The 124,111-nt window shown below is 45.1% G+C and overlaps 1 protein-coding gene across 3 annotated transcripts; it reads right to left on the reverse strand.

Annotated features, from left to right (window-relative positions):
• Window positions 1–12,116: 12,116 nt before the first annotated feature.
• Window positions 12,117–115,279, reverse strand: DGKH (diacylglycerol kinase eta). Of its 3 annotated transcripts, none has more exons than XM_082234218.1 (30): window positions 115,023–115,279; window positions 75,502–75,612; window positions 75,041–75,121; window positions 69,853–69,957; window positions 69,425–69,557; window positions 65,400–65,506; window positions 61,927–62,052; window positions 59,400–59,502; window positions 55,391–55,553; window positions 52,465–52,573; window positions 52,173–52,312; window positions 51,272–51,359; window positions 49,875–49,960; window positions 48,624–48,720; window positions 46,473–46,749; window positions 45,430–45,546; window positions 44,717–44,779; window positions 43,645–43,762; window positions 42,565–42,675; window positions 42,325–42,421; window positions 41,096–41,203; window positions 37,956–38,069; window positions 36,942–37,076; window positions 35,402–35,568; window positions 34,977–35,082; window positions 31,557–31,649; window positions 30,451–30,570; window positions 29,287–29,395; window positions 27,632–27,762; window positions 12,117–15,375 (listed from the first exon to the last, which is right to left on the reverse strand). In XM_082234218.1, the coding sequence occupies exons 1-30, from the start codon at window positions 115,179–115,181 to the stop codon at window positions 15,286–15,288; spliced, it is 3,564 nt and encodes a 1,187-aa protein (XP_082090344.1). In that variant the 5' UTR covers window positions 115,182–115,279; the 3' UTR covers window positions 12,117–15,285. The 3 variants fall into 3 exon arrangements, with proteins under 3 accessions (XP_082090344.1, XP_082090343.1, XP_082090345.1); XM_082234217.1 differs by having other exon boundaries at window positions 44,717–44,848; XM_082234219.1 differs by lacking the exon at window positions 27,632–27,762 and having other exon boundaries at window positions 44,717–44,848; window positions 115,023–115,278.
• Window positions 115,280–124,111: the final 8,832 nt, after the last annotated feature.

Raw genomic sequence — 124,111 nt, forward strand, 5'->3', positions numbered from 1 at the left:
TCTACAGTGGTACCTCGGGTTACATACGCTTCAGGTTGCATACACTTCAAGGTTACAGACTCCGCTAACCCAGAAATAGTACTTCAGGTTGTAGCAGGAACCCCCCCACCCCAATCATTCTGTTTGCACAAACTTCACACACACTCACACTCACACACTACATACGCCACATTTCTGTTATAAATTCATAGAAAATCAACCATACATCGGATTTGCACTGTTCCATTTTTTACTCCATGTGACAAGGACTATCAAAGGGGGGTGCTTGGTTTCTGGTCAGCCATAATCCCTTCACCATCCCAGCACATCCACAGGAGCCCTGCCCAGTTGCTATGTCAACCCTGATAATCCCAGACAGAAGACAATCAAAATCACAAAGAACAGTGGATTCACCACAGGCTGAAACAAAGGACAATGATCAGATCTTCCCTCTGGGGGCAGGAAACTGCAAACTCCTCTTTGTCACCTGGAAAGTACTCATGGGGAGGGGGAAAGGAGGAAAGCCAGGTGACTGGACACTCAGGTTACCACCACAACTCCTCCCTCAACCCCTCCTTTCTGTAATGTATGCATGATGTCAACCCCTCCTTTCTGTAATGTATGCATGATGTTTCTGGGGGTGGGCTTGACCTAGAGGAGGGGAATTTCAAAAGTTTTTATAAGGTCTTGCAGCCCATTGTTCTGGGTCTTTCCTCTCTCTTGCAAGTGAAGGGAATACCCTGTTGCAACAGTTCAATAAAGGCCAAGCCTACAGGCTGCTGTTTTGCTCCAAGTAATCCTGGTTGGTGTCTTTGTTTTGTCCAAGAGAGCCCTCGGATTTTTCCGTTAACAAGGTCAAGAACTTTGCTTCAGGATGAGAACAGAAATCGTGCTCCGGCGGTGCGGCAGCAGCAGGAGGCCCCATTAGCTAAAGTGGTGCTTCAGGTTAAGAACAGTTTCAGGTTAAGAATGGACCTCCGGAACGAATTAAGTTCTTAACCCGAGGTACCACTGTATTAGTGTTATGTTCCAGACATGATTGCTGTTGGGTTTAGTGCAAATCAGAAATTAAAGAAAGGGCGGGAATGAGGAACTGCGATGCCTCTATTGTGCACTGAGAACGTATTCGAACCAGTATCTTCTCTCTTCTCTTCTGCAGAAAGATAGCCAGAAGGCGTCAAGCTGATTGAACGGTGTTGTTTTAAAAACAGGACAAATGGGAAATTTGTTTGGGTGAAATAGGCCCAGCTGGGAAGATCATCAGCCCCCAATAAAGGTACCTTCAAATGAACAGCATGAGAAGCAGACCAGGTAACAGCTACATGATGTTTGTGTGTTCACACAAGCAATGAAAACTTATATATAAATTTAGGGAGATAACTGTGTAACACCACCTAACAGAGCCAAAGTACAGGTGTGTCCTGCAGCAAATTCAAGAGCAGCTGCTACTGCAAGTGCATTCTTGGGTGAGAAGAGGCAGCCAGCAGTCTCTGGAGTGGTAAAGATGGAAGAACTTGGACGTATTCACCACCACAACGTGGAGGGAGCATTTCATTTTAGAGAAATTGCCCACTGGAACTGCAAATCACTGGGTGCTATGCATCTATGCATCTTTATCTCCTACGAGGAACACCATGGGAGGGGTGTTTTCAGCTACCTGAACTACTGCAATGCGCTCTACGTGGGGCCACCTTTGAAGGTGACCTGGAAACTACAACTAATCCAGAATGCGGCAGCTAGACTGGTGACTGGGGGCAGCCGCTGCGACCACATAACACCGGTCTTGAAAGACCTACATTGGCTCCCAGTACGTTTCCAAGCACAATTCAAAGTGTTGGTGCTGACCTTTAAAGCCCTAAACGGCCTCAGTCCAGTATACCTGAAGGAGCATCTCCACCCCCACCGTTCAGCCTGGACACTGAAGTCCAGCACCGAGGGCCTTCTGGCGGTTCCCCTCACTGCGAGAAGCCAAGTTACAGGGAACCAGGCAGAGGGCCTTCTCGGTAGTGGCCCCCGCCCTGTGGAATGCTCTCCCACCAGATGTCAAAGAGAACAACAACTACCAGACTTTTAGAAGACATCTGAAGGCAGCCCTGTTTAGGGAAGCTTTTAATGTTTGATGTATCACAGTATTTTAATATTCTTTTGGAAGCCGCCCAGAGTGGCTGGGGAAACCCAGCCAGATGGGCGGGGTACAAATAAATTATTATTATTATTATTATTATTATTATTATTATTATTATTATTACTACTACTACTACTACCTCGCCCCCTGCACTTGGAAGCCTTCCCTTCTATGAAGCTGCTGAAGGAGAGGAACTGCAAGCCACATCATGGGAGGGGCGTTTCTACGACCAAGGGGCAACGGTCAAGCTCCCTTGTTATTTTTGTTATTGCATGCTGGGTGTTGTTTATACAATCTTGCTATATTTATAGTTCTGAAAGGGTTTTTTTGTGTATGTTATTATATTTGCTATTGTGCTGTTTTGCTATGTTATTAGGAAATTCTTTTTCACTGTTTTTGAAATGTTATTGTTTTCTTTGTCGTAAGCCCCTTTGAGCATGTTTTTTGTGTGTGCGGAAAAGCGGCACACAAATAAAAGGAATGAGGAGCCAGGCATCCATCCAATGTTCGGAGACAACCACCCTCCATCTTTTGTTGTGCGATGGACAAAGGAGTCCTGGAGCAATGGACACAATATGCAGAGCGTTAGATGTTCTTGTCCAGGACCAATCTTGTCTATTCAGAAGTCAGTCTGCTCATTAAACCCATTTCTCACTAAAAAAATATTCAAATAAATTATTGAGATTGTATGTATTGGTTTATTTCAGAAGGAAGATCCATCGAGTGCCCTTTAAGGGAGGCATATCTCATAAATGTACAATAAAATCAACCATTGCATCCAGCAGCATACAAAAATACACATCTCCATGACTTCCATACAATAATAAATAGGCAATCATGCATCCAGTAATAAAAAGGCACAAAAAACTGGTCACTTAGAAGTCATAAAATTACTATTAACAGAACCACCCAAATATTCCGAATACAGAAATGTAACAATATATCCCAAAGGTGCAAAACACATAAAACATCTTTCAAATAGCATATGCAATAAATATCTCAACCGTTGTATATATTAAAAATAAACCTGTGTCATTGTAAACAGTATGTAAACAAACAAAAACTCACTGTTTCTTAAAAACAAATACAAGTAAATAAAGCCCAAACTTACAACATTCTCTGCTCAACAGATTTCATGGGCAAGTTTGCTGACACACTGAAAAATCGGAGTCTTTTTACAGCATATGAAGACGACAGCTGGGCTCACCTGCAGAGCATCTCAGTGCCCAGGGCTCAGGGAATGGCTAAACTCTCAGGGGGCAAGGCACACAACCCATGCACTAAGGTTGGCGCTCTCAATGGGAGGAGGCTATCCCTGCTTCAAGAAAGCTGCACCACCCCATAGGTAAAGATCTGAACTATGAAAGTGTCATCAGTATCAATAATCAATAAGGTTGGATGACCATCTGTCATGGATGCTTTAGCTGAGATTCCTGCATTGCAGAGGGCTGGACTTGATGCTTGGGATCCCTTCCAACTCTACGAAAATAAAACTCGGATTTGTGGTAACTGCTGTTTAACGTAAGAAAACCATTAATCACTTGCATAGCACTTGTCATTTAGACATCTTCAGACTCTGTTTTGCAAATAAGCTGCTAGGCAGGATTCCCATTCTCCAAATGGGAAAACGTAGGCACAGAAAGGTTAAATTGTTCACAATTGCACATTAGGGGAAGAAGCCGTCCCTTGAATGGATCCAGTGCCCAGGTTGTAAAATGGACACCCCAAGAGAAAATGTCAGTGCTAGACCAGGGCTGTCTTCCCTAGGCCCTCTACATCATATGACAACTCCCATCATTCCTGACCACTGGCTAGGCTGACAGGCAGATGAACACTGGAGTTCATCCGCTGGAGATTAACTACCCCTGCGCTAGACAAAAACATTTTTCCCCCACCCAGGAATTTAAACACTTAAATTTGAGAAAATCTCAATCTGTTTCACTTCTCTCCTGTTGCTTTTACGATTGTTTTGTGTTTGTTTGTATTGATTTTATGTCAGATGCCATCCTGATCTAACAAGAGGAAAGACAGTATGCACAAGTTTTAATAAACGAAAACAAATGTGCTTCCAGTTCGACACGAGTTGGCTTCACATAGCTACTTTCTGATCTCACATACGCTGGCATTTAGAAAAGTAAGAGAGTTATCAAATGCCTTGGACAAGAAACGGAATCCAGGCACCCTGAAAGATGAAAGGTAAGAAATATGCACCTGCTTCATAGTTCTTATTAACTCAATATTCCTGGCTTAGCTATAATGCAGAGCAGCAAGAGGAGTGAGGGAAATGGCACGCAAGACCCTGTACAGCTTCCTATTAAAGCCAGTGGGAATTTTCAGACAATTGTCAATACAAAAAATATGTAAATTAGACACTTTGGCAATAGTGCTGCTACTGTATCTGATAATTATGGATAGCTTCATATGGTTTTGAAAAATACAAAATTCAAATATCTGGCTAACTAGCTGAAATTTTGGGTTTGTTTGTTTGTTTGTTTGTTTGTTTGTTTGTTTGAATGAATAAAAGAAGTACATGTTGCTGAAGGAATTTTTTTTAGCATGCAACACTTTGCAAAATTGCCATTAACCAGCAGGACTAGCTCATTAGTACTTTTAAACATTTGGTCACATAAGGAATATATGCACATTTAACTGAGAACAAAGTCACCTTAGAGACTCTAAATGTCTGACCTTGTCAGTGATTGGCACACCCTGAAATACACAGACATCGGCAGAAGCAACGTCATTTAAGATACAAAACCAGTGCTTTTTTCTGGGGGATGCAGGGGAGAACACAGCAAGAAATGGTGTGTTTTAGTTGCAGGTACAGTCATACCTCGGGTTGCGAACACTGCGGATTGTGCATGTTTGGGTTGCGGACCACACCAAGCCCGGAAGTACCAGAACAGGTTACTTCCGGGTTTCGGCGCTCGCGCATGCGCAGAAACACCAAATTGCATCACGCACATGCGCATTGCAGACGCGGCGCTGCAGGTTGCGAACGTGCCTCCCGCAAGGATCATGTTCGCAACCCAAGGTATGGCTGTACTATACTTTCTTACTGTTTCTTGGGTTTAAAATTCCTCGGGTTACATTGGACAAAACACGTGCTGCGAAGAACATATAGCCTAAAGAAGGGCTGGTAACCTCGTTGGATTAAAAAGCGGCTAACCTTCCAATTCCAACCAAAACATATAAAAAATAAGGTTGAGAAAGAGAGATGCCTGGAAGTATATTTTGAAGAAATGCAAGGTTTGAAAACTGAACTCACAGAGGTAGCTCAGCTCTTCTAATTGTTTTGGTTATAAACCACAGATTTGAAATAAGATTCCAGAAGGTTAAGTGTAATGGTTTGCCTTATTTCTCCTCCTTACTCCTGCCTCCCCCACTGCCCCCCAAAAGTAGGCAGAGTATCTCCTCTTCTTCCTGCTGAGTCTTAGCCATGAAACACACACACTCAACCTTCTACTGTAGAAATATCTCTGCTTTTGGTGGGAATCAGATTCCTTGGGGGGGGGCACCAAAATGAATGGGATCCCTGCGGAAAAGAGCTTTAAAAACCTCAACAGCACACAATTCAAAGAGGAGAGCATTCAACTGGGTTCAAGCGGCAACTACAAAGGAACAACTAAGAAGCCTTGGAGTTAATAATAATAACAACAACAATGGATAATAATAAGAAGCAAGCTGCTAGCTGTTCTTTCACAGCCGCAGATTTAACTTCTCCAGCATCGCCTGCAGGCCAGAGGCTCCCCACTATAAATGATAGTTGCACACTAGGAAAAGCAAGTCTTTTCAACAGAATCGAAGCCTGTAGGAATCCCTCACGGAAACAGTCAAACACATTCTCCCCTTGAGCTATGTTAAGTTATAAGTATTCAACATATTAACAGCCTCATCCTATGCTGTGACCAACTCCACTGAAAATAAAGGGTTGAGGCTGCAATCCCATACAGGATTCAGCACACCTAAGATTTTGTAAACTCAGCCCACCCATTTCCTACCATCTACCTTGACACAAAAACAACTATGATAAAAGCTATCCATCTTGTACGTTATATCTCTGGAACTGGGTTAATTTTCCCCACATATATGGAATCACACACACAGGAACATATGGCTATGGTCACTTATTTACGCTTACTTATTTATGCACAGGAATGAGTAAACTTTTTCAGACTGGTTGAGGGTTGTGGCTGGGCTGGATGAATCCCTAGCTGGAATTAAGATTGCTGGAAGAAATATCAACAACCTCAGATATGCAGATGACACAACATTGATGGCAGAAAGTGAGGAGGAATTAAAGAACCTTTTAATGAGGGTGAAAGAGGAGAGCGCAAAATATGGTTTGAAGCTCAACATCAAAAAAATGAAGATCATGGCCACTGGGCACATCACCTCCTGGCAAATAGAAGGGGAAGAAATGGAGGCAGTGAGAGATTTTACTTTCTTGGGCTCCATGATCACTGCAGATGGTGACAGCAGCCGCGAAATTAAAAGACGCCTGCTTCTTGGGAGAAAAGCAATGACAAACCTAGACAGCATCTTAAAAAGCAGAGACATCACCTTGCCAACAAAGGTCCGTATAGTAAAAGCTATGGTTTTCCCAGTAGTGATGTATGGAAGTGAGAGCTGGACCATAAAGAAGGCTGGTCGCCGATGAATGGATGCTTTTGAATTATGGTGCTGGAGGAGACTCTTGAGAGTCCCATGGACTGCAAGAAAATCAAACCTATCCATTATTAAGGAATTCAGCCCTGAGTGCTCACTGGAAGGACAGATCCTGAAGCTGAGACTCCAATACTTTGGCCACCTCATGAGAAGAGAAGACTCCCTGGAAAAGTCCCTGATGCTGGGAAAGATGGAGGGCACAAGGAGAAGGGGACGGCAGAGGACAAGATGGTTGGATAGTGTTCTCGAAGCTACCAGCATTAGTTTGACCAAACTGCAGGAGGCAGTGGAAGACAGGAGTGCCTGGCGTCCTTTGGTCCATGGGGTCATGAAGAGTCAGACACGACTAAACGACTAAACAACAACAAAATCCCAGTGGGAAGCTGTGGGGGACCCAATCCGTGATAGCAAGGGCCCCTCCCACCGTTCTGCAACCTTCACAGACATGCCCAGAGAGCTATTTCACTTGGAAACAGAGGCATGTACTTAATCCTTAGTAACTCCACTCAAATCTCACCATTTTCTCCAAGGATGTTTTGTATCAAAATGGGTTAAAAAACAACAACAAAACTGTCCAATACCCTTTTACCTCTCCCTGTGTTAAAAAGCAAAAAGACTTCCAACCCCAAATAATGTAGACCTGAAGGAGCGTCTCCACCTCCATCGCTCAGCCCAGACCCTCCAAAAGGCAAGTGCATATTTGGCAAATGCAAAATTCATGCACACTGTTTGCGTATTTGTCAGGAACACAAATCCATCTGCTGAGACATCTGAACTTCTTGTAGAGGAAGAAGCCAGCCAAGGTACATTTTCACCGCCATCAAAGCCCTTTCCCCTTTCAGTTATTTTCTTATAAGTAGCTTGTGGCTGGGAGGAGAGGGTAAAACCAGTGGGGTTCCTCACACCTATTTTAAAGTTGCAGCTTCCATTTTTTATCAGTACTATATCTGTCTTAAGGAGCAAATACTGTTTCCTTTTTTTAATAGACTAACTGATGAGACTCATGTTTAAAGCTAACCAGGTGCACAATGTCTTTAAAGGACTGGAGTAACTGCAAAGCGATATGTTTAACATTGACAAAACTATACGGTTTCATTTCAGCAGACTTTCAGAATACCATTTCCAATAAGGATCAGACTGCTGTTACTGTCTTTTTACTCTTATAATGTTGCTGTTGTTGTTGTTATTTTGTAGTAGTTGTTATTATTCTACTATTATAAACTAGGGTGATATTTAATGCAGAGTGGAGCTGCTGGAATTAATAGACCAAACTTAATCATGTTCATTCCTTTCATTAGATTTACTCTGTGTAAAACATAGTTGAGTACCCATCCAAATTATATAATAAATCAGCATACTACATTGCAGACATGCAACAAAAGCTTAAACTGCCACAGTCAAACCTCAGTTTCCAAATGCCTCCGTTATCGTACATTTCAGCTCCCGAACGCTGAAAACCCGGAAGTAAGTGTTCCGGTTTTTGAACGGTTTTTGGAAGCCAAACATTCGACACAACTTCCGCTTGAATGCAAGAAGTTCTTACAGCCAATCAGAAGCCGTGATTCGGTTGTGGAACATTTCAGAAGCCGAACGGGCTTCTGGAATGGATTACATTCAACAACCGAGGTTTGACTCTTTTTCCCACCGCAAATATCTGTTCTAGGGGAAGAGAGTACAGTACAACTAATCTTCCATATAATTAATTCAAAGTTCAGAGGTAAAAAAATTATGTGAACAACAGTTGCTTCTCAACTGACAAATTAGTGCAGTTATTTGACCCTGACAACAGAGAGTGACTTGGGAATATTTGTCATTGTTTTAAACTCTTACTCAGATGGATTTTACCTGCAAGAGCAATAGGAAGGCCTGCAGGCATCACCTCAGGCAAAATGTCCCCTCAACCTGGACTGCTTCCCCTCACCGCCACGAAGCCGTGCATATCAGGTTCAACTATGTGGCCTTTGCAGCAGAAATTGACACTCCATTGTGCAAATTTTCATTTAAACAAATGTATGGTGATTTACTTAAACTGTTTGGAGGGTAGCTACCTAAAAGAACCAAGATTTATTTACACCAGCCCCTTCCACATCATATGTAGCACAGACAGAAATTAATACATAATTATAAAGAATTCAAGCATTCACTTGTTTACCAGAGCCTACTTGTTTTCTTCAGAGCAAGTTGAAGAACTGGATATATGCAGATATATAAAGTTATCACCACAAATACATACATGCTGCAACCACCACAAAGCATAAGTAAACTACCACTCTGTCCTGAAACAACATTTCTTTTTCCTCTAAACTGCTACTTGACAACTGAGAACAACATCAATATAGCTGGTTGCTTTCTGTTTTACTTACAGGCTATGATTTTTAAGTTATTTTCCAACCACTGTGACAATTCTGAACAAACCCTTTCACAATACTAACGACATTTTAAGACACAGCGTTAAAATCAGTGTTCTTCATTTCCCAGTTTTATGGGAAAGTCCACTAGCTTCCCTATATGTAAAAGTCACATATCTGTCCTTTTAAAACACAGAACTATTTCTTTACTTTAAAAAGCAGAAAAAATAAAGTAAAATTCCAAATTACTGTATTTTTCCGTGTATAAGTCTATATTTCCCCCCAAAAAATTTAAGTTTAAAATTGGAGGTTGTCTTATACATGGAACGTTGCAATTATTTATTTCTTAATTTTGGGCTCAAAAAACAGGGGTTGCCTTATACATAGAAAAATAAGGTATATTTCTTAGGGTTTCCATATTTCAAAAAGTAAAAATGTGACTATAATCTTTGAAGACCCTCTTTTAGCAAAACACCTGTCAATGTGATTGACAATTACATCCGGTGAAGATAAAAGCATTGATTGTCAAGGGTATACACTGACTGCACAACAAAATTGTGGCGGTGGTTACTTTTTCTCAAAAGAGAGAATAGTAGCCATGGACTTATCTGGGGAATATAAGGAATATAATCAGGAGCAAACAACACTAGACTAGCAGGAGAAACATGTTGTCTGTCCCTGGAGCTATCTGTGGATTGTCTCCAGTGTTAATCCTACTCCAAGTGGACCCATTTAAATTAACGGCCACAACTAAAAGGTCCATTACAATGAGTCTACTCTAGTTGGCTACAACCCAAACCCACACTCTTCAAGGGAGGAGGCTGTGCCACTTTTAGTTTTGATGGTTGAAATCTGTTTACTTTGCGTGTGAAGACCCCCAAGACCTCCCAAAGAAAGACACAGTTGACACCAATATTAGTTTAAGGCAGGCATCCCCAAACTCGACCCTCCAGATGTTTTGGGACTACAACTTCCATCATCCCTAGCTAACAAGGCCAGTGGTCAGGGGCGATGGGAATAGAGTTTGGGGGTGCCTGGTTTAAGGTTATTGGCCTAATTTAGGCCACAACTTTATTGATTACAGAATGTGAGTGGTTTGCTTAAGGCATTGGTTCGACTTGCTCCAGCAGGGCAGCACTGACAACAGCAGAAGTCAGTAAGAGTTAACATACTGGGGGCGCATTGGTCCTACCACAGACGCAGCCTCACCCCAAAATGCTCCCAGGTGCTCTGGCATGGCCCTAACCCCTGGAAGGGGATCGGAAAAAAGCATGGCGAGCACCTGGATTCCTCTAACGGAATACCCTATCACACATTGAGAGGGGCAGGTGTGACAACCTCCCCTCCACCACACCTTGAACCAATGCCTAACCGCCAAACCTTACAAAGTTGTGACGATTTCCTACACGGCAGGCGAAACACAAGTGGCACCAGCCAATCAGCCAAATGGGGGAATTCTTACCGGGCCCCTGCCCTGAAAGGAGACGACCCACAATGGCATAGCAAGGTCATGGCAAGATCCTAAATACAGGGAGGGTGGGCGGGTGATCCGAAGCACAAGGCGCTAAGAGGAAGCTCGACGCAACGTGCAACGGTATAAATAGGTCCCCCAGCTGCAAATTCTCTCAACCCATTGGCCAGAACTACCCCAGCAACCGAGGGACCCAATCAGGTTGTTGTGACTATCCAATCGCTCCCACCCACACACTGAGGAAGGTTTTAGTGATCTCACCGTAACACGTGCCCTCTGTGAAGAGGACACGATTTCTCTCACAGAATTTAAGGGGAGCCCTGAAAATGAAGCCCAAACCTTTCTGCATACATAGCCTAAGATTGGCTTCCATTTCTTAGTGATGCTATAATCCAGAAACTGTTGGGGTTTTTTACTTACATGGTAATGCATTGTTTCCATGTGTAATGGAGCACCCACTAACTATTTATTAAGTTCTTAATACACTCAAGACACAACCAAAGATAAAATGGGCTCCTTATCAAGGATACATGTCTGTAAAAAATATCATTCTTTTGGTCTTTAAAAGTTCTGTAGTAGATTAAGAGCACGGTTCTTTCTTGGTCTCAATGCCATAACAAATATCTGTAGTATCAAATCTCAGTATACAAAGTGCTTATTGTACAAGTGTTAATACAATAGACTAGTGCTGATGCACTAAAAGGTACCCCTGACTGTTAGGTCCAGTCGCGGACAACTCCAGGGTTGCACGCTCATCTCGCTCTATAGGCCAAGGGAGCCGGCGTTTGTCCGCAGACAGCTTCTGGGTCATGTGGCCAGCATGACTAAGCTGCTTCTGCCGAACCAGAGCAGCGCACTGAAACGCCGTTTACCTTCCCGCCGGAGAGGTACCTATTGATCTACTTGCACTTTGACGTGCTTTCAGACTGCTAGGTTGGCAGGAGCTGGGACCGAACAATGGAACTCACCCCACCGCAGGGATTCGAACTGCCGACCTTCTGATCGGCAAGTCCTAGGCTCAGTGATTTCGACCGCAGCGCCACCCGCGTCCCTGCTGACGCACTACACCTATTTAATTTCAGCACATGAAATCAATGGGATCTGATTGCCAAACATCAACAGAACCCTCCAGCAGTGAGGTGGGGCCCTGGATCTGCCGTGCCAACACTGGCGCAAGTCCTGTTTGCCTAACTGGGCAGCAGCAACACTGTGGCCTTATAGGTGCACCCGAAAAGAACCCACCTTGCCCCAACCTCACTGCTGCCCCACATCAATCCCATCCAAGTAAGTAGCAGTGTCAGGAGGGCAGCTCTGACCCACTGGACACACCATGACCAGACCCTGCTCGGCATTTCATTGGTTGCAATTTTAATATATAGTTCTATCTTAGCCATTTGCCCCAACCATGTATTCCAAAAAGTCTGAATGCACACCAACACACACAAGCCTTTTAACGTAACTAGTTGACAGACCTGTCAGCCATCTTTTGCCTATATAAAAATGATGCATATACAGCTATAAAGAGTGATGGACCTGCTGGCAACGGTGGAATGAATCCATGGAATGAGGGGGAAACCATGCTTTGTGAGAATTTTAAAATAAAGTGTCAAACTGCAAACAATGGGGACATTCTATTTCAAATACTGTACTGAACATTCATTTTTTTAAAAAAATAAATTTAAATGCCTTTCTGTATTCAATGCCGATGCATTTTTTGCTTCCCTAAAATTGTATATTGATGTTCCATCCAGAAGGCATTGGGGTTATTATAACCAAATTGTCATGACCAGATGGATCATAACTAAACCTTTCCTCTCTATGTGGTGTTTCTATGTAACCCTTTCAGATACTGTTGAAAATTTGCGTTTCACTTTTGTTTAGAATCAAAAGAAGGCATTGTACATTTTAAAGGCAATAGATGCAACATTTTGAGCAAATAATGTTACAACAGATTAATTCTAAATCAGAATGTCCTTATAGGCAGCAATACTATCTGACAATAGGTACAGATGTTGAGAAAAATGCACATCAGTTTCTGCTTCATCAATACATCAATCCTGTCACTTTGCAAACCATCTTTCCATAACTCTCTTTTACTATGCATGTGCCTACAATGTCCTCCTAACTCTACGTCCTTAAGGGAAATATTTAGTATTGGCGATAGTCATCCTGTTCCACAAGATTTCATCTTTGGTATGTGATAGTTAGCCAAGGTTTTATATAATTTTAATCTAGGCTTTACAGACTTCCTTCCTATTCGGGTGGTAATCAATTCACTTCATTAGCAAAGATTGCTCTCCCTCTGTATCCTTCACATGACACTGACGCTACTTCCCAAAGTTAAAGTGAATAAAGAAAGCTTTTCATGTGTTAGTCTGTGTGGACATCCAAGTTCCCACAGAGATCTTTGGAGCAGAGCCAATATAAAAAGCCTAGAAAAATTTCTGTGTTAGAAATCTACCATTGTAATTGTAATCACCTGCTGAAAATGTTGTCGTCTTTTAAGAGTCTAAAATAAAGAAACCAGTGAAACTATAAAAAGATGTAGTAATGTCAGAGTTGTGGATCTCTGCCAAATAGGTTGGCTCTTTTCAAGGGCATCTATGCTAAGAGTTCACATTTAATCCCTTATGTGCCTTTGTGGGCAGGTAAGACAAGGTTTGAGAGAACCAGTGCTATCATTGGAAAAGTAAACAAATTCCTGCTGTAAGTTATCATAATTCAGTACATAACATTAATGGTGAATCTTATGTTGACCACCATAAAACTAGAAAATTGTTAGTGTCTGTACTTTTGAGCTATAAGGTTTATTTAAAAAATAGCTAAAATTTCACAACATTGAAGAAATAACAAGTTTCATCTTAATATAAAAGGATGCTTCAAGTACTTCGCCTTTTAAAAGTATATGCAGCAAAGAATTTGTCCATACACTGTTAGCACAAAAGCACAACATCATTTTGAAAACTGGATGCTGAACGCTGTTTTTGTGGAGCTCCACCTAAGCTTGGTAGAAAGTCCAACTTTATTGGAGTGATAAAATGCTACCATAATTCTGATGAGCAATAGTTGCCATCTGAGTTGATCAAATTTCTTTCAGAAGCTATGATGGATCACGTTCAATTCAGGATTTCCCATTGTTGCTCACTGCCACTTAAGCAGAAGGGGAAATCATGACATGTATCAGAATAGATATTTTGTCTTCTATTAGGTACTGTCTTTATGCTCTTCATTGCTGGACAACCTTTAATTATATCAGACCAGTCAATTTAGGACCTTGACACTGGTTATTTTTAACGTGAAAAGCTTAAGCATTCAGCTGAAAGAGCTCTGCCTCAGCTGAGAAACAAATAGGAATACATTTTATATTATTTTAATAAAGGGATTAGAATTTTTAAGACAGACAATTCTTAATCCATTTTACTAGTCCATTTTAACAAATACACCGATAAACAGGCTTCACGCATATCCCAGGAATTAAGTATTTCTAAAGAGGATAATTTCTGAACTAAAAGAAGTATTTGCTCAGTATTTACAGGAAAGACATGCCTTGTGTTGGTAAACTGAATATTTGATATGCTCTGTAATTTTTACTGATTCCATTAAAAAATACATAATCAAGCCCTGATATTCAAATAATTGGTCCAAGTGTGCCTTCAATATGAAGTAATTTTAGTTCTGTGAACATAATCAGGTTGCTACCACTGAATTAGCAAACATCCACCTTGCTATGAGTCACAATACTGCCATGCTTTGAAGTTTAAATACTCAAAGTAAGCTAGCAGTTGCCTTAAGAGAGGCTGTAAGAGATAAACATTGCATATTTTATAGCCGATAAGAAAATATTCAGATAATTCTGTTTCTTGGGAGTAAACTCATAATATTGTGAGGTACCAGCCTTTTAAAAATACTATTAAGTTACTTGCAGCCAGAGGACATAAACTCTCCATTATATTTAATATACATCCCATGCTGGAGAATAGCAGAGATGTTCACAGCACATTTAGGGTACGAACGACGTCAGAAAAAGCCTTCAACCAACACAAGACACAGAATAGTAATAAATTAAACCTTATTCCAAACCGATATAAAAGTTGTTCAAGTCTGTAAAGTGTCAGGTGTGTCATGCAACAAAAACAGACAGTTCAGCCAGGCAAACCAGGCATTACAGTTTGCACTCACGGTATACAGCATGATGGCTCCAGCCTGATTTCTTGGTCAGAGACAGAAGAGGAGGGAGGTTGCCGAGGTTATCAGCATTGCCTGAAAAACCCACCGGTAATCAGTCCCTCCCACACATTGGCAAGTGTTTCCAGGCCTCAGGAAGTTTTCAAACCTAATTGCTCTCCCTGCATTAAGTTATTTGTTGCAGTACTGAGAAATCCCACGTATGTAAGGAAAGACATCCAATCTTGATTGCCCTTTGCTAGATAACCCATAAGCTACCCAGCCCAGATTTCGGTCAAAAGCGGACTTTTTAAGAGCTGCTCTTCGCAACGTACTTCACAGCAACGTTAGGCCCCACAAAACCTTCCAAGGACTCCCATTAGGCTCTTTTTTCAAGCAATGCCCCTAACACAATCTCTCGCACGCCACATACTGACACTCACACATCCGTGCAGAAACCTACAGAGAAGGCAATGCGCCTCCACGGCTTTGCATAAACAGCCTTTCTTCTTCAGAGGCCAGCAAGAGAACTATACTTCAGTCAAAGGCAAGGTCCGGCCGAGTTCTTTAATTCCCTGAAGGATTCGCTTCATATGACCCACCTTCGAGATCCCCAGGTCCTACAAGATAAGGAGAATGGAAAGGTCAGTCACAAGAGTTTGCTCACAGGCACCCAATGATCTTTCAACCTTTAACAATGAGGACCGGTTCAGATGGCCAGCAAAGGGGGCAGGTTTCCAGGAATGATCCTACCTCTAGTCAAAAGCACAGGGAGAGAGCAAGGAACCCATAATAACCCCCCACCAACTATTGCTACTGTGCTAATCATGTAATAAGCACCAGTTCCCATGACAGATGACACATGGCAGAGTTCTTAAAAGCAATTCCTGCAGCCATGCAAATAATAGTGATAATACTAATAATACTAATACAGTGGTACCTCGGGTTACATACGCTTCAGGTTACATACGCTTCAGGTTACAGACTCTGCTAACCCAGAAATAGTGCTTCAGGTTAAGAACTTTGCTTCAGGATGAGAACAGAAATCATGCTCCAGCAGCAGGAGGCCCCATTAGCTAAAGTGGTCTTCAGGTTAAGAACAGTTTCAGGTTAAGTACAGACCTCCGGAACGAATTAAGTACTTAACCCGAGGTACCACTGTACGGTGGTTTAAGAACACCTTAGTTTATGAACAACTTGGATTAAGAACACTGCAAACCCAGAAGTAAGTGTTTTGGTTTGTGAACTTTGCCTTGGAAGCAGAATATGTTTCGCTTCCCTGTTGAGTGTGTTCCATTTGTAAATTGAGTCCCCTGCTGCTATGGGAAAGCAAGCCTTGGTTTAAGAATGCTTTGGTTTAAGAACGGACTTCCGGAACGGATTAAGTTCGTTAACCAAGGTACCACTGTACTACTACTACTACTACTACTACTAATGTAATTTCCTAAGCAAGGTGTATTTCTAAATATTAAGATGTAAAGACAATTTTTGTAATTTATTCTGAATAGATTTAGATACCGTTACTTACCTGCAACAATAATGCAAAAAATATCTAATCAAGTCATGGGACATTTAAACAGGAGGTTTCTCAATATATCCAGAAAATGTTAACCTCTGGGGGAAGGGCTGCTTCTCAGCGTTAGAGAGTGTGCTTTGTACAGAGGCTCAGACCCCCCACACACACACACCTCCAGGTGGGGAAATCCATTTAGACAACAGTGAGCTAGATGGATGAATGGTCTGATAGTACAAGGCGGATTCCTACATTCTACCTCCACTGTATCCCAAATGTGATGACCCACAACAGATTTTTCTGCCCAAGACATCTCAGATTTGTCTCCTGTTATGTCTATGTGTCTCCCCCCCCCCAAAGCCCAGTTTAGCTCCCTCTCTTTTAATATCTGGTGGAATGAATCTCTTGACTGGCAAAAATGACAAGGTCCCTTCAGAGAACAATAGGTTTTCCTCTACGTGTGGGGAAAGCACAGAGACTTTGATGTGTTTATTGTGCTGTGAACACCCAAGTTGGAAAACCACTGCACGCCCACATTTCAGAATGATAAGCGTCACTTTGTCATTACACGGAGATCGTCACGAAGCTGCTGGGATTAAACGAGTATCCTAACAAGGGATGCAGCTGGTAAGAAGAGGATATGGAGAGAAGTTTCCTTCTGAGAAGAAGTCGTTACAAAATGTCTACCCAAAATCTTGCCTGATTAACACAGAAGTGCAATAAGATTACTCCAGAAATTAGTTCCTTCAATTCAACTTCCAAGGCCGATCTGTTTTTAAGGAAGTGCTCCGAATAATCCCCCTAATCAAATATTTTGTAATGATCAGTGACAAACAATGAAATTTACACAGTATGCCCACCACTTGCATGCATTTAACCCATCTGCAGTCTGCTTTACACGTCTTGCAATAAAATAATAAAATAAAATATAAAATAAAATAAAATAACAGGGGTAGAAAGGGGGCAGGTGTCCAGGAAATTATTGTTGGCAATCCCTCCTATCAGGGGATGATTAGCTGCTTGTGCTTAAAATAGTGCCCCTTCAGAGTTTGTGCGACCCCACAAACCTCTGTGTGTGACAGAGCTCCTCAGACATGTCTGCTCTAGTCACTTGTAGAGTCCGACAGTGGCTGTCTGCGGAAGCGCTTCCAGCAAAGAAGTTCCTTAACGGAAACGCGTCTCCTGGACTCACGACGTGACAGCTTCCGGCGAAGCATAGGTCTCCCTGCAGTTGCTTCTGACACCTCCCCGCTATTTTCGCTCGAAGTGTCTCTCACCCCTTTCTCTCCCCTGCTGCTTCCTGCCTGGGCTGCTGCGTCTCTCTCAGCATTACTGAGATCCTCCTCCAGAGACCCCGCGCTCCCCCTGCTGGTCCCTGCTTTGGCTGTTGACTCTCTCCCAGTCTCTGGGAGCCCTACCACTTCCCTTTCCTCCGATGTCAGTTCCCTGACATCCACCTCCCCTCCAGGGCCCCCCTCTCCCCCGCCCCTACTCTCTCCTCTGGGCGGTGAGGAGCTGAAACCCCTAAAAGAATCCTCTTCATCTTCAGACGTCTCGAACATTTCCCTCCATCGGTCTTCGTTCCGACTCGCTGAATCCTCCTCCACCTCGGAATCAGCGAACCCCTCCAACTCTTCTTCTTCGTCGGTGGTGGCGAAGTATTCCCTCCGGAACCTCGCCACTGGCTGGGGTTTCCGAGGGAATCTCTGATGAAAAGTTTCAATCAAAACCTCGTCATCTACATCCTCTGCCCTGACCCAGGTGTTTTCCGACTCCGGCTCCCCTTCCCACATTACCAAATACTCTACTTGCTCTCCCCTCCACCTGGAATCGAGAATCTCCGCTACATGGTAGCTGTGTTCTTTTTCCTCCATAGCTGGTCCCCTATTGACCCTCCCCTCTCTGTCCCCTATATACGGTGACAGCAATGATCTGTGGAACACTGGGTGCAACTTCATGTGGTTCGGTAACCGGAGTCTGAAAGCCACTGGGTTGACCTGTTGCGTGACTTCAAATGGGCCCAGCCTTTTGGGCCTTAACTTCTTACAACCTCCTTTAAATGGTAACCCTTGGGTGGACAACCACACCTGGTCCCCCACCCTAATGCTTTCTCCTTCCCTTCTGGTTTTGTCTGCCTGCCTCTTATATTCCTCCTTCGCCCTGTTTAAATTAAGTTGGAGCTGGCGATGGATCGCTTCCATTTCTTCAACGAACTGTTCTGCGGCTGGAACGCTCCAGTTCTCCCCTTCCCCCCCTGGGAAGGCTCGGGGATGACACCCGTGATTGGCCAAAAAAGGGCTCATTCCCGTGGACACGTTCTCTGCATTGTTATAGGCAAATTCTGCCAACGCCAGCTTCTCCACCCAATCATTCTCTCTGTCATTCACATAACACCTCAAATATTGCTGGAGGACACCATTAGCTCTTTCCGCCTGCCCGTTGGTTTCTGGATGGCGGGCAGTGGAAAAATTCACCTCTACATGCAATAAGCTCATGAGCTTCCTCCAGAACCTGGAAGTAAATTGTTTCCCTCGGTCCGAAACCACCCTCAAGGGGGCACCATGCAATCTAAACACATTTTCCACAAACAATTTAGCGGTTTCTTCTGCTGTGACCGCATGTGAGCAGGCTATAAAGTGGGCCATCTTGGTTAACAGGTCTACCACAACCATAATGGCTGTCTTCCCTTTGGACCTGGGCAGATCAGTCATAAAATCTATTGCCACTGCCTCCCATGGTCTTTCCGGCGTGGGTAGTGGTTCTAATAAACCTGCCGGTGCCCGCCTCTCCCCCTTGGCTCGTTGACATCGGTCACACCCTCTCACATACTCCCGCACATCTTCCCTGACCTTGGGCCACCAGAATTCCCTGGTAACCAGCCACATAGTTTTGTGTTGCCCAAAATGCCCTGCTGTGGGGCTATCGTGCAGTTGCTTGAGTACCTTTTCCCTCAATTCCCCTTCAGGTACGTATAACGCTCCCTTGTAGTACAACGCCCCGTTTCTCTCCTCAAAACCCCCGGGTTTGTCTCCCTCCCTCCTGAGACCCCTGAGTTTGTCCTGGGCATATTCATCCTGCACCGTTCCCTCTATCAGTTCCCTTAGCCCCACCAATGCCGCCCCACACACCCAGCGGTCCTCGGGAATGACATGGGTCTCTTCGGGTGCACCCTCTCCCTCCAAATATTCAGGTTTGCGTGAGAGAGCGTCCGCCCTAATGTTCTCCGGACCTGGTACGTAACAAATCTCAAAGTTAAATTTGGAGAACTCCTGGGCCCATCTCAACTGCCGTTGGTTGAGCACTCGCGCAGTTCTCCAATACTCTAGATTCTTATGGTCCGTGCGCACTTGCACCTTCTGTTGTGCACCAATTAGTAGGTGCCTCCATCTCCGGAAGGCCTCATAAATCGCAAGAAGTTCCCGGTCGTACACCGTGTAGTTTCTCTCAGATTTGTTCAGCTTTCGCGAAAAGAAGGCACACGGTCGCCACTCGGACCCCTCCTTCCCCGGCTGCAGAAGAAGCACCGCCCCTATAGCTCTGTCAGAAGCGTCTGTTTCGACCCTCAGCTTTTTTTGTAAATCCACATGTAGAAGTTGTTCGTCAGAGGCGAAGGCCCTTTTCAGTTCCTCAAACGCTCGCTCCGCCTCCCCCGTCCAAACAAACTTCTTTTTGCTGCTGAGACAGTCCGTGATGGGCGCCGTCAGGTGAGCGAAGTTTCGGATGAACTTACGATAAAAGTTTCCAAACCCTAGGAACCTCTGCACATCTTTCTTAGTCTTGGGTGTTTTCCATTCCAGCACCGCTTGAACCTTGCCGGGGTCCATGGCCAACCCCTTGTCTGACAAGCGGTACCCCAGGAATTCCACCTCCTTGGTATGAAACTGACACTTCTCCAGTTTCACCCACAGTCTGTTGGCTTGCAGCCTGCTCAACACTTCTCTGACGTCTCTCACATGTTGCTCCTCATTCTCCGAATACACCAACACGTCATCTAAGAAGGCCACGCAATTCTTGTAGAGCAAAGGCCCCAGTACATGGTTCATAAAGGCTTGAAAACACGCGGAGCCTGCTTGTAATCCAAAAGGCATAACGAGATATTCAAATGCCCCCAAAGGGGTGAACATGGTGGTCTTCCATTCATCCCCTTTCCTTATACGTATCAGGTTGTACGCCCCCCTTAGGTCCAGCTTTGTAAAAATCTTTCCTTTTCGCACCCTGGTCAAAATATCATCAATCCTGGGCATAGGAAAAGCCACCGGCTCTGTCACTGCATTTAGGGCCCGAAAGTCACATACCAGCCTCGGCTTGTCCGTGTTTTTTTTATCCACAAAAAACACTGGGCTACCCCCCGCTGCCTTGGACTCTCTGATGAAGCCTCTCTTCAGGTTCTTGTCAATGAACGCTCGCAACTCCTGCATCTCCCTGTCTGACATGGCATACAACCTGCCTACAGGAAGCTGTGCTCCAGGGAGTAAATTGATCTGGCAATCAAAGGGCCTATGCGGGGGTAGTTGGTCAGCTTCCTTCTCGCTGAACACGTCGCTGAGATCAGCATACTGTGATGGCACCTTCCCCTTCTCCATCACTTCCGTCCCTGCTAAGGTGGCTTGGGCCCCTGCTGACCCCTTTTCCCCCCTGCAGTGTTCTAAGCAATGTGCGGAACCGAAGGAAACCACTCTTTGATGCCAGCCCACCAGCGGATCATGTAGGGCTAGCCAGCTCATTCCCAAAATAATGGGAGCGCCTCCCAAGGTGGCCACATTAAACGCTATCAGTTCTGTGTGCCTTGCCACCCTCATTATCATTGGGATGGTCTGCAAGCTGACGCCTCCTCCCAACAGTTCCCTGCCATCGATCGTGGTCACCTGCAGGGGGTTACTTAAGGGGATAGTCTGTATCTGGTGTTCAGCAGCAAACTCCTTGCTCATGAAATTGCAGGAGCTGCCTGAGTCCAACAGCGCCTTTATTTTTAGGGGGTGTCCATTTTGCAACTCTAGCGACACTTCAATCACTAGAGCAGGTCGAGGAGCTTCTGGCACTGGCACTTGGGGAAGGGGCACCTTCACTGCTCTTTGGCCTGGCTGCAGTGCCCTGCTGGCAACCAGGCGTTGGCTTTTACCTGCTCCGTTTCTCCCTGCTCTCCCCCCTCAACTGCTCCCACCATCCCTTGCCATTCCTTCCTCTGGGGGCAGACTCTGGCAAAGTGGCCTGGCTGTTGGCAGAGATAGCATTTCCGGGCTCCCTTTCCCTCCTTCTTCGCCCCCTCACTGGGCTTTGAAACTGCGCGCGCGCGGGCTGTTCCGATTTCCATCGGCTCTGCCGGCGGGAAAGCTGGCTCAGGAATGTCTGGAATGCGTAACTCCTTCCAACGTTCCCCTCTCCCTTCCCGCCTCTCCAAGGCTCTTGCCTCCTGGCGCGCTCCAATGGTCAGCGCAGATTTGGTCAGCTGATCCATAGACACCGCCCTGGGGCTCCTGGCCAGCTCGTCTTTCACAGCTGAAGAAAGACCTTCTTCAAATAGCATCTGAATGGGTGCTGCCGATAAATCCCACCCCAATCTGTGAATCAGCATGGTAAATTCAGTCCAGTACTCACGGACAGATCTGCTTCCCTGCTTGCAAGCCATTAGCTGTCTGCGCACCACCCCTTCCTCAATATCGCTGGAAAACATGATATCCATTGCACGAAAGAATTTCATAGTGTCCTTCAGGATATCGTTGTGCGTTGCCATCAGGGGTCGAACCCAGTCTCGCGCCCCCTTCTCAAGATGCCCAATTACGAAAGCAACTCGGGATTCCTCATCAGGGAACTCATCAAACTGCACATTCAGGGCATATTGTATTTCAGTCCTAAAGGCATGGTAATCCTTGGGGTCCCCCCCAAACTTCTGCACTAATCCTGGTACCTTTCTGGGGAACTGAGTGGTTCTCCCCTTCTTGTCTGCATCTTGAGCCCTCCTCTCCTCGAGCCTCGCCGTCTGCAGCGCAAGTTGGACCTCCAATGCTCGGTATCTGTCTTCCAAGCTTGGACCAGCTCCACCCCCTGCGGCTCCGGCTCCTGCTGGGTCGCTCATGATGCTTTCTCCTGCACAGGCAGCGTACAGAGACTGTCGGACTGCTATCAGGGGATGATTAGCTGCTTGTGCTTAAAATAGTGCCCCTTCAGAGTTTGTGCGACCCCACAAACCTCTGTGTGTGACAGAGCTCCTCAGACATGTCTGCTCTAGTCACTTGTAGAGTCCGACAGTGGCTGTCTGCGGAAGCGCTTCCAGCAAAGAAGTTCCTTAACGGAAACGCGTCTCCTGGACTCACGACGTGACAGCTTCCGGCGAAGCATAGGTCTCCCTGCAGTTGCTTCTGACACCTCCCCGCTATTTTCGCTCGAAGTGTCTCTCACCCCTTTCTCTCCCCTGCTGCTTCCTGCCTGGGCTGCTGCGTCTCTCTCAGCATTACTGAGATCCTCCTCCAGAGACCCCGCGCTCCCCCTGCTGGTCCCTGCTTTGGCTGTTGACTCTCTCCCAGTCTCTGGGAGCCCTACCACTTCCCTTTCCTCCGATGTCAGTTCCCTGACACCTCCTAATTTCACCTAGTGTGTTTTTACCATACACAATTATGGCCTTTTCAGAAATTGCAGATGGGATCCTTTCCATAAAAATAGTGCAACAAATCGAACTAGGTTTGTGGGGTGGAAAAAGGAAACAATCATATCTACAGTACTTGAATGCTTCTTCTCATTAACCTACTACCCAACACAGGAAAAGCGAGTCTCTCACAGAGAAGGCTTGCACAAAAATTCTCCCTTGCAATTGAGGCTACTTCCCATTACTGAATTATCCTTTATGTTCACCCTGACTTGAATGGCAGTGGGGTACAGTTCAGGGATGACTGTGCCATGCCATTTTCTTGAACATGTATTTTGGAACAAAGAGGACCTGTAACAGCCTGAAGCATATGGTGTAGTAGTTAAGAGCGGTAGACTCGTAATCTTGGGAACCGGGTTCACGTCTCCGCTCCTCCACATGCAGCTGCTGGGTGACCTTGGGCTAGTCACACTTCTCTGAAGTCTCTCAGCCCCACTCACCTCACAGAGTGTTTGTTGCAGGGGAGGAAGGGAAAGGAGAATGTTAGCCGCTTTGAGACTCCTTAGGGCAGTGATAAAGCGGGATATCAAATCCAAACTCTTCTTCTTCTTCTTCTTCTTCCAAGACTCAGTCCTGGTGACCCTGTTCTATGGGTCCCCTCCCCTTGGAGCCTGTTCTCAAGATTTCTTTGTCCTCCTGCCAACCCCGTCTCTGGGATCCCACACAGACACATGGCTTACCATGTCATGCAAAGCAGTCCATTAACTTTAGAAGTACGGTAACCAAAATATGGACGCGGCTGGCGCTGTGGGTTAAACCACAGAGCCTGGGGCTTGCCGATCAGAAGGTCGGCGGTTTGAATCCCTATGATATGGTGAGCTCCTGTTGTTCGGTCCCAGCTCCTGCCAACCTAGCAGTTTAAAAGCACGCAGTGCAAGTAGATAAATAGGCGGGAAGGTAAACAGAGTTTCCGTGCGCTGCTCTGGTTCGCCAGAAGCGGCTTAGTCATGCTGGCCACATGACCCGGAAGCTGTACGCCAGCTCCCTCGGCCAATAAAGCGAGATGAGCGCCGCAACCCCCAGAGTCGGTCACTTCTGGACTTAATGGTCATGGGTCCCTTTAACTTTACCTTTAACCTAAATATAATGGGGGGGGATACTTTTCATAACTAGTTAAAAACTGGACAGCTTACAAACAGAGGGAAATGTCTCAGCTACTCTCTAATGGCGGGATTTATTACATAAAAATACACATGTATACTACCTTTCTCGTACTTAACAAATGAGTATTAGTTTCTTAAGAGAAACTAGGCATTTCCACTAAAATAGTGAAGTTGGAAAATGACACGGTAATCAGAAGTAATTCTAGATATGTTCATAATCAATAGGAAAGAAATATGATTAAATTAACCAATTATTAGTAGTATCAAGAGTTATGTCTTCTTCTCCATTTCTCCCAGGCCTCTGGGGTTTGGATGGCCTCCCCTAGGAATTGAGCCTTTAGGGTGCAAGCCCTTCTCTTTCCTGTGGAACTCCCTGCCTATAGAGGTTCAACAGGAACAGTCCCTGCCTCCTTTCTGATGTCTTCTGAAAATGGCACAGTTCAGGGAGGTCTTCACGATATGATTTTTCTTTAAAACAACCAGTATTTACTGACATTTTACTGATGCTTTTAATTATAGATTATAGATTTTATAGCTTTATAGATATTAATAGACTGGTTTTGTTGCATTTTATATGTTATAGGCTGCCTTGTCATATTTTATGAAAGAGAGGATTATAAATTTTCAAATAAGTGTGAATTATTTCACTGCAAATTTCAACAGAGCCCATTCATACTACATTGCGATTCCCGTGAATCACCTTCCTTGTTTGTATAAATGTGTGTAAACTAAGGCATTGTGGGCTCATTGCAAACTTGCAAATTGCAGCTGCACAATTCTTCTGCCGAACCTGTTGCATTTAACGCTCAATCAATTAAGGCATTTGTCCATACCTTCCCTAAGACGCTATTAATTTGAGAAAGCGATACACCTCCATTCACCTTCTCCAGGAAAAAAATTAATGAAAATTTAACACACGCAGATGCAAAATGCACAGCAGCACACTATAGGTACCGTATTTTTCACTCCATAGGGCGCACCGGACCATAGGGCACACCTAGTTTTTAGGGGGGAAAATAAAGGGGGGAATTATTTGCCCCCCCCAGCCCCAAGGAGCAAAGAAGCCAAGACAACCAGCGGGACCCATCCCACTGGCTGTCTTGGCTTCCTCTTTAGCCACGCACAAGCTCTCCAGCTGGGAGAGGCTGCGCACGGCTTTGTTTTTAGCCGTGGGGCTGGGGCAGGGGAAGCCCGAGCTATACCCCAGAACAGGTCCAGGAGCGGAGGCAAGGTTGCGCAGCCTTGCCGCTGCTCCCGGAGCTTGCAGGCTGGGGGAGCGCTCCGAAGGTTTGCAGATGGGAGTTGGCACTGCACTCCCCGGGCTTCAGGCTGCTATATACAAGCCTTGAAAATAAGCTTGCAGATAGCTTCCTGAAGCCTAGAGAAGCCTGGTGCGCACCAACCCCTCTCGCTCTCCAGGCTTCAGCGAAAGCCTGCATTCGCTCCATAGGACACACACACATTTCCCCTTCATTTTTGGAGGGGGGAAAGTGTGGTGCCCCGCAAGACAAATGCCTCGCAAGACGGAAAACTCGCTAGACGAAAGAGTTTTCCGTTTCGGAGGTGCTTCGCAAAACGAATTTCCTATGGGCTTGCTTCGCAAGACGCCAATGTCTTGCGAGTTCCTGCTGGTTTTTTTTCCTCCCCCCCCCTTTTCTAAGCCGCTAAGCCGCTTATCAGATGACCCGATCAACAGATAAGCCGCTAAAAGCCGCTAAAAGCCACTAATAGCCGCTAATAGCGCTAATCTGCTAATCCTTCAATGGGCTTGCTTCACAAGACGAAAAAAACCGCTAAACAAAGAGAATCACAGAACGGATTCTTTTCGTCTTGCGAGGCACCACTGTACCAGAGAAACACCTGGAACTAGGGATAACAGCTTCACTGATGCCCAGAAAACTGAGGCGGTGCTACAGAAACCTGCTAAAGGCCAGAAAACTGCCAGAAGGAAGCCAGCTGTGTCAGAACACAAGTTTCCACAATACGGTTCCTCGGACAGCTAGTGTTAGACATGCCAGACAGGATTGGAATCTAGAACTATGAACACAATTGAGTTAACTGATAAATAAAAACAGAAACTAAACATTATGCCTAAGACCATTTTCCTCCTGTTCAGGAGATGTCAGGAATTAGCTGAATTATATCCACAGACAACTCCTGGCCTCTCTGTTCACTATTAAGATTTCTTTGTTGCCCCAAGCATCAATGATGATAACCTAAAATGAAAAACAGACGTAGAACAGGTGGTGGAGGAGTGGAGAAAATCTCCTGGAAATGTACACACAGAAGTGGCTCGCAGGTGGGACACTGTTGCACAGAGGGAGGGACAGGGAGAAGGGGGAGACGGGGTGGGGTGGGGAGACAGAGACAGTGGCGTAGCGTGGGGGGTGCAGGGGGGGCCAGCCGCACCGGGCGCAACATCCGGGGGTTAGGGGGCGCAAATCCACGGGTTAGGGGGCGCAAATCCACGGGTTAGGGGGCGCAAATCCACAGGTTAGGGGGTGCAAATCCACGGGTTAGGGGGCCCAAATTACTTGCCTTGCCCCGGGTGCTGACAACCCACGCTACGCCACTGGACAGAGGTGATGCAAACACATCCGTGGAGCCAATCCAGCGCTCCAGGTGGTATGTTCCCCACCGCCTTGCCCCTCTCCCTTCCAGCAAACCACAGCAACCCACCGGCCAGGAGGCTCACACAGTGTTTCGACCTCACCTGTCAAGCTGCTTCTGCAGACAATTCTGTTTGGAGCAGAAAGAACTGTCTATCCTATCCACAAAGCTGGTCTGACTGGCAGCAGTGACAGATACAAAATGCAGAACGCCTACTTAGGTTACCCCAGAATGCCTCAAATAGAAAGGGATTATGACCCAGAGTGAGGAATGGGTGTATTTTAAAATCTTGTATCACATGTATAGTGGTGCCCCGCAAGACGAATGCCTCGCAAGACAGAAAACTCACTAGACGAAAGAGTTTTCCGTTTTGGAAGTGCTTCGCAAAACGAATCCCCTATGGGCTTGCTTTGCAAGACGACAATGTCTTGCAAGTTCCTGCTGGTTTTTTCCCCTCCCCCCCTTTTTCTAAGCCGCTAAGCCACTATCAGCTGATCCAATCAGCAGATAAGCCGCTTAAAGCCGCTAAAAGCCGCTAATAGCGCTAATCCGTCAATGGGCTTGCTTCGCGAGACGAAAAAACCGCTAGACGAAGAGAATCACAGAAAGAATTCTTTTCGTCTTGCAAGGCACCACTGTATCTTGATAACGGCCAGCTGATGGATTACAAACTATCTCCAACATAAGCCCTTTTAATGTTAATGTAGTTATTTTCATATAAATCAATACAGCCAATACATTTCGCGATTTCTCAAAGCCCGGTTCCACCATTACTCTGTACAAATCATTAAAAGAAGCAAATTCCCAATATTCCTATTAATAAGAAGATGAGAGTCTGGCCTAACTGACAGCATGTTAGTGTGGGGTTGGTTGGGTTTGTTGTTTTGCAAGTTTGCACACTAAAAGCCAAGCTACAAGCACGCAGCTGGAATAGGGACAGAGGAAAGTTTTTAATTAATTTCTATCAAAGAAAAATGATCATAAGCAGAAAAGTAGCACATAGAAAATACCTTCAGATCTCGCCTTTCCAGATGTAAAAGCTCAGAGCCTCGGATGTCATGGCTGATGAAGATTTCTTTGTACTCTCCCAAACTGAGCAGATCCAGCCAAGCAGCAACTTCATCTGTGCCCCATTTTTGAACTACCAAAGTTAAGAGCAAAACCCCCTTAATTTCTACATGCTCAACTGCATCACAAGCAAAGGTTAGGCCACAGAGGGTGGAAAACAGACTAGAACACAGCAGTGATAGCAAAAGTCAAATATAGTCTTGAAAAAATTGGCAGCTTCGTTTTTTCCATGCAGTTAAAGAAAACCTGTGAATATATGTTAAATTAAAAAAAAAGACAGGGCATTTTGCATTGCAGCCATGCTTTCAGCTTCAGCATCAAAGCTACCAAGCTTCCTGAACACCAACTAATTAACTTGTAACCATATTAGAAGATGTACTACAAGGTCTGTGCATGTTCTGCTGCACACAAATGATGATTTATTGGCTTCCATGTTAGTAGGGAAAAAATCAGTACTCATTAAAACATAAACAACTACAGCCCTTAATTCAGAAAATTATCTATTAGCCATATCAGGCAAAAGAGCACATTTAAAAGTTCTGTCAACATTGTTCTCCAAGGTTAGTTGCCCACATTAAACTGAGAAAAGGAATTTAATAAAGAAGAATGAGTACATAAGCCATTGTTTCAATTTTCATGTGTTTTACGCAGTGCTATTTTGTTTCAGAAGCTGGATGTGACACACGATGCCTCTGAAGTGTAAGCAACAGCCAACCAATAATTTCAATGAAGCCTCTTACATTTATTAAGAATTCTGGGCTCGCTATTCTTCTTCTTCTTCTTTTTTTAGCATTTTCAAAAATATTCTCTGCTAAAGGACCCTAGTCTGAGATCTCTATAATCAATAGTGAAGGTGTACCCTGTACACGTTCTGTAACAATGGGAGAAGAGGGTTGAAAAGTTTGTTTAAACTCAAAAAACACACTGGGACAGGCTTCTGAAATACACTGCTTTCTGGCATAAACTGAGTGCGCACCCCAGAACATACCAAATACTTGCCTGCAACTGTACAGTACAGAGGAGGATCAGGACAAGAGGACAAGGGATGCTTGCTGGCCATTGCTGAAATGAGGATGAATCCCAAGGATTTCCTGGGACACCATTTGAAAACTAATACAGTCGTACCTTGGAAGTCGAAGGGTATCCGTTTCAGAAGTCTGTTCGACTTCCAAAACATTAAAAACCAAATTGCGGCTTCTGATTGGCTGCAGGAAGCTCCTGCAACCAACCGAAAGCCGCGGAAGCCCCATTGGACATTCGGGTTCCAAAAGAACGTTCACAAACCAGAACAGTCGCTTCCGGGTTTGCGGAATTGAGGAGCCAAAATGTCCGCGTTCCAGGGCGTTTGACCACCAAGGTATGGCTATATTAGATTTTAAGGGCTAGCTAATCCCAGGACAGTCAAACCAGTGAGATATTTCACATCCTCCAAAAACAGACCACAGGTCGTTTATGCAAGGACATGGGTCAAGGTTCCTTTCAGCTCAAAGCGGAGTCAGATAACGATTCATCATCTGAGCATGTAATGGAAGATTTGAACCACATCTCCCCCATAGCCACATTATTATTACAGTATTATTATTTTTATAAAGCATACCAAGCTGAGGGCTAGTCTTTTGTCTCTGAACCTTTTCCTTTTTAAACTTTGGCACTATGCGGAATACAGTGCTTCTGTTGTTTCTTTTAGCATATTCCAAAGGAGGATCCTAAAAACAAAAGGGAGGGGAAAACAATGTTGAGAAGCAAAACTTAAAAATTCGGGGGGGGGGGGAGAGAGAGAATGGCAATTTCAAGGACAGAACTTGGATTTGAAAAATGGGAAGACAGAATAAAAGGGGGTGAAAGTCACAAGAACAGTTCAAAAAGCACAGTACTTATTATAGATCAGCTTCATTTCTCCACCATGATGTCAGCACATAGGCAAATCTGACCACCCAGGCAGCAGTTTTAATGTCCAGTACATGTTATCTGTCTGGCCAAGAGAAGGGGAAAAAATGCAGAAGATTCCCCTTCCTAACCTACTCCAATCCACCCCAAACGGAGGAGCTAAATTGGGCTTGAAAACATACTTAAGGTGGGATGGGGCAGGGGAGAGACAGCTGGAAGAAGGAAAAATATTTTCAAGGTTTCCCATTTGTGGCTGCTTTATTGTAGGTTTAAGCAATAACAATAATGATAAAGATTTCATTTCGGATCCTGTTCGCAACCAGAGGTACCACTGACCAAAAAAAAAAAGCAATAGCAAAGATGGATATAACGCACAAAGGAGTTTTTGGATGCCAGCATGATTCGATTTACTGATTTAATAAAAAGAATATTTAAAGAATATTTAGAAAACTATGGAATAAAAGGAAACATCTTGCCAGAATTAGACTGATCCCTGTATTGTATAAATGTAAGTTTGTAGGGAAGTAAAAAGAAATTATATAAGAAATATGTAACTGTGCGATATAAAGTAATGGATAGACAAAGTTAAGTGAGATTAATTGGAAGTCAGTGTTAAATTTATTCTCTATAAGTTTTATAATTGTGTTCAATACCAGGAGTATATATGAAGATAATTATATTAATCTTCTTATATCTTATAGTGTGGTGGTTTGTTTGATTCTTCTGTTATTTGTTTGTTTGATTCTATGTTTGTTTACTTGTATGCAAGTCTGTTTTTCATAACTGTATTTATTTTAAATTAATAAAGATATATATACATATTTTAAAAATGAAATGAAATGAAAGCAGGCTTGCAAGTGTGAATTTCACCCACCTCATCGTCATTTAATTGCAGAACATACAAGAGCCAGGGAATCTCAGCCACCTTCCTTAATTCACTCTCTAAATTGTGCACAGCTGTTGAGAGCAGTTCTTCATGAGGGGATTCTAACTGCTGCAGAAACAAATCACAAAATGTTACAGGGCCTGTGTCCTTTAAAGGGGAGCATCTACCATATTTTTCGCTCTACAGGACGCACCCAACCATAGGACACGCCTTGTTTTAGAGGGGGGGAACAAGGAGGAAAAAATTCTCCCCCTCTCTGCTCAGCGCCCCTTCAGCGAAGCGGCAGGAGAAACGGAGCCCCTTCCATTTCTACTCCCGCTTCGCTGAAGGGGTGCTGCGCAGCTCTCCCTCTCTGCTGAAGCCAGGAGAGTCTGGCTCTCTCTGGAACCTGAAACCAACCACTCTCGCTCTCCGGGCTTCAGCGAAAGCAACGCGTAGCCACTGGAGCGCGGAGGGAGCGCTCTCTCTGCGCTTCGGAGGCTTCGCGTTGCTATCGCTGACGCCAAGGAGCCTGCATTCGCTCCATAGGACGCACACATATTTCCCCTTCATTTTTGGAGGGGAAAAGGTGCGTCCTATAGAGCGAAAAATACGGTAATTTCCCAACTTTTACAACTAAATAGACGTGCCGTATGTACTTCCATTTTTATTTTTTAAATTGCAATTGGATGCCATTTTGAATAACATGGAGACTGCACCTTTCAAAATTGCACTGATTTTCCATTTCTTATTATTCCCAACCAATGCTGGGTACATGTGCTGTAAACTACTGATTACATGTGTTGTCAGGAGCAACTATAGCCACCACACAGATGAAGAAATAAGGCGCTGAGATAACACACAAAAATATATACTGAAGTTCTGCTCCAAAAGTGCCCAGTTCTCCAAATTTATTTATGTATTTATTATCTATTTGAGCTATTAATACACCACTCAATCACAGGAATTTCTAAGCAACGTACATAAAACTTTCAAAAAGCATGCAATGGCTAAAATCAATTAGAATTAATCATACAAACCAAGAGGTTCCTTAAAAATTTCAAAAAGTCTTTGTCCAGTGCCTGAATTTGAACAGGGAAAAAAAGTTCACTTACCAAAGGAGCTCTTCCGACTAGCAAGGATTTGGTTTCATCATGCAGAGCCTTCATGTTGACAGCGACTTCCAGGGCAGTGTTTCTGGTAAGGCTCTGTGGGAAGAAAACCAAGGAGCACATTTACTCGTAAACAGTTTATAATAGTTGAAAAATCAAATAAACACAGCTGACTTTTCCTTTCCAAATCTTAACAGGGTCCTTAACTCTTTTGACCACGTTTGTTGAAAGGCTGTGCTGAAATACAGTGGTACCTCGGGTTAAGAACTTAATTTGTTCCGGAGGTCCATTCTTAACCAGAAACCATTTTTAACCTGAGGTACCACTTTAGCTAAAGGGGACTCCCACTGCCACCGGGCTGCTGGAACACAATTTCTGTTCTCATCCTGAGGTAAAGTTCTTAACCCAAGGCACTACTTCCGGGTTAGCGGAGTCTGTAACCCAAAGTGTTTGTAACCCGACGTGTTTGCAACCTGAGATGTTTGTAACCCGAGGTACCATTATAATGTAAGAAGATCAGCGATTTGAATCCCCACGATGGGGTGAGCTCCCGTTGCTTGGTCCCAGCTCCTGCCAACCTAGCAGTTTGAAAACACACTTGCGGCACTGAGAAAGAAAGATCACGGGGGAACTTTTCCCCCTTGTCAGCTGTCTGACACAGTCCTAAAGTCAACGGCCTCAGTAATCCATTCTCAATACAGTGGTACCTCGGGTTAAGTACTTAATTCGTTCCGGAGGTCCGTTCTTAACCTGAAACTGTTCTTGATCTGAAGCACCACTTCAGCTAATGGGGCCTCCTGCTGCTGCCACACTGCCGGAGCACGATTCCTGTTCTCATCCTGAAGCAAAGTTCTTAACCTGAAGCACTATTTCTGGGTTAGCGGAGTCTGTAACATGAAGCGTATGTAACCTGAGGTACCACTGTACCCGAAAATTATAAGTGACAGGATCATTCCTCCACAGCCGGAATTCTAATCAAACTTGAGGTGCAGCGTGCAGATAGAGAGTATTTAAAACATTATACATAACTGATCAGCCATCATAAAGATGCATTGGGTTTAAAACAGGCCTCCCCAACCTGCGGCCCTCCAGATGTTTTGGGACTACAACTCCCATGATCCCTAGCTAACAGGACCAGTGGTCAGGGATGATGGGAACTGCAGTCCAAAAACATCTGGAGGGCCAGAGGTTGGGGGTGCCTGGTTTAAAACATTCCCCTGTGCGGGTGTTGCTGCTTACCCCTCATTAAAAATAACCTGAATGGCTTGCAAGGATGGAGCCAACCATGTCCTCCCTTGACCATTTCCCCCTCGAGGCTTATTAAACCTTGTCAGGGGAGGGAGGCAGGACCTGATATGTCTACAGTGTGATCAATACACATCAATCGGCAGGAGGGAATGGTCCAAGCTATCCTGAATGAGGTGGTGATTCAGTGATTCCGGAAAAAGCCTAAAGGAGGCCCACTAGTTCGTGACATCTCTTGCCCAGTTGCAAACACCCCCATTTTGGAGAAAGGTTGTGCGAAATTTGCAGGTATTCTTGGATGAAACAGGCAACCTTCACCCATTCCAGTCGAGGCTCAGGGCTGCTTGTGGGACTGAATCTTCCTTGGTCGCCCTGATGGATGGCCTTTATTACAGAAGAATGGGGAAGTGTGATGCCATCAGTGCAAGAGAGGTTAAAAATAATGCGGGCGGTTTCCCTCGGCTATGTCCAGAGCAAGTGGTTGGTTCTCTACGTGGAGAAGACAGAGAAATGCTCTTGGGTGTCAGAGAGAAGGGGGAACTACAGTGGTGCCCCGTAAGACGAATGCCTCACAAGACAGAAAACTCGCTAGACGAAAGAGTTTTCCGTTTTGGAGGTGCTTCGCAAAACCAATCTCCTATGGGCTTGCTTCGCAAGACGACAATGTCTTGCGAGTTCCTGCGGGGGGTTTTTCCTTCCCCCCTTTTTCTAAGCAGCTAAGCCGCTTATCAGCTGATCCGAGAAGCCGAGAAGCCGCTAAAAGCCGCTAATAGCACTAATCCTCTAATTCGTCAATGGGCTTGCTTCGCAAGACGAAAAAACCGCTAGACTTGCAAGGCACCACTGTACTCAACCCCTACTTTGCGCCTGTCTTCGCCCAAAAGAAAAACAATGTCTAAACTGGTGATGACATAGTAAGAGGTTGGGTGTCCATCTGTCATGGATGCTTTAACTGAGATTCCTGCATTGCAAAGGGAACTCTGCAATTCAATGACCCTGTTATTCTTACTTGACTTGTTGGTAGCTTTCAGTACCGTCAACCATAGTATCCTCCTGAACAGAGTGATGGGTATTGGGGACACGGTTTTTAATAATAATAATAATAATAATAATAATAATAATAATAATAATAATAACAACAACAACAATAATAAATTTGTACCCCGCCCATCTGGCTGGGTTTCCCCAGCCACTCTGGGCGGCTTCCAACAAAGATTAAAAATACATTAAAATGTACCGTATTTTTCACTCTATAAGATGCACCAGACCAAAAGACGCACCTAGTTTTTGGAGGAGGAAAACAAGAAGAAAATATTCTGAATTTCAGAAGCCAGAACAGCAAGAGGGATCACTGCGCAGTGAAAGCAGCAATCCCTCTTGCTGTTCTGGCTTCTGGGATAGCTGCGCAGCCTGCATTCGCTCCATAAGACGCACACACATTTCCCCTTACTTTTAGGAGGGGAAAAGTGAGTCTTATAGAGCAAAAAAAATGGTATTTTCTATCCTATCTCCAGGGTTGGTTTCAGAGAATAGCATTGGGTGGTGATTTCTCAGCTCCCTTGCAGTTGTGCACCATGTTGTAACTGGGCCTTAGGGATGATGACACCTAACTTTTGGAATTCCCTTTTGCGATGTATCAGACAAGTGCCATCTTGTTTTGAGGCAATTGCTGAAGACTTTCCTTCACAAGCCTTCTAAGTGGAGCTGTTGCTATTGGATTTGAAATGGATTATATATATATGTACACCTTGTTCTGTATGTAATCATTGTCTTAACTGTTTTGGTAATGGATGGCTTTTGTTTTAAAACTGTTTTTATATAGGGAAGTGTTGACTGTGTTGTAAATACAGTGGTACCTCGGGTTAAGTACTTAATTCGTTCCGGAGGTCCGTTCTTAACCTGAAACTGTTCTTAACCTGAAGCACCACTTTAGCTAATGGGGCCTCCCGCTGCCACTGCACCGCCAGAGCACAATTTCTGTTCTCATCCTGAAGCAAATTTCTTAACCCAAGGTACTATTTCTGGGTTAGCGGAGTCTGTAACATGAAGCGTATGTAACCTGAAGCGTATATAACCTGAGGTACCACTGTAACTTCAAAATACCTCATAGGAAGCAAATGACAAATGAAATAAATAACAAAATAATCATATTCAACTAGCACCATAGATTTCCTTTACCTCCGAAAAACTTGGACTGGCTTTGTTTAACGCATGAGAGCATGCATTTACTGCGTGAGCCAGTTCTTGTTCCAACAAGCTGTGTATCTTTGCAGCTTCACAGATTCTGCAACAAATGTTGTGGGTGGAAAAAGAGAAAGGAAATGAGAAAAGCATTCTGTGTCGATAAACAGCTGCCCAAACAGGAAGAAAAGAGATACAGGTCACTCGCAACTACGGCAGAGGTTCCGTTCCAGGGAAGCCACATAGGCACAAAAACATGACAGAGGGACAAACTGGGTAAGCAAAATTTTCAGAATCAGTCCACTGACATGGTATTTCAGCACAATATTTGGCCTAGGTTACGGCACATTAGATGCAAAGACATTGTCAGACCTGGATCTTGTCAGGTTTAAGGCTTCGTGAAGAAAGCAAGGCGAAGGTACCTGCTAATCAGTTCCTCTGCGGCCTGAGAAGATGACTGGATCTGCAAAGTCTCCTCTTCAGTGGCCAGTTCCACAGCCTGTTGAGGGTACAAAGGGGATCTCAGGATCGGTTTGCAGGAATCACACTTCTGTTTGTCTTCCCAGGATTTCAGCGTACTCTCAAAGGCCTGTTCAGAATCGAGGAAGTTGTTTGACATGAATACCAATACTTCCATGTAGGATCGTTATACACAGTAATTCATACCATACTTCACTATTAATTTTTACAATGAAAACTAATGCCAAAAATAAGCTTAATATTTGTGGCTGCATTGGGGGGGGGGAGCATACAATCCCTGTTGAAAAACCAAACACAAACACAAAATACTGCAGAGTACTGCCGTATAGTAAACACTGCACGTGTGTAAATACACACATGTGAATGTACACGTGAGGCTGGCTGGATCTTTACCTTTTCCCCATTAAAAAGATTAAGGTATTTGAAGCACATACTTACACCAACCTTATTGTTGCATGTTACTTATGTTTCTTAATGCACAGAAAAATCAAATTCCTCACAATGAAGAATACAGGAGACAGTAAGTGGTATTCAATGAGACCCCCGGGTATAGGGCGGTATATAAATTCTAATAATAATAATAATAATAATAATAATAATCCTCAGCATAGTCCCATGAAAGGTAATAGACATACCGTATTTTTCGCCCTATAGGACGCACCGGCCCATAGGACGCACCTAGTTTTCGGGGGGGAAATCAAGGGAAAAAATATGATTTCCCCCCCGCAGCTCTGGGAGCAGCGGACAGGCTGCACGCAGCCTGTGCGCGACTCCAAGACCTTCTCCCTGCTTTTGCGGGAGGTAGCGGAATTCCCCCACCTCCCGCAAAAGCCCACAGGAGCCCTACTTGACTCCTGGCGGCTTTTTGACCAGGAGGGAGAAGGGACTGAAACGGCCAGTCAGTCCCTTCTCCCTCCTCGGGGAAAAGCCCCCAAGAGCAGCGCGCTCTTTAAAGGGTGTGCGGCTCCTGCGGGCATTTCTAGGAGGTGGGGGAATTCCCCCACCTCCTAGAAAAGCCGCGGAGCCCCTTTAAAGAGCGCACGGCTTTTGCCTGCTTTTGCGGGAGGTGGGGGAATTCCCCCATCTCCCGCAAAAGCCCAAAGGAGGGTTGGAGGGTAGCGGGAAGGCGTCGCACACCTTCCTGCTGCCCCCCATCCTCTGGGGCTGGCGATGGGGGAAGCAGTGCTTTCCCCCACCGCCAGCCTCAAACAGCAGACTCTCCTGGCTTCAGCGGAAGCAACACGAAGCCTCCGGAGCGCAGGCTTTGGAGGCTTCGCGTTGCTATCACTGAAGCCAAGGAGTCTGCATTCGCCCCATAAGACACACACACGTTTCCCCTTCATTTTTGGAGGGGAAAAGGTGCGTCTTATAGGGCGAAAAATACGGTAACTAACAAGTTTATTCCTTTCATTGAGTCTACCCTAGGTGGGACTTGAAGGCAACCCATTATATATTAGACAAAATATCCTTTCTATCACCTACCCTGTCTCGGGTTAGCATCTGTGCTCTGTTTTTATGCACAATTTTAATAATTCCTGGAGGTTGGATCCATGCCTCTCCATCCACCTGCACAGGGACTCCTTCGTCTCCAAGTATGGTGATCTTTACCGACCGGCACTGGAAGAGAGTAAATGGATTTTAATCAAAGGTGATTTCATGAAAATGTCAACCTGCAGACTCCCCACCCCCACCCCCATTTTCATATACCATAGAACTACGGGAAATGTCATTGAAGGGAGGGGAGGGGAAACTGCTAAGGCGCATGCACAATCAGCGACCACTGCTGCTCAGAGAATGCGCTGCCTGGACAGGGAATGCAGGTGTGAGGACACCAACCTAGATCAAACCGTGTAAATAAACCATTTATGAGAAATACACCATAGTCTCCACTGTCCTTCGTTCCAAGGGCACTGAACCCTGGGTAAGCTCCTGGAACCCCCTGTTATGTTGTGGGTGAACATATCAGACGACACAGCGATTCTTCAAACAGCTCTTCTTTATTCACAGGCCAGAACAGAACTGAACTGAAGGGTTCAGCCAGCCTGCTTATATAGAGCTCCACTACAACGCAACTGTAACCATTTTCTGTAACTATCCAATCACTGAACGTCACTTTCGATCACTTATTTGCATATGTGGACCTGAACTATCCTACAGTATCCCCCTGCTGGCCCAGAGTGAGAACTTCAGTACATAACAGCCCCAGAATATCAAACCACTCTGAGATGTTCATGATGATTCCCAAAAAGAAGTGTGGTCATTAACAGCTGTGGCTGCTGAGTAGGAATTATTCCTTATATTGAAACTTTTGGCCAGAGTTCTTGATATATCCTTTTCAGTGCATCCAGGTACAACTCATGGGGAAAAAGCTACTGCATTTTGGGATTTATGGTGCTCAACACGCTTAAAATGAAAATGAAAAGTCAACGCTTGATTCGTGTGCGCTTGATCACGTTCGCGGGCTATGTTTCTTCTCTCCCGTTAAGACACACGTACCTGGGCTATCCTGTGGTGCTGTAGCTTGATAACACGAGAAACGGCCATCTGCATGCTGCCAAATACCGCAACAACCTCCAAAATCTTATCATCAAATGATGGTGCCCCAAATATCTGGTGGACAGAAAGGAAACAAGTCTGCGCTTACACTTTTGATGGAAGCCTACCAGCAGCTTACAGCTGCTCTTTTGTCCGTTATGCAACTCGTCGAGGAGGACACCAGAACGGATGCAACTGAGAAATTACATCATGCGCTCCAGTATATAAATCAGCATCCCTCAAACTTCAATGAAGACGTTAAGCATTTGGGACACAATTTAGGTGCACTCTGTTGGGGGCAACCCCACCCCCACATTCCTTGGGGCACTTTACAGCCATTGCCCCCTGCCATTCCAGGGGGATGGACCATCATAGTCCCTTCCAACCCTACAGTTCCATTATTCCTGACCATCAACAGTTGGGGCAGCCCCTTCACCCAGTTTTCTTGTGGCTGAAAGAACCCTACTGTTATATATTTTGTAACTTTTCCAATTTTGAAACAGCCAAAGTTCTGACAGCGTTTATATTAGACGCTTAGGGGCTGCCACGCTCCTGTTTACCAACCTGGCCTACCCACCAACCTGGCCAAGCCCTCTTCCCTTTACACCTGGCCAACCCTTCCTGCTTTCTTTACACCTCGCCTGCTCCTTTGCCTATCCCCCCACAGCTTTCCCCAAGCCATACCCTCTTTTAAACAAGGCGGGGGCACTTCACCATCATTAAGCTGCTCACCTGGGCTGCCTGCCACGCCCAAGCAGAGGTTCTCTGGGTTCGTAGGTGGGAGTCTTGCTCATCAGATGCACCACAATGTCAACACCTAATCTGAACTGACCCCATAGGAGCCAACTCCTGGGGGCTAAGAGGTCTTTGGCCCCCTAGTATAATATTTGAGGGGGCTGGGCCTCCCCAAAGTTGATTGTGCGTGGGCACCATGTCATATGATTGATTACACTGGGGGAACAATTTTTTTTTCATTTTCTGTTACATGAGATTTTTCAACTGTTCTTATATGTTCTTTCAGTGCTGATTTCAAATCTGAAATCGATTTTCGTGTACATGCTATAGTTATCTTTCAATTTCCGACTTTTGCCGATATGTCATATTTACATTGGGGATAAGTGGACACTAACCCGTTGATCTACCCTAACCACATGGTAATTATTGTTTTGCAAACTAAATTTTTCTTTATTTTTATAGTTTTGCAACCTAAATATTTGTATTTTTCAGATTGGACCATGGCTTCTTCAAGTAGACAAAAATGTGTCTACTTGATGTGGTTAGGGTAGATCAATGTGTCAGTGTAAATATGACATATCGGCAAAAGTTGGGAATTGAAAGATAACTACAGTCATACCTCATGTTACGTCTGCTTCATGTTATGTTTTCAGGTTACGTCCCGCGGCGACCCGGAAGTACTGGAAAGGGTTACTTCCAGGTTTTGTTGCTCACACATGCGCAGAAGCGCAAAGTGACGTCACGCGCATGCACAGAAGCGCCGAATTGCAACCCGCGTGTGCGCAGACGCACCACTGCAGGTTGCACTCTTTTCATGTTGCAAATGGGCCTCCAGAACGGATCCCATTCGCAACCAGAGGTACCACTGTATAGCATGTACACAAAAATCTACTTCAGTTTTGAAATCAGCATTGAAAGAACATATAAGAACAATTGAAAAATCTCATGCAAAAGAAAATGGGGAAAAAATTGGTTCCCCAGTATACTGTGTATCCCAAGGGAATACATTTTTTTGCATGCCTCCAACTGTACATGTCATCTTCAATGCTATACATATGTTCAATGCTATATACTATACTCATAGTGCTATATACACTATGAGTATAGTATATACATTTATACTCATATTGTACCACTTTGGCTATGTGTTTAATAAAATATTGAATTCTTGCATTGTCAAAAACAAAGATTATGGTGAAAAGTGAAAAACATGAATTGCAAAAAAAAAAAAAACCTAGAGCTTACAGAGCAAATCCAACTTCAGATATGAAATCAGCACATCGAAATTAGGTTAGAACAATTGCAGGTGTCAATGCAACAAAAATTTTGTTCCCCAATGTTATGTGGGGTGGGGCTTACCTGCTCCCCTCCCCCCATGTTTTATTCAAGTTGGCCCCCCGTCTGACGCTACACATTTTATTCAAGTCTGGACCAGCAACGCAAATCAAAGACTTGCAGTGCATACAAATAATCATGGGCGTTTCATCCATTAAGTCCCCAAGTCGACTGAGAGACAAGGGGTGTTCTTGGCATGCCAAGTCCCAGCAGGCCCCTGCAGAGCCCCCCATGCCGGCTACAAGGCCCAGGGCAAGCGTTCCCAGCTTCCTTCTCTCCGAACAGGTCTGCTGCCTGTCATTTTGTCATCACGCTGGGGTTGATGAACTGCAGCGTGACGAAAGCCTTACTATTTTATGCATATATGAAGAAATAACAAATATGTAGGCATTTTAAGAGTTGTTGTTGTTTAGTCGTTTAGTCGTGTCCGACTCTTTGTGACCCCATGGACCAGAGCACGCCAGGCACTCCTGTCTTCCACTGCCTCCCGCAGTTTGGTCAAACTCATGCTGGTAGCTTCGAGAACACTGTCCAACCATCTCGTCCTCTGTCATCCCCTTCTCCTTGTGCCCTCCATCTTTCCCAACATCAGGGTCTTTTCCAGGGAGTCTTCTCTTCTCATGAGGTGCACAAAGTATTGGAGCCTCAGCTTCAGGATCTGACCTTCCAGTGAGCACTCAGGGCTGATTTCCTTAAGAATGGATCGGTTTGCTTCTTCTTGCAGTCCATGGGACTCTCAAGAGTCTCCTCTAGCACCATAATTCAAAAGCATCAATTCTTCGGCGATAAGCCTTCTTTATGGTCCAGCTCTCACTTCCATACATCACTACTGGGAAAACTATAGCTTTAACGATACGGACCTTTGTTGGCAAGGTGATGTCTCTGCTTTTTAAGATGCTGTCTAGGTTTGTCATTGCTTTTCTGGAGATGTCAAACCTGAACATACTGTCAATAGAACCAGCAGATATCCTGCTTCACAGGACATTGGCAGCAAAAACACTTTTAGAAACAACCCCCTTCACCCTGCTTACATCATCCTCCTTGGTTCCGCCCCAGAAATTAGTCCCGCCAGCGTAGCTTGGGATATTCAAAACAGCTATGCCTTGAAGACTGGGGAGGGGGATGTATTGTCCATCACACTGAAATGCATAAAAACAACAACTGTATAAATGATCACTGAAATAATTTGCTATATCCTTTAATCGCATATTGGACCTAAAGGTCATTGAGTTTACATAGCACAGATTTTCTATACAGTGGTGCCTCGCAAGACGAAATTAATTCGTTCCGCAAGTCTTTTCTTCTTTCGAGTTTTTCGTCTTGCGAAGCACGGTTTCCCATAGGAATACATTGAAAATCAATCAATGCGTTCCTATGGAGACCGTCCGGGGACAGAGGGGAAGCAGTTCGAAAGCACGTCAAAGTGCAAGTAGATAAATAGGTACCGCTCCGGTGGGAAGGTAAACGGTGTTTCCGTGCGCTGCTCTGGTTCGCCAGAAGCGGCTTAGTCATGCTGGCCACATGACCCGGAAGCTGTACGCCGGCTCCCTTGGCCAATAAAGCGAGATGAGCGTTGCAACCCCAGAGTTGGTCACGTCTGGACCAAATGGTCAGGGGTCCCTTTACCTTTTTTACCAAACTTAAAACCATGGAGAGACCTGGTCTGAATAGAGACATTGGATTATTATCTCATTATACATGATAAAGCTATTTTTAGCCATCTCACCCCTTGCTTTTTCCTGTAAGACTAATTGCAGTCGTTAACAGTCGTCAACAGGTTTACCATACCCATTAAGTCTATCACCCATTCCCACCACCCTTCTGAATAATATCCCTCCCCACCCTCTTACTATATATAAGGGTCTGGTGACTTCTGTTTCAGTGTATCTGAAGAAGTGTGCATGCACATGAAAGCTCATACCAATAACAAACTTAGTTGGTCTCTAAGGTGCTACTGGAAGGATGTTTTTTATTTTGTTTCAAACACTTGGAAACGCTGATGTGAATTTTAATCTGTTTTAGTATTTTAACTTCTTTATGTATTGTGAATTTTCCCTGAACTTACGATTTAATCTTTTTAAAAAATTGCTTTGAGTGCTTTTTTTCCAATCAAGACGTGTAATTTTTTTAATGAAATGGATAAATAAATAAAACAAGTAAGTATGAAGTATGGCCTGTAGGGATTGGGGAAGGGGAGGGAGCCTTCTGTTCCTGCAGCCCGACTCTGACAGGAATGCAGTTAGGGATATATAAATATTACCTCAAGCTGAACCTTTTGTTCTAAGTTCTTGTAGGTCCGTTGCAGTAATTCTTTAGTACCAAGTACACCATACCACATCATGTTCTTTGTCCTGCTTCTAAAAAGAAAAGGAAAAATGATCATGCCCAGGCGTACAGTTCACACACTAACCACTGCTAAGATGCAATTTTTAAAAAAAGATATTACATACATGTTTGCAGAAAATATTTCTATTTAAAATCTTGGTTCTGACTCAATTACCTGCATTTTTCAGGGTGTTCTTCTCGTTTATTATTAAATTCTAATGAAATCTTTGCATCTAATCCAATGCCAAAATAATTGTTCATGACGCACTTCTCTGAATATCCTTCCCTGTAGACAAATGTGCAACTGCATTATAACCTTATCATAGCGATGGTCGATTGCAAGAACTGTATGTACAAGTATACAATGACACATTTATAGTTTTTCAACTGATTCTACACTAATTCCCCACATTTCTCTCTCTCTCTCTCTCTCTCTCTCTCTCTCTCTCTCTCTCTCTTACACACACACACACACACAAACACAAACACACCATGAGACAGCAACAGAATTGTGTGTTACAGAAATATCTGGCCATTCCTTCTTCTTCATCTTTTGGGAAGAATACCTTGGGTTTCTGCCACTGGAAAATACATCTTCTTGCATAAGGTGGGGAACCTGATTGTCACCAAGCCCCCTGCCCACTTGCAACCCCCCACGATGACAGAGGTGCTGCAGAGTTGGGGCAGTCCACCGGGAAGGTATTTTGATTTACACAACTGCTCACGGAACAGATGTGAAGATTCTCTCTTTTTTGTCCCTCCACGCCCAACCCCTTCCATTCCTTTCTTGAGAGGAGAGGAGAAAAACAGAGCGTGGATGGCTGCGCAGCTTGAGGAGACCTACTGCTCTTGTTAATCCTGTCTCCCCCCTTGCTCTTAAAACTGTTTTCGGAGGAAGGTGTGTGAAGGAGGAACAAGGTAGCCACAGCTGAAGTTCTAACTCAGGTCCAAAACTGAAGTATTGTAGCACATCACTTATCAGGTCTTCCTAGGACAATGTGAAGATAGAATAGCTGACTACCTACTGACCTATTTGAGAACTACAATTGTGTAGGTCTGGTGTTTTTATTTTTAGGAAACCATTTTTTCACTTAAGAGTTCTGGACTTTTGAATCCATTAAAGCCACTCAAACTTTCCTTCGTTTGCGGCATGACTTTCTGGATATTAATTTGGTATAGAAAGAGAAATAAGACTGCCAAGTAAATGTGAAACAGAAAACTATAAGGATTAAGCAAAACATATTTTCCTTCTTACAGTGATTCTGGATCAGGATCAATAAACGGCGTAGCACCAAATGGATCAATGTTGGCTAGTAACATTTTGCTGATAATAGAACTCCCTGCAATGGAAGCCGCCAGACCTGCTCTTAGACCTGATGGGAAAACAGAAAAATGTGTGTTACAATTACTCAATACTGTAGTTTTATCTTAGCTATTAGAAATCATTTTGAGGGAGGACGAGAAGTGGGTAGCTAAAACATTACCCTGAAAAGCATTTCACTCATTCTAAAAGTGGAAATATTTCATATGAGGTTGTTTTAGCTTTGAATGTTTTTCAGGGTGTCCATTTTTCTGCTGGAAACATTGGAAATAAAAGGACCTGGGGAGAAATGGGATCTGTGGAAGATGGGAAGCAGCAAAACTATACCAACCCCAGCTATTTTTCCATCCCCAACCACTCTGGGCCATCATTTCAGAGTTTCCTTTCTTCACGGGGTTGGACTAGATGGCCTTTGGGTCCCTTCCAACTCTACAGTTCTTTGATTCTATTATTTTAAGACTCCAGGTGAACTCCATATCTCAAAGTCATAGCTTGAAGTCTCAGGCTTGAGCAATGTGTAACGGTAAAGGGACCCCTGACCATTAGGTCCAGTCGTGGCCGACTCTGGGGTTGCGGCGCTCATCTCGCTTTATTGGCCGAGGGAGCCGGCGTACAGCTTCCGGGTCATGTAGCCAGCATGACTAAGCCGCTTCTGGCGAACCAGAGCAGCGCACGGAAATGGCGTTTACCTTCCCGCCGGAGTGGTACCTATTTATCTACTTGTACTTTGACGTGCTCCTGCTAGGTTGGCAGGAGCAGGGACCGAGCAACGGGAGCTCACCCCGTCACGGGGATTCGAACTGCCAACCTTCTGATCGGCAAGTCCTAGGCTCAGTGGCTTAACCCACAGCGCCACCCGCGTCCCTGAGCAATGTGTAAGCTCTTTTGAAAACGGGAGAAAGCTGTTAACAACCAAGCTTCTTTTGACAGGTCCTTAGAAAAACTGCACTAGTATATTTTTGGAAACTCGAGGCAATGGACTAGAGAATTTTAAAATCCTTATTACCTGGGCAAATTATCCTTGTGTTCAGCACTGGAAGGTTTTCTTTGCTGGCTGTGCAGGTTGTTGCTGAAAAAGAACTTGCATGTGAAGGAATGCGACTTCTCCGTCCAACTGGAGATTTGGGGGCAGTTTTAACTATTCAGAGAGACAGAAATATATATACATATCCCTAAGTAGAAATAAATCGAGTTTTTTACCTATAAAACGAATAAATAAGCCATACGTGTACGTTTTCTTTATCCGAAAAAGGCTACACCTGTGATTTATTAGTTTGCTTGTTTATTGTGCAGCAGCCGCCCTTGGTGATATATTTTTGCGTGCCTTTGCATTTGGCTTTTATATCACTGCCCTGTGTATTGTTTGTTGAGGTTTAAATAAATGGGCAGTGGGGGAAAGGTGGGAAGGAAAGCAAAGGGGTGAATAGCAATTGGTTTATCCCACTGAAGGTTCCAGCTGATGAATGAGATGGAAAGAGCCTGAGCGAAGGACATCTTCTATACGAGGCCCTAGAGTCTTGGAGCTTCCATCAAGAATATTCATGCACATACTTGGGCTAAGATAAAAGAGGAGTGGGAACTCCACAGAGAAATAACAAACAGAGCTTGAACATAAGTATGGAAGTATGAGCTTCACTCCCTGTGTAAGCCTTACTGAAAAAGACTCATCGCAGACTTATTTAGAATCCTTAAGCAATGGCTACTTTTTTGGCTACTGACCTGAGTGAGCTTCAGATTCCTTTGTATCTTCTTCTTTGGATTCATCCAATTCCTTACTATACTTCACCGACGACTGATTTATTTGCACTTCCGAATGGGCATTCTGTTCATCTACAACTACAAGAGCAGGCAAGCACGTGTCCATGTTATTATTCAAATTTCTGAAATCTATCGTGTATCACTAAATAAGAGTTAACTATGCAAGTAAAAAATATAAAGGAAATGTCCTGCTAGACTCCCAATAATATCTCCTGAATGTTAAGGTGGATTTACACATTTGGTTTTTACTGGAAAACACTAATGGGAAACACTCGCGCATGCGCAGACGCTCAAAATGACATCACGCGCATGCGCGGCAAAATGCGACCCGCACACGTGCAGTCGCATCTTATGTTCCGTTCAGGATGCGAATGGGGCTCCGGAACGGATCCCATTTGCATCCCAAGGTACCACTGTATTATTGTACTCCCTCTCAGTAAAAGAGAGATAAGCAAAGCACTATTAAATTTTCAGAAGGCATCTGCTATAGTTCCCCCCCAAAGTTTCTGCATCTGGACTGACACCACCCTCTCAAACACCTTTCCCAAAGAGGCATTTGCGACTAAATAGTAGTTTGCCATCTACCTGAGTACTCCCTCCTCATTCTGTTTGATACTTTATTCATGTTATAAGTGCCGCAACAAAAAAATCAAACATACAGTGGTACCTCAGGTTAAGTACTTAATTCATTCCGGAGGTCCATTCTTAACCTGAAACTGCTCTTAACCTGAAGCACCACTTTAGCTAATGGGGCCTCCTGCTGCTGCCGTGCCGCCGGAGCACAATTTCTGTTCTTATCCTGAAGCAAAGTTCTTAACCTGAAGCACTATTTCTGGGTTAGCAGAGTCTGTAACCTGAAGCGTATGTAACCTGAAGCGTATGTAATCTGAGGTACCACTGTACAAGTAGTTAGTGTTGTAGTAAGTGGGATTCTTTTTTAAAAAAATGAACCAGAAAGTGTCACAAGTAAAGTTAATAAGCAAGATTGTCTTCCCGAAGCACACCTTTTTCTGCTTGCTCAATAATTTGCCTGAGAGCCTTCTTCAGACTATTTGCTCTGAGCATGAGCTGTTCTCGGGGCTTGAAGATCTGGTGTGGGACAGATGTTCTGTTGCTCTCTGTCAGCGGCTCCTTGGCATCGGACAGAGACTCTTCGCTTGATGACTCTTCGGCTGCTTCCTCTGCAATGGGGGGAGTGCTTCGCGGCAACACAGGGGCAACCTGGGCTTCAGAGTGAAGGGCTTGAAGCAACAGGTTGAGCTTCTCGTTCAGCTCTGAACACTAACAACGCCACAGACAAACGGAAAGAAATATACACAAAAAAGAAATGCGCATTCATACGTAAGGCTAAATAAACACTAAGCAGTTGTTTTGACAGTAAAGCAGCCCAACAGCTCCCTGACAAATGCCAACAATTTCACTACAGTTTTCTCATTTTTAAAGCAATGTTTTTTTGTTTTGTTTTAATAGTATTTTATTGATTTTCCAAAAGTAAGAAAAATAAGAAAACAACAACAATGCAAAAACAAAACAAAACAAATTGACTTCCCTCTAATCCCTTCCCTGGTTCCATTATTTGTCAACATACTGCATGTCCATTGTTAAATTTATAACATATTTAAATCACCTATTAGCCATTCATTGTAAAATCACAAGTAAGCCTAAAACCCTGCTAATGTATTAACCTGTGTACATTGCTTCTGTATATATGCAATAAACACCTTTCACTATTCCTTAAATTCATTGCCGTCTCTTCCTCTTAATTTTATCATCAATTTTGCCATTTCAGCATAGTCCATTAGTTTAACTTGCCAATCTTCTTTGGATGGGACGCCTCAAAGCAATGTTTTTTGGAAGCAACGTCATTGGCTTCTGCAGCATCACTGAGCGAGCCACCGCCATTTTGAATTGGTTGGAGCACTCCAGAAAGTGGGCTCCAACTCCAAGATGCTTCCTGACCAATGGTGAAGCATCAGAGCTTCTCAGAGGACACTGACCAGCCGTCAATGGTGGCTGCAGGAGCCACTGCTGAAACCCTCCAGGAACCCAACTATCTAGAGTCAGGGGGGGTGAAAATACACTTATGCGGGAGCCACTCCTAAAACCATAGTCACTCAGTGTGGGTAGGACTGGGAGGTGTGTGTGCGTGTATGTGGCACCCTGTATGTGTGGACACTGTTTATGCTGTGTGTGTGTGTTTCTGTGTGGGTCTCTCTGTGTGCGTACATCTGTTGTGGTATGAGTGCTGGCGTAAGACCCTCAGAGAGCTGACCCAACGGTCAATGCATCCTTTAGGCTCGAAAAGGCCACTCCTGGTTTAAAGAAAGGTTCTCCTGTTACGAAACCTTCTCACACGAGTGAGATTTGGGTCTTCATGTTTGCGGGCCTGTAGCAGTGTCCCTGCCCTGACCTACCTTGACCGCTGCACCGGTTTTATTAGAGACGAGCACTGGAAAATTGGTGTGGCACTCATTACTTAGGTCTGAATGATTTATGGTGGCCACCTCCACTGGGAAGTGCCCTGCCTTGCTGGGCAGAAAGCAGGGCTTCTGTTAAGAGAGAAGCCTAGGTCTGGACTACACAGCCATTTGGTCTTCAGGCTCCTCCATCCAGCAGATTAACATTTCCACTTCTCTGTCACTGCCCAAAGAGTAACCAAGTGTCCCCTTAGGTGGTATGGCTTGTCCTGCCCCACACAACTGGTCCCTCCCTATGGGGACTTTGCTAAGGCATCCAAAAGGTTGCCTACTAGGAGCTTTGATATTTCCTGCTCTCTTTCCCTTCATAAATTTTCTGTCATGAAGAATATGGATCTCAAGTCGTTTTTGTTGTTGTTGCATTCTAGGAGGCCAAAGCCAGGGCACAGAAATAATAAACTGTACAACATCGGTATTCATTAAAGCTGTTTTAGAACTTGGGGTAAAAATGTTTACTCTGCCTTCTGAATGAACTTAGGAAAACCAAAAGTAAAACCAATTTAAAATACATTACAGATTTAACCAATTCTTGACTTCACTCAAGAGTTTACTAAAAGGTGTTTTACTAAAATCATTTTGAGAATTTATACAAAGAAGCAAATCTTAACACTGGGAAATTTCTAACATGGATACATTTGAAGCGAGGGTTTTTTTAAGGAAGGAAAGCTTAATTCTTACTTTAATGGCCATAGCATCAGCTTCTGTGTTCTCCATGGGTCTGTCACAGCTCTTTCCTATTTTAGCCACAAAGCCTTTTACAGTTTCACACAATATCCTTTTATGAAAGAGACAGAAACGCCAAGGCAAAGAGAAAGGGAAGGGGTGATGTTGGAATATCAGTTCTGTTTGAGGCAGTAATATAGTTTCACTGTTCCCAATGAACATCCATTTAGAGCCTAACAGCCATGCATTTTCTATCACACAAGAAAAGGCCCTGAGATTTCACAGCCCATGCGCATCTGGGTTCCTGCTCCCTTACCTGCTTGCCATATTTCTTGCGGCCAGACCCCTTGTGGTGGGGAGCCAGGGAGAGGAGTGAAGGGGTTCCTTTGTCTTCACAAGGACACCACCCAAGAATGACCAAAGGGAAGACTCCAGACCACTGCCACCTTCTCAAATGACCCTTCTCCCTGCACAGTGGCAGCATGAGACTTAGGGGCAGTGTGTGTGTGTGTGTGTGTGTGTGTGTGTGTGGAAGAGAATACAGAAAAGGTGAAACTCAAGATCGGTAGGTGATGCTGGAACCACAACTGTACACAACTGAAGCCAAAGGAATCCTCTTTGGGGCATATAGGTAAAGGTAAAGGGACCCCTGACCATTAGGTCCTGTTGTGACCGACTCTGGGGTTGTGGCGCTCATCTTGCTTTATTGGCCAAGGGAGCCGGCGTACAGCTTCTGGGTCATGTGGCCAGCATGACTAAGCTGCTTCTGGCGAACCAGAGCAGTGCACAGAAACACCATTTACCTTCCCGCTGGAGCGGTACCTATTTTTCTACTTGCACTTTGACGTGCTTTCGAACTGCGAGGTTGGCAGGAGCTGGGACCAAGCAACGGGAGCTCACCCCGTCGCGGGGATTCGAACTGCCGACCTTCTTATCAGCAAGTCCTAGGCTCTGTGGTTTAACCCACAGTTCTACTGAGCCTGACATTCTTTTGTCAGCCAAGGTTCATCACAGCTTGTTGTGATGCCCTGTTGTACAAGCACTCTGCCACAAGCAGAAATCACAATTCCACATCTACCCTGAAGCGTCGCGGAGCCCTAACTTTGCTCTTGCGCCTGCAGCACCCTTGCATGTAACATCTGAATTGGGCAAGAGTCCAAATTTGAGTGTGCAAGTAAACGTTCATGCTTGCATGCATATTAAAAAAGATGTAACACAAAACTGCTCTACGCTATATTATGACGTGCACGTTTTTTTTTAACTTACTTGGCCGATGATATGACAACAGAGTGCTGATCAGAATCGAGGATCTTAGCCAGGTGAGCAGCAACTGAATCTTCGTACATAGACATCTAAAAATTAAGAAATAATTATTCATGTTCTACCTGTGATTGTGCTGAAGTAAAAAAACAAATCTCACACAGGCAGATCCCCTTCTGCATCCACCAAAGATGCCTTCTATACAGTAATGCTAGATGTATCTGCGGTTATTGATTTTCTTAGCCTAAGAACGCTCTCAGTCTTAACTCCAACATAAAATGGTGAACTAGGGAAAATTATAATAGTTCGGTTTGAAAAAATATGCAAGCCGCAATCTAGTGAGGCATAGGCAAAAGAGGAATTCGATGTCACACCCTCTGATGATTCTGTCAGCACCAAGCGTTCCTGCCTATCTGATGAAGTTTATACCATGCTGAGAAAAGCTAATCTCAGTTTGAGGTATTAGCACTTATTCTTTTAATACTGTTCTATTAATATACAGAACAATGTAATAGATCAATTTTATGATTATAGTATGATCACCTAAGACTATTCCATAGATTCATAGATGAAACCCCATAGTGCTGTGTAAATAAAAAATGAAATTCAGAGATATTCAGAGAGAGGGAGAATTTAATTCCGAACACTTAATACCTGCCTGTATTTATGCAATTGTTTGTTTGTTTTTTGTTTGTTTGTTTGTAATGATTTAATCAGTCAAACTGCTGAGCAATTGAGGATTATGGGAAGTCTTCAGATTACAGTCCGATTCTAATACTTGATTGTATTGTAGACTTTCTCAAAATGAAGTGACAGGCACTTCAAATAAGCAGCCTTTGTTTTTGCAACAAATGTAAAGCTGGCATTGTATAGGTAGTGGTTAGACCAGGGGTGGCAAGGTTTACCTCGCCTGGGCTAGTTCACTCCAGCGGAGATCCCTCCGTGGGCCAGATCACACGCACGCACATGAGCATGCATGGCTGTGATTTCTGGCGTCTGTGTCTGTGCAGACTCGATTTTCGATATCTGCGTCTGCACAGATACGGTTTTCGGCGTCTGAGCATGTGCAGACGTGATTTTCAGCAGTGATGAAGTGAGTCCCTGCACCGCGCTGCACCGGTTTAGTGCAGCGTGTGGGGACTCGCCATGTTACACCAATGGAATTTTTAAACAAAACTCTATTGAAATAAGCTGCAACATACGAGCCTGATCTCAAGCTTCAGCTGAAGGGTTTTTACCACCATCCTAGTTTTTTTATGCAATCCTTTGCAGACGTATCTGAAATTAAGCCCTGGTGAAAGCAATGGGATTTTACCTCTGAGTAGACATACCTAGGATAGCTTTAATTATATTTCACTTTTTCCAGCTCTACAATTTAATCACATCCCAAAACCTATATTCACCTGACATTCCTCAGACTCCTCTTCTGGCGTAACAGGAAGAATAGACTGCTTTGATGGCAGTTTCAATTCGTAAGACATTATGCTCCACCTGAAAAAAGTGCCATATATCCAGGTGATCAAACAACATGCAAAGAACCAAATTCGCACAGCAAAATCAATTTGTATTCGCATTGGAAGAAGAAGAAATAGTCACTCAAAGGTAATTCAACCCTTATGAACAGGGCCGGATTTAGGTTTGATGAGGCCCAAAGCTACTGAAGGTAATGGGGCCCTTTATATGTCCAGCTGTCCTTCGTCAACAGCAAATTGTCGCTGTTTTTTGTGTTGAATATATGCTATACAGTGGTACTTAATTCATTCCAGAGATCTGTTCTTAACCTGAAACTGTTCTTCACCTGAGGCACCACTTTAGCTAATGGGGCCTCCTGCTGCCGCAGCGTCGCCGGAGCATGATTTCTGTTCTCATCCTGAAGCAAAGTTCTTAACCTGAAGCAATAGTTCTGTGTTAGCGGAGTCTGTAACCTGAAGCGTATGTAACCCGAGGTACCACTGTATGGTAATTTATGGACCTAATAGGTATCTAAAGCCATTTGCACATGCAGAATGTAGGCACTCTATATACAGAAATGAGCAAACCACTGATATTTTAGGGAGCGGGCTAGCAGGAGCCTATTACATCATAGCTATTACATCATAGGAGCCGACACAACACTGTAGGTTTTATTTTATTTGTTTTTTTGTGTGTTTTTTTTGGAAATGTACATCCAGGTTTTTTTCCCTTTAATTTTTTGGGAAGAGAGTGGGGCCCTAAGCTATAGCTTGTTTAGTTTATATGTAAATCCGGCACTGCTTATGAATGACATTAATTGGGGTAGGGGAGAGGAAGGAGATGCTTACTTACCTGTCTAACATTTTGGTGCTAGCTCGTTCCAACTTCTCCAAAATTTGAGGAAGCTGTGTGTCGTCATCACAAGACCCTCCCCAGCCAAGGACACGGGCAAGGTCATTTCCTGTACCCAGGGGTAGCACTCCCAAATGACACTAAACGAAATAAGAAATATTCTGTTTAAAGTCAACTTACAGGCCTATATTTGTGGGGTTTTGTTTTTCTTCACTTTTGTTTTATTTTCTAGTTTCTTAAAAACCCACCTCACTCTTTCTTTCCTCCTCAATAAGAAGAAACTAATACGCACCTGTTTGTGTAAGTTGAGTTTATCAATTTCAGACAATACCCAGCCAACGCTTCCATCTCCTCCACACACTAGGATTCGGAAATTGTCAAACTTCTGAAATAACCGTAGACTGAAAGAGAATGCATTGTCTGTGTTCAAATCCACAAGGAGGTACAATATAAACATTCACAACAATGACAGTGTTAGCTGTTGACAGTAAATTATGCAGATTTTCAGAAGAGGGGAACAACCAAGAGCGCCAAAGACTAAGTATTTGTTATTAGCACAAGTTTTCGTGGACTCAAGCCCACAAAAGCTGCCATTACAAATCTGTTTGTCTTCAATTGATTTTCCTGCAATCATGTCTATCCTTCTGGAAATTTTATGGGAAATAACTTGTTGCTTTAAAAAAATAATTCAGGTGGCAAAAACTGATTGCTTCCCCTTTTTCAAAGTTCTGGCATTTAGCAAAGATCGCTAAATAACAGATCCAAACCAGCAGTTTTTGGTCTACAAGCACTAACCAAATATGTTGGTGGCATTATTGCAATGAAAGTGAGGGCTGCTCCAAGACCAAACCCCTCAAAATAGGATTCCTCCAGTAGCAATCCCTCTTCATGTGAAGAAAGCATGGAATTTAATAATAATAATAATAATAATAATAATAATAATAATAATAATAATTTATTTATACCCCACCTATCTGGCTGGGTTTCCCCAGCCACTCTGGGCGGCTTCCAACTGAATGTTAAAAACAATACAGCATTAAACATTAAAAACTTCCCTAAACAGGGCTGCCTTCAGATGTCTTTTAAAAGGAGGATAGTTGCTTATTGCCTTGACATCTGCTGTGAGGGCATTCCACAGGTTAGGTGCCACTACCGAGAAGGCCTTCTGTCTGGTTCCCTGTAACCTCACTACTTGCAGTGAAGGAACCACCAGAAGGCCCTCGGAGCTGGACTCAGTGTCCAGGCTGAATGATGGGGGTGGAGACGCTCCTTCAGGTATACAGGACCTGAAGTGCGTCGTTGGAAACAGGGTAAACGTGCTATTCTGCTCTATTGCTGGATCAACAGTACAGGCAGCGACTGCTTTGCCCACTGACATGCCCCCTTTTTTTGCCCCGGAAGGGGGCGGAACAGAGTGGTGGCAGAACGGGTTTGCACACAACTGCTGACACCAACAATGACCTAGAATGCAACCCCCATGCAAACAAGGAGATTTTGACTGCCTTGGTTCTCTCATCTTCTTAACGACCCCAAGTTAGTTATGCCCATTATCGTCGCTGGGTGTATTCAGGGTAGGATTAAGGATGGGTATCACCCATAGAATGGGATGCGGGTGGCACTGTGGGTTAAACCTCAGAGCCTAGGGCTTGCCGATCAGAAGGTCGGCGGCTCGAATCCCAACACTGGGGTGAGCTCCCTGCCAACCTAGCAGTTCGAAAGCACGTCAAAGTGCAAGTAGATCAATAGGTACCACTCTGGTGGGAAGGTAAACGCCGTTTCCGTGTGCTGCTCTGGTTTGCCAGAAGCGGCTTAGTCATGCTGGCCACATGACCCAGAAGCTGTACACAGGTTCCCTTGGCCAATAAAGCGAGATGAGCGCCACAAGCCCAGAGTGGTCCGTGACTGGACCTAATGGTCAGGGGTCCCTTTACCACCCACAGATTTGCTGATACCAGCTATCTTCCAGAAAACAGCATCTGTTGAAGTGCTATTTAGCTGGCTAACTGGTCACATTCTGTATCCTTGGAGGGGGCACTCTGTTTTCTGCAGAATTATCCACAAGCCAGAATAACCAGTCCCCTTCAGAGGTGATTAAACTCTAGAAAGCCCTTAAAGGCACTGGTGAATTATTGGAGGGGCCACTCCCTTCTGTGAACTGCCCTGAGACCCCCAGGTATGAAAGGTAAAGGTAAAGGGCCCCTGACCATTAGGTCCAGTCGTGACCAACTCTGGGGTTGCAGCGCTCATCTCACTTTACTGGCCAAGGGAACTGGCGTACAGCTTCCGGGTCATGTGGCCAGCATGACTAAGCCACTTCTGACGAACCAGAGCAGCGCACGGAAACGCCATTTACCTTCCCACCACAATGGTACCTATTTATCTACTTGCAATGGTGTGCTTTCGAACTGCTAGGTTGGCAGGATCTGAGACCGAGCAAAGGGAGCTCACCCCGTTGCGGGGATTCGAACCGCCAACCTTCTGATCGGCAAGTCCTAGGCTCTGTGGTTTAATCCACAGCACCACCCGTGTCCCTGGGTATAGGGTGGTATATAAATTCAACAAATAATAATAATAATTCTCTGCACAAGAACACAGAATATTAGTTTGCCAGCTGAATAGCAGCTCGATAGACATTTTAGAAGAATAAAACAGGTGACAGGTATGGCGCACATGTGATTAAATAGCATGAGGTCATCAGCAAGAGGCAGAAGGGACTGAGGAAGCAGTGCATGGCCATGGGATGGAAATACAATGAGCTGATGTGAAATATGCACAGAGCCTCTCTGCTTCTTTTCTTTGCAAGTTAAACCGGTTGGATTCCCACCCACCCCTGCTTAAAATTTGCAAGGGTCATTGGGAGCCAGTGGCTATCTCCCTAAATGGCCCGGACAGCTCCCCAAAAGTAATTTAGCAAACCAAAGCCAAACTTGTAACAGGGAGCTAAAGCCTCAAACATCAATGACAGATGGCCATCCAAGCTCTGCTTAAAAACTTCCAAGGAAGGAGAGTCTGTTCCTTGGAGAAAGTTCTTGTCTGGTAACTTCTCTAGGCAACCTGCATGTTTCTCAGAAGAAGAAACTACTGGATGCTTTGTAATTCTCCAATAATACAACAATCTGATATGGTGAACTCTAGCAGAATAAAGTTCGATTTAAATGTACCAATTTTGCAATGACCCTGTCCAGGACTAACAGTGGGTGGAAAGCAAAACTCCTTACCCTAAATGAGGCCCTCCATTCATTAGATCAAACACCTGAGCTGGATTTAGCGACTGCTTGAATCGTCGGAGAAATTTTACACCCTGATTGTCTCCGCTCTTTGAATTGACAAAAACCAACAGAGGACTGGCACAAGACGGTGGACAGGTGGCTTTCCAGAATCCTGTAAACAAAGGAAGGAGTAAAATGATGTAAATATGGTTGAAGGAACCAAGTGACTCCCATTCTTCCAACAGGATCACCAGTTAGCGGACAAAACAAACAAATATCCACTCTAAAAAGCCAATTCTCACTTAGCTCCGACTTTGAAAAGGTCTAATTGTCCCCATACTAATTAAAGACAATAGGAGGGTTGGGAATTAGCTGATTAAAGTGTTCAGGGTAAGTGCACAAGTGAAAGCCACAAGTGAGACAGAAGTAAATTACTCTACAGCAAAGCATCTGAGAGGCAAGAGCGGCAACCTTTTGTTCTGTTAGCTCTTGTATTGAAGAAGAGCTTGCAGATCTGCTGTGGGTTCAGACAGTGGCAGAAGCATAGAGAAATCAGGAGAGCCACTCCCTGCACTCTCACTGTGCCAGAGATGCCTCTAGACAACTGATTTTGGACCTCTTTGGTTGAGCTGGGTGGTGGTGCACATTATTTTTTTTAAAAAATATATTGTTTATTTAACATAATTGTTACAAAATATAAGCAAAATATTGCAAATACATACACATTTCAAATAAGCACATATACATGAAAAAAGGAACAAAAGAGAAAGAAGAAAAGAAGAAAAGAAAGAAAAATAAAGAGAAAAAAAGAAGAAAAGTGGAAGAATTTCTCCCAAGTTTATTCTACAAATATCTCAATATGAAAATACTAATAAAACTTCATTGATTGACTTCCATCGCTTACACTGCACTTCCTATATACATTTTAAGCAAGACTGTAGCTGGTGCACATCAGATTAAGACTAGAAAGGCATTGTTCTTTTAAAAGAACTCCTTTTGTTGCTTTTAAATTCAGAAGCCATCTGGGTCACGACAAAAACTCACCAATGGGGGCAGAGGGAGATTTTTATTTCTGGTTTCTTTCCAGTAAAAAGCAAAGGATGTTGGGAAACAAGTATAGCCATGCCAGCCTCTGGCAACTACTAAATAGCCGTTTTTGGCACCAAAAAGCAGCCAGAGAGGGGGAAAACAGCCTTTGTTAACCTTCATTAAAGTTCCCAAAGATTGTGATTATCTAAATAGCTCCAGCAACCTGAGCAAAAAGCTCTTCTTAAATCATGCTAATGGACATTATTGCCGTGAAAATCGCATTCAGGTCCCAATGGACACACAACACGCTCAGCTGTTCATGACTAAATTCCAAAATCCATTTAAAGAAAGAATGACTAAATCCAAGTGTATAATGGACCTATGAGATCCCAAGTGCTCGTGAATCCTATTATACCCCCTCCCCCAATTATAACACTAAAAGGGTAAGGGATTATATATAATTCCGCTTGGTATTTGTGCATGTTCTGAAATGTGCCAATAGGCCGGCAGCCCTAACGATGGGAGTCATTTCCTTACAATATAATAATGGTGATATTTCTGCTAATTTAGCTATCAATTTCAAATTGCCATTACAAACAGAAAGTGAACATCTGCTGGAAACATCTGCATTGTGAAGCCTTCAAAATGTAATAGGTGATGCATATATTTGCAATGTACTACACAAAGTCCAGGGACGCGAGTGGCGCTGTGGGTTAAACCACAGAGCCTAGGACTTGCCGATCAGAAGGTTGGCGGTTTGAATCCCCGCGATGGGATGAGCGCCCATTGCTTGGTCCCTGCTCCTGCCAACCTAGCAGTTCGAAAGCACATCAAAGTGCAAGTAGATAAATAGGTACTGCTCTGGCAGGAAGGTAAACGGTGTTTCCATGCGCTGCTCTGGTTTGCCAGAAGTGGCTTTGTCATGCTGGTCACATGACCCGGAAGCTGTACGCCGGCTCCCTCGGCCAATAAAGTAAGATGAGCACCGCAACCCCAGAATCGGTCACGACTGGACCTAATGGTCAGGGGTCCCTTTACCTTTACACAAAGTCCAATGACAACCACCCCCCACTTATTCTTCAAGATTCAGCTAATCCACTAAAAGTACAGTCTACTCAAAATTAAACACTATTGCGTTTATTCCCAAGTAAACTTGGAGGTCACTTAGACTACATGTCTGTGGGCAGGGTTGTGTTGCTTTTATTGTACTGTAGCGTTGAGTTTGTAAGTGGTTAAGAAAGGATGGATTGGACCCAGAGTAGGCTCTTCCAATTGCAGAATGATGTGCCCACTAAATAGAGAGGAAGAGAAATGATTTTCACAGATTCCTCTTTCCCCCTGTGCCATCTTCTTATACCCTTCAACCTCCAATCCTCCAGAACAGACTGAGGGAATGAAAATGAAACAGGCAGACTCCGTGAAAAATCACCTCCTCACTCTATGAATGGGAGGTTTGAAAATTTTAGCAAATATTTAGATTTGTTGCTTGACCTGAAAGGCCGCCAGTTTTTCTCAGCTTAAAACACCTCCTAAATAAAAGAACACGAGTCACGATTACCCTTCGGGTCAATAAGTATTTCGCACGCACACCTCGTGAGGCAGCCCGGGGACTGAATAAATGAATGAATTGATTTATTACGGACACAAGGAGTAAAAAGAGCCAGTGTGGTGTAGTGGTTCAGAGCGGTAGTCTCGTAATCTGGGGAACCGGGTTCAATTCTCCGCTCCTCCACATGCAGCTGCTGGATGACCTTGGGCCAGTCACACTTCTTTGAAGTCTCTCAGCCCCACTCACCTCACAGAGTGTTTATTGTGGGGGAGGAAGGGAAAGGAGGATGTTAGCCGCTTTGAGACTCCTTCGGGTAGCGATAAAGCGGGATATCAAATCCAAACTCCTCTTCTTCTTCTTACCTCATGGTACTGGCTAGATAGTCAGCATCTTCTTCTTAAGTCTGTATCTTTTGGTCTTCCCAAGCTGCTCTCTGGAGCAGATGGGGGTGGGCAGAGGAAACCAGCAAAAATCCTCCCACTTCCTTAGCACGGAGTGCCCTTTCTGTGAGTAGAAACATACCAGTTGAATCACTGGATCCAACTCACTGTCCCTTTTCTGTTCTTTTCCCTTTCTGTCTATGGACCAGAATGCGGCAGCTAGACTGGTGACTGGGAGCGGCTGCTGAGACCATAAACACCGGTCCTGAAAGACCTACATTGGTTGCTAGTACGTTTCTGAGCACCGTTCAAGGCGTTGGTGCTGACCTTTAAAGCTCTAAACAGCCTCTGCTCAGTATACCTGAAGGAGCGTCTCCACCCCCATCGTTCTGCCCAGACACAGAGGTCCAGCACTGAGGGCCTTCTGGGGGTTCCTTCACTGTGAGAAGTGAGGTTATAGGGAACCAGGCAGAGGGCCTTCTCGGTAGTGGCGCCCGCCCTGTGGAACACCCTCCCATCAGATGTCAAAGAGATAAACAACTACCTGACATTTAGAAGGCATCTGAAGGCAGCCCTGTTTAGGGAAGTTTTTAATGTGTGACATTTTAATGTATTTTTAAATCTTTGTTGGAAGTCGCCCAGAGTGGCTGGGGAAACCCAGCCAGATGGGCGGGGCAAGTATAGATAGATAGACAGACAGACAGACAGACAGACAGACAGACAGACAGACAGACAGATAGGGCCTGAGCGCATAATTGGAAAGAGATCTCAAGAACTGCCCAGTTTTGCCAGGGCATTCCATGGTGGCTGGGTGAGATAGCAAAGCTGTATGCATATCTGTTGACGGAGGACCTCAGCACCATTTTAATATTCTGTACTTGTGCTGAGCTAACACAAGGAGAAGAGTCCCTGGTCCTATTCGTAGACCTTATAAAATTGCAATAGGCAGCAGCATCCTCTCTCCAGTCCCAATCAGCACAACTGCCTTGTGCAAAGCCTTTACACTCAATCTTATTTGCAAAGCGTGTCACGAAGAATTATATTAATGGACCTGCCATACCATCAGAGTCTATGCTGTTCAGTGCTGTAGGTGGAATAATGGATACTTTGCACTGGCCAAGTGGACACTTGCGAGGAAACAAATCTCTGCATGCCGTGTGCACCTGGAGGGGGGAAAATGAACAAGCAATGGACCATCAATATAGTACATGCAGCCTTAATGTTATGGCAGCAAGCATACTCCTGAGTATTGTAACAGAAACATTCATTTTTCAAGGAAAGATATAAAAATAAAGGTGTGCTCTATTCCCAAGTGACAAAGCCACACCACGCCTGGACAATTTCTGGCCCATCAAGCCTTCCATGTATGTATAGCAGTCCAGTCGGAGCATCATGAATACTCAGTGCAAAAACAGATTGCTAACTAGTCACTGCTGGTCTGGAGTGGCCGTCTGAGCAGCATCACAGACGCGTTCTGTCCCTGCACAGAGGACCCTCTGGGAACATTTCAGAGGTCTAATTAGGGAGCCCTTGAGAAGAGCGCTGTCACTTACATGCCAGCCTGGAGGCGAGACCACAAATAACACATGCATTTTAAAAGCAAGAAATACCTGGCAGAAAAGGGCAAGTTGTAAAATATCAAATAATACAGGTGAAATAAGGAAGTTTTTAATCTTTGATGTTTTACTGGGTTTAATGTTTTGATTTGTTGGAAGCTGCCCAGAGTGGCTGGGCAGCTTACATATACCGTATTTTTTGCTCTATAAGACTCACTTTTTCCCTCCTAAAAAGTAAGGGGAAATGTGTGTGCGTCTTATGGAGCGAATGCAGGCTGCGCAGCTATCCCAGAAGCCAGAACAGCAAGAGGGATTGCTGCTTTCACTGCGTAGCGATCCCTCTTGCTGTTCTGGCTTCTGAGATTCAGAATATTTTTTTTCTTGTTTTCCTCCTCCAAAAACTAGGTGTGTCTTGTGGTCTGGTGCGTCTTGTAGAGCGAAAAATATTGTAAGCAGTAAATTCTTCTTCTTCTTCTTCTTCTTCTTCTTCTTCTTCTTCTTCTTCTTCTTCTTCTTCCTCCTCCTCCTCCTCCTCCTCCTCTTCCTCTTCCTCTTCTTCTTCTACCTATTAAAACCATTGGGTAAATCTGGCTCAGGACTGTCTACATATAATGTAAGTGGCTTTCCAGGAGTCTTTCCCACCCTAATTGGAGATGCCAAGGAATGACCCTTTTCACTCTTCCTGCTTGGCTAATTCATAGAAAAGAGTGAAGGTTGGCATCAAAGTGAGACCTTCCATGGAAACACTTGGTGTTCTTTCCTGAGCCATTCCTACAGTTTCCAAGCCATTCCTACAGTTTTTATGTTCCGGGAAGAAGGCAAGAAGTACCACAAGGACTTTCTAAAGTCAATTTTAGGAAGGAATGCAAAGCGCGAGTGTTCCACCACCTAATCCTTGTGCATGCATAAAAGGAGGTGGTGTATTGGCCCAGGGGCTTCCACAGAACTCTATCCTGCGTGACATGTTCCTTAACGTCTCCATGAAGCTGCTCGGGTAAGTTATCTGGAGGTTTCGGCTGAAGCAGCATGGCTACACGGATGGTGCTGGCTCTTACTCGCTTCCATCAGATCCTAGGGAGAGGGTTGGGCACTGAGAAAATGGATGCAGTGGAACAAGTTAAACTTTGCAGACCTGTGGCTTCCACTGTAGTCAGAAAAGCAGTGAGCCAAAAGCTGCCCCAATGCTCTACGCACATTCAGATAGTGAAGACTCTTCTCTGGAAGCGGATGGGTGAGGGCAGGACAAGTTCCTTAGTAAAAGGCCTAAAGCAGTCTTTCCCAACTTGATCCCTGGAAGGCACCAAGTTAGGGAATACCGCTGTAGAAAGTTTTTGGCTTTAGGTGTTTTATATGCAGCCGCTTTGAGACTCCTTCGGGTAGTGATAAAGCGGGATATCAAATACAAACTCTTCTTCTTCTTCTATGATGATGGTTTGTATTTATATCTTAACATCTTTCATTAAACATGTATACTGCTTTATCTATCCATGGGCAGAAAAGTGAGGTCAAAAGAATAAATCAAAATCACAGGACTGCACAGAAGCTACAAAGAAAAAAACCAAATGGCTAATGGAATATGTTGACCTTTCTGTGTCACAAATTGCACAGTTTGACGTACAGTTTCTAAATAACAGCTTATTCTGATATTTTAAAAATATTCAGGGTTTCATTTTTGCTACTAAAATTTATTTGCCAATATGAGTCAGGAGTCCCTAGGGTTGGATGGCGCCTTGTACGCCTCCTTCCAGCAGCCAAGCTGGTGTCAAACGTCTTGCTCTCGTTTCCTTTGGACCCCATCAGCAAGGCTGAAAGGGGGGGGTCTTGTCGCCTGGGCAGCCCAGGGTCTCCAGACACACTGCACAGGCTTGCGCCCAGGGGAAGCCACTTCAATACTGAGAACGCAGTGATTTGGCTTCACCCTCCAGAGGCAAACTCCATTGTCTCTCGAAACAGACAAAAGCAACCCAAAAATTATGAGAACATTCTAGGAGACTGTTTTGAGGGAAAGAGACCTGTACAATCTGAACTCACCATCGTTTTACACCAAAGGCACTTCCAATCTTGCAGTCGCAGGACGCTGCCACAGGTCTTGTCACAAACTGCACATTTGGCACTGACAGGAAGATTTCCTTCTAACCACTGGTGAGGCATAGCTACCTGCAGCGGAGTGTTTTAAAGGTCAAAATGGGGGCAACGGAGACAGGGAAATAAGCATGTCACTTTTCTTCCAAATTCACTACAGTCAAACCTTGGTTGTTGAATGTAATCCATTCCAGAAGCCCGTTTGACTTTCAAAATGCTTGACAACCAAGGCATGGCTTCTGAGTGGCTGAAACTTCCTGCACTCAAGCAGAAGCCGTGTTCAGCTTCCGAAAAATGTTCGAAAACCGGAACACTTACTTCCGGGTTTTCGGCGTTTGGGAGTCGAAACATTCCAAAATGAAGGCTTTCAGGAACTGAGGTTTGACTGTACCATATTCACTGCTTCCCCACCCACACAACCCATTTTGAAAACTATTACGGTCATATCAAACTAAGTTGCACTCAAAATAGTCACAGAAATTAATGGATCTAAATTAGCCATTATTTTCAATGGGTTTACTCTGAAGAAGACTTAACGCTGGATACAACCCCTGAGGTTCTGAACCAAAGAGATCTGAGTACGTATATGCCGTGGTGCAGAAGATTCCCCTTCCAGTCGCCTAATGAAATGCCTGTTTCACGGGGGGGGGGGGACACATACACCCCGAGTTTCAGAACTGGCTTTCTAGGGTCAGGGTGCTGTTGCTGGGAGGGGAGAAGTTGGCACAGCTGCGTCAACCCTTTTGGACAACTGCCATTATCAATAACTTGTGCCAAGCACGCCAACAGAGCAGGTCGCTGCAGGAAGCGCTGAGGTGCAGGGACCTTGGCGCAGTACCCCTTGCTTCCCCAATCCCCCTTGGCAAGCAGCCCACTGTGTTGGGAAGTGAGGAGAGCAAAGCGTATTCTCCTTCATGGAGAGCACGTGTTACAGTGGGGGCCGCCAGGACACTCCAAAGTTGTTGGGCGGGCTAATTGACCGTTGGCCACTAATGCGACTGGGGCTTCCCTTGTCGTTGGGAAGCAGTTAATGTTGCCATTTGTTGATTGACAGCCAGAAATGCTAAAACTCCTTGCACGAGGCTAGGGCTTCCTCTTTTCGCCCGTGCATCGGATTGCCCGTCCCCCCTCCCTAGAATTAGGATTGTTCGCTTTGACCTTGCTATGCCTGTCATGGGGTCGTCTGCTCTTGGGGCAGGGGCCCGGTAGGAATTTTGTCCATCTGGCTGATTGGCTGGGGCCATTTGGTTTTTGCTACTGTGTAGCAAATCGTCACAAGGTAAGGTTGTAAGGTTGCGGTTAGGCCAGTGTTTCCCAACCACTGTTCCGCGGCACACTAGTGTGCCGCGAGATGTTGCCTGGTGTGCCGCGGGAAAAATTAAAAAATTCGAAAGATTTTTTTTTTTAAAGTCAAATTTTCAATTGGGGCGCCGTCACTAGATGACCCCTGGGGTTCCCTCCCTCCCTCCCGCTCTGCGCCTCCCTCCTCCTCCTCCGGGGAGGCCCTTCCTGGCTCTCGGCCAAGGCTTGGCGGCTGCCACTCACTCACTCGCTCGCCCACCCATCCCTCCATCCCTGCACCCGGCCTCTCCCCCTCCGTCCCCGGCGCGGGGGCTGCCGGGATCCGTAGTCCCCTCGCCCTTGGGCTACGCGCCCGCGCGGGGTGCACAAACTACGTTTCCCAGCGTGGCCTGGCGGCCCGGGCGTTTTGTTTGAAGCGCTCTTCTCCCGGCCATGGAATGAGCGCAGCGGCGGCGGCCGGGCGGGCAGGGGCTCTTCCGCGCAGACCCCGCGCAGCCTGCCTGCGCCCCCACGGAGATCGGGCGGCAGGATGGAGCCCGGGGATCCCCGCGGAGGCGGAGCGGCGGAGGCGGAGGCTGCCCCCCAGGTAGGGCTGCGTCGGGGGTTTTTTATTTTTGCAATGCTGCATCCGCGCCGGAGGGGACACATCGGACCGCGGGGAGACCCCTTGGCGGGCGTACAAGGCAATGCATGCGTGCAGGCGTTGCATGGAGTGCAGTGCAATGCAATGGCAACGCGGTGCCCTGCATGCATGCATGCAACTTCCACCGGCGCTCCGGACTTGGCAGGTGAGGGGGGTCTCCAGTGGGTGGCAGAGAGAGCCGGGAGGGCGAAGGGGAGCCGGGGGGGAGCAGCGCTGCTCCCCGAGCCGAGCCCGGGGGGAAACTTCGGCGTCGTTGCGCCGGGTGTTGGAAGCGGAGGCTGGCGGGGGCCCCTCACCTGCAAAACCTGGTCGCCTCTCATATATTTCATGCATTGCATTCATCGCCCGCTTTCTCCTCCAAGGAGCTCCCGGGGGCGTGCGTGGTTCTCCCCGTGTTATCCTTGCAACAACAGCCCTGCGAGGTGGGTCAGGCGAGTGGCCCAAGGGAGCACCCAGGGATTGTCCTGGCCAGGTGGGGTGATTTGAACCCTGCTCTCTGCCCGGTCTTCGTCCTCATTTAGCCCCCACATGTGCATGACTGTGCATGACTGAGGTTTTCCCCCCTCGTCTTGGCTATGGTGTGAGTCTGTGCTGTTAATTAATGGGGTTCTGCCTTCGGAGAAGATGAGCCAGCCCTCAAGGAGGTGATTATGTAATTTGCTAGCAATTCATGTCCCTCCCGGCGTGACGCTGCGCGCTGACGTCACGGGGCTGTAATGGTGGTGTGCCTCGAGATTTTTTTCATGAAACAAGTGTGCCTTTGCCCAAAAAAGGTTGGGAAACACTGGATTAGGCATTGGTTTTTGGTTTGGTTGGTAGAGGGGCATGGATTGGCTGTGCCAATAAAGGAATACAGGGGCTCACTATTGCTTTTATCTGAATCCTGTCAAGGGGCTAGGGCCACGCAAGAGCCCCTGGTTGCATTTGGGGAGGGCTGAGGGCAGGTTCCCTGCTCCGTCGCTACCCCCAAGTGTATTCCCCTTTTCTGATTTTCGCAGGCGTGCGGAATGTCAGACTGTCCCCCACAGTGGGGGCAGCTAGTCACAACCAATGCCTAAGCAACCACTCACATGTTTGTATTTTAATAAAGTTGTGGCCAAAATTATGCCAAAAACCTTAAACAAAAATACTGGTGTGATGTGTGAGTTATTGGGGTGGCTCTGGGGACCTCAACACACAACAGAACCCCAGAGGCAGCACAGAGGCAGCAGCTATATTGCAATACCCAAAGCAAGGGGCTGGCTTTCCTCTAGTGGACCACAGGTGAGATTACTTTGGGTGTTATGAGTTTCTTTGTGTAATAAGGCTTCACTCCAGCAGGATTAAATGTGCTAAAAATATTTTCCCCTCCCTAATGTAGACAGGATCCACAATCACTTAAAATTAGCATCGTCCCACCTATTAGCAAAAGTTTCATTTTTCTACATAAAACCAAAGCATGTGCAGGGTGCCGCCTGCATTTCTGAGAAATACTTACACCATCTTCATCCTCAATAATATCTTTTCCAACTGAAGTCAAAGTAGTCCATTTGCAACTGTTTATTGCTCTGACTGCGCATCTCTTATGAGCCTTAAACTTGCATACTGGATGAAAAGACACACATAATCTTTGAATGATTCACATCATCTTTCAGAAGCTTAATCAAACACACATCGCTTCATTACACAAATAAGTAAAGGTAAAGGGACCCCTGACCATTAGGTCCAGTCGTGACCGACTCTGGGGTTGCGGCGCTCATCTCGCTTTATTGGTCGAGGGAGCCGGCGTACAGCTTCCGGGTCATGTGGCCAGCATGACTAAGCCGCTTCTGGTGAACCAGAGCAGCGCACGGAAATGTCGTTTACCTTCCCGCTGGAGCAGTACCTATTTATCTAGTTGCACTGGTGTGCTTTCGAACTGCTAGGTTGGCAGGAGCAGGGACCGAGCAACGGGAACTCACCCCGTCGCGGGGATTTGAACCGCCAACCTTCTAATTGGCAAGCCCTAGGCTCTGTGGCTTAACCCACAGCGCCACCCGCAATAGGTAGTGTTAAAAATGTAAATTGTTCAAAAGGTAACTGTTTAGTTCGAATCCTTCCCAGCAGTGCGCTGGAAGAGTGTTCATCTCACACTTTTTCCGACTCTACCAAACTATTGAGAGATTCTCCTTGCAGGGTAATTTTGTTAGTTAGTTAGTTAGTTAGATTTATAGGCCACTTAAATCAAAAGGCTCTCTAAGCAGTGTGCAAATAAAACTGTACATAAAACAGAGCTAAAATCCACAAAACAATTTAAAAACTATCAAATATAAACTGTACAGCTGGGCAGGCTTATCAAAACAAAACAAAAAAGTGTTTTGCAGGTGTATAAGACGACACAGCAAAGCTGCCTGTCTCATACACATAGTAGTTAACGCAGTCCAAGTCCACTACGAGCAGACGTCTGTGGTATCTTGGTAGATAGGTGGTTAAAGGTAAGGTAAAGGTAAAGGAACCCCAAATGGTGAAGTCCAGTCAAAGGCTATGGGGTTGCGGCGCTCATCTCGCTTTTCAGCCTGAGGGAGTCCAACGTTTGTCCACAGACAACAGGTCATGTGACCAGCATGACTAAACCGCTGCAACAGAACACCATGATGGAAGCCAGAGCGCATGGAAACGTTGTTTACCTTCCCTCCGCAGTGGTACCTATTTATCTACTTGCACTGGTATGCTTTTGAACTGCTAGGTTGGCAGGAGCTGGGACAGAGCTCACCCTATCATGGGGATTCGAACCACCAACCTTCTGATTGGCAAGCCCAAGAGGCTCAGTGGTTTAGACCACAGCGCCACCTGCATCCCCATGGGTGGTTAGACACCACAGTAAGCATTGAAGAGAAAGTGGCATCTTGCTTGCTTGCAGGAGTCCACTGTGGGAATTACCTGCTTCACAGCACAAGGGCTAATGTGGAGAAGAAGAAGAAGAAGAAGAAGAAGAAGAAGAAGAAGAAGAAGAAGAAGAAGAAGAAGAGTAGTAGTAGTAGTTTGGATTTTATATCCCTCTTTATCACTACCCGAAGGAGTCTCAAAGCGGCTAACAATCTCCTTTCCCTTCCTCCCCCACAACAAACACTCTGTGAGATGAGTGGGGCTGAGACTTCAGAAAAGTGTGACTAGCCCAAGGTCACCCAGCAGCTGCATGTGGAAGAGCCGGGAAGCGAACCCGGTTCACCAGGTTACGAGACTACCGCTCTTACCCACTACACCACACAGGCACGAGGCTGTCCATGGATCCCCCTAGGATATGGGAAAGCCTGTCTCTTCTCCTGCCGCAGTACTGCAATGCATAGGCACTGGCAAAAGAGACTGACAGTCAGAAGGACAGAAAGTTCCTGCTTTGCATGGGAAGCAAGGAATCTCCTGAACAGGATCAGGCTGCCCATCTACTTAACGTTGTCAGCCCTTAAAATGTATCCCAACCTTTATTCCAGTTTGCAAGTAAGTGGTTCCCACTTCACAGATGGAAAGCTGAGGCTTATGGACCGTAGTTTGTGAAAGCCACCTAAGGAAACCCATGGTTTATGGGATAATGGATGTAAACCCTTGCAGCAGTGTAGCTACTGTTTATTATAATTAAATAATATTGCCTGCAAGCTTCTCACCATCCCAGAAACTTTGCGTTGGTAGTTCTCCAAGAACAGCTGCTCTCTCCAAATGCCTTCGTTGATTCCAAAAAAAGCAAAAGTGCTAATCTGACAAGATCCACGTCCTGGGACTTGCAGTTTAACTTGTCAGACAGCGTAATAGCTGTCTTGTAGGATTACACAAAACCTGTTATTTTGTTTCTAAGAATACAAATATGCACATTAGGGTTTAAACACACGCACCCCCAGAAGTAGATTAAAGATACTAGGAAATAAACTCTCATTTTGGATGGTAATAAAAATTCATATTGCAAGAGGGCCTTCTCGGTAGTGGCGCCCTCCCTGTGGAATGCCCTCCCTTCAGATGTCAAGGAAATAAACAACTATCTGACTTTTAGGAGATATCTGAAGGCAATCCTGTTTAGGGAAGATTTTGAGGATTGATGTTTTCATTATGTTTTTAGATGTGTTGTAAGCCGCCCAGAGTGGCTGGGGAAACCAGCCAGATGGGCGGGGGTATAAATAATAAAATTATTATTAAAATATATTATTAAACGGGGACGTACAGTGTTCTACTCTTTTTTCTACCTCGAATGCAGGACCCTTGTGGCACGTAGGAGGGGGTAGGAGGCCCTTCTGGAAAATCTGGTGATTAAGGTTTGGTGAGCACCTTTCAGTGTGATGAGTGCAGTCCAGAGACTTGCCTTCAGGGCTATGTAGGGCAATGTAGGGGGCAGCTTTGAAGCCAACCTGTTAGATCAACCAGAGTTGTGGGGCCCTGGGAGGGGATGAAGCAGGAAGGACTCTCTAGTCACCTGAAACAGGAGGGCCTGAGGAAAGGGGTATGTGGAATCGGGTGGCTGTCCACAGCTGGTTATGATCAGTTAATATATCACACCGTGGTTCTCTAACAGTGGATCTGGTCCATTAATTTAACAAATGTGACCCAGCTTCCTCAGCCTTGTGTCTTGCGTCCTTATTTCCCAGTGTTTGTTGCAAACAGCTGTCTTCACAAAAACCCAACTTTGCAAGCTCCCGATCGTGTGCAGAATTCCTACATGTGAGTAGCAACTCACACATTTGGGTCGATCTACAAACAACCAAATGCAACGCACTGCTGCTGGTAGATGACAACGTGGCGTGACGGATGTGGCTAAAAGTTCAGCTCTATATAGCTAACACAAGAGTTAAACAATACAATATCTAGACATGGGATGGGGGGGAACAAAACCACCTTGTTATTTTCCTAGGAAATGAATTTCCTAAAAGAAGGCATTTGTGGCAGGCAAGGCCAACGTGGCCAAGCTAACAATGAAGAAAACAAGGGTAACAAGAATCCTGAAAGGTTCTTTTCAGGAACCCCAACATTTTAAAGGCAAAAACATTGCAGGGGGTCGGACTAAATAATTTTACAATGTTCACTGAAGCTCAATAGTGAATTATTACTTAGCTTGATAGGGACACGGGTGGCGCTGTGGGTTAAACCACAGAGCCTAGGACTTGCTGATCAGAAGGTCAGCGGTTCGAATCCCTGCGATGGGGTGAGCTCCTATTGCTTGGTCCCTGCTCCTGACAACCTAGCAGTTCGAAAGCACATCAAAGTGCAAGTAGATAAATAGGTACCGCTCCGGTGGGAAGGTAAACGGCATTTCCATGCGCTGCTCTTGTTCACCAGAAGCGGCTCCGTCATGCTGGCCACATGACCCGGAAGCTGTACACCGGCTCCCTCGGCCAATAAAGCGAGATGAGCGCAGCAACCCCAGAGTCGGCCACGACTGGACCTAATGGTCAGGGGTCCCTTTACCTTTACTTAGCTTAATATGATATACGTTCTTCTACTACGTGTCACCACTTAATTATGTGATAATACACAATGGGGGGTGGGGGCTGCCGCCACCTTTACCTTCACAGGACAGGCCATGAGAAGTAACTCCAGAAAGGCTCTCTCTGCAGACGTTGCAGAAGGTGGGTCGAGCGTGGGAACAGGCGTACCAGTTATGCATCCCTGAGAAATGTTCCATATTAAACTGGGCAGCCTAATGAAGGAGAAGTTAAGAGAGATTTGCAGCAACAGGACATCACTACAGCAGCAGCTAAAACCACCTGACGTGTGAAAAAAATCACCTTCCAAAAAGAATGCTCCCCAGGCTCTTTAAACAAAATAACATGAACTATATGGCTATATCAGGCTTAACCAAATCTCTATTTTAGTTTCATGGATTTTTCACACCGCATCAGGGACATACACCATTTCTTCCCCGTTTACTGCATCTTGAAAAACCGGCAATATTTCAGTTTTAAAAAGCTCAAGATGCGCAGCATTCCTCTTACCTCATAATGTTCCCGGGACTGTACGGACTTCAGAGAGCTGATCCAATCCTCCATCTCTTTTCTGTTCTCTGCACACAATATTAATCTCCTGAATGGTGTGATTACCTGGGGGGGGGGTAAAGATCACTTAATATGATGACTCCGAATTGCTATAAGGAGGACAAGGTAACAAAGAACACAGAAAAAGCAGGATCTCATAATTCTTGTAAAATACTGATCACCTTAATAAATTCCAAAGACAAAAAAATTGTTATCAGTTGTAAATGTTTTCCTGTGTAATTCACAAGAGAGAGAGAGAGAGAGAGAGGTTCTTGTTTATTTCTAGTAGGAAATTCAGATACTACAAATTCACTGCCCTTCTGAGAACAGCAAGCCTAGACTGTAAGGATATTTAACATATTTTGTATTCCAATGTTCGGTATGATGCTGCTTTTATATGACTTTGCAATCAAAATAAGATATGTGTGCATAAAGCGTAGGGAAAGCAGTGAGTGAAGACAGTAACTGTGGTTTATATTGGTACCCTTAACTTAAAAAGCCAAACAACATAAACCTTTAAGCAGCAGGCATTCAGAAGATTTTCTTTCCTTGTCAGAGTCGTTATTATTTTCCCATTGCCGTGCTCTCTGATAGGCTATTAAGTTAGGCCACAATAAATTAATATCTACAAGTTTCAGAGTTCATATTCCACATAACGATGAAAATTTCTGTCTTATAATGCCACTAATAGCAACACACAAAATCCTCTGACTTCCTCCTCTCTGACTTACCCAGCAGTCTCTGCCATTTGTTTCTTCCATGCAAGATGCTCTTCGCCAAACTGCTCTTTTCAGTCTCTAACAAGCTCACTAACCACAAGCAGCACAATCCATGAGTCACAAGGAAGATGGAGACCCTTGCAAGCCGTTTTATATATACAAGCTGCCTCTGGAACTGAAGAACCTCTTCTCCACCTCCTGACCTTTTCAAACATATCTACCCCACAAAAATGCACAGGGAGTAGCACAACTCACACACAGGAACCCAATTTATTTATTGATTCCCGTGATCTAAATCCCGTTTTTCCAAGTTCCAAAACCTCGAGGTGGCTTAAAAATCACAGTTTTTAACCACACAATAATTGTTAACAACATATTAAAAAGACTTCAGAATCCTCCCCACAATGCAATACATGCTTGATGGTATCAGAAGCAGCTGAGAGGTCAAGGAAAATTAACAAGGACATGTTTCCCCTGTCTCTGTCCCGACAAAGGTTATCACAGGATGACCAAGCCTAAACCGGGCCTTAAACCTGATTGAAATGGATCTAGAAAACCAGTTTCCTCCAAAAGTGAATGGATCTGGTTCGTAACCACCTTCTCTAGAACCTTGCTCATCTCCCTTTCCAGTTGCTCAACAGGCCGGTTCTGATCCATGTGCAACGTACTCTAAGAAAAATATCTACAGCTAGAGAAAGGAGTGTCTGAGATCAGATCAGTGTGTTGTATCTTGGGAGTGTATTCAGACAGGTGTTAACTAGAGGGCTGGATTTGAGCAGGAGAAGTAGAAGCTGTGAGGAGGACTTGGGTCGCATGTCAGTCGAGAGGGGAGAGATCTTCTAGAAAGAGAAGAATCCTAAACCAGTTAGGAGGGGCGTGGTGATCCCCTGAATCTGTTGTGGTATTTGGAAAAACATCAGGCGTGGGATTGTCAAAAGGCTGGAAAACTGACAGAAAGTACCACCTTGTTTAAGAACCAAAGTACCGTATTTTTCGCTCCATAAGACACACTTTTTTCTTCCTAAGTAAGGGGAAATGTCTGTGCGTCTTATGGAGCAAATGTGTGGTCCCTGGAGCTGTATTGCCCAGGGGCAAAAAGCAGATCATGCTTTTTTTTGTGAAAGAGGGAAGTGGGTGTTGAAACAAAGCCACTGATCATTTGCCGATCGGGGAGAGATAAGGGACGCTAGAGATAAAGGAGGCTGCCTGGGAGGGGGGAGGTAAAGACTGCAAACTTGCAAAGGGGGAAAACAGGAAGACTAAAGCAATAGGGAAAGAAATTAGAAGAAAAGGAGGAGCAAAAAACTGCTCTAGCTAAGGAAAAGTCACTAAGGCAAACAAGAGGGAAGGGAGTGTTGAAAGGAAACAGCTGATCGGTGGGATCAGAAGAGAGATAAGGGACGCTAGCAATAAAGGAGGCTGCCTGGGAGGGGGGAGGTAAAAGCCCATGGATCCTCTGGATTTTTGCATTGGGTCACCCCAAATTCACCATCAGATCACATAGCATGTCCATGGCTACAGCCTGCACCAAAAAAATCACACATCCACTGTTTCCTGGGGCTGCAATGGTGCAAAAATGTGGTTACAAAGCACAGATCCACATGGATCCTCAGGCTTTTTGCATTGGGTCACCCCAAATTCACCATCAGATCACATGTCTGAGGCCACTATGAGCCACAAAAATCATACAGCCACGGTTACATTCAAAATATATATTTTTTCTTGTTTTCCTCCTCTAAAAACTAGGTGCGTCTTATGGTCAGGTGCGTCTTAGGGAATGAAAAATACGGGAATAAGCTGTAACATCTATGCAACTAAGGAACTGAAGTGAAATAACTTGAAATAAGCTAAGCATTTACCAGCTAGTCTGGAAACCTGTAACATCTAACAGGGAGTGTTTCTTGAGGAGTGGTTTTACCACTGCCTCCTTCAAGCAGGAAGGGACCACCAGCTCTCATAAAGAGGCATGAATCACCTCCCTGGCCCAGCCAGCTGTCCCCTCTCTGGTGGTTTTTATCAGCCAAGAGGGACACATTCTCGAGTCTTAACAACTGAAACTCATCCAAAATAACGGGACTAGACTGTGCTCTAGACATCCCTTGAGATTCATCTGCTGTAACAGCCAAGTCAAGAGCTGGGTGGATGCAAGCGATTCTGTCCTCAAAATCCTTTGCAAACAAGTCACAGTGAGCTACTGATGGTTTCCCCACCTTCTCTGGGCCAGACTGCAAAAGGCCCCGCACTACCTGGAAGAGTTCTGCCAGACGACGTACTGAGGATGCAATGGAGGCAGCTGAGTATGCCTTCTTTGCTGCCTTCACTGCCACAAGGTAGACTCGATAGTGAGCCCTCAATTTGCATTTTTCTCCACTTACATTTGAGCCGCCTCCCAGCTTGTTTCCCCACCTTAAGTTCTGGAGTATACCAGGGAGCCAAACAGGCTCCACAAAGAAGGAGAAGGTGCTCACAAATGATTATGCCAATGGTCCAAGCCATTCAAATGTTTCAGAAGGTCCTGAAAGACCTACATTGGCTCCTAATTCAGTGTTGGTGCTGACCTTTAAAGCCCTAAACGGCCTCGGTCCAGTATACCTGAAGGGGCGTCTCCACCCCCATCGATCTGCCCGGACACTGAGGTCCAGTGGTGAGGGCCTTCTGGTGGTTCCCTCACTGGTTATCTCCCGCTTGGACTACTGCAATGCACTCTACGTGGGGCTACCTTTGAAGGTGACTCGGAAACTACAACTAATCCAGAATGCGGCAGCTAGACTGGTGACTGGGGGCGGCCGCCGAGACCATATAACACCGGTCTTGAAAGACCTACATTGGCTCCCAGTACGTTTCCGAGCACAATTCAAAGTGTTGGTGCTGACCTTTAAAGCCCTAAACGGCCTCGGTCCAGTATATCTGAAGGATCGTCTCCACCCCCATCATTCTGCCCGGACGCTGAGGTCCAGCGCCGAGGGCCGTCTGGCGGTTCCCTCACTGCAAGAAGTGAGGTTACAGGGAACCAAGCAGAGGGCCTTCTCGGTAGTGGCGCCCACCCTGTGGAACACCCTTCCAGCAGATGTCAAAGCTATAAACAACTACCTGACATTCAGAAGACATCTTAAGGCAGCCCTTAACGTGTGATATTTTACTGTATTTTTGGTTTCTATGGAAGCCGCCCAGAGTGGCTGGGGAGGCCCAGCCAGATGGGTGGGGTATAAATAATAAATTATTATTATTATTATCTCATGAGATGTCAAAGAAATAAACAACTACCCGACTTTTAGAAGACATCTGAAAGCAACCCTGTTTAGGGAAGCTTTTAATGTTTGAAGTTTTATTCTGTTTTTAAAGTTCTGTTGAAAGCTGGCTGGAGAAACCCAGCCAGATGGGTGGGGTATAATTATTATTATTATTAACAATAATAATATAGAAGTCAACCAGGGCTTCTATAGGGGCACCAGTCATATCAGCTAGAAAATCTCCCAAAGCCATCTGGAAACTCCACCAGCCTCCAAGGGTGGACCATCCTAAGAGATCCCCATCCTCCGTAGAGGGGGAAAGGAACTGAAAGTTTAAATCTCAACAGGAAGTGACCTGGCCACAACAAGGAACTGATGTCAATACCCCCTGCTTTCAGATCACCCTCTTTCTGCCCAGAGTGTGGTCTTGCCATGCGTTAGGCCGGTCACATGGTGGGACAGCCACAGAAACAAACAAGACCTCAAAGAGCAGGGGACCTCTAATAGTTTGTTCCTGAACCTCTCTGCTGGAAATAAAATAACTGTTCTGATAACTTGGACATTACTTAACTACAGTGGTGCCCCGCAAGACGAATGCCTCGCAAGACGGAAAACTCGCTAGACAAAAGAGTTTTCCGTTTTGGAGGTGCTTCGCAAAACGAATTTCCTATGGGCTTGCTTCGCAAGACGACAATGTCTTGCGAGTTCCTGCTGGTTTTTTCCCTCCCCCCTTTTTTCTAAGCCGCTAAGCCGCTTATCAGCTGATCCGATCAGCAAATAAGCCGCTAAAAGCCACTAATAGCCGCTAATAACGCTAATCCGCTAATCCTTCAATGGGCTTGCTTTCCAAGACGAAAAAACCGCTAGACGAAGAGAATCACAGAACAGATTGTTTTCGTCTTGCAAGGCACCACTGTAACTGTTTGTTCTGTGAGCGGCCAGGTGTCAATATGTACGTCCCTCCTGTAAAATCGCCCCTCCCCTTCCTAAATCTTTAAGTGTGTCTCTTTGTCCATGTTATAGAATAACTGATGGTTTATAGGTTACATGCTCTCGTCAAATGAAAGAAACGTTTCAATAAACACACTCCTCTTAAGAACACTCAGAGAAATTCCACTGTCACAAGTTTTTAAAAGGCAAAACGAAAAACTCAAAAGCATATTATAACTTATTAGAACATCGAGAATATTGGGAGCATACCGTAAAGCTGTTGTTGACATTTTTTGTGCTTGATTCAGCCACACTGGCATCGGACAAGTCAACTTCATCGAAGATTAAAGACTGTGAAAAGAAAAAAGAGGATGCGTCTCATCTTCTACATACACAGGAATGATACTTGTCCGTTATCTTTTCAGGGGGTTTTTTAAAGTAAAAGCCAGGGAATCAGTCAATGCTCGCTAGGCCTGCAAACCTGATGTTCCTGCCCCTGACCTAAAATTTTCATCCCAGAAAGCAGAAATCAAACCCACTACTAATTTATTTTTTAAATGTGCTAGAAAAATACAAGGAACCTATGCAGGCAACACAACTAATTTTTACAAAAGCAGGGGGAGCTACTTTTAAAACTGTTTTCATAATAGGCAAAGGGAGAGAGAGAGAGACCCAAGCGCAGTTAGTATTATAGAGACGGCATCTTGATTTCTACCAGAATGAATCTTTACCTTTGAATCCTTGGCATAGTAAAGGGTGCGGCCCCGAAGCTTAAAGTAACGTTTTTTCCATCGCTGAAAAGAGCTGGTTTGCTTCAGAAGTAATCCTTCCTTTATACTGGTCTTGAGGGGGGAAGAAAAAGAAATGAAAATCCAAAATTACATATGTGCCAAAATTGTTACATACATTGCAAAATAATTATATTATTTATAAAAACTGAAAACTGGGTCTAACTATTCCAGGGCCCTTTATCTTTACCTTTTAAATTCATAAGATATTTATTAAAGTTTCAGAAATAAACAAAAGAAGTTACAATAGTAATAATAAGCACCTTTTACCAGTGCTTTTTTTCTGGGGGGGACGCATGGGTACGCATACCCCTAAACATTTTGTGAATCTAAGTTTGGCCTCATTGAGGGGCAGTATTTCAATATGAGCAGGAAAATGAGAGTACCCCTAAACATTTTTTTTTTAAAAAAAGCACTGCCTTTTACTCATTGATCTGAATTAAAACCCTATCAGTATGACTTAATTAGAAAGACTGAATTCTACACAATTACCACAAGGTGGCAGTATGGTTATATTAATTAAAAGTTCTCAAGGAGATCCAGTATGCTACAGTGATCACTGTAACCTAATGGCTTATTCCGAAACAGACGCTGCACACTAAAAAACAACAACAGCAGGCGTAGGTTCACAAGTGGTTGCATAAGCCGCACACTTACAGATAAATAAATCCACTTCTAGTCCATAGCGGATAAACTTGTGAAGCCCACATGAAATTGGGCCCAGAAGAAAAGACGAAGAAATATGACACAAAGTCTCCTCTTTCATCTTATCATGATCAAACCTAATCTTTGACCAAGGAAACATTGTGCGATTCACTGGCTGTAATTTACACCGTTCCGTCAGAACATACTGACCATTATGCCAATTAAATATGATATACCATACTTTTCCATGTATATCACGTCCCCATGTATAAGACGCCTCCTATTTGGGGGGATTAAAAATTAATAAAATGGAGGGAGATTGCATAGAATAGTTGACATTTCTTTGGGGGGGGGTTGCCCACCCAATTGCCACAGCAACATCCAATCAACACCACCCCTTGCTGCAGACACCAATAACATGCTGTGCAGCATCTCTGGCTCGCGGCACCAATCCCACGTCCCCCATTGCTCTGCCCCAGCTCCTGCCAACCTAGCGGTTTGAAAGCACACCAGTGCAAGCAGATAAATAGGTACCACTGCGGTGGGAAGGTAAACGGCATTTCCGTGCGCTCTGGTTTCCTTCACGGTGTCCTATTGCACCAGAAGCGGTTTAGACCTGCTGGCCACATGGCCCGGAAAGCTGTCTGTGGACAAACGCCAGCTCCCTCGGCCTGAAAGCAAAATGAGTGCTGCAACCCCATAGTCGCCTTTGACTGGACTTAACCATCCAGGAGTCCTTTACCTTTGACTTTTACTACCCATGTATAAGCAGTCCCCCGATTTTAAACATAATTTTTCAGTAAAAAAAAACCAAAACTAGTCCTATACATGGAAAAGTACGGTAACTCTCAAATAGGATGCGTTTCAAAACTGTGTGCAGCAGCACCCAAATTGATGCAAGATTTAACAACTCGCTCTTGAGTTTACCATTACAGTCGTACTTTGGTTTTCGAACAACTTAGTCCCTGAACGTTTTGGTTCCTGAACGCCGCAAACCCAAAAATGACTGTTCTGGTTTGTGAACTAATTTTGGAAGTCGAATGTCCGATGGGACTTCCGATTGGCTGCAGGAGCTTCCTGCAACCAATCAGAAGCCGTGCTTTGATTTTCGAACATTTCGGAAGTTGAACGGACTTCTGGAATGGATTCCGTTTGACTCCCAACGTACAACTGTATTACAAAGTCATTTCTTCAGTAGCTAAGCAAACCATTTCTTTGTTTAATTCATATAAGAAAACACAGCATAGTAACTATTTAAGGCTGAAACAAAAAAGACCACTGAGGCACCTTAGAAAGTAACAAATTTGTTCTGGCCTAACCTTTCATGGACCACAATGCATCTCATCATTTACCTGGCAGGAAGCCCCATTCTGGTGGACTTACTTTCTCTGCGACCCACTGAACCAAATGGAGATTAACTTTCGCATTGATTTCAATGGGGCCTAAATGCAACTAGCTGGATCCAACTCATGATTTTTAAGCACTAAAAATTAATTTGACATATCATTAATGTATTGGAAGCTATGACAAACCTAGACAGCATCTTAAAAAGCGGAGACATCACCTTGCCGACAAAGGTCCGTATAGTTAAAGCTATGGTTTTTGCAATAGTGATGTATGGAAGTGAGAGCTGGACCATAAAGAAGCTGATAGCCGAAGAATTGATGCTTTTGAATTATGGTGCTAGAGGAGACTCTTGAGAGTCCCATGGAATGCAAGAAGATCAAACCTATCCATTCTGAAGGAAATCAGCCCTGAGTGCTCACTGGAAGGACAGATCGTGAAGCTGAGGCTCCAATACTTTGGCCACCTCATGAGAAGAGAAAACTCCCTGGAAAAGACCCTGGGAAAGATGGAGGGCACAAGGAGAAGGGAACGACAGAGGACGAGAGGGTTGGACAGTGTTCTCGAAGCTACCAACATGAGTTTGACCAAACTGCGGGAGACAGTGGAAGACAGGAGTGCCTGGTGTGCTCTGGTCCATGGGGTCACGAAGAGTCGGACATGACTAAACGACTAAACAACAACAATGAAAAGATGTACAACTGGTGGCTTTCCTAGGACACACCTAGAAAGGACTAAAACTCACATATAAAGTTGGGGAAATGTCAAGTATTCCGTGTCTCATGGCTGTGACACAGCACCGTTCCCTGCTTTACTCTAGAGCTTTGTGGAAGTTGCCAGGATTATTATTATTATTATTATTATTATTATTATTATTGGCGACAATGGCAGCACCACAGATGTGGCTCACCATTAGAAACATTCATCACATCGTTCCCTTTGACCACATGGCATTTTTCACATGTGTCGGGAGCACAACATGAGTTGTAACCCATCCTGGTAGACCTCTCCTCTCATTCTACCCCAACAAAAAGTTTCACAACAACTTCCATGAGGCTGAATAAAATGCACACTGGATCCAAAACAGTTGGAAGAATGTAAGGGGGATTTCACCTGTGCCCCACAGACCTGGTGTAGCAGGGTGATTCAGACTATGAGAGCTGGTTCCAGCCGTAGCAACGAGAAAAGAGTAATCTAATGTATCTCTCCAGAAGATCCCAAAGTTTCTGGGGTTCTCCATATCAGCTCCCATTCATGTTACAATACAGAAGGCCCTTTTGAGGGGAAAAGACTCAGAGCACTCCCTAAACAAAGCACATAGAATTCCCAAGACTTCTCAATGTAACAAATAAAGAATATTTGCTGGAAAATGCAAAAAGAAACACATGGGAAAGGATACAAGATGGTTTTTCAGAAACAGATGGTTACAGAATATCACACAGGGTGGAAATCAACCTTCACCTTTTAGTTTATTATAGTTAGCACTTATGTCAAATGAAGAGTATGTCTATGACAAACTAGTTTTACTTTTTAATTTTATGCATAGTTTAATGTTTTATGTATACTGTAACATAGCAAGTTTTCCCAAAATACTCTTCAGCTTGAAATGCCAGTGAAATCCAAAGTGCCAACAGTTGCCTTTGATAATTGTTATATATTTGGGGGACCCTCCCAAAATAAGAACCCAGGAATTAATAAATTGTAGGATTTTGATTATTTGGGGTGTGAAGGCAGAAATACCAGCTGCAGAGGAATTCCTGGGCTAGCCTGTGCAAAACAACCTGGCCTAGCTAGGGCCATTAAGAAACAGCAGAGGGCAACTGAGAGCATTGGCAACGCAAGAGAACTGTCCTCCCCCCTTTGCCCCCAGAGAGACTGGGGGTTCGGAAGGTTGCCAGGGTGTGAGGTGACAAGAAAAGGGAGTTTTGTATCAGAGTGTTCTGGGCAGAAAGAGGAGGAAGAGAGACTGGGATCCATCTTGGGCAGGCTGGCTGAAGGCTGGCTGGAAGAGATGCCTCGGACTCTGTGGCTGCACTGCTGTGGGGGAACACATCCCTCTTGGAATGGCCACACTGTAAGATGTGGACTCTCTCCATGAAGACGGAAGGTGCAAATAGGTGAATAAACTATTTTTGAAAGCTATGACAGACTCTGCTATGCCTCAGTTCTCCAAAGGAACACAGCCCCAGGATGAGTGCCTGGAAGACCTTGGGTCTTGCCACCACTCAGCAGGGAGAGGCGGAGTATCCAGAATTGGATATTTCTTCTTGAACAGACTGACATTTTCAAATTCACTCTATAAAGCCACACCTCATCCTTTAAACAAATTAGCGCTGACACAGAACAAAGAAGCCTAGTGTTGTTGATCAGCAGATTTGCCCTTGCAGGAATGCATGCATTCACATCTACTTGAGTGTTACACCTGTAGGGAAGCAAGTAGCAATACAATCTGTGGGATCCTTACTGGAGACACACAAATAGAGAGGACTGCATAGGCTCAGAGCCGTAGACACCCTTTGCTTTGCCTGGGAAAACTTAGCATGGACCAAAATTCCTGCAAATGCTCTCTATGCCTAACAAAAACACACACTGCAACGACAATTCTAATATTTTTATTTGTAAACAAACACAGGTTTTGAAATACAGTCATACCTGGAAGTCGAATGGAATCCATTCCAGAAGTCCGTTCAACTTCCAAAATGTTCGAAAACCAAAGCGCGGCTTCTGTTTGGCTGCAGGAAGCTCCTGCAGCCAATCAGAAGCCGTGGAAGCCCCTGCGAACGTTTGGCTTCCAAAAATAGTTCATAAACCGAAACAGTCACTTCCGAGTTTGCGGCATTTTGGAGCCAAAATATCCAGGAACTAAACTGTTCGAAATCCAAGGTATACATAAAATGAAGGCCAATATAAAATGAATTAGAAACAACAAGAGTAGCTTTAAATCTTGAAAGTTATCAGTGTTGACAAGCTTATTCATGCATGCCATCTACTTAGTTACTGGGAAAGCAGCAAAGTCGCCTAATAAGGAATTATAAGGCAGAGTTTTAAAGACCCTGCTTGCTATGGGGTTGCAAGTGAACTAGGAAGGGGGGAATATCACATGCAAAGCAGAAGGATTCCCATCTCCCAAGAGCCAGATTGGAGGAAAAATAAGCAAATGGGAATAGGGGGGAAATGGAGGTAGTGAGGCATTAATATTACCTATCCAGGTTATTTGGAGAGCCTGCAGCGTTCCTTCACTGTAGCTTAAAATAAGCAGATGATGCGGCAGCGCCTTCAAGCAGAACTAGGCATCTCCCTCTGGAATAGCAAGCAATGTTTGTGGTCTCCCCTTTCTTCTGTGACTCAAGCGATCCTCTGGGACGCTGAATAGGCCAACCAGAGCACCGCTTTCCAGCAGCCTCCTTTTATATATGCCGGGTTTTCAAGAACCCTTCAGTGCAGCTGAAAAACAGAAAACCCTGCCCTCTTTTCTTAAAATCACAGTCTGGTGCCTTCCCAGCAATGTTCCTTATTGGCTTACGGGCAAGGGGAAAGCGAAGGCAAAGAGGGAGTCTTACTAAAGGCTGGAAGAAAGCAAGAACCAGGCATTTGCAATGTGCAAATGGAGTGCAAATGGCCAGAAATGGAGTGGAATGGATTAGTTCTGCCCCCCAGGATTTAGCAATTTAACCTCATCCTCGGATCTATTGCGAAAGGCTCCAAGCTTGCACTCCACTCAACTCAGCTAACGCCTGCTTGCTTTACACCAGCTTACTGTGCATAGGATGGCTCCCTAAGTGATTTGCTGTTCATAGGTCAGTCTCTTAAACACAAGAACAAGACAAGGAGCTGCCTAACACCCAATCACACCAATCGGGGGGGGGGCCTCTGGCGGTTCCCTCATTGCGAGAAGCAAAGCTACAGGGAACCAGGCAAGGGCCTTCTCGGTAGTGGCGCCCACCCTGTGGAACGCCCTCCCACCAGATGTCAAAGCGATAAACAACTACCTGACATTCAGAAGACATCTTAAGGCAGTCCTGCTCAGGGAAGTTTTTAATGTGTGACATTTTAGTGTATTTTTGGTCTCTGTGGAAGCCGCCCAGAGTGGCTGGGGAAACCCAGCCAGATGGGCGGGGTACAAATAATAAATTATTATTATTATTATTATTATTATTATTATTATTATTAGTCCACATTGCTCAGTATTTCCAACACGGACATCCAAGACGTATTAAACCTAGGAATTGCTCCTTAATGGGTTTCTTTTTCACAGCTATGCAATTAGAATGAACAGCCTAGAAATCAATGATATACATAAAACCAAAAAGAAAGAAAGAAAGAAAGAAAGAAAGAAAGAAAGAAAGAAAGAAAGCCATCAAACAAGCTAATTTACAAAACAGATCAATACTAACTATGCAGTCAAGAAAGGGAAAAAGCTATATAAATCTGAAGTGGCTACTAGTATATGTATTCCACAGTGCAATCGGGATTATATAGGCTCCATATTCTCTGGTTTTAGATAATCCAATAGTGTGTTCAATTGTAAATCTTGCTACCTCCATCATCAGCTTTTAAACTTCGAGATCAGATCATCAGAAGCAGATCTAGTTAATTCTACGACAGAAGATAGAATGGGTGGCATTTTCTGTATTGCAGAAAGATGAAGGCAATTATGTAAAAACTATACTCAATTCGACAGATTTGAGTTTTACTAGCAATGTTTAAAATGGTTACAAATTACTTTCGGCTTCCACTTTCTAAAATGTCTGATTATATAGAATTTTCTTTTTTTTTAAAGAGGAGAGTGATAGCTGTGTAGAACCAAAGGTGAACTGTTCAAGAAGCACGGCTTACGCCATGATGGACGTCAAGATAACCCCAAAATTAATTGGTAGTTGCTGTAGCAATGAGCTCATATATGCTGGTATACTTGCTTGGATGTACACTAATTGATTTGAAAGTACTGTTCACTTGTGAGTCTGGAAATTCTGGGCTGTGAGCCCAGAAAGGGGGAACCATTGGTAATGTTTTGGGGACTGGCCACCTGTGTGCACATCTCTTTGGACAATGTGACGTATACTGCTTCACTGTACACAGAATGCACACACTTTGGCCTGGATGCGGACAAGACATCTCCTTGCTGAGGTCCTTACTGTTGTGTCCGTCCCTAGTTTGTCGGAGCAAGGGGAGTGGACAGGCTGCTTCTGCTGTAAGTCTATACAGTGGTACCTCGGGTTAAGAACTTAATTCGTTCTGGAGGTCCGTTCTTAAGCTGAAACTGTTCTTAACCTGAGGTACCACTTTAGCTAATGGGGCCTCCTGCTGCCGCTGGGTGATTTCTGTTCTCACCCTGAAGCAAAGTTCTTAACCTGAGGTACTATTTCTGGGTTAGCAGAATCTGTAAGCTGAAGCGTCTGTAAGCTGAAGCGTCTGTAACCCGAGGTACCACTGTACTTTAATAAAGCATTAAATTCCTTCCCTGCCAGGATCGCAAACTCCTACAAGCCCTCCTCTAGCTTGAGGGTCTGCATGCAATTCACACACACACAAAAAAGCTGATTTTGAAACTCTACCGTAAAGAAGGGGAGAAAAATAGCAGATTTTTAACCTGTGATTAAGATCTTCCCCTCCAGACAAGTGCAGAATATGAATATACAATACTGAAAAGAAAATCACTTGAAGCGACACTTTTTTTTTTATTGTTAGAAAAGAGCTGCAAAGTAATTGTATCCTGTCAGCTGTAACAGTTAGTCAAACTCTCCAATGACACCCTGTTATTTTCACACTCAACTTTCTGTGCAAATGGCAATTAAGCCCTTGATTTGCAGTTTCTTCACTGATAACCTCCATGCTATACATGAGCAGCTAACTTCATTATCTTATTCTTTAAGGAAGCATTCTCATAATTTGACACGAATGGCCACTAAACTCTGTGGTTTGCACTACTGAGCTACTAGTAACAGAACTAGAGGCAGAAAAGCTGGTTGGAGTCAGTCTCACTCCAACCATCTAAGTGATAATAATGTTGGGGTCGCCAATGTGTCAACCAGTGCCTGTGTCTGATGGCATCTGCAAATAGCATCCGTAAATATCCCATCAAAAACCTGCAATACATGAGTCTGTTCCTCCTGCTCAGTTGGCACTGCCTCGCCCTCTCCTACATTAAACTCGCACCCTTAAGCTTCCCTTAAATTTTGTTAGATGCAAGAATTGGATGTCTAGCCTCCCCCGTCCATTCTATACAAAGTAACACACACAGTTCTATAGAACCACAACAAAAAAAGGATTGTAACTTCACTACCTTTCCTTTTCGTAAGATAATTCAATACAAAGAACTGCTAAAGTTAGTGTTAATGCAGTTCAAAATGCTTGTTCTTCAATACAAAATGCAGCAATTTAATATATTTTGCTGGGTCAATACTCTTTTCAATTTCAAAGTGCACAAGAATATCATTGTGATATACAACTACATTTGTCAGGGCGAAAATCAGCCTCCGAAATTATAATATACTTACAGGTAGAGATCTGAATGCAGCTGCCTTAGTACAGACCTTTGGGATGTTAAGACACAGGTCTGCTATATTTATAGCAATGCTGCTGTGACTCTTTACTCATTTCTGGTATCAACAATTAGTTTAGTCTAATTGAAAATGGGCTGGATCATCTGGGTTGCCTGAAACACCAGAAAGTCTGTATCAATACAAGTTGTTCCATAAAGAGCACTTGGAATGTCCCAGCAATACGAAATGGCATCCAGCTAAATAAACAAGTGTTGTTTTCAACTTTTCAATAAGGAAGCACAAGTTTAAAATGCAACATTTGCTCTACTTTGCATTTTGTAAAGAGAAGTAGAAAGATGGGAATGTGCAGGGGAGAAAAGAACGAGGAAGAAATAATGTACATACACTACAAATGTATTTATATCCCTTTATACCAGCGTTGTAAGCCACCCAGAGAATTCTATGTTATGGGGAGTCTGGCAAATGCTGCAAATTATGGCACATCATTCATCTCCCAGGTAGTCCTCTGAAAATTCACAGGATCATAGAGTTGGATGGGACCCTGAGCATCCTCTAGGCCAATACCCCACAATGAGGGGATCTCAACACACAGTCTCCCATCCAATTTGAAACCATACCGGACCCTGCTTAGCTTTTGCCAATGTGCTAGCAGCGTTATTGCTGCATGTTCCAAGCAGAAAAGCCATTGGGGGTGGGATTCTAGGGGGATTTGGATCAGGGAATAGTAGACAGGGGGAAAGACTTAAGTTAAGGTTACCAGACGTCCCCGTTTCCCGGGGACAGTCCCCTGATTTACAAATTGTCAGAACGTTCAGGGATGCAGGAGAGGATATATTGTTTGATTACAGCCTTTCCAACTTGTGTTAACAAGTTCACAATTTAGCAGAGTAACATTCCCCTTTTTAAATTTGCAGCAGATGCGTTTGCTCAGGCTCGCTAAAGCCTCTATAATAACAGTTCTGGTATTTCCCCCTTATTCCCTCATAAAAGATAAGACACGAAACAGTCTTCTATAAAAGTATAAAAAGTTTTACTCACACATCATTCAGTTCACAATCGGATCCCAGAAGGCAGACTTAGCTTAGAAAAGTAACATATAACTAGAAACTATCTCATAAGAAGACAGTCCCTTTGTCCTCTCTTGGCTAGAAGCCAAGAGAGCATCTTTGGCTAAGCAGATGTTGCTTCTTCGATGCATGTAGTCAAAAGAGAGAGAGATGGCTGCCATGTCCTGTGCTTTTATCGCTACCTGCACAGGTGAGGCCATGCCCACCTCTAGTCACATGCAGAGGAAGTCTGTCCCAGCCCAGAAGGAAACAGGAAGTTTACCTGCTGGCTGAACAAACATCCCTCCCCATGTGTAAACATGTTCACTAGCAATGTTGTACTTGACTGCTCTTGTGTTTCACATCCCACACAAATCAGTCCCCATACAAAATCCATTGAAGTTGAAAAGTGTCCCCAGATTCATTTAAAAAAATCTGGTAACCTTAACTTAAGTGCCCATTCCTCACCACACATAACGTTTAAAATGAAAGTGATGCTAGAAGGCACCTTTCCACAAAGAGGTGCTTGAAACAGGGCGGTAGGAAAGAGAAATTCACCTTCTGTGACTGCAGTTCAGCTTCCCCACCATCACCTTACGCAACATGCAGGTAGGGAGCCAAACGATTGCAGCACATGGAGAAAAAACCTGAAGCGATCTCCAGAACCTCTTCCACTGTACTAACAGAAGAAGCCAAAGTTTCCTACAGGCCACCAATCAGCAGCTCTACAGAGGACAATAGATATACCGTATTTTTTGCCCTATAGGATGCACTTTTCCCCCTCCAAAAATGAAGGGGAAATGTGTGTGCGTCCCCTCTCGCTCTCCAGGCTTCAGGAAGCTCTGCGCAACCCTCAGGAGACCAGCTCCGAGGGTTGCGCAGAGCTGCCTGCAGTCCCGGGATCAGGGCAGCTCTGCGCGGCCACCGGGAGCCGGGCGCGAAGTCCCCCCTCCCGATGGCCGCGCAGAGCTGCCTGCAGTCCCGGGATCAGCGCAGCTCTGCGCGGCCACCGGGAGCGGGGCGCGAAGTCCCGCCCCCCTCCCGATGGCCGCGCAGAGCTGCCTGCAGTCCTGGGATCAGCGCACTTCTCCCCATAGCCAGCCCCACAAGCTCGGGGGACAGCGGGGAGGCAGAGTGTGCCTTCCCGCTGTTCCCCGACCTGGTTCTTCCAGCCCCGCACATCTCGGCAAGGCAGGAACTCATCCAACAGAGAACAGTGCATCCAAGCCTTCAGCTCTCCAGGAATTCCAGAAGAGTGCCATGGTCAATAATATCAAAGGCCACTGAAAGATCCAGGGGAATCCATAAGGGAATCAATCATCTTCCCTCTGTCCCTGTCATAGCACAGGCCAAGCACCAGAGGGACCATGACAGACTCAGGACCAGCCCTAGGATAAAGCTGGACTGATCCATATCAATAGAATGCGTTTTATCCAGACCCACAAGAAACTGTTTGGCAATCTCTGCTCAACTTCTTGAGCGGAGAATGGAAATGTAGACTCTGGTTTCTAATACCTTGAGGATCAAGAGAGGAACATCTTTTCCAGGGGAGAACAACCACCTCCTTCAGAACAGATTAACTATGCCACCCATCCTTGGAGGCCTTGATTATCATAACAAGCCATGCACTCACGTTACCAGCTCACTAGAACCAACCAGGGAAAGTATGTGAAAAGTAGGAAAGATGTGGCATAAAAAAGAAACAATTTGTGCAATAAAAACTGGACTCCGGACAGCTATGTTAGTAAAGTGCAGTTCAGAATGGACGCAAGTGATCTTATCCTCAAAGAATCTTGTAGAAATGCCAAAATGAGGTGCCAAATAATCTAACTCTTTCGGTAAAAGGTAAAAAGGTAAAGGACCCCTGGACAGTTAAATCCAGTCAAAGGTGACACTGGGTCGGCATTTGTTCAGACAGCTTTCCGGGTCATGTGGCCAGCAGGACTAAACAGTTTCTGCTGCAACAGGACACCGTGATGAAAACCAGAGCACATGGAAACACTGTTTACCTTCCCACCAGAGCGGTACCTATTTATCTACTTGCACTGGTGTGCTTTTGAATTGCTAGGTTGGCAGGAGCTGGGACAGAACAATGGGAGCTCACTCCATTGCGGGGATTCGAACTGCCAACCTTCTGATTGGCAAGCGCAAGAGGCTCAGTGGTTTAGACCACAGTGCCACCCTGCTAAGCAGGCTAAGTAGAGTCACAGCCTGTATCCTCCCCCTTTGCACTTCAACAAGGAACAACATCAGTCTGTGATCTAAACCAAATCCACATGATTTCTCAAGCAAGCAATTACTCGAAGAAACTTACTTTGCTATAATTTTTTGGACACCGTGCCAAATTGTCTCTTAAATGAACATATAAAATTCTTAACCTAAAGTAACCCAGCTCTATAAAGTCACTTAAATTTGCTTTTCTGATTATTAAAATAGCCCTCTCTCTCCTGGTTAATCTCATCCATCACTTTAAATCATCCCACAAAACATGCGCCTATTGTATGGCACTTAGCAATGAGCTAACTGCAAACCTGCCTCTATTATGCTAATAATTCTCAGCTATTATCTAAAGCACAGAGCTAGCTGCCTCATATTATGGCTTCTTTCTGAACTGCAAGATTCTGAGCCCCCTTAATGCAAAACATTGGCTTCTGCAGGCTCATAAAGCAAGTCTTATCTACCGTTTAGGATTGTTCTACAAATTTCCAGCAAAAGGAGCACACACAGTTTACAATTCTATCAGAAATTGTAAAAAGGCACTATCTTCTCCTTGCTACTGTGTCTCAGTAACACAGTGTAGCTGTAACACTTCCCAATCTCTTTTTAATTGATACGAACTTCGGAGTGCTCTCCCCTACGAAAATTCCTTTCTCCCTTATTTATTTATTTATTTTAAGCGTTTTTACGCAGCTCCTCGGTCAAAAAAACGGATCCTGGAGTGGCTTACGAAGATCAGTAATAAAATACTCCCTGGCCTCAGGCTTGCAATCTGAAAGACAGGGCATAAAAGGAAAAGAGAGGGAGGAGGGAGGAGGACAAAAGCAAACAGACACCAGTTCTGAGTTACAAAGCAACACCTCCAACCCCCAGAGCAGATGGACCTTTCCTTTTTTGGTGTTAATGATTCAAATTGTAGGGTCCTAGTATCGTTTTGTGACTCCTTCGCCTCTGAGGCTACATATAAGGTAAAGGGACCCCTGACCATTAGGTCCAGTCGTGACCGACTCTGGGGTTGCGGCACTCATCTCGCTTTATTGGCCGAGGGAGCCGGTGTACAGCTTCTGGGTCATGTGGCCAGCATCACTAAGCCGCTTCTGGCGAACCAGAGCAGCGCACGGAAACACCGTTTACCTTCCCGCCGGAGCGGTACCTATTTATCTACTTGCACTTTGACATGCTTTCGAACTGCTAGGTTGGCAGGAGCAGGGACCGAGTAACGGGAGCTCACCCCATCGCGGGGATTCGAACCGCCGACCTTCTGATCAGCAAGTCCTAGGCTCTGTGGTTTAACCCACAGCGCCACCCGCATCCCCGAGGCTACATATACCATGCAGCTATTCCTTTTTTTGCCAGAGAGGTGCACAAAAAGGCTGAGGCTCACAGAGCTTTCCTGTAAACTTGCTAGAGAGAACTCTGTGAGATCACTTCCCTATCGTGTCCTGGCAGGAAAATGGCATAACTGTATATATTCCTCCCTGCCTGGGCATATCCTCTCCTTTCCATTACATCTGCAACGCTCCAGTTCAGACTCCATTTTAAAGCTAGGCTTTAGTATGTCTTAGTAACTCAATTAGCATTTTAAGCCTGCCTGCACCAAGCTGCTGTATCTGTTATCGTTCAAGACGTATACCGAGTGAGTAATTGCTATTTTTACCTTTTACTAGATTGTGCGTAGTTATTATTTTAAGGGAGAGAAATGGAGGTAATACTGGGGAAATCCTGTCTGCCTTTAAGCATCCTGGATTACTTAAGCTAAAAAGCTAAAACTAGCCTATCAAAGCTTCCCTTTTAAGATGCAAAGGGATAGCACTCTGCTGAAGTCACAAACATGAGTAAGGAAGGATTTGTTGTTGTTTAGTCATTTAGTCATGTCTGACTCTTCATGACCCCATGGACCAGAGCATGCCAGGCACTCCTGTCTTCCACTGCCTCCCGCAGTTTGGTCAAACTCATGCTGATAGCTTCGAGAACACTGTCCAACCTTCTCGTCCTCTGTCGTCCCCTTCTCCTTGTGCCCTCCATCTTTCCCAACATCAGGGTCTTTCCCAGGGAGTCTTCTCTTCTCATGAGGTGGCCAAAGTACTGGAGCCTCAGCTTCACGATCTGTCCTTCCAGTGAGCACTCAAGGGCTGATTTCCTTCAGAATGGAGAGGTTTGATCTTCTTGCAGTCCATGGAACTCTTAAGAGTCTCCTCCAGCACCATAATTCAAAAGCATCCATTCTTTGGTGATCAGCCTTCTTTATGGTCCAGCTCTCACTTCCATACATCACTACTGGGAAAACCATAGCTTAGTACCCACTAAATATAGCATCTAATCAAATCTCAACCCCAAGTTGACCCACAAGGCCATTTTTGCCAAACCATGCCCACCAGCATATCACCTCATGTCACTCATGTCATCTGATGGGCCGGCCGGCCCATGTGGAGCTTGTGTGATGCCTTAGGCATGGCAGCGAGAGTCTGGCAGGCCCCTGCCAGGGGGCCCTGACTGGTTTAGCCCTCCAAAGCCCAGGGCAAGTGTACCTGGCTCCCCCCACAGGTCTGAGGCCAGGGACAGGAGGGTAGAGTTAAATCATGTGCTGGCTGAGTATGCCTGCTCCCAGCAGGCAACAGAGGCACACAGCCAAAGCAGCAGAATTCAACCTCCTGCTCCTCAGCTGACAAGAAAGCAAGTTAAATCTTGCTCCGTTTGGCTGCATGCACCACTTGGCAAAGCTGGTTCTCCTTCATGGAGAGCACGTGTTGCGGTGGGGGCAACCATGACATCCCCTGTTGCTGGGCGGGTTAGTTTGGATGGCCACAAAGTTGATCGGGCACCTCCAATTGTTGCTGGGGAGAAGTGATTGTTGCAATTTTACAGTGGTGCCCCGCAAGACGAATGCCTCGCAAGACGGAAAACTCGCTAGACGAAAGGGTTTTCCGTTTTTGAGCTGCTTCGCAAGACGAATTTCCCTATGGGCTTGCTTCGCAAGACGAAAACGTATTGCAAGTTTGTTTCCTTTTCCTTAACACCGTTAATACAGTTGCGACTTGACTTTGAGGAGCAACTCATAGAACGCAGTGTACATAGTAGCCTTTTTTGAGGTTATTAAAGACTTTGGTGATTTTTGAAGCTTTTCCAAAACTTCTTTTGCAGCCATTTGGTAAGTTAAGCTTTTAAAACTTTTTTTTGGGGGGGGTGGATTTTGGGTTGGGGTGTTTGGAATTCAAGGACTTGGTGTTGGGAAGGGGTTTGCAAGAATCTGGAAGCTTGTGTGTTTTTTTCTGCATTTTTATGATTTTCTGTGACCATTGAGCCACTCTGCTGTTTTTTTATAAAAAATCTGGATTTGAATTTCTGTGTGCTGGGTGGCTGGGGGAACAGTTGGGGAGGGGTTTGCAAGAATCTGGAAGCTTGTGATTTTTTTTCTGCATTTTTATGATTTTCTGTGACCATTGGGCCACTCTGCTGTTTTTTTTAAAAAAAATGGGTTTGAATTTTGAAATGCTCTTTACAGTATGTGTGACTTTAAAGAGCACTTAATAAACTCTTGTTGTACCAAATCTGGCTTTGTTTGGACTTTTTTTGACCATAGGAACGCATTAATTGATTTTCAATGCATTCCTATGGGAAACCGTGCTTCGCAAGATGAAAAATTCGCTAGATGGAAAAATTCACGGAACGAATTAATTTCGTCTTGCGAGGCACCACTGTATTTGATTGATGGGGTGCTATATATATTCCCTGTGCGCAGCATTGAGCTTCCTATTTTCGCTGCGTACATCGGATTACCTGCCCACCCGCCCTTTATTTAGGGTTTGTTCGAGCTGACCTTGCTATGCCAGTCATGGGGTCGTCTGCTTTGGTAGGAATTTTGTCCATTTGGCTGATTGGCTGGTGCCGTTTGGATTTTGCCTACTGCATAGCAAATCGTCACAACCTGTAAAGTTGCTGTTAGGCACTGGTTAATTTTGTTTGGTGGAGGGGATAAGGCTGACTGTGCCTGCCACTCCAATGCTGCTGCTGCAAGGGAATTCTGTTAAAGGAATCCAGGGGCTCGCCATGCTTTTGTCCGAATCCCTGGCAAGGGGCTAGGGCCACGCAAGAGCCCCTGGGAACATTTGGGGAGAGGTGAGATCCTGGCGCCCAGCTTTATTCTCTCCCCAAAACTGTTTACCCTTGCTGACTTCCGCAGGCTTGCGGTTGTCAGTTCTGTTCCTACCTCTGTGTGGGAACAGACAGTCGCTAACCAATGCCTAAGCAATCACTCACACACTGTAATTCAATAAAGTTGTGGCCAAAATTATGCCAAAAACCAAAACAAAAATGATGTGTGAGCCGTGTCTTTATTTGGGGGTGTCTTGGGGGTCCTCGACAGGCAACAAGGGTGCACAGCCAACCTGGGTAGGATTTGAACCCACTCCTCAACTGATGAGCAGGGAGGTGGTTAAATCATGGCTCAGTTCAGCAGGATGCCATGGAAACCCCTGCTGAAACTGAGGTGGCGGGGGGGGGGACTCAGCTTTAGCAACACCTTGCAAGGTACTATGAACGCCTGACTTTGCTACTTCAAACCACCTTGGACATCAGGTGATTGACAAGTGGGCTGCATCCACCTGTCAAATTTGGCCCAGAAAGACAACCCTGATGAGGATCTGGCCCATGGAGCCAAAAAGGTTCCACACCCCTGGTTCACATAACCAAGAAGTTATGTTTGTTAGCACTCAACGGGAGGGAACTGACAAAGTATTTGAGCTCCGTATACGTACCCTCGCTAATTAAGTAAGGAGGTACCGTATTTTTTGCTCTATAAGAGTCACTTTTTCCCTCCTAAAAAGTAAGGGGAAATGTGTGTGTGCCTTATGGAGCGAATGCAGGCTGCGCAGCTATCCCAGAAGGCAGAACAGCAAAAGGGATTGCTGCTATCACTGCGCATCGATCCCTCTTGCTGTTCTGGCTTCTGAGTTTCAGAATATTTTTTTCTTGTTTTCCTCCTCCCAAAACTTGGTGCGTCTTGTGGTCTGGTCCGTCTTATAGAGCGAAAAATACAGTATATTTTCTTTCATTGGCTACAAACGACCCATTCATACTGTTGCAGGAACTCCCCCCCCCCCAAAAAAAAAATCATTCAGTTTGTACAAACACGACACACACACACACACACACACACACACACACACACGACATACGTGATGTTTCTGTTATAAATTCATAGAAAATCAACCATACATCGGATCTGCACCGTTCCACTTTTATTTTACACCATGAAGGAAGGACTATCAAAGGAGGGAGGTTTGATACAGGGCAGCCATAGAGCGTACCAACACGTCCGCAGGAACCCTACCCAATTGGCATGCCAACCTTGATGGCCCTAGACAGAAGATCATCACACTCCCAAAGACCAGCATATGGGAATGGACTCATCACTAACTGGAACAAAGGACAGTGATCAGCTCTTCCCTCTGGGGACAGGAAACTGCAAACTCCCCTTTGTCCTTTGCAAAGCACTCATGGGGAGGGGGAAAGGAGGAACTGGCCAGGTGACAAGACACTCAGGTTACCACCACAACTCCTCCCTCAACCCCTCCTTTTTGTGATGTGTCAATGATGTAGTCATGATGTAGTTGTGATGTAGTTTTAGGGGTGTAGCTTGGGGGATTGGTAGCTAATAAAAGTTGGGGTCTTTTTTTGTTCAGGACTTCCATCTTGTTCCACCTGGTGGCAGGTGGGAGTCCTGTCGCGACAGTCTTCAATAAAGACCAATCCTACTGGCTGCTGTTTTGCTCTGGTATTCCTGGCTGGTGTCCTTGTTTTTCGTCCAAGGGAGCCCTCAGATTTCTCCGTTAACAATACACACAAAGGTCAGGAGGCGAAAGTCCCATTTTACCCTCCTGGCAGAAGTTGCTGTATAAAATCCAGGGCGTGCAGCTTCTGCTGGCTGAAGACCCCTAACGAAAAGACCTGGCCGTAAAGTTGTAAAAGAAAGTTCTGGTTCTAAGAAACTTGGCTGTGAAATTGGCACAATGGCTAATCTGACTCAGGCCTGGTGCGCTTGCATCAGGCAGAGCACAGGGCAAGTCTCTGCTTGTTCTGATACACACAGAGTCGGTGTCTGTGATGGAGCAAAGGTCAGTGAGCAGAAACTGCATGCAAGTTTATGGGCCAGCAGCTTCAGAGGAAGACTTGGGAGGATTCCTGTATATGCAATTTCCTTAACCCACTATATTCCTAACTCAATGTGCCCAAGAATATAAGAGCCCTGATGGTATTTAATACCAGTGAAGTTAACAAAAATGTATCATACTCATGATAATAAATGCTGGAAATGTAAAGAAAAAGAAGGAACCTTTTACCACATGTGGTGGACGTGCCCCAAGGTAAAAGACTTCTGGGAAAGGATTTATAATGAACTGAAAAAAGTGTTGAAAAACACATTTATTAAGAAACCAGAAGCCTTTTTACTTGGTATAGTGGGGGGTGAAATCCCAAAAAGGATGCTACTTTTTTTCTGTATGCCACAACAGCTGCGAGAATATTGCTAGCGAAGAATTGGAAGAAACAAGATCTACCAACTAGTGAAGAATGGCAGGTGAAGATGATGGACTATATGGAACTTGCCGAACTAATTGGGAGACTCCGAGACCAGAGAGAAGAGACGGTGCATCTATCTGCAACATTGTTACCAATGATCACAAATGAATCAATTAAGAAGTAGGATGGGCCAGTGATTCTTCAATTCTGAGCAAAATCTAGACACCATATAAAATCACTATAGGAATACCTTGCTACTTATACTGAATAGAAATATAATAGCTATTTTTATTTAATCAGCTTATTTTTTTGCAGGTCTTACAGTATTGCAAGAAGGCATTAGCATCTAGACTGTGATACAAAAATCACCAGCTGCTTTCTGATCTTATTTTGGCTGAAAAGGAGAGTAAAACTATAAACAACCCTACTTCCATTAAGATCCTATATCACGTTGAAGTTAAGCTGAGATATTAACATGACATAGTGTACAGCACTTATAAACCGCTGCTTCCAATATTCATTTAAGCTGAGAAAGGTCCCTATATTACTGACAAAACATTTGTTAAAAAGACACATGTCATATATACTAATTGGTGTTTTTTTAAAGGTAAGTTTGAGAAGCATATAATTTTATTTTCATAAACTGTTAGGTTACCCGGGACCAACATGTGCTCAATTTTGAACTTCTTTGCCTTGGGAAATTAAAATTGTTCTTAAAGGTAAAGGTACCCCTGCCCGTACGGGCCAGTCTTGACAGACTCTAGGGTTGTGCGCTCATCTCACTTAAGAGGCTGGGAGCCAGCGCTGTCCGGAGACACTTCTGGGTCACGTGGCCAGCGTGACGAAGCTGCTCTGGCGAACTGGCACCAGCGCAGCACACGGAACGCTGTTTACCTTCCCGCTAGTAAGCGGTCCCTATTTATCTACTTGCACCCGGGGGTGCTTTCGAACTGCTAGGTTGGCAGGCGCTGGGACCGAGCGACGGGAGCGCACCCCGCCGCGGGGATTTGAACCGCCGACCTTTCGATCGGCAAGTCCTAGGCGCTGAGGCTTTTACCCACAGCGCCACCCGCGTCCCTTGAAATTGTTCTTAACCTATGTCTTAATTATGCTTTTTGTGGAACTCATAAGAGTTTTCCAGCATTTTCACTAGAGCCTTCTGGCTACAGAGCAATGCACGAGACCAGGGTTTCAGATATGCTCTCCATGGTTAGATGTAACATATACACCAAATAAGCTATAAATTAAAGACAGGTTGCTCCCTACCCCACTCCAGGATTATTAGCCTGGCAAGCCAAAGCATAGCTTCAGTGTATATTTGGGATCTGAAAGTAGAGTTAAGGCCACAAATCCTGGTGAAACATTACAATCGTAAAGCACATTGTGTAAGACGTTTAGTGAACTTCTCTACAGACAGACAGCTACATTATTTAAAAGCAGTGTTTCCAAAAACAAGGGAAAGCTGTATAGAGGAAAGGAAATACAGCACAAAAATTAAGCTTTCAAATTCATGAACAATTGCACAGAACACAGTTCCATTTTCTGGTAGGGATATCTCTGGCGAAAATCAGCAGATTGCCACCAGACGCTGTGCCCAGTCAAATCTGCTCTTGAACACTTTGACATTAATTCGCTTGGGTGTTTTCGTCACAGAGATGCAGGACAGGTTAAATGGTACATGCGACCAATTAAATAAGAACAAAGTAGCATCTAATTCGGTACTTCAGCACACAGAGCAAAAAAATACTTAATAAAACCTTTAAACTTCATTATCTTTTAATTTGATTTTATATTCCCATAATGGAGAATCTGGCCATGAGTTAATTATTCCTCTTTCAAGTAGATAATATGTTCTTCTCAAGTGGCTAATTCTGAGTTCTAAAGCAACAGAATTCATTTGACCGCTGAACAAGAGAGAGAGAGCGCTTCTATGAGTTGTCACAGGAGGGCCAAGTGTCTTCAGGGGCCAGGGGTCAGCAACCTTTTCCATCCGTGGGCCGGTCCACCGTCCCTCAGACCATGTGGTGGGCCGGACTATTTTTTTTTGGGAGGGGGGGATTAACGAATTCCTATGCCCCACAAATAACCCAGAGATGCATTTTAAATAAATAGGAGTATAGCATCTAGATCAAGGGAAGTAATAGTGCCACTGTATTCTGCTCTGGTCAGACCTCACCTGGAGTACTGTGTCCAGTTCTGGGCACCACAATTCAAGAAGGACACTGACAAACTGGAACGTGTCCAGAGGAGGGCAACCAAAATGGTCAAAGGCCTGGAAACGATGCCTTATGAGGAACGGCTAAGGGAGCTGGGCATGTTTAGCCTGGAGAAGAGGAGGTTAAGGGGTGATATGATAGCCATGTTCAAATATATAAAAGGATGTCACATAGAGGAGGGAGAAAGGTTGTTTTCTGCTGCTCCAGAGAAGCGGACACGGAGCAATGGATCCAAACTACAAGAAAGAAGATTCCACCTAAACATTAGGCAGAACATTAGGAAGAACTTCCTGACAGTAAGAGCTGTTCGACAGTGGGATTTGCTGCCAAGGAGTGTGGTGGAGTCTCCTTCTTTGGAGGTCTTTAAGCAGAGGCTTGACAACCATATGTCAGGAGTGCTCTGATGGTGTTTCCTGCTTGGCAGGGGGTTGGACTCGATGGCCCTTGTGGTCTCTTCCAACTCTATGATTCTATGATTCTATAAAAGAACACATTCTACTCATGTAAAAACACGCTGATTCCCGGACCGTCCGCGGGCCAGATTGAGAAGGTGATTGAGCCGGATCTGGCCCCTGGGCCTTAGTTTGCCTAGGAGGACCTTTTGCCAACTTCACTCCATAAGACAGCTGCACCCGTTTCTGGGTCAGGAGAGCTGGACTGCAGTGGTCCATACACTGGTAACCTCAAGTTTGTGTTGCTGCAGTGCTCTCAAACTCTTGAGGTTGCTGCAGAGGCTGAAACCAGTGAGGAACATGGGCGCTGGCCTGCTTGTGGGGGGGGGGGAGACCACGGCCAGATGATAATATTTTTTAAAGACAGTAACTGGGTTCCTCTGGAGGACCTACTACATTTCAGACCGTAAGCAGATGAGTCTAATTACTAGGATGAGATAGAAATTTCACCTCTGCTCTCCTCACAACATGCCAGTGTTACTACCAGTTATCCTTCTTTCCGATTTTGTCTAGGCCACCTCCATCTTTGACTGCATACTCCAACTAAATGGATATGAAGAAGAAGAAGAAGAAGAAGAAGAAGAAGAAGAAGAAGAAGAAGAAGAAGAAGAAGAGTAGTAGTAGTAGTAGTAGTAGTAGTAGTTTGGATTTGATGTCCCGCTTTATCACTACCCAAAGGGACGCGGGTGGCGCTGTGGGTTAAACCACAGAGCCTAGGGCTTGCCATTCAGAAGGTCGGCAGTTTGAATCCCCGTGACAGGGAGAGCTCCCATTGCTCAGTCCCAGCTCCTGCCAACCTAGCAGTTCGAAAGCATGCAGTGCAAGTAGATAAGTAGGTACTGCTCCAGCGGGAAGGTAAACGGCATTTCTGTGCGCTGCTCTGGTTCGCCAGAACCAGCTTAGTCATGCTGACCACATGATCCAGAAGCTGTACACCGGCTCCTTCAGCCAGTAAAACGAGAAAAGCATCGCAATCCCAGAGTCATCCATGACTGGACCTAACATTCAGGGGTCCCTTTACCTTTACGGAGTCTCAAAGCAGCTAACAGTCTCCTTTTCCCTTCCTCCCCCACAACAAACACTCTGTGAGGTGAGTGAGGCTGAGAGACTTCAGAGAAGTGTGACTGGCCCAAGGTCACCCAGCAGCTGCATGTGAAGGAGCGGGGAAGCGAACCCGGTTCACCAGATTACGAGTCTACGGCTCTTAACCACTACACCACATTGGCTCTCAGTATGTATGTATGTATGCATACATACAGGCAGTGCATAGCACTTCAGACAAAGGATTGTTTTGAGTTGGCTATTCCAGATGGTTATCCTAAGATACCTTTTTTTTAAAAAAAGACTAATCACTTGGTCTTTACAGAGTCACAGAATTGCTTGGTTGGATGGTAATGTCAAGGGACATCTAGTCCAACCCCCTGCTATGCAGGAATCTCAACTAAAGCATCCATGACAGATGGCCATCCAACCTCTGCTTAGAAACCTCCAAGGAATCATAGAATCATAGAGTTGGAAGAGACCACAAGGGCCATCGAGTCCAACCCCCTGCCAAGCAGGAAACACCATCAGAGCACTCCTGACATATGGTTGTCAAGCCTCTGCTTAAAGACCTGCAAAGAAGGAGACTCCACCACACTCCTTGGCAGCAAATTCCACTGACAAACAGCTCTTACTGTCAGGAAGTTCTTCCTAATGTTTAGGTGGAATCTTCTTTCTTGTAGTTTGGATCCATTGCTCCGTGTCCGCTTCTCTGGAGCAGCAGAAAACAACCTTTCTCCCTGGAAGGAGAAGGAGAGTCAACAGCAACCTTCCCAGGGAGTCCGCTCCACTGTCAAACAGCTCCTACCCTCAGAAAGTTCTTCCTGATGTGAAGTTGGAATCTCCTTTCTTGTAACTTGAATCCATTGGTTCAAGTCCTACCCTTCACAAGATCAGATACTAAAAAGACCACCTGGCCAAATTAAGACTTGTGTTTCCCTTCCATTCCATCTCAGGGTAAATGGCTCTTAAAGAGTATTATCATCTTCTTGGGTTTAAAGAAGCAGTTTGTTTTCACAATCCATTAAGGAAACGGTGGAAAAATAAAGAAGACACTTTAAACTCCCACCACTGGAACTGCCTCCCTAAAACAAACAAGGTTATCAGCTCAGGTATCTCAGAACATGGAAGGAAACCTTTTGTGCTGTAGTTTAAACAGACACAACTCACGGCTTAGTAGAACCACAAAACCTGTCTTCCATGAACATGGTTTTAACAATGAGTCCGTAAGTGACTTTGGAGGTTTGCAATGGCTTTCCTCTTCCTTGCTTATCTTCACTGGTGAGCCACAATGAGCTGTCAAGATTTGGCTTTGAGTGCTGGCTGGACTGGGATTTGTGGTCGAACCCTCTCTTCACTAACCACGAGCTGCAACCAAGAGCAAATATTCTGCAACCAAGAGCTCTATTCGGAACTTAAAAATGGACAGCGTAATGCTGGTGGTCAACAAAAGAGGTTTAAAGACTGTCTCAAGGCAAATTTTTAAAAATGTAGTATAAACACCGACAACTGGGAACCACTGGCCTGCGAGCGCTCCAGTTGGAGAACAGCCTTTACCAAAGGTGTCATGGGCTTTGAAGACACTCAGGACGCAAGAGCGAAATGTGCTAAGAGGAAGGCACGCTTGGCAAATCCACACCATGATCAACTCCCACCTGGAAACCAATGTCCCCACTGTGGAAGGATGTGTGGTTCCAGAATTGGCCTCCACAGTCACTTACGGACTTATGTTCATGGAAGACAATCTTACTCAGCTACGAGGGATCACCAAAGAAGAAGACAACTCATGGCTAATGAAATGAGAGCTTAACCAGGAGTCCCGTTTAGAAAGCCCAGCTTTGGCTTAGCTCAGCATGGTGTGGCAAGCTGCTCTCCTGTAGCCCACATATTTGCAGGGTCTCACTAAGCCACGGTTTGTAGGAAGATCAATGTGTTCGGGGTTCTTAATTTATGAGGAGTTGAAAAAAATGTTTGGAATAACTTTTTTTAAAAGACCAGAGGCATTTCTGTTAAGCACTGTTGGCAGGGACATCCCGAAGGCCTTTAGGGAGGTATTCTTATATGCAACAGCCGCAGCTTGGACTTTGGTGACAAAAGGGTGGAAGGAACAAGAAGCCCCAACAATAATGAACTGGCATTACAAGCTACAAGAATTTGCTGAATACCCTAAGAGGCAATTCAAAACAAAAATTTATGGAAAAGTGGGATAGATATAAAACATATGTTCAAAAATACAGTAAAGGTTTGCTATCTATGTTAGCATTTGATTGACGTTGGAGTGAGACTGAGTTGAGAAATAAGACTAAGAGCACATATAGATATAGGAATGTATTAGAGAATATGTAAAGAAATATACAGTAATAAGAGTACATCCATTTGTAAAAAAGGAATGTACAACAGGAAAGACATGAAGTCTAGTGTGTTGGTATGTATATGATTGGGGGGAATTGTTTTTGTTTTTTCTCTCTTTGTTCTTTCTTTTTTTGTTTTATTTTCTTTCTAGGTATATAAAATTTGTATATAATTTTTGTATACATGTTGGAAATTATATTATAGTAAGTCCTGTAATGTAATATGACAACGTTTACCGATGTAATATAAGAATGTTAACAAATAAATAAAATGCAAATTCCAAAAAAAAAGCAAGAAAAGCCACAGTTTGACTTAATGTGCTGTGCAAACCAGCTGGCCATATTGGAAACTGAGATGTAGTGTCAACCTACAAATGCAACAATGGGCTGTTTTTCCTGTATTATACCATACCAGACTACAGGTGAGGAAACTGCGTGACTGAACGATTCCCATGGGAAAAAACCTCCCATTATTAAAAGCAACTCCCTCCTCCCTGGCGTATCAGTTTTCTGCCATGCGGTGAGGTAGTGTGGTTATTTAAATGGAGGAGAATTCAGACATGCAGTTTCTTCAGCAACAGTTGATGTGACACAGTCCAAGAGGAAACCCATGTGGTGCCATAGATAAAGTGCTGGACTTGGAGTCATGGCTCCCACAAGACGACCTCGGAGAGCAGTTCAGTGCTGTGAGGATAAAGAGAAAAGGAGGCTCCTTCGTGAAAGGGTGGGATAAAAACTGAACAAATAATATAACCCTAGGAAACTTGCGACCCACGGTTCTGATTCTTGTGAACGCTGGCAGTCAGTCGTCTCTCTCGGGCTCACGGCCCTTTCTGTTCTTCCCTCAATGAATGGGGATATCATTTCTAACCACCACTTTCCCACAACTTTTCTTTTATTTGAAATATATATATATCATTTGGATACTTTTAAATCATGATTCTGCCAACAACAAAATCAAGATTGCACGCTAAAAACAATCCAATGTACCTTGTGAACTTTAGAAAGCTTTTCTTCCAGGAGGAAGATTTCAGTTCGTATTCTTCTAAGGGGTCAACAAGAACTGTGGGTGTTACTAGTAACCGCAAACACCCTGCCAAGAAAATGTCACTGCACCGCTTGACATAAACGCACATGATCCCTCCGTTGAATAGGCTGCAAGCAAGATCACAAAATGTTCAAAATTCTCACTTCAGTGCACATTTAACATGGGGAATTGTTTTAAGCCCGTGACTTTCTGTAATGCAAAAGTCACAGCATCAATACGAGAAAGCAACACACACACACATCACTGAGCTCACTGAAGACAAAGACTTGGTTTGGACTTAGTGCCCAATCATAGCTTGGCTTTATACGAATGACTTGTGCCTGCTTTTTACCCTCTCTCCCCTTCGCTCAACTCCCTCATGGCTTCCCACACCTTCCCTTTCATAACAAAAGATCTTTTCCACTGTGAGAAACCACAGTTTGGTCTTGCCCCTTCAACAAGAATTACACACCATGATCAATCAGTGCTTTGCCATTCTGCTTTGGAGGGCATAACCAAACTATGGTTTGCTGTGAAAGAAAGGTTGCTGGGAGAGGGACCAAGCCAGCCCAACAATCACTTATGTAACACTAAACCATGCTGTGAACCAGGCCGGTTTCCTAAAAACTGTTCCTCTAGGAAGTACTGTATTTTCGCTCTATAAGACGCACCAGACCACAAGACGCACCTAGTTTTTGGAGGAGGAAAACAAGAAAAAAAATATTCTGAATCTCAGAAGCCAGAACAGCAAGAGGGATCACTGCGTAGTGAAAGCAGCGATCCCTCTCGCTGTTCTGGCTTCTGGGATAGCTGCACAGCCTGCATTCGCTCCATAAGACGCACACACATTTCCCCTTACTTTTTAGGAGGGGAAAAGTGAGTGTTATAGAGCAAAAAATACGGTATTAAGAAACAGAAATCTACATGCTCTGGGTAAAACATAGCGACCGCCTTGAAACTCTTTCCCTGTATTTCTGTTTTATTTTGCTTTCGAAAATGTTTTTTGTGGGTCTTTGGACTGAAATAAAGAATGGTGTGCATAAACCAGGCCAGTTTCTTAAAAAACAGGATGACGTGTGTGTTTGTATATGCTGCACCAAACTGTAATGATTGGTACTTTCCCTTTTGAGAGTTCACCAGAAACACCCCAAATATCTTGTAGTACAGATTTACACGCAAAAAGACAGGATATTTCCCCCTTTTAAAGAATGTAGTATTACAAGACACCAAATTACGCACAGGACCAAATTCAGCAGTTATTTAATGTGCTTACATAGAATTGTGACATACATGCCTAAGATACACGCTGTACTCAATTCTCTGCAGTTAAGCTGCTTTGCTTCTGCTTATAATGAAGTAATGCTCTGCACAGTACCAATATACTAGGCAGTTCTAAAGATCACACATTGCCACTGCGGGGGCACACCACCAAGCCCAATTCTTGGACACTGAAAAATAGGACCAGATTCAGATATGGCTTCACCAACTCCCCACTTTCCCCAGCGATAGCACTTTGTGTCTTGTCCTCAGCCTCAGGATCGCACGAAATAGAAAGAAAGAGCGAAGGAAGTGTTTTGCTCCTGCAGCAGCTCTGAAACCAAATTAATTCCCTCTAGGCAGGGAATGGATGGGGTGGGACAAGGTTTTGGGAAGAGAAGCACAGGCTTCTACTCCTCACTCCATAAAACACGAGCAAGACTCACATTCTGTCACAATTTGTTGTTGTTGTTTAGTCATTTAGTCGTGTCCAACTCTTCATGACCCCATAGACCAGAGCACGCCAGGCACTCCTGTCTTCCACTGCCTCCCGCAGTTGGGTCAAACTCATGCTGGTAGCTTCGAGAATACTGTCCAACCATCTCGTCCTCTGTCGCCCCCTTCTCCTTGTGCCCTCCATCTTTCCCAACATCAGGGTCTTTTCCAGGGAGTCTTCTCTTCTCATGAGGTGGCCAAAGTATTGGAGCCTCAGCTTCACAATCTGTCCTTCCAGTGAGCACTCAGGGCTGATTTCCTTAAGAATGGAGAGGTTTGATCTTCTTGCAGTCCATGGGACTCTCAAGAGTCTCCTCCAGCACCATAATTCAAAAGCATCAATTCTTTGGCGATCAGCCTTCTTTATGGTCCAGCTCTCACTTCCATACATCACTACTGGGAAAACCATGGCTTTAACTATACGGACCTTTCTTGGCAAGGTGATGTCTCTGCTTTTTATTATGACACATAGATCGCAATAAACATTGGAATTGCATTTTCTGCATTACTGTTATCAAGGAAGAGAGGCCAGATGTCTCCAATTTTGGATGGGGTTACTCTTCCCCTAAAGAATCAGGTTTGCAGCTTGGATGCTATGACGCCTTCTTTTTGGAATGGCTTCACAAGAAAGGCCCACTTGGTGCCTTTCTGAGCTATTCCTTTCGGTTCAAGCAAAGCCATTCTTATTCCACAATGCCTTCTTATTTATTTCAATGCATAGCTTAAATCATGGATATGCAAACTAAGGCCCAGGGGCCAGATGTGGTCCAATCGCCTTCTCAATCCAGCCCGCGGGTGGTCCGGAAATCAGTTTTTTTTTTACATGACTAGGATGTTGGGATATTTCCGTTCCACCTTAAAAGGGAGCAGGATGTTTGTTTCACAGCCTGCGTATTTCCTGTTCACAGGATGTTTATGTTTGCTATTGCTTTCGCTCTCTCTGTCTAAGACACTGACGCAGACAGTCATGTCTTTCTTTGTTCTGATCAACGCTGAATAAAAGCTTGTAAATAATGCTCTCCTGAGTGCGACTTCTGGCTGTGCATTATCTGCTGATAAGAGTGTGCATGAGCTCTGGAATGTGGCAAAATATTTCAGGAAACTCATGTCACTAATCGCTCATACTGCGTGACTACGGGAGATCGATGGATCGTCCGGCAGCCGGCTTGGGGCCATGATGGACTTTATCTCCCTGGCAGTATCCCAACAACAGGTTATGGGCCCAGCTCCCTGGCAGTATCCCAACATAGAATGCATCTCTGGGTTATTTGTGGGGCATAGGAATTCGTTCATATATTCCCCCCCCCCAAATATAGTCTCCCCCCCAAAGGTCTGAGGGACAGTGGACCGGCCCCCTGCTGAAAAAGTTTGCTGGTCCCTGGCTTAAATCATTTTAATACTGCATTGGGATCTTAGGCGGTTGTTACAGGCGGGTTGTATACTGAAAAGAAAATAATTAAATGCAGGGGGTCAAATCCAACAAAATCAGTGATAGCCAATGTGGTGCCCTTCTAGATGGTGTGGGACTGCAACACCAATTAGCCCAAACCAGCAATAGACAACTGTCAGGGATAATGGTAATTGTAACCCAACAACATCCTTAAAATTGCCTCATTTTTATATATAAAAAGACTTCAATGTACATGTTCAGAAGATAGACGGTGCTCAGAATTTAATTCTCGCTGACAGTGATTTTAGAACTGATAAATGTTTTTCTTTTAAAAAGGAACACAACAAATGTTCACACATTTGTCAAATAATGTGATATTAAGATCTCTTCTACTGGACAATGCCATCTGCAAAGGCACCACCATATGGCATTTTTCAGCTATGATTAACTGTATCAAAGCAGCTAAAAATAATATCTTCCGACAATGAACCTGCAAAACACACACACACACACATATCCCCAATTGCAAGCTAAGGAATATATTCTAATATGCAGAAGTGCTTCAACTAACAATATAAACAACCACAGCCAAGAAAAACAGTGAGTGCATGTTTTGGTCACTATTTTTAGCTGCAAGACTAGCCCAATCCATTTAATTAAATTCTAAATCAAGAAATGGGTTTACTTTCTAGATTGTGAAAGTGAGCCTTAATGTTTTTAATCCAAACATAAGACACTATCTTGGGTGAAAGAGCTCTTCTCCGGTGATCCTTCTCTCCAGTGGTTTCTTGTAACTGCAGGCCAACTGCCAGTGAAAAAGTAAACTCACAACAGTCCAATGCTGTGGGATGCTCTCCCCAGGGAGATCTGCCTGGCACCTTCATTGTACACCTTTGGGTCCCCAGGCAAAAACGTCCTTCTTTAACCAGGCCTTTGGCCGATTCACATCCAATGCCCTTTTAAAATGCGTTGGGGAGGGGGGGATTATTGGGTTTTTGTTTTTGTTTTTATTATATATTTTGTGTTTTTAATATTGTGATTATGTTGTCGGCCGCCCTGAGACCTGCAGGTATAGGACGGGATACAAATTTAATAAATAATGATAATAAACTAAATGAGTGCTTTCTAACCAGATATAAGTACTTTTGAATTATGTACCATGAGTAAATAAAGTATTCGCGAGTAACTCATTCCAGCTTTGCTCTTTGACAAAGTTATATCGATGAAATGAAGTGTTGGTACTATTCTGGTTTCATCCTCATCAGGTAAAGGATGTAATATGGACTTCACACAGAGCCACTGTTATCAGGAATCTTGTTGCACCTCCACAATGCAAACCTTTACAGATGTACAAAATTCTACTCTCATTTCCAGCACATTTTGAACTGTCAGAACAAAATATTTGTATATCCTGTTTCCCCCCATCTTTTCTGCTTCTTCTACCTACGTCATGACCCCTGAGTCCAGCACTGAGTTGGAATCTGACTCTGCAGAAGTACCCGATGAGGAGGTGGTCCAGATTCAGGGCTGTGAGGCTGCTGATGCAGATTGAGAAACCGGTGGGCTTCAAGCGGACAGCAAACCCAAAGAAGAACCTCACGTAGAACCAGGGCCTTCAGCGCTGAACTCTCACAGGTGTCTTGCCTAAGCTGAAGGAACCCAATGCCTCCCACAGCACCATACCAGTGCGTCTGGAGGACATGAACCAAAGGATGAGCGCCTGCGTTCAGTAGAAGAAGGCTTCACAAGGCTCAATTTGCTTCTGACCTCTGTCGGAGGAAATTGCTCACTTCCAGCTATCTGTGGTTCTGCAACTCCTGGTTGGCCTTGCCCTGTGGGACTCAGGACATCTTGCTCTGATCCGCCGAGTCCAATGCACAGGAAATGTTTTTGCCACATTTCCTGTAGTAGCTTGCCCTCATTAAAAACATAATTAGACAAAAGTTGAGAAGGGAAAGGAGAGAAGAAGGGAGGCAGCCTGGCTGGCTGGCTGGCTTTCAGAGACATGTGTTTCTTTTGGCCAGCAATGGATGCTGTAGGCCTTGCAACTGTTTCATAAAACCTTGACTGGAACTGCTCTAGAGAAGTGGCACATCTGAAACACTGACTGCAGTCCCTTAGCGTCACAGCGTCACTCTCTGTTGGCACGAGAGTCGCTTGCTTCTATTTTATTGCATCATGCGGTTGACTGGCAATGAAGGGTTGGAACCAATGCTAGCCCTACGCAGAGCAGACACTCTCAAAATTAATAGGCCCAAGTTACTCATGCTTAATTTCAATAGGACTGCCACAGCCCAAGACATTTCTATTTCAGACTGACTGAATGGCGTCATCTTATCAAGTGCAAACAAGATTCCTCACTAGAGAAGCAGATGCACTTTGAAGAAGAGGAGTTTGGATTTGATATCCCGCTTTATCACTACCCAAAGGAGTCTCAAGGCGGCTAACATTCTCCTTTCCCTTCCTCCCCCACAACAAACACTCTGTGAGGTGAGTGGGGCTGAGAGACTTCAGAGAAGTGTGACTGGCCCAAGGTCACCCAGCAGCTGCATGTGGAGGAGCAGGGAAGCGAACCCGGTTCACCAGATTACGAGTCCACCGCTCTTAACCACTACACCACACTGGCTCTCTTTGTGCGTGCTCGTGCCATTTACTTCTGAGACTCATAATTCTGAACCATATCTGGGGAACCATTGGCTTCACTGGCTGGAACTGATGGAATCTGGAGTCTGACAACCTGTGGATCTTCTGCATGGCCACTGTATAAGATGGGCCTTTGGCCTGATGCAAGAGGCCTCTTCTGATGGTCTCCATCCTTGATGTACTCCAACCTGTCACCTTGGTCTGCCTCTCCCCCTGCCTTTGCCCACCCTGCTCTCCCCATCTCTATTCCTCCCTAGCCACATTCTCTTGCTTCCTGGCCAGGGCTGAACAGTGACCAGCTCAGAAGCCCTCTGGCAGTCCACATCCAGGAGAAAGGGCTGAAGCACACCTGCGCCAGCAGTGCCTCAATGCGCAGAGGGGTAATGTTGGGTGAGGTGGGGTTAGAGAGAGAGACAAGGTCTCAGGCCTTGGGAAGGGTATGAAGGGGGCTTGGGAGGAAATATGTGTAGGTCATACTTGGGACATATTTATTTTGGGCCAACCATTAAGGATCCAAGCAAAATAAGAGTCAAGCTGCTCAATACAGTACAGCGGTACCTCAGGTTAAGTACTTAATTCGTTCCGGAGGTCCGCTCTTAACCTGAAACTGTTCTTAACCTGAAGCACCACTTTAGCTAATGGGGCCTCCTGCTGCCGGCGCACTGCTGGAGCCTGATTTCTGTTCTTATCCTGAAGCAAAGTTCTTAACCTGAAGCACTATTTCTGGGTCAGCAGAGTCTGTAAGCTGAAGCATATGTAACCTGAAGCATATGTAACCTGAAGCATATGTAACCCGAGGTACCACTGTATGTGGAATGTCCCAGAGAAACATTTCATGTACAGAGGTAGAGCTGGTTACAGATAGGTAGCCGTGTTGGTCTGCCATAGTCAAAATAAAAAAATTCCTTCCAGTAGCACCTTAAAGACCAACTAAGTTAGCTGCTCTTTCCAGTCTATTTCTAACATTGTGTATGCCAGCAAATGCCAACAGTGTCCTTCAGCTCTCTATATTGGACAAACAGGCCAAACCTTACGCCAAAGAATAAACGGACATAAATCTGACATCAAGAATCACAAAACAGAGAAACCAGTAGGAGAACACTTCAATCTCCCAGGACATTCTATACAAGATCTCAAAGTAGCTGTTTTACTACAAAGGAATTTCAGAAATAGACTGGAAAGAGAAGCTGCTGAATTGCAACTCATTACCAAACTTAAAACCATGGAGAGACCGGGTCTGAACAGGGACATTGGATTCTTGTCTCATTATACATGACTAGGCCATTTCTCACCTTCTCACCCCTTGCCTTTTCCTGTAAGACCTATTACAGTCGTTAAGAGTCGTCAACAGGCTCATCTCAGCTATCTGCCAATCTCCCATTCCCACCACCCTTCTGAGTAATACCCCTCCCCACCTTCTCACTATATAGAAGGATCTGGCAACTTCTGTTTCAGTGTATCTGAAGAAGTGTGCATGCACACGAAAGCTCATACCAAGAACTAACTTAGTTGGTCTTTAAGGTGCTACTGAGAGGTAGAGCTGGGTTATCATCAGTGTACAGGTGGAAAACCATGTGATTTGATGAGGTTGAGCGAGAAGTTTCCCCCATGGAAAAACTAGACTAGAAGACTGAGAACAGCAGAGACTTAGTGTGCCATGAAGGGATGTTAGTGTGATCACGTGCATCAAAGGCAGCAGAGAGGTCAAGGAGGGTTAGGACTGCATGGTCCCCTTTGGATTTTGCTTTCAAGTCACATATTTTTTACTCTTTGCTCATCCTTTTGCAGTGCAAAAGCAGGCTCAATGAGTTTGAAGGACACTCTTGGATTTGACCATAAAAAAATACAAGTGGAGACTTTAATGCATATGCTTGTATTGCACAGAGATATTTTAAACCAGGTTATTTTTACAGAGCTCTTAATAGAACACAAATGTTAAAAATAGAATTAAAAATCCTGTTTAAATCAAGTACATTGATAGGAGCATTTTGAGATGGATATGATTTCTATAAAATCCAATTATTTTATTTTTAATAGAACACTGATTCCTGTGCGCCTTGCTTCTACTGTTAATTTGAAATTGCAAGGTCCAGGATTTGTAAAGATGAATTCTGTGTGTGGACAGAAGTAGGTGTGTCACAAAGCCATTAGTGTCAAAAGAAATAATACCATTTCTACCAAGGTATCCCTGTTGCCATACGTCAACAAAAGTTTCAGAAATCTCTCTTCTGTATCACTATAGAAAGGACAGATTAACAGAAAATGAATATCGCAATCCAGCTGATATTGGCCGTGTTAAGTTATGGGTGAACATATCAGACAACACAGCGATTCTTCAAACAGCTCTTGTTTATTCCAAGGCCAGAACAGAACTGAACTGAAGGGTGTCAGCCAGCCTGCTTATATAGAGCTCCAGTACAACGTTACTGTAGCAACTTTCACAAACTATCCAATCACTGAACATCACTTTCGATCCTTCATTTGCATAACTATCTACAGTATCCCCCTGCTGGCCCAGGGTGAGAACTTCAGTACATAACAGGCCACAAACACAGAATCTGCCTTTATGAGTAACCTTGTTATAAGTGACCACCAAGGACTTCAGTTGGCATCACTTGAAATCACAGCTCACTAAAAGCATTTTTTCAGGGGAAGAGGCACAGGTTTCATTAAATAACTGGCCCTAAAATGTTTTGTTTGCAAAAGAGAATACCCCATGGGAAATCTGGAGTTCCTAATTAGTTGCAATTCCCTTCTGGAACCTACCCAGAAAACCTACCCTGCTCTTGCCCATGCCCAATACGACATTCAGCTCTGGAAAATAATAATTGTCTAAAATATCCTGAAGAGCTGTTTCCCAAAATTGATTCTTAACCAGTTCCCATATAGCACAACACAGGAAAATGGTCAGTTAATAAAATAGTCAGTTGCACTTCGTTAACTTAACTGTGCACATTCTACTGCTGTCTTAATTGATAGCCACATACCGTATTTTTCACCCTGTAGGACGCACCGTCCCATAAGGCGCACCTAGTTTTTTTGGGGGGGGGAATAAAGGGGGGATTATTTTTTTTCCCCAGGCGCGGGGCTGGGGCAGGGGAAGCCTGAGCTTCCCCTGACCCCTGACCCCAGCCCCAAGAACAGGCAACTCTCCGCAAGCCGGGCTCCCGCGCCTTGCGGAGAGCTGCGCAAAGTCTGGGCGCGTTGAGCTCAGCACGCCCAGCCTTCGGCATGCAGGAAACTCTCCGCAAGCCGTGGGAGCCCGGTGTGGGCTCCCACGGCTTGCACAGAGCTTCCTGAAGCCTGGAGAGCGAGAGGGGTCGGTGCGCACCGACGCCTCTCGCTCTCCAGGCTTCAGCGAAAGCCTGCATTCGCCCCATAGGACGCACACACATTTCCCCTTCATTTTTGGATGTGAAAAAGTGCGTTCTATGGGGCGAAAAATACGGTAGATGCTGTGTGTATCAGGGTTGCAGAAACTCCCAATGAAAGAGAATAACATTTCGGCGGGGGGGGAGAGAGATATTCTGCATAGTTTGTGTTACAACTTCAATGGAATAGAAGTCAGGTCCCCAAATTTCAACACCACAGAGCATTCCAGGGATCACTTTGCTACTGAAAATCTTTAGGACAGGTTCAATCAGCTGTCCTCCCTTATTATAAGCAAACTTCGTCAATAGCCCTACAGCAATGACTTTACGATCTCAAAATAGAGATGTGTGTACTTTTGTAACTCCAGAAAATCTTTAATAACAGTAACAATTTTTAATAGCCATGTTAGAAACTCATATATATATCCAGTAGTACCTCGGGTTAAGTACTTAATTCATTCCGGAGGTCCGTTCTTAACCTGAAACTGTACTTAACCTGAAGCACCACCTTAGCTAATGGGGCCTCCCGCTGCCGCTGCACCACTGGAGCACGAATTCTGTTCTCATCCTGAAGCAAAGTTCTTAACCTGAAGCACTATTTCTGGGTTAGCGGAGTCTGTAACCTGAAGCGTATGTAACCTGAAGCGTATGTAACCCGAGGTACCACTGTATATATAATCTAATCACCAAATGGCACCTTAAACCTAGGTGACAGTTGCCACAGTGGACAGGAGCGCCATTTGTGTGGAGCCAACCCCACCCCCCATTTTCAGTAAGGGGGCCAGGCCCCATCAATATTCCACAGCCCATGTGGCAGGAGGAGGCTGGACGGGCCTGCCACAACTGCAACGGGCTCCATTGGACAGCAGTGGGAAGACCCAATGGAACCCGTCGCTGCAGCAAGAGCCAGTCACAGCTTCGGCAGGCCTCCTCCCACCTTGTGACATCACACGTTCTGGGCACCAACAATGCTGGGTGTAACCCGACATGCCTGACAGTGGAATGTCTAGACACCATTTCCCCCGATATTGTTTATTATCGTTATCATCATCATCATGACTACAGTCATACCTCGAGTTGCATTTGCTTTCCATTGCGTTTTTTTCTGGTTATGAACGCGGCAAACCCAGAGGTGTTTACTTCCGGGTTCTCCGCATCGCGAATGTGCAGGAGCAATCTGTGCACATCGCGCATGAGCACTCTATCGCGTCACGCACAGAAGCAGCGCTCTACTTATGGACTTTTTGGGGTGCAAATGGCACCCCGGAATGGATCATATCCATAAGTGGAGGTACCACTGTACAGTATAGCACTTTATATTTTAAAGAAAAAAATCTCAAAACAGTTTACAACACATTAAAATATCAAATAAAGCAATCCAGAATTAAACAAATTCAAGCTTCAATAAAAGTGTTCTCTAAGTGACATTTTGCTTAATAATAATAAATATAATAATAATAAATATAATAATATAATAATTATATTATTATTACCCCAGTTGCCAACCTGGCATCCAGAGAACTCAACATGGTCACAATTGGACCTGTGCCAGTTGCAAAACACTCCTGGCTAATTTCTAACACTGCCATAGGTTTCTGTGCTTTCGATTTCACAGCCACACTAAACCATTTCCATGAAAGGGATTCACTGAAAAGAACACCCAAATATCTAAATGATATATAACTTGCTGATCTAAACTCCATTTATGCTCAAGAGAGAGAGAGTGTGCATTTTAGGAAGGTTTCTCTGGCTGGTTGTCCAAAGGCGCTTCTCACTGTGGGTGACCAAAACAGAAAGTATGGCGATACATTGCAGGGTAACATTATGTCCACCTAAACTTCCATGGGCTACAGTCTACTTCATCAGATGCACAAAGTGTAACATTCAGTTGCATCTATGCACAGGATTGGGGGTGGGGGTGCAACTGTAAAAAGCGAGGTAAGAATGAAATTAAATGCAGAAAAGCAGAAATGGTGAAAATTACGTTACTAACAATGGCCATTCACAGGAGAACAAATCACAGTTGCTCTTTTAACACAGAGACATCCCAGCCTTGGTGAGCCACTTAGCAGATGCACTGTGATATTTGTCTCTATTAAGCTTAGAAATGATGAATTCACAGTTCTCCCTTTAAAGTTCCTCTGTTCTAGGAAGTTCAGCCGCAGAATGTCCTGGAAGGTTGAAATGCTTGTCCACCAGTTTTGAAATGGCCATATCCGGTGTCAGATTTATGTCCATTGATATTTACATACAGACTGGTCTGTACAATTTTTATTGATTGATTGATTGATTGATTGATTGATTGAATTTATATACCGCCCTATACCCAGCGGTGTTGGGGAGGTTAAATGTAAAACACAAAACGACATTACTAGCTCATGTTATGGCCAAGCACTCTTCATGCATTTTCACTTGTGATGCACAAAAAGGTTTCTGAATTTGCCACACCTATCATTTAAATGTAACACTATCACACACAATGCTGGTTCTCCGTATTGCAGCAACATTCATAGATGCAGTTACAGGTGGGTAGCCGTGTTGATCTGACATAGTTGAAACAAAATAAAAAAATTCCTTCCAGCAGCACCTTAGAGACCAACTAAGTTTGTTATTGGTATGAGCTCTCGTGTGAAGGTATCTGAAGAAGTGTGCATGCACACGAAAGCTCATACCGATAACAAACTTAGTTGGTCTCTAAGGTGCTACTGGAAGGATTTTTTTTATTCATAGATGCGTACAGCTAAGCATAGGCACCAGGTCCCAGGGTCCGTGGCTCCCCAACATTTTGAATAAGGGGAGCAGGGCACCCACAAAGTGGATCACTGCATCATCACACACAAACACCAGCGTGTGTGTGCTACGTCAGCATGCCCCGCCATGTGCGCGAGTGACGTCAACACAATGGGGGACATGATGGTGTAGTGCGTGCACATGCGGAGGGGGGGCGTAATTGCTTGTCCCAACCAACCTTCAGTATATTGACGAATACAGTGCACTGCCCAAACACCTCATGATGTGCAGGCTGCATATCAAGGGAATAACTGGGACCCCTGGCAACTTTTTTGGGGGGGGTTAATGCATCTCTGTGTGCATTAATATTCCACACTGGACTCCCCATCGGTGAGCAATGTCACTGTGAACGTTGCTCAGTGACAAGGACTCGGGGGCAGAGGGCAGGACGTCACGCGGGATGTGGAAGCAACATCAAGCGATGTCTCCGCAAGAAAGTTGAGCGAGGTCTTAAGAGTTCACATTGGGCAAGGTCTCAGACCACCATGTCGCCATTTGACCTGCTACTAGAAGTAAGGTAAGGTAAAAGTAAAGGTAAAGGGACCCGTGACCGTTAGGTCCAGTCATGACCAACTCTGGGGTTGCGGTGCTCATTTTGCTTTATTGGCCGAGGGAGCAGGCGTTCAGCTTCTGGGTCATGTGGCCATGTAGTAAATTATTATTATTATTATTCATATTGTCCCACATGGTTAAAGATATCTGTTTGACCGGAGAAAAAGTAAGTGCCATAATGTAATGGTAAAGGTAAAGGGACCCCTGACCGTTAGGTCCAGTCATGACCGACTCTGGGGTTGCGGCGCTCATCTCGCTTTACTGGCCAAGGGAGCTGGCGTACAGCTTCTGGATCATGTGGCCAGCATGACTAAGCTGCTTCTGGCAGACCAGAGCAGCGCACGGAAACACTGTTTACCTTCCTGCCAGAGCGGTACCTATTTATCTACTTGCACTTTGACGTACTTTCGAACTGTTAGGTTGGCAGTAGGTTGGCAGGAGCAGGGACCGAGCAACGGGAGCTCACCCCGTCACGGGGATTCGAACCACCGACCTTCTGATCGGCAATCCTAGGCTCTGTGGTTTAACCCACAGCGCCACCCGCTAACTACCCCCCACCTTAAAGTTGAATTCACACGCTACAAGTCCTGCAGTAGCCTGAAAGGAGCCACCCCCATGTTTGGGCACTTGCAAAGGAACATTTGTGTCCGTCCCCCCTTTATATCAAGCTACTTCATTCTCCAGAGTTTTAATGCGCTTTAAGAGATGCTTTGACCTGGGTAGAAAGCAAACTCCTGTCCCTGAACTTCGAGGGCTGGTTATTTTTTTCTTTTTTTTGGGGGGGGGAACACGGCAAAACAAGATAGGTGCTAAGTGTTCCTGGAGGGATTTTTTAATCTGAATTATCTTATTCCTGTAGTTCAGGCATGTCCAACAGGTAGATCGTGATCTACCGGTAGATCACTGGTAGATCATTGGCTCCCCCCAAAGAAGCTGAACAACTGTGGCTCCCCTTAAAAAAGCTCAACATTTTACCCCCTCCCTGAAAAAACTCAACAACTTTCACCCGAACCCACCAAAAAGCGGGTAGATCACTGCCAGTTTTTAACTCTGTGCCATCCAGGCGCCTAGGAGAAGCGGGCTGGGGGCGCGGGGTTCCCCGGGCGACTCTTGCGAGGTTCTCCGCTCTTTCCCGGCTCCGCAGGGGAGAGGAGGCGGCGGGCGGGGATGGCGGAGGCTCCGGCGGAGCGAGGAGGGAGCCCGTTCCTGGGCAGCTCGCCCTGTCCAAGGCCGGCGGGGCAGCGCAACCAGGAAACCGAAGCCGGGAGCGGCTCCCTGCGCGCTTCTCCTCCCGAGCAGCAGCAGCAGCAGCCAAGATCGTCGCTCCGCCACGGCGGGGGGGGGGGGAGAGACAGATGTGGCCGCAGCTGGAAGGAGGGGGAAGGGATGCGATGGTCCAAGCCCCACCCCCACCCCGGCCAGGAAGGAAGGCAGGCAGGCAGGCGGGAAGGGGGGGGAGAGAAGGGCTGATCTGAATGGAGCCCCCGATGGCAGCAGCAGCGCTTCCTTTCCCGGCCTCGTCCCGGGCTCCGGACCCCTGGGTGGAGCTGGCCCCCGACGCCCACCCCACTTTCCCTTCTCCCCCCCCCTCCGCGCGCGGCCGCCCACCTTGCTCCGGATCTGGCCCGACGTGGAGACCTTCCGGATGAGCTTCTGGGGCGCCTCGTGCTCGCCTTCGCTGTCCGACGACTCGTCGGCCGGCCCCGACGCCGCCTCCGCCTCGCCTCCTCCGGGGTCCCCCGGCGGCGGCGCCTCCACCCCGGCCATGTTACCCCCCGGGCGAGCGAGCGAGGAGCGCACGGAAGGCAGGCAGGCAAGGCAGGAGCGCCAGCCCCGCTCAGCCCCGGAGAGGAGCCGCTGCCGCCGCCTCCGCCTCCCGCCCGCCGCTCGCTCTTCCCGGGGCGGAGATAGGGGAGGTGGCGGCGATCAAAGCCAGCAGGCTCCGCCGCCGCCCCAGTCCCGCCCCGCCCGCCGCCATCTTCCGAGGCCGCCGCCGACGCCGCGCACGCTCCGCCGGCTCCCACCGCCCGGCTCCTCGGAGGGGCGGACGCGCCGGGCCGGAGCCCACGAGGCCGGGATGGGGGGGGGTGGCGGGTGGGCGCAGCCTGAGCTGCTCTCTCTCCGCCTCGACGGGGCGGGGAGCGCGGAGGGGGGAGAGGCTCGTGAGCTCCGGGGAGGCGGAAGTTGCCGGGAAGAGGGAATCCCGAGGGAATCCCCCTCCGAGCGCGCGGGGCTGAAGTCCGCGGGGGGGGGCACATTGACGACTGGGCGCCCTTTGGCCCTTCGACGGGCGGGGCGGGCCAGCCCAAGGTGCCGCCGGCCCCGCCGCGGCTGCCTCGGGACGCCCCAAGCGCCGGGGGTGCCGGACGGGCGTCCGGGTTGGCAGGCAGCGCGGGGCCGTCGGTGGCCCTCGAGAGGCTCGGCCCTCGCGGGAAGAAGCTCCCGCGCTTGGAGCCACGTTCTCAGAGGGGATAGATTTCCCAACGGGTTCCATCCCGATGTGCCGGGTGACCCCCCGCCGTCCGGTATTCACGAGGGACGGAGCGGGGAGGGCGTTCTCACGTGACGCGCGTCCCCAGAGCGGAGCCTCGCTGCTGCTCTGAGCCGAAACTTAGCGCGCGGTCCGCGGATCCTGAGCTGCGCGTTGCCTCTCTCGGAAGGCAAAAAAGAGGAGCTGCAACTTCGGGGCACTTTAGATGGGATGGGAATTCGGCCGCTAATTGCTTTAACATCAGAATTAGATTTTGTATTATAAGTACTTTCTCAATGATCTGAAATCTGATGAAAGTTAAAAGGGCTGAAGGAGGTAGCATAAGTGCTGCAATTATCACTATCATTATTACCATTTATAATATGTAATGGACTATGATCTATCAGAAGTACTTTTGTAGAAACAGCTAAGGTGCCTATGCTACACAACTAGCTTTTAGCAAAACTTCCAACACTTTCTTGATTATGCCACATTTGAACAGGAGCAATCCATGAAACATCTGTGCTGGTTATTCAGGAGGACATGCCTTTGCAGTTTTAGTATTAGCAACAATTCCAAGAGGTGTTCAAAGCACAGTTTTTCTTGCTGGGCAGACAAGGCGACCTGTGACCCTCTATTGATGGGCATCATTTCCCACCACCCCAGACCATAGATGATGGGAATTGGGAGTTTAAAAACCCAAAAAGTACTCATTAATTCTTCCTCGTCATCCTGGAGAAAAGTGACAATTGGGGTGCCGCAGGGTTCTGTACTGGGCCTGTTGTTCAACGTCTTTATAAAGGATTTGGATGAAGGAATTGAGGGGCTGCTCATCCAATTAGCTGATGACACCAAACTCAGAGGGGCAGCTAATGCCGCTGAAGACAGAATCGGGATTCAAGACTACCTTAACAGTTTGGAGAACTGGGCACAAGCTGACAAAATGAATTTCAATAAGGGCAAATGTACTAGCAGTACACGTGAAAAGGATCTTGGGGTCTTGGTGGACCACAAGCTTAAAATGGGTCAACAGTGTGATGTGGCAGCAAAAAAAAAAGTCTGGTGTTCTAGGCTGCATCAACAGAAGTATAGTGTCCAGGTCAAATGAAGGTAAAGGGACCCCTGACCATTAGGTCCAGTCGTGGTCGACTCTGGGGTTGCGGCATTCCTCTTGCTTTACTGGCCAAGGGAGCCGGCATACAGCTTCTGGGTCATGTGGCCAGCATGACTAAGCCGCTTCTGGCGAACCAGAGCAGCGCACGGAAACGCCATTTACCTTCCCGCCAGAGCGGTACCTATTTATCTACTTGCACTTTGACGTGCTTTCAAATTGCTAGGTGGGCAGGAGCAGGGACCAAGCAACGGGAGCTCACCCCGTCGTGGGGATTTGAACCGCCGACCTTCTGGTCAAATGAACTAATACCCCCACTTTATTTTGCCTTGATCAAACCCCACCTGGAGTCCTGTGTCCAGTTCTGGGCACCACAATTTAAGAAGAATGTTGACCAGAAGGAAATTGTGCAGAGGAGGGCAGCTAAGGTGATCATAGAAGCCAAGCCTTATGAGGAACCGTTGAAGAAGCTGGGTATCTTTAGCCAGGAACAGAGGAAAGTGAGATATGATAGCCATCTTCAAATATATCAAGGGCTGTCACATGGAAGAGGGAACAAGCTTGTTTTTTCTTGCTCCAGAGGGTAGGACTTGAGCCAATTGATTCAAGTTACAAGAAAGGAGATTCCAACTGAATATCAGGAAGAACGTTCTGACAGTAAGAGCTGTTCAGCAGTGGAACGGTCTCCTTCGGAAGGTTGTGGATGCCTTCCTTGGAGGTTTTTAAGCAGAGGTTGGATGGCCATCTGTCAGGGATGCTTTAGCTGAGATTCCTGCATTGCAGGAGATAGGACATTTTTGTATCAGGTGATGCAAAAGATCAATTATGTTAGCATATGGATGCAGTACATGTTGCTACTAACAACATGGGGAGATGTGGCCAAGAAGTCTAAGATGCTCTTCAGCTTGGGGCCCCTGGATGTTGTTAGCCTACAACTCCTGTCATTTCAGACCATTGGCTAAGCTGGGGACCCAATACAGAAGAAAACTGGTCTCAAGCCAAGTTCATATGTATGGATGAGTGTGTTCCTATTTGGTACTCCAGTGTCCCGGAAAGCTGTCTGTGCACAAACGCCGACCTGAAAAGCAGGATGAGCACTGCACCCCATAGTTGCCTTTGACTGGACTTAACCGCCCAGGGGTCCTTTACCTTTTACTTTTCTGCTCCAATGTCACACTTACAGTAGGGAAATGTCCATTGTGAAAGGAAGTATGATCTGGCAAAGGAGAAACCCACAGGAACGCCACACCCTGGGTTGTGCATGCATGCATTGCACAAGTAATGGTAGCAAATTAACAATGCCTTTCCATGTTATGTCTGAAACAGACATCGCATATTAGGCAGAAGTTTGGCTATCGTTACCCACTTTCAAGACAAGTCTAGTCAGTCCCTGGGTGGATGAAAATCCACCCCAAAGCCCCATGCCTGTATCCCTGAGCTCCCTGGAGGAAAAGGGGGGGGGTAAGTAAGTAAACAGTTACCTGAAATGTGAACATTTAGTGGTATTACAGGCACTGGGAATCTGCTATAACAAAGTATATTTCTGCTCTAATTTAACATAGCATTAAAAAGCATTTAGTGTCTGTTTTTGCTGCTAACTGCTTAAAGAGCATCACACATTTTCTTTGGTCGGTTTGGGGATTTTGGAAACTTCCATAACTTCTGATTACCACATGGATCCTCCAGGGAATCATAGCACAGCCCTGCCATTCACAAGACTGGCTCATAGATCGCCTCTTTCACAGCTCCTCTGTAGCATCTTTCACTTGCAGTTTATATTTAGATTTAAATTGAGAGTAAATCCAACCACCTTCAAATCAACTGGGTGGGGTAGGAAAAGAACTGCAAAGCATCAATAAAATGAGTGTTACTGAACAAATATTACTGCTTTTGCAAAATGTAGGAAGACTGAAATCAGGAATTTATGATAAACTTCGGGTGAAACTTTAGTGCAGGGGTAGGCAACCTAAGGCCTGGGGGGCCAGATATGGCCCAATCGCCTTCTAAATCCGGCCCGCCGACAGTCTGGGAATCAGCGTGTTTTTACATGAGTAGAATGTGTGCTTTTGTTTAAAATGCATCTCTGGGTTATTTGTGGGGCATAGGAATTCATTCATTTTCCCCCCAAAAATATAGTCCGGCCCACCATATGGTCTGAGGAATGGTGGACCGGCCCACTGCTGAAAAAGGTTGCTGACCCCTGCTTTAGTTCTAATCTTCCCTTATTGACTCTCCACGTTCAGGACCGATGCTCAGTGGACATCCTTATTCACAGTCTAGGCTTACGTCATGAAACTGAGAGCTGAAAAGCAGCAGATGGAAGGAAGGGCAGTTCCCCTCCACTCTTCCTGTTCCTGCCCAGCTCCCAGCAGCAAGTCCTACAGACAAGGGAGTGCGCCTCATAGTTCCATCACCGCAGCAGGAGAGACGCTGACTGTGGGTCTCTTGGTGCAGTCTTGCCCTCTGCTTGTGTCTTCGCTAACTTGTAAATGCCCACACAGAGCTCTCTCCCAGCCATCCTCCTGGGAACCAAATCTGCAAGCCATCCCACGGGCTCCCTAAACCCTGTTACCTCTTCAGCTTCCAACACCTCCTCCTCCAGTCTTCTCTCTCTTCTCCCTTTGACCACTCATCATTGTCCCACCACCACGCCCCATGCTCTGAGCCTTCTTACCTTGGTAGTTCCCTTGCTGCTTCCCACGACAAAGCAAATGTCATGGATTGATTTAGACGCAGAGGAATGGTGATAACTGAACTTATTCTTGTAAGTTATGCCTGTAGCTGAAATTATTCTGCGTGGTTATGCTTGTGGCTGAAATGCTTATTGTTGTTTTATTATTTATTCATTTATTACATTTCTATATCACCCCTCATCCAAGGACCACAGGGCAGTTTACAATACGAAAACACAAAAAATACATAATAGTAACAACCACAAAAACAATATTCCCCAGTTTAAAAGGCCATTGATTGCTTAATTACCTAAAGTTTAATGAAAATAGTTAAAATTCTTTTTTTGAAATTCCATAAGTTAAATAATAAAAACTATGATATACATATTCTATACTGGGCACAGAAGTAATTTGGTAGTACAGTGGTACCTCGAGTTACAAATGTCTCAGGTTACAAACGCTTCAGGTTACAAACTTCACTAACCTGGAAGAGATACCCCGAGTTGAGAACTTTGCCCTAGGATGAGAACGGAAATTGTGTGCCAGCGGCAGCAAGAGGCCCCATTAGTGAAAGCACGCCTCTAGTTAAGGACAGTTTGAGGTTGAGAACGGACCTCTGGAACGAATTAAGTTCATAACTAGAGGTACCACTGTAGTTGTCTGTCTTGGGAGACAATGGAGTGTGCCTCGGGGGGTGAAGTCAAACAGCTGTGTTGGCCGCCCCAAAGTGACCTCCAGTATGTTATGGAGGTCCTGGGCTACTCAGATGACAAGACCCCATCTTGGCCTCACTAATGTGGTCTAAAGAAAAGCAGAGCAATATGTTTGGCACCAGCTTGGCTGCAGGGGTTGCCAGAAGGAGGCATATAAGGCGCCATCCAACTGTCTTAGGGACTTCAGCCTGGATTTGTGTGGGGTTTACTCTTCTTCTGAAGATATCCTGCAAGGCAGCAGAGGTACAGGATCAGTTATCTTTCTCCTAGATGGACTCCCTCCCCAGGTGAAAGAGTCACATCTGCCCCTCGCTTCCCTCTGCAGCACATGCAGAAATCGCCTTCTGAACCATTGGATTCACTATGGCTCTCGTCCCCTCAACCGTTCGCATGCAGGGGAAGTCCCCAACCCACCTTAGCAGGCCGGTCAAAGCCATTCCCAACGTGTGGCTACTGTCAACTGCTGAAAGCTGCTCAGAGTCACAGGTGAGAGCGGAGTGCAGGGTGGGGACCAAAGGTGTAATAATGATAGTCATAACTACGCTTGTGATGAGTTTTTCACAAGCACCTACAAGTGGAAAGGGGGTGTGAGTAAGGGGGGTGCCTGAACACAAGGGCATTGGGGGAAGAACCAAAAGGTAGAGGAAATTTGTAGAGTTGCTAGTGCCATTCAGTGGTGCCCAAACTTTTTTCAAAGAGGGCCAGATTTGTTTTTTAGTTTTTAACTATATCTTTATTAATTTAAAATAAATACATTTATGAGAAAACAGAGGTACATACAAGTAAACAAACATACAATCAAACAAACAACAGAAAAGTCAAACAAACCACCACACTATAAGATGCAAGAAGATGAATATAATTATTCTGATAACAATTATAAAACTCATAGAGAAGCAATTTAAAACTGACTTCCAATTAATCTCACTGTACTTTATCTATTACTTTATACCGCACAGTTACATATTTCTTATATACCGTAATTTCTTTTTACCTCCCTACAAACTTATATGTATACAAAACAGGGTTCAGTCTAATTCTGCCAAGATGTTTCCTTATATTGCATAGTTTTCTAAATATTCTTTAAAGATTCCCCAATCCTTATAGACTTTTTGTTTTGATTGGCCAAAGAGGGCCAGATCTGATGAAGTGAAGGGCCGTGAGGGCTGACCAAAGTTGTTAACCTTTTTTTAGGATTGAAGTTGTTGAGCTTTTCTTTGATTTTACCCCAAAGTTGTTTTAGGATTGAATTTGTTGAAGTTTTTTTTTACAATTTTACCCCAGGAAATACTGCCACAGGAGCCAGATTAAACCGACTGGCGGGCAGATTAGGCCCCCGAAATGGACTTTGGACATGCCTGTGAGATGGTGGAAGTTGTGCTCACCACCTTAAAGGTAAAGGTACCCCTGCCCGTACGGGCCAGTCGTGTCCGACTCTAGGGTTGTGCGCTCATCTCACTTAAGAGGCCGGGAGCCAGCGCTGTCCGAAGACACTTCCGGGTCACGTGGCCAGTGTGACGAAGCTGCTCTGGCGAGCCGGCACCAGCGCAGCACACGGAAACGCCGTTTACCTTCCCGCTATAAAGCGGTACCTATTTATCTACTTGCACTTAAGGGTGCTTTTGAACTGCTAGGTGGGCAGGAGCTGGGACCGAAAGATGGGAGCTCACCCCGCCGCGGGGATTCGAACCGCCGACCATACGATCGGCAAGTCCTAGGCACTGAGGTTTTACCCACAGTGCCACCCGCATCCCAAGGTAAAGGTACCCCTGCCCGTACGGGCCAGTTGCGTCCGACTCTAGTGTTGTGCGCTCATCTCACTTAAGAGGCCGGGAGCCAGCGCTATCCGAAGACACTTCCGGGTCACCTGTGAGATGGTGGAAGTTGGCAGGGGGTTGGACTCGATGGCCCTTGTGGTCTCTTCCAACTCTATGATTCTATGATTCTATGATTCTATGAAGTTGTGCTCACCACCTTACAGGGCTTCAGACATCCAGCTACCCCTCTCCCTAAGTTCCAGTTGCATACTTTTTGGAATGTACTCAGATACTTCGTATTTGTTATTGTAGCCTTCAGGTTTAAAGCTATCCATTTTCTCCATCAATATTCCAGACAGCAACATCTGCTCAGCTTTGTACTGAAACATATTTCCACTGCAGAGTTCTAACAATTGTGTAGCAATTCTTTTCCATTCTGACGGATCTTAACACATCAAGGTTTTCTTTTTCCAACCAGGCATACCATTTATGTGTGACAGAAATGGGGAAAGGTAAAACCTTGAAATGCTCATAATCCACACATTTCTCTCAAAGCCGCGTACTATAGGAATCACATAGATGGAGATGGGATTCACAGTCCACAGAGGTAGCAAGAGCTCCAGATTATGGATTGCACCTGGAAAAACCACCCAATTCTTTTCCCCAGATTTGTACATAGACTATATAATACCAGTGAGTCATTTAATTAGATGACTAAGGGAACTTAATGTTTTGAAGTTGTCATAGGGATATTGTATTTGTACAGAAATAAGCACACCACCACATGGGACAAGTATACTTTTGTATGCATGTGAACTTTATGTTGTGTGGAAGTCACTTTGGGGATGAGTTGCAGCTTGGAAAGGACAGGTGAATCTTCCCAACCACCCACACTGTGTTCCTCCCCAAGTTCTACTCTAGTGGAATTGTTGCTTTTAAAATTACAGTGGTACCTCGGGTTAAGTACTTAATTCATTCTGGAGGTCCGTTCTTAACCTGAAACTGTTCTTAACCTGAAGCACCACTTTAGCTAATGGGGCCTCCTGCTGCCGCCGAAGCACGATTTCTGTTCTTGTCCTGAAGCAAAGTTCTTAACCTGAAGCACTATTTCTGGGTTAGCAGAGTATGTAACCCGAGGTACCAATGTACTTGCTGCGTGGAGGCACAGCTGAGGAGTGGAGATAGTTGGGATGGGGAGGGAACAGGAAAGGGAGAAAGAAAGAGAAGGGGAGAAATGCAATGGATGGATGTGTGGATGGACAGATTGTGTTTGTGTACTTGCAGGCATGCATGAGAAGAAAGAGTGGGGTGATTCAGGCTCTGCCCTCATCCATTGCTAGCATGCAATCCTGGAAGGTTCCTCATGGAAGAATGTGGCCCTGGGGCTGCAAGACAGGTCTCCACCCTGACATGAAGTCATCACCAATAATCTTTTTTCACCCTGTGCAGAGATGATCGCAAATACATGTGCACATTTGCCCTGATGAAATCTATGTAGGAAAATCATAGCATGTAAGGGGGAAAGACCTGCATGAAGCCAGGATTTCACCCTATGGATTAGTCTCTGTTAAATAGTTCTCAAAGCACTACACTGTTTTAAAAGTTTTATTCTAACGATTTGTTCGTTTTTGAATGTGTGCTGTTTGATGAAATACGTTAAATTGATTTGTATCTCCACTTGCATTTTGTAGTTCTATATGCACTGAATTTTGGGGCCCCATTACAGCAATATTTGATTCACATTTGTAACACTTCTTTTTATACAAAAATCTGTGATGTGAAAATCCATGTGAAAGCACAAAGCTTTCCTACGCATGCTGTCAAAACAAAATACATTCATCTGTTTGAAATCTGAAGCAGCAAATGTTGCTGGTGGATAAATGTCTACTGCACTGCTGCACCATTAAGCAAAAATTAGATCATTAGAAGGTAAGTGTTTTGCACAGCGGCAAGAGCAACCCTAGTTGAGAAAGC

The sequence above is a fragment of the Podarcis vaucheri genome (genome assembly GCF_965113315.1).
Source record: "Podarcis vaucheri genome assembly, chromosome: 8".
In the NCBI taxonomy this organism is placed as follows: Eukaryota; Metazoa; Chordata; class Lepidosauria; order Squamata; family Lacertidae; genus Podarcis; species Podarcis vaucheri.

Excerpts from the sequence above, each read along its gene's own strand:
- DGKH (XM_082234217.1), bottom strand. The coding sequence starts at position 115,181 with ATGGCCGGGGTGGAGGCGCCGCCGCCGGGGGACCCCGGAGGAGGCGAG. Across the intron at positions 75,613-115,022 it reads CGGGCCAGATCCGGAGCAAG|ACCAGTATAAAGGAAGGATT; the intron begins GTGGGCGGCCGC and ends TCCCCCCTCAAG. Across the intron at positions 37,077-37,955 it reads AGCACCACAGGATAGCCCAG|TGCCGGTCGGTAAAGATCAC; the intron begins GTACGTGTGTCT and ends ACTCTCTTCCAG.